Genomic DNA, 144179 nt, shown 5'->3' on the forward strand with positions numbered 1-144179 from the left:
CTATTTGCTGTTATTTTTGTACGTCGTATTATGTGTCTACACGTATTTATTCCTCTGTATACATTTTAGGAGCAGCCTGTCGGATACTTTTTTTTAAGTCTTGATTAAGAGTTAATGGGGGAAGGCTTGCATAAAAATTTGAAGAAAATTGATATTTTCTTCTATTCTTCTATTTTCTATTTTACAAACTCAAATCTTCAAGTAAAGGTTTTGTAAGTCTCCAGTTATTCAGATTCCGCCCCCCCCCCCTTAAATCTAGATCTTTTTGGAAATCAGGAATATATGTTTGATATCCAACAATTAAAAACTGTCCAGTATATTTGCTTTGTTAAAAGTTCTAAGTCTTCATGAGGCAATATTAACAAAAATATATATTTACCTGGGATGGTTTTCCAAATAATACATAATTACTTACATATTGTAATAATAAGCCAGATTTTCTGTCTGTATTATTTTTCATTGCACTTCACATGTTCCTTCTTGTTGGATCTCATCCCTTAATAATTTTCTCAGAAAAGGACTGGATCCTTAAAATATCTTTTTAATTTTGTCCTCAATTTAAATGATAATATTTTCAGGTATAGAAAAATAATTACAAATCCCCCCTCATTAACTATTACCTTTTTAATATTTAAACTAGTTTAAAGTATTAAAATAATAACGGTCTTCAGAATATTATCTACCACAGGTTTTTTTTATAACTTCCATATTTGATAAAGTCAGACTTCCATCATTTTATCAAGATTGTTGATGTGAATGCAGAGGAGACAGAATAAATATAAGATCTTGTCTCGTTGCTTGGGAAACTGACACTCAATTTTAAAATGTTGTCTTCATCAAAACCCTTTGGATAATTTTGTTCTACAAGCTAATAGTTTGCTTAAATATTGGCAAATGACATTGAAATCAGTCTTTAATGAGAAAAAAAAGTGAGATATTCAATGTCTACAGCTGAGAGACTAAGAGAAAAATTACCAGGTGTACTCACAACTGCAAAGAAAAGACCTCGCCCCCTCCCCGGCCATTCCGGAAACCAGCCAGGGCGTGCCCGGTTGTAGTCTGACATAAAGGCGGGAACCAATCAAGTTCTGCTGAGCGTTCAAATTTAAATGTCAACCAATAACAGCTCTGTAACCTCAAAAAAATCCCTAACTTGTTTGTGCCTGTCTATAAAAGAAGCTGTAAGATCCTTGCTCGGGGCCTCTTAGCGTCACTGGCAACGAGTGCACGGAGGACCGGGTTCGAACCTGCAATAAACGACCCTTGCCGCTTGGCTTTGACTCTGGACTCTGGTGGTTTGTTTTCGGGGGGGTCTCTTGAATCGGGACATATCACAGCGTTTTCTCGATGTTTAGGACCCTACAAAAAAGAAATAGGACTTTAGATCAGCGGACCCTGTTCCGACGACACGGTAATGCTCAGTTACTGCTTTCTTTCTTATGCCCCTTGAGAAAAAGCACCAAAAGTATTCTGAGATCATTTTCCAGTTAATCTGCTTGGATGTTGTAGATTCTTAAATTCTGCCCTTTGAATATAAAAATGAACAATTCTTGCTTGTCCTTCTCTACATAATCAAAAATGATTATTGTAACTTGTATGATTATTGTAACTTGTAATGGTTATTGTAATGTATGTTGCAATAACGTCTATGATTTTTAGTGTTCCAGGAGAAATTTCATAAATATATAAAATCTACATAAATATGTAAAATTACATGAATCCTTCTCCTGGTAGCTCCTCATCTGAGATTGAGTTACTGTTTGATAATATAGGTCCCAGTGTGCAGAATTTAAAGAACTGTCTTCTTGACAAGGAGGAAAGCAGATAGATAGTATTGACAATCTCACATTGTTCATTTCCACCAGGAGCTTTTAGACATGGTTTTTCTTCCCCATAACAACCTCATAATAGTCTTGTTTCACAACAGCAAAAAAAACTATGAGATAAAAACATGAGGTTCAGAAGTTAACCAAGTCGATGTGTATAATGTAAACTTAGAAGAGCACAGCAAGGGCTCAACTCCAGGTTACATCATGTTTTCAAAGTATTGTTGGGTGATTCAATAATTATTGATGGTAGAAAAGAGTGACTCAACCTTGCTTCATGTTCTTCTAGGTCGAGCAAAGTTATTGGATCCATTGACATCACATCTGCCCCAAGGAATGGAATCACTTTTTTTTCTTTTTTTTTTTTCCTTTTTTCCTTTCCATGGAGCTGAAAAAGCTTTAGTTTCTTTTTTTTAATCACGCCTTTGCCATTATCAATGCTTTCTGCCAGCATCAGCTCTTTCTGGGTTTTCATTTGATATAATTCATTTGTCTTCCTGACATACCTTACAGGGTGACACCACTCTGAAACTGCCCTTGATGATGTAACCTTCTCCAACTTTCCTAACTGACTTCTAATATCTGAGCTCTACAGCGGCACCCTATTTCGCTCCCGCTGGCGGCTTGAGATTTCTTCTTATCTTCTTCATTAGGATGATTTCTGATTTTAAAGTAAGAACTCATTCTGAAGCCTGTAATCTTCTTTAATCATATTGCCTTTTATATGTTGTAGCAGTAGAACTGAAGAATAAAAACACCCATTTTTCATAGGCGATGGAGGTCCACTTGTGGCCATTCTCCAAATCTTGATCCTTCTATTGCATTAAAAAAAGAGAGAGAGAAGAATTACAGAGAGAAGGGGGACAAACTTGAAATATACTGAGCAAAAATGGATGTAGGGTAAGTCTCAAGGTTATGTTTATATTATATATTATACTATATATTTATATTATATTATATATTTATATTTATATTATATATCATATATAATATATAAGGTATGCTATATATATTATATGTATATTATATATCATAAACATAAAATATATATAATGTATATTATATATTATATATTCTTGTGTTTTGGATCGAGTCAATAGAACAGAAATCAAATGTGCATTTTCCCCACCAAAGTAGTGAAAAGCGAAACGCCGTCTCACCCTCATTCTCCTGCAACCAGAGCTGGAAATGAGAAGGAATTCACGGCTGTGAAATGAGAAGGAAAAAGCAACCAGGAGTGATGTAGAGGCTGGCCTCTCCTGTTGAGGCTGGGAGGACTGTTTAGAAGTGCAAGCATTCTTGGTATTTCTTGGCTCTGCTGAAGTTCTTTTGTCCCATCACCAGCCTCGTGCAGTAGAGAAGGTTTTATGGAGGTAGGGGTTGTGTAACCAAGGATTGGGGCTGGGGGGGACATGACCTCAAGGCTCTACCATCGAGTCCTTTCCACCAGAGACCCAGGTTTCTATTTTCTGCCCTGAGCCCTGATGCTCCAGGAGGTTTTAAGCTCAGTGATTGTTGTTTCTTTTTTAGCGATATTGTTCTTTTCAGAGGTACCCTTCTCCTTTTCAACAAGTTCTGTTCTTTTTTGGGAATTAAAAAAAAATAATGTATTTAATTATTTTTACTTTACTTTGTAATACTACGGCCTAGCACAGTTTTTTTCAATGAATGAGTGGCACACTCCTTGGCTCCTGCATCCTGCCTGGGGGTGTGAGGTGCAGTGGAAGGAAATGGGGAGTGACAAGTGTCCCTTACTTACCAGCTGCTGCAGGACTCCCCACATGATGCGTGTCCACACACAGGCCCCTTATGGTGTCACGGGTGGGTTCTGGGGGGCCCTGGGGACTTCTCATCTCCCAGTCGCCAGCAGGTGGATCTGCTATAGGTTCAGGGTCTTTTGGTTTCTCCCTGGTAACTGGCCCCCACCTCTGTTATCGGAGGCGCACTCACGAGAGCCTCCCATTCTAATGTTCCAGTTCTGCAATGCGGTTTAAGTCCTAAGATCCGTGCTTCGTTATAGGGTAACAGGGCGGATTCCTCCATGGAGGCCTCATGTGTGACCTTCACTCTTGACCTTGCTCCAGGTCTCCTGTCCGTGGGCCTCCATGGACACACGTGGCGGGTCAACAGAATTATGAGATAAGCAGATGCTGAAAATACAACGAGATTCTAAGTTCCTCGTGTTGCAAGGACACTGACTTTCCTAGAATTCACTCAGTGGTCTGGGGAAGAGGGCCAGAGCAAAGCACCGTCTAATCCCTGCAGAGCAGGAGGAATCAGACAGCCTCTGCAGGGGGCCAAGTGCCTGCGGGCCCAGTGACATCCTGCACCCCTCTGTGCTGCTTCCATAGGCTCCGGGCTTGGGGCGTGGGAGTGCTGTTCAGCCCACAGGCCCACAGTTAGTAAAAGCTTTCAGCAGTCTTAAGAGGCCATGGGGGAGGGGAAGGGAAAAAAAAAGGTTAAAGAGGGAGGGAGCCAAACCACAAGAGACTCTTAAAAACTGAGAACAAACTGAGCGTTGAGGGGGGTGAGAGGGAGGGGAGGAGGGGTGATGGGCACTGAGGAGGGCACCTGTTGGGATGAGCACTGGGTGTTGTAGGGAAACCAATTGGACAATAAATTTCATATTAAAAATAAATAAATAAATAAATAAATAAATAAATAAATTTTTAAAAATTAAAAAAAAGGAGTTTTCCCAGGATGACTCTTTAATCTGTATTTTGCATCTGACCTACAATTCTGGGGATCCTGGAGGAGTCCGTCTGGGATGCCATGTTCCGGTCATTGTCCTGCTATGTGAAAGCCTTGAGACTTCCCCCAGCGTCTGTTCTAAAGGCTGATTGCGGCGCAGGAAGGATCCCTGTGTGCTTTGTCATTGTTGCTACAAGATTCCCCTTTAGAGGATTTAGGTGTTCTCTCCACGTACATCCCGTGGGAATGCTCACTCAGAAAAGTTTCCCATTTGTGTGTGCCGGGCACACCGACCACGACTAATGTTTATTTTAATTTCTCAACCTGGGTGTTTACTTCCTGTGTTAGTGTGTGTGGGGGGTGTTTTCTCTCATTGTTTTGCCAAAAACATAGCCTCCCCAGTCCTGAATTAGTGTAGAGTCTTGTCCAGGCCACATATTCAGAATCACTTGTTGAATGGCTAGCCCTGTGCCCTCACCTTTGCTCCGTCCCTAGGCTCTGCTTCTCAAAGTCTTTACTGGTCCCCTCAGGCGTCCTTGACCATCAGAGCACCTACAACACCAGCTCAAGTGCTTGTGTCTCTGGTTTAAATCTTGCCTTTATTCCTGAAATGGTATGGATTTCTTTTCCTGCCTTTTGAGCTTATCTCTACATTAAACATGTTTTATTTTTAGGTGTTTAAAACCTATGCAGTCTGGGAAGGTTTCTGGTTATTTTTAGGATCTGGAAATCATTATTTCTTTTTACCGTATTCCCATAAACATATTTTGTAATGGAGAAAAAGGGCATCCATGATGTAATTTGCAACAGTAATATAACAAAATAGTATTGATTTCATATTTCAGATACGGGGTTAATCCAGACCCGGAAAAGTAGTTGCTGTTGATACATTCTTTTATATGTGAATAAAGGGTTTACTCTGAGAATTAATCCCATAAAGAGTATAGGAATAAATTTAACTACATTGAGAACACAATTGTTTTTAGAAGCATTTAGAAGGATCCATTTACATAAAAATAGTGTTATGCTAATTACTAATCATTCTTAGCTCTTTAGTGGAGCCTATGTAAAGGAATTAGGAAGTAGAGGAATATTTATTTTATCCAAATCCTGTTTTTTTTATATGTAATAATATACAGGTCTTTGGGAAATTATCTAACTTAAACTTTTCACTAATTCTCTCTATTTTCTTCTTTAATGAGTCTGAATTCATAGGTGATTGCCATACATAAATTAACATGCAGAATCTTACTAATATACTGAGAAAAAAGTATAGGGAAGCTTTCTTTCCCGGGCATGGATTATACTATCAAAGGCGTATTTTGAATCACAAACACATTCTCCTTGAGGTGCCCTTCTTTCTGGTTCTTGCTAACTCCAACTCTATGCTTCCTCCCCCCTTTCACCCCCTTATCTCCCTAAATTCAGTTGGGAACATTTCAGAAAGCCATTAACTAACTTTTCTAACTTTGATATTACATAATATTGATTCAGTTAAATAAGACTTGTGCAGACATTTCTACAGGATTCCAGATCCCTGACCCCAGCATTAATTTGAAGTTCCTTATCATTGAAAGAGCCCGAGTATTGATATGGAAATGGGACCGCCAAGGTTCCAAGTGCCTCCGCTTCCTGCTGTCATTCTTTAAAAAGACTGACCATGGCCACAGTTCTGCTGCGCCAGCAAAGATAAAGTTTGTCCAAGGTCGCACTTCAGAACGCGGCCTGGTTGGCCCTTGGGCAGTTGGCGCTTACTCGTGGACCAAGTGACACGTATTATTGGTCACGTAACAACCATGACCCCCTCCTCCGTCCCTCCTTCAACAAAAGTACACGATTAAGGTGTTGTTCTTACTTGTGGTGAAAGAGAGCTTCAATCTTAATAACGCCATTAATATTTTACATACCTCCCTTTGGTGGATGAGAAAGTTTTGTGATGTTAAGTAATTCACTGATTTATAGTGACAGAGTTGGCAGGAGCAGGACCCTTGGACTCCTGGGCCAGTGTTCAGTCTTGCTGCACTCGCTCAGAGGATGAATAAGTGAAGACATTCACACCATGAATGACACAAGAAACACACACACACACACACACACAGGCAGCTCTCTCCTCAAATGCTTACAGTCTAGCTGTAATGCACTTATGTGAAATAACTATTGATATAAACCTGCAGGTGTTAGGATCTTTGGAGACAAGGATGATTCCTGAAGATTTCAGCCATTCAGCGGGAGCTCTGATACGCTTACATTGACCAGAGAGTGATGGAAGGGAACACACTAGAAGTTCGCGTTATTAAAGACACGTCAGCCACTGTGTCACAATTGGGCATCAAACATTAACACTGTGCCAGATTGCAAATATTCAGACTCATACCTCCGATATGGAAAAGGTTCTCGTCTCACCACCGCGAACCTATTTTCTGCTACTTTACACATAATTCGAGGTCCCTGTTACCTGGAATCCAAGTGCTTTCTAATAATTAAATAATACAAATATTGTTATCAGACAGTGAGAGCAAAAAGAAATGTTTTCTAAAATCCTGACCACCCTCCTATCCCCGCAGCATACACACAAAGTGTCTGGTTAAAAATGGCAAATCGAACTAACGTATTTAAACATAAACCTAACCTAAGACATGGAAGGCAAGTTTCCAAAGTACACCTAACACATAAATCAGTCTCTGTTCAAGTGAAGAGGAAGGTAACACAGTTCAGAGCAACCTATCTCCAAACACTCACAGGAGGGACCAGTTACACTGTCATTATTATTTTTTTACTTCCAATCTGTTGCAGATCAATACTTTTGTACAATATAATAAAAAGGAAATACTAGAAAATAAAAAGGCATAAAACGTCAGGACCAACATTTTTATTCTTACATCCCACAGACATAAAATTACTCTCTCAAGTCGCTATAAAAAGTTCTCAACGGTCATTGTCATTGCTTTTACCTCACTGCAGAGATAACTCATGGTTTGTGAGCCCACATGGTTCCGCACGCCCCACTGGAGCGTCTCCTGGTTAGTGTGCCTTTGGAGAAGGAATCCGCACAGGACAAGAAACACTTGCAGGAGCCTGGCGGTGCCTGGCATCAGAGATGCCATGGAGCATAGAAAGAGGAGAGGCACACGGGTTCAAGGCTGGGTAAGATATGCCCACCTCCCCCACCCCAAGCTGGCAAACCAAGAAAAAGTTAAGTGTAATCATTACACATTATTTAAGAGGGCAAGGGAACCATGGCTACCTTGATAAGGGTTCCCTTCCAAACCTTGAGCACACGCACCATTTGTTACAAACACAGGGCAGTTAGGCATGGGAAAATGCCCACGTTCACAATAGTCCAGATGTTTAAAAAATGTTTGAAAAATACTTATTTTTGAAAGAGAGAGAGGGGGTGGAGAGGGGCAGAGAGGGGGAGACAGAAAATCCTAACAGGGCTTCATGCTGACAGCACAGAGCCCCATAAGGGGCTCGAACTCATGAACTGTGAGATCATGACCAGAGCCAAAGTCAAATGCTTAACCAACTGAGCCACCCAGGTGCCCCCAGCCCAGATTTTAAGTAGCTGAGATGTCACAAGTTTTGGAGACAAGGACTTTGTTTTGGTTAGTCTCTGTCCCTATTTTCTCACACATCATAGGTATTTAATAAAAGTTTATTAAATTGATGAATGAAGACTTAGAAATAAAGAGGTACACATCACCTTTAAAGAACTAGCCCTCAGTAGTTAAAAGGACATCTAGTGTCCTTAGATCTTTTTAGATGAGTGATACCTTCACGTTAAGGTGGGCGAAGCTACAAGACAAGCACGCATCTTGAAAGTTGAATGTTTGATCCAGCAATCAGGCTTCTTCCCACAGAAAGGTATAGAAAGTATGCTCCAAACTGGATTAAGGAAAAAGGAACTGTACTGACTTAGATGCTTTGCAGGGAAAAGGGGAAGGTTACACCTGGCCCTGGGCACAGATTAATCAGGGGTAGTCCCTGCGATGCAAAACTGCTTTCACCCTATGTGGCCGCCATCCAAGTCCAGATTTTACATCGTTCAGGTTCAAGATGAGCTGAGTGCATCTAGGGGGCCCTCTCACCATTGGTTCATTGGTTCTACCACCAACACCTTGCTGTCCTCATTATGTAGCATGAGAGTGAGTCCTGACGTGGGGTAGTGAGCTCCCCAACTGCCTTCTTTGGTGATGTGTTGGCTACTTTTGGTTTTTGACTTTTCTTATAAACTGGAAAACCAGTTTGTCAGCGTCTACTGATAAGTTTGCCTGGATTTTGATTTCGATGGTGCCGATTCTATAGATCAAGTTGGGAAGGACTGACAGCTTAATAGTGTTGAGTCTTTCAAGCCATGGAAACAGAATATTATTCCGCTTAGATATGTTTTGATTTCTTTAAACAAACTGTTCTAGTTTTCCTGATATAAACTCTGTGCATATTTTGTTAGATTTATACTCAAGCATTTTGGGGGGGGATGTTATTGTAAATGGATTTTTAAAATTTTCAGATTCTAATTGTCCATTGCTAGTATGTAGAAAGGCAATTAAATTTTACACATTACACATTAACCATGCACCTTGCAAGCTTTTCATACTTCTGGGAGTTTCTGGTTGATCTGAAGGATTTTCTATATAAGAAATCATGTTACCCATGAATAAAGACAGTTTTATTTCTTCCTTTACAATACACATACCTGTTTTTGTTTTTTTGTTTTTTTGTTTTTTTATCTTATCACTAGCTAGAACACCCAGTGAGTTGCTGAAGAGAGTGGTACGAGAAGACATTTTTCCTTGTTCCTGATATCAGCAAGAAAGTGTCCAGTGTTTCACAATTATGTTTGAATTTAGTTATAAGGATTTTTTTTTAAACATTCTAGCTGAGCAAGTTTCCCCTCAATTTCTAGCTTGCTAAGAGTTTTTTTTTTTTTTTTTTTTTTTTTTTTTTTTTATCATGCATGGGTATTGCAGTTGTTAAATGCTTTCTGCATCTATGGATAAGATCATATAATTTTTCTCTTTAGTCTGTCAGTGTCGGGCTCATGTGATTGATCGTTGAGCACAGAACCAGTCTTGCGGGCCAGACTATGTGCAACTTAGTCATGTGTATAATTCTTTTTATACAATTTTAGATTTGACTTGCTAATATTTAGATGGGAATTTTTGCGTCTATGTTCATGAGAGATATTGGCCAGTAGTTTCCTCTCCTTGTAATGTCTTTGTCTTGTGTTGGTCGGGGGTAATTCTGGCATCAGGGGACGAGCTGGGACGCATGCCCTTTGCCACTGTTGTCTCAAAGAGATTATAGAGAGTTGGTATAACTTTTTCCTTAAATGTTCGGAAGAATTCACCAGTGAATCCCTCTGGGCTGGGTATCTTCTTTTTCATAAGCGTATCGATTACTGTTTTATTGCCTTCAATAATGTCCAAGAACTGGAGCATTTAGTGTGAGTTTGTGTCAAATTTGTGGTCACAAAAAGTGTCAAATTTGGGGTCATAAATTTGTTCATGTTATTCCCTATTATCTTCTTAATGCTCATGGGATCAGTTGTGAGGAGCTCTGCTTCACGACCAATATTGGGGATTCCTGTCTAGCGTCTCTCTCTGTTTATCTGTAATCTGGCTGGAGGTTTATCGATTGTATTAATCTTTTCAAAAAGTCAGTTTTGCTTTCCTTGATGTTTCACATGACATTTTGGTTTTCGATCTTATTCGTGCTCTGATACTTATTGTTTCTTTCCTTCTGCTTGATTTGGAATGAAATCTCTCTTCTCTCTAGTGTTCTCTGCTGCAGACACTTAAAGTTGTTTGATTTCAGATCTTTCTTCTTTTCTCATATATGAGTTTAATTCTGTAAGATTTCCTCTCAGCACCACTTTCGCTGTATCCCACTCAATTTGATGCATTGCCTTTTCATTTCAGCTTAGTCCAATTGTTTTTGAATCTCTCTTGCTGTTCTCTCTTTTTTTACCCAAGTGTTACTTAAAAATTTCAGTGTGGTTTGAGAATACGCTCCGTAAGATTTATACTCTCTTAACTTTGCTAAAGTACACTGCAGACCCGATATGTCGTCTGTTTTGGTCTATGACGTTTCAGGTGGGCTGGCGACCAATGCATATTTTGCTGTTGTTGGATGGAGCATTCCACAGGTGGCAAATAGAGGAACTTCATTTATGCATCGCCAGTGGGTAGCGAATTCCTTTGGCTCTTGTTTCCCTGAGGAAAAAGAGATCCTTCAGTTTGAAGGACCATTTCACCAGATACAAAACTTAGTTTGGTGGCTGTTTTCTCCTAACACTTCATTTTTTTAATTGTTTTTATTGTTTATTTAATTTTGAGAGACACAGACAGAGCATGAGCGGGGGAGGAGCAGAGAAAGAGGGAGACACAGAATCTGAAACAGACTCCAGGCTCCGAGCTGTCAGCACAGGGCCTGATGCAGGGCTCGAACCCATGAGCCAGGGGTTCTGGCTCTGAGCAGAATTTGGACACTTAACTGACTGAGCCACCCAGGCACCCCTTTTCTGACACTTACTATAATATTTCCCTTCACTGTCTCCTTGTTTGTGTGACTTCTGATGAGAAGTTCACCATAATTCTTATCTTTGTTTTTCTCTCTCTATAGAACACTTGCATGTCAATGAAGTATGTACATTGTAGTAGGTAATTTGTAAATTTTTTTTAAAGTTTATTTATTTTTGAGACAGAGAGAGACAGACCATAAGTGGGAGAGGGGCAGAGAGAGAGAAAGACACAGAATCTGAAACAGGCTCCATGCTCGGAGCTGTCAGCACACAGCCTGACACGGGGCTCGAACTCAAGGACCATGAGATCATGACCTGAGTCGAAGTTGGACGCTTCACCGACGGAGCCACCCAGGCGGCCCTTTAGTAGGTAATTTAACACAAAAATATATTATCACTAGTTTTTTAGGAATTTAAAATTTTTATTTGAGAAGCATTCTGAGATTGCAAGAAAACCAGTAAAACTTGCAAGGATAGGCCCCCAAATACAGACATAGGTAGAAATAAAACTGACTCCAGACTATCTTGAGTATAATTAATAATTAAATTTTGAGAATGTTAAAAAATCGTAATTATCTTATTGATTGGTGCTGCAATAAGGAAATGCCCTGAATTTCAACAGGTGTTTAAAATGTTTTAAATAAAGAGAAAAAAATGCTCTAAATTTCCAAATAAATACAGTTCTCTATTCACCATCATATTGATGTTCTATATGAGATTTAATTTGAAAAATAAAACTTCATTTAGGGAAAAATGAAAAATCTTTTAATATTAAAACCCACTAGTATAGAAGGTAATAAAATGCTGGTGTAAGGCAGATAAAATAACAATAAAGGAACATAAATAAAAACACAGCGCAGTGCAGTGTTATTTCTTACTTGAGCAAAAACCGTGCGTAAGAGGAAATATGGTTTTAGTTTTGGACTATTTTAAATAGGGTACATAGAGGTGAAAATATGTTTTAGAAAGAAAATGCTGGGCGCCTGAATGGCTCAGTCGGTTAAGTGTCCGACTTTGGCTCAGGTCATGATCTCATGGTTTGTGGGTTCAAGCCCCACATCGGGCTCTGTGCTAACAACTCAGAGCCTGGAGCCTGCTTCAGATTCTGTGTCTCCCTCTCTGCCTTTCTGCCCCTCACCCACTTGCGCGTGCGCTCTCTCTCTCTCTCTCAAAAATAAATATTTAGAAAGAAAATGCTGAAAATGCTAGGTTCATTTTTGACTCCATTGAAGTTGAAATAATTCAGCTGGTAATATCCAGAATGCAAAGAGATCTGTAATTCCACCGCGGGAAAGAGTTGCAGTTGTTGACGTAGACAGGACAGGAGCAGGGTGGTGTGAGTTTAAGCCGTGGTGAGAAAAGATGTTTCTAAGGGATAGCATTCTATAGGCAAGGGTGTTGAGTAATCCAACATAGAAATTTCCTGTTGAATATAAACTGGCAAGCAGGTTAGAGACTATGCAAAGCAGAACCCAGAGTAGTGGGGCGTGCACTTGACGTTCCTTTAATATTATAAATGGTCTGATGGCCGCAAGGAAATGTTACCATTTGTACTATCCTTCAAATGTGGGTTTCCCTGGAGGTCACTATACAGTATGTCAAAGCAGTTAAGTCATACACGGCGATTAAAATAGTTTTTCAATCTTCTTATTTTGTCACTCACCCTTAGAATGAAATTTTAAAATATTGAATTATTTATTTTTAGAATGCAAAGCCTCTTGCACTTAATATCCGGAAGCTCTCCGTCACGTCACTGACACTCATGCTGGGCGTGACATAAATTTAAAACAAAGGCAAAACTGCGACTTGCCAGCATCCAAAAACTAGCACACGTATCCACACGGACCCACGCAGAAAAGTGAGCTCAGAACGTATCCACACGTACCCACGCAGAAAAGTGAGCTTGAGAATGTTTGCTGTACTCTTTCAGCGGTGACGCCAAAGATCCTTATGCGCTGTGGCATTGGAAGGACTGTAATAACTACTGAATAAAATACAGAGCTGGTAACTTGGTGTTAATAGGATTCTACTTTTGTAAAACAGGCTGGGAGATTTAGAACAGGCTGCAAAGAAAGTCAGATTGACACAAATTGGAGTTAGCTACCAGTTACATATGAATTTATAGGAACAATAAAACAGGTTAAGTTATTCTTGACAGGTTTAGAAGATTGAAACCAGGAAGAGCCAAGGCAAAAGCTATATAAAACACAAACGTGGGAGCACAGCTCACAAACAACAAGCGGTAGATGGGGAGTTACTGAAGAAAATTGCAAACTTGCAGCTATAGAATTTTTCCTAAACGAAATATGGAATATCCCAAACTTCTATTCTGGGAAAATTAACATTTGACACAAAGGGAACTTGACATACATTTTTATATAAAGGAAATTACATTTATTTTACTGTCACCTTTGTTTTTTTTAAGAGTTTATTTTTAAGTGATCTCTATACCCAACATGGGGCTTGAACTTAAAACCTCGAGATCAAGAGTCGTGTGCTCTACTGACTGGGCTGGCCAGGTGTCCCGTACTGTCACTTTTTATCCTTGTTTAATCAACTGACCATATAATTGTATGTGATAATAACTTCTAAAAATATGCACATATGATTTTACTGTCATCTTGGCAAACTAAATCCTTCAAATCTCAACCCTACGGACATTGAGGGCTTAAGAATGCTAAAGATTGATGTCACCAAGGGGTGGAGCATCAGACTCCTGTCACTCTCCCCTCCTAAACATCAACAGTTAGGTATCCATGGATAGACACAGCTCAAGGAGACCTCTGGCATCCTCTTTAAGTAACTCCAGCAACACGTGGAACAAAAAACTTGAGACTTTTGTCTCAAAAACTTTTGTAACCCACAAAAACCAAGAAGGACCAGCTTCAATCTGCCTGCATCATCCCATCCCCATGCTGTCACTGCTTAATGCCAGGAGGGGACGCCCAGCCAGAGGGTTCTCCTTGTCAGAAAAGGTGAGCACCAGCCTAGCCAGTCTTTCTGGGCCCTGCACACATGGGGTTCCCCCACGCACGGACTATGGAGATGGCCATGCACGAGAGTGACCGTGCTTCCCAGAGGCCAGTCTGCAGACAACCCAGCAGCTTTCTCTGCTGAAGAAACCAAGGACCAGCAGGACCATCATGGACCCCCTGCAGATTTCATTGCATTTTGCCTCACAGGTGTCCAGTTCATGGACACCAGCCACCTGAGCCCTTCCCCTGCCTCCCAGCTAGTCCCCAGGACTATACCTGGTGTTTCCTGTGTTGTTGATTTTAGCCATTCTGAAAGTTGTGAGGTGGAATCTCATTGTGGTTTGGATTTGTATTTCCCTGATGATGAGTGATGTTGAGCATCTTTTCATGAGTCTGTTGACCATCTGGATGTCTTCTTTAGAAAAATGTCTGTGCCCTTCGTTCATTTTTAATTTTTGTTATTGAGTTGAGTTCCTTATATATTTTGGAAATTTGCTTAAGAGGGCAGATTTAAAGTGTTCTCTACACAGGAAGGAAGGAAGGGAGGAAGGAAGGAAGGGAGGAGGGAGGGAAGGAGGGAAGGAAGGAAGGGAGAGAGGAGGGAGGGAAGGAAGGAAGGAAGGAAGGAAGGAAGGAAGGAAGGAAGGGAGGGAAGGAGGGACAGAGGGAAGAAGAAGAAAAGAAAATAGTGACTGCAAAGTGATGGATTGGTAAAGTAACTTGATTACAGTGATTATTTCGCAAATATACATTTATCAAAAACCTCCATTTGTACATACTAAATATATATAATCTCTATTTGTCAATTGTATCTCAATAAAGATGGCAAGAAAAGAGAAAAATTAAAGAAAGGAAACACATTGACTAAGCAACTAGTATGCTCTGGTCAGTTTGCATAACATCTTATTTAAAGAGGAAACTCAGGTATTACCCTTATTTTGCAGATGCAGAAACCGAAGATCAAAGAGAATGAGCATTTCACACCGCTATTTATTTCGGGAACTGGGTGCAAGCCAGCTCGGTCTGCTTGTAAAGCCTCATTGGTTTTCCATAGACAGTATGCCTCACCTTACACCTTCTCTAAGTTGTCTACAGAACAGTAAAATTAGGATTATGCATTCACTGTGAAGACGGCCAATCACTGTTTCCACCCGTCTCCCCTCTGGTAACCAATCTATGTCTCCAAATTTAAGAGTCTGGTTTTTTTTGTACATTTATTTATTTGCTCATTTGTTCTGTTTCTTAAATTCCACATATGAGTGAAATCAGACGGCATTTGTCTTTCTCTGACTTATTTCACTCAGCATTATACTCTCTAGCTCCATCCGTGTCATTGCAAACAGCAACATCTCACTCTTTTTTTAATGTTTATTCATTTATTTTGAAAGAAAGAGCATGTGCACACATGATTGGGGGGAGGAGCAGAGAGAGAGAGAAAGAGAGAGAGAGAATTCCAAGCAGGCTCCAGATTGTCAGGGCTGAGCCTGACATGGTGCTGGAACTCACAAATTGTGAGATCATGACCTGAGCTGAAATCAAGAGTCGGACGCTTAACCGACTGAGTGGCCCAGGTGCCCAGAGGTCTCACTGTTTTTTAATGAAGGCCAATCGCTTTTAATTCCCAAAAGCAAAGCTGTGCACCAATTCCATCATTAGCTGCAGGCCCGAGCCACCCGCCCATCCAACATCAGAGGATAGTGTGTTTTGCTGGCAATTATGGGGCATCCAGGCCATGATTTTTATGAGCTTACCCCTTTGTTTTGATTTGTTTCTCAGACAAAAATTATTAGTAGAGGTGCAAGTGTCTGGGGTTCTCTTTGTCAGTTAATTTATAAGGAGTGATGCCCAGTCGAATACGTGTCCTGGAGTAAAATCAGATGCAATTCACATAAATGACACCCCAGTCCTCCACATACGCGTTATCATTATTCTCCGATGATGAATCTCCCAGTGCTTCTCCGATGCAATTCACGTAAATGACACCCCAGTCCTCCACATACGCGTTATCATTGTTTACCCATTAGGAATCAGGGCCTCAGGATTTATGTACATTCCTCGAAGTTTATGTAGTGACTCTGTAATGGTGTTGGGAATTGGGACCCAATCTGCCTCATTTTACAACTGCTTTATGGTGAGCCATGCTGTCACCCAGAGGTCACTCCATCCAAACACCAAGTCAGCTGTGTTACTTTGGGGATCCCCAACTCTAAGTCCACGTATGGAGTCTCCTTAGAGCCACGGTCACCTCCCGCCATTGTTCTAATGATCATCTCAGGTGACATGAAAAGATTAATCAGTCCCCATCTTCAGCAGTCCCACTCCCTGCGGTGATATTTCCTTGAAAACACACACCTCTGGTGTCTGAACGCATGCGTGTGCCCTGCTGCTCAGTGACCCACAACTGGGCCCACAGCTTTGTTTTATTTCTTAAAGCAACTCACGTGATGAATACGCTGTTTGCATTCACAGAGCGCCACACGGGTTTGCATTTTGTTCTCGACTTTTACTTACCATACATAAGAAAATAATCTCATCCTACGGAAATTGCAAGCAATGGAAAAATATCCTAGCATGAAAGGAATACAAACGTAAGGCCACATCTTTTGAATTTTAGATAACAGAGATATTTCCCCAAAAGTGATTTGAATGGAGTTTTGCCACGATAATCACCATTTGTGAATGATTGGCGGAACTGTTTTTTTTTTTTAAGTGGATATTGGCAAAAATTGATGTTTTCTTCACTGATAACTTTGCATCAGAAACAAAAAAAATCCTGCCATGGTCAGGGCTGCTCTGGTTTGTTTGCGGCTATTTTTCTTTCAAGAGAAAATACTAGAGAGAGAGAGATTTGCACTTGCTTTTGGTTGCTAGGGAGGAAAATTATCTTTAACTCGTGGTGTGAAATTGGTTTCTCCATCCACTGCTTCCGCTAAACTTGGCTATTTGTGTTTCAAAAGTATCTCCACATATTCAGTGTGTCCATTAAAATAATTTCTTTACTCTCAAACCTCAGCATGGTCAATGAGCACGCTGTTCTCTTCGGTAGGGAGCGCATCTAGAACCCCATCCGACTCTCGCGTTCATCCACGGCCTCGCCTAACTTAGAAGGGGGGCGGGCATGAACGGCTTCATCTGCGAGTGGCCTTTGGAATGCGCAGCCCGTGTCCTCCAACCTGAGGACGCCACCTAAGGTCTGCTTTCCTCCTATCCGCTTAGGGAGGTGAAGGCGCTGACAGGTCTCGGGTGTCTGAGGGTGACGGCCCCAAGTTTTCACTCACACCACACTGCCCCCCACCCCGAGGCTCAGATCCACACGTGTGACATTTTCCCCCAAGAGCCGGGCGCAGACGTGATGGCAGCGGAGGAAAGAAAAGGCCACCGGACTTCTGCTTGGCATTCTTGGCCTCCCGCGTGACCTTGAGACTTACCCGGCGAGCGTGCGGGAAGGTGACGGGTGTGCCACACAGCTCCTCCTGGCCGAGGCCACTCCTGATTGTCCCCCGGCCCGCAGAGGTGTGCATGAGGCCAGCAGCCCACACCCACCCGCGGCATAAGCAAAGGCCGCTCCACGCACCACCCGTGTCTCGAGTCGCGCGTCTGCAGTTTTGATTCCTGCCCCAGTGACTGTTTTCTCCAGGTGTGGACGATAACCAATTCGACCCATGTAACGCATGTCAACGCTTTGTGTTCATGTGAAAGAAGAGGAGGGGAAAAACTAAAATAGAGACCAGCGGACTTAACAAAACAAAATACTGTTTCGGAAGCTTGTTTGGGGTATGTGTGCCTGTGCCTGCACGTGTGTGTGTGCAAGGCGCGTGTGTGCAAATTCTCTGAGCCGTCGAGCAGAATGGGCTTCCTGCTCTGGGCCTTGATCAAGAAGCGGGCACAGCCTTGCCGTGCTCACTGGTAACCCGGGAGGTATTGACAGGCCCTCAGCCCTGGGACGAGGGGGCTGCCGCGGTCAGACGCGGGCAGCGCAGGATGGATCAATGCCCCTCGCAGCTCAGAGAACATGCCCCACCCTCCCCGGGTCACGATGTCGTCTCTGAGCGTGAAGGACAGCAAAACCTTCAGGAATAATGATTCTCCAAATTTAAAGCTACATAGTTTATAGGGTTTTCTAATCAGAAAGGACATGTAGGAAATTGGAATGGAGGTGCTTATAGAATGACCTTACTTCCGTTGACAGTAAATGTGAGGTCAGTCTATTGATACAAAACAGTGGAAAGGCCGATGGCACACGAGAACGAAGTCTGAACGCGCGTCTCCTGTGCCTTCCGCGTGTGCTGCGCCATCCGCTGTGGTCCCGCCGCACAGGACACCTGCGCGGGTGACTGAGGACGGCCGCGTGGCCGCAGATGACTGACCGAGGCTGCTTTATAGGCTCTAAATAAAAGCACGAGGTAAACAGTAGTCAGCGTTTACATGAGGACAAGGTCAGACATCTGCAGGTGGGTGACCCCTGTCTGGCCGTCCTCCAAGAGACTTGCCAGGATTGGACCCCCGCCCCCCTGCTGGTCTCGGGGTCCCTGCCACCATGACGCCTCTTCTTCCTCCCGACCGGAAAGTGCCTCTGTCAACAGAACACGTTGTCCCTGGATGGCGGTCCCAGATTGGAGGGGCTGAAACGAAGCTGTTGACATCTAGCTCATAATTAAAACAGGGAAGCCAGATAAATACAGCTCAAACCACAATGGGGGAAAAATCCGTGGGAGAGGCAGAAAGCAGAGAATGCTTGAAATATGGTTGTGAATGATGTACACTTATCATATTCCATGTTACTGTAGTGCTTTCCAGTGCACGAAACCTATGGAAAAGGTAAACGTAGGTAAATATATGTCAGCTCGTAAAAATACGATACATGGCATTTCATTTCATTTCCTCTTACGGGATTTTATCAGTTTTCTTCCACAGGTGAGGCAGATAAGGTGAGAGTCTCAGGTGCAGGCGGTCGGCAGGGCGGGATTCCCAGTGAGGTTCTCTCGAATTCCCTGTCCAGCTGTGTCCACTACACCGTATGTCTCCATATACCTCGGGCATTATTAAATGATTCTCCTTTCAAGGGAGACGCGAACTGGGTGGTGAACTGCCGGAGTGGTAAGCATTTCTTTTTTATAACACCAACACAAAAGGCCACACACAGAATATGATCGTTTATGTATTTTTTAAAAACTTTTTAATGTGCATTCATTTTTGAGAGACAGAGCACAAGCAGGGGAGGGGCAGAGACCCAGGGAGACACAGAATCCGAAGCAGGCTCCAGGCTCTGAGCTGTCAGCACAGAGCCCAGTGCGGGGCTCGAACTCACAAACTGCGAGATCATGACCTGAGCCAAAGTCAGTCGCTCAACTAAGTTAGCCACCCAGGTGCCCCAAGTTTTTTTTAATGTTTATTTTTGAGAAAGAGAGATAGACAGAGTGAGCAGAGGAGGGGCAGAGAGAGAAGGAGACACAGAATCCGAAGCAGGCTCCAGGCTGTCAGCACAGAGCCTGACCCAGGGCTCGAACTCATCAACTGCAAGATTATGACCTGAGCTGAAGTCAGATGCTTGACCAACTGAGCCCCCCAGGCGCCCCACAACAGTGAATCCTGATTAAGCTTTGAATTTCGCCACTTAGATTTTCCCCCCAGCTTTATTGAAGTGTAATTGATACAAAAATCTGATCATTGTAACATACAATTTGATGGGCTTGGGTTTATGCGTGCACTCGGGAAGCCATCACCACAATCAGTATTCCAAACATATCTGTCACCGGCAAGCTTCCTGGGACCCCTTCTGTGGTTTGTGCCTGTGATAGGAGCACTTTACGTGGGCTCTACCCTCTTAGCAGATGGTCTCAGTGCACAACACAGCATGTTAAACGTAGGCTCCATGATGCACAGCGGATCCCCTTGTCCAGCTCCTGGAAATGACCTTTCTACTCTCTGCTGCCACGAGTGTGGCTGTGTCGAGACCTCATACGCTTGGAACCCTGCAGTATTTGTCCTCCTATGTCTAGGCTATTTCACTGAGCATAATGTTCTCCAACAAACTTTGAGCTTTAGCTTTGGGGGTGATATAAAGCTTCCATTTGTGCAAAGACTTGCTCATTCTGTGTATCAAAATCCAGACTCAGCGTTAACCTGACATATGAATACTGCTACATAACAAGCAGCCACAAGGGTCAGTGGCTGACAATGAGGAGTGTGCACGGGTCTGTTTCTGGGGTGCAAGTCAGAGAACTTGTGACTGGCGGGTGCCCTCCCTGCCCGGGTGTTGGCTGCCTATTGGCGTGTTCCCATGGTGATGCCAGATGCAAGAAGGACCAGGCAGAACCCAGAGGACCTGAAGCCTCGTCCTGGCCCTGCTCTCCGTCACGTGCATCGTGCCTGTGAGCTGAAGACAGAGAGGCAAGCCGAGTTCCAGAGCGCGGGAGTAAAATCCCCGTCTTCAGAGGAGTTGAGCAGTTACTTGCCACTGTGGCTGCTGGTCGGGGCAAGAATGGGGCCTCCAAGGCCGCCAACCTACTACCCTCGACCTCTCTGATTCAGAAAATCAACCTGCTTGCCTGCTGACATGTACCAACCTGAACAAAGATCGTTACCTTTTCCTTTGTGCATAAAAGAAAAATATAAATGAAAATAAATTCATGAGTTAACTCTTACCCACTTCCCAGATTTTACAGTTTCAATATATACTTTTATATACTTAACCCATTTTTCTGAGTAATGAAACTATACATATACATTATAGAACATTTGGAAGATTTTTTAAAGTTTCTGAATATCTTAAATATGGTAGTTATGAGGATAAACAAAAGATACTGTAACCTTTTTTCTGCGCACGAGTAAGAGCTTTAACTTACATTGTACGTTGACATTACTCTTTAACAAAAAGAGAGAAATTATTTGCCTAAGTTCTTCCAGACGCTCCTTAGGATATATGAGTGTGCAATGTAATGAGTCGGGTACTATAATAAGCCTGAGTGTATGTATATGCTCCCGTTGAAAATTCTCTCAGGAAATCAAATCATGGAATTTCTTGGGAAGTTAAAACCACCTGGTATAATCAGCTAGGCTACCACATGCACAGTAGACTGGTGGGGATCATAATCATATAATCCAGGAATGCAGCTTGTGGGGCCAATTGCATAATTGACTCATGAAAATGAACAGCGTCTCCTTTACGAAACCAGAACAAGAATCAAAAATTTAAAAAAGAAATTTTAACGTTTTTTATTTATTTTTGAGACGGAGAGAGACAGAGCATAAGTGGGGGAGGGTCAGAGAGAGAGAGGGAGACACAGAATCAGAAACAGGCTCCAGGCTCTGCACTGTCAGCACACAGCCCGACGCGGGGCTCAAACTCACGGACCGTGAGATCATGACCTGAGCTGAAGTCGGACGCTTAACCGACTGAGCCACCCAGGCACCCCGGTATTTCACAGAATTTTAAGTAGGTAGAAACTTTTTTGAGAAGTAGCTTAAGAGGTTAATACAGAAGGCAAGCAACGGAACACGATACCGACTTTTCGGCTTTGTTGCCAATATTATTTTCCCGGTTTTGAGAAGGCTACATGCAAGCCATCCGTGCGACAATTATCACACTGGCCCTAATAATGATCGTCAAGCACTCTGCCTGCTGTGATGCCGTCCGAGTCATTGTCTCTTCCCCCAGCTGGAGAAGAGGCTGAGGATGTTCCGCACATCTGCCAAAGGTACACTGAGAAATGAGATGCCATTGTGTTTCTCATAGCCCACTCTGCGGTTCATTTTAATCTTCACAGCTAAGACATAATTTGCTTTTTAATTTCCATTTATCTAGTGGTGTCATAATTGGGAAAAATAAGCCCTCTGATTATTAACGAAGTTTGTAGAGAATATAAATGAAGTGATTTCTTTGGATAGGAAAACCCATGCAGGGGACACACTCTGGGTGAGAGGAAGTCAGCCATGATGAGTTTTGAAATAACCTTTCATTTTCCATTTAGAACACTGCTTGCTTTTATAGGCGGGAAGGTGGCTGGGGATGTTCAGGGTGGGGGCCAGTGCAGGGAACACATCTCCCAAGCAATGTACATGGTACACGGCGTAGATAAGTGTACGTATATATTAAGTGTATACATTATGCATACTTAATGGATGTACCATAATTTATATCTATATTAATGGCGTTGATGTAACCATGCATGCATACTGCCCATATTTATATATGTAATGCATACTATGTGAGTATAAAACATACAAATTATATATAAATATTTTATGATATATATAAAGGTATGATATATAATTATGGTTTTTTTAATGTTTTTTAATGTTTATTTATTTTTGTAGAGAGAGACAGAGCATGAGCGGAGGAGGGGTAGACAGAGAGACGGAAACACAGAATCCGAAGCAGGCTCCAGGCTCTGAGCTGTCAGCACAGAGCCCGATGTGGGGCTCGAACTCACAAGCTGTGAGATCATGACCTGAGCCAAAGTCAGACGCCCAACAGACTGAGCCACCCAGGCGCCCCTACAATTATGTTTTAAAACTTGATTGTAGTGATAGTTGTATAACTCTACGAAGTTACTAAAAAATCATTTAATTGTACCCTTACAAGTATACCCCAGTAAAGATGCCAATGAATGTATAATTGTAAAAACCACCAAAAAATAGAATTAATATAAATATGGAAATATTATATATCATATATTTTTGTAAATACAAATATATATGATATGTATATGTATGTGTAAGCTTATATGTATATAGCCTTACATGTTACATAATTATATATCCTATATATTTAAAGCTATGTCCCTTATCCACTATGCCTATTTATGGAATAAATACCTGAATTTTGCAATTTGAAAATCATTTGTGTGATGTTGACTGCATAAACTTTTGTGTTAAGGTTGGTTGTAAACACGCATAATAAACTTTATTAGGGGAACTTCACATCAAGTGAAATACTAGTGTTTCAGATTGAAAAGTTCTTAGTTTTTTTTTTTTTTATAGCTTGTCTGTAACTTGGCTTATTGACCTCTTTCTTTCTTTCTTCTTTCTTTCTTTCTTTCTTTCTTTCTTTCTTTCTTTCTTTCTTTCTTTCTTTCTAGCTTATTTATTTATTTTGAGAGAGAGAGAGAGAGAGAGAGAGAGAGAGAGAGAACACATGAGCAGCAGAGGGGCAGAGAGAGAGGGAGAGAGGGAATCCTAAGCAGGCTCTGTGCTGTCAGCCCAGAGCCCGACACGGGGCTCAAACTTACTAACCAAGAGATCATGACCTGAGCCAAAATCAAGACTCAGACTCTTAACTGACTGAGCCACCCAGGCGCCTCAAAATTTTTATTTATTATTCTAAAGCCCCCTTATATGTTTTCCTTCCCTCCACGGATTTTTTACCTTTTGATTACCATTGATTTCCTGCTGCCTGTCTTGTAGGAACTGTGAGGGGTCGGGCAGGGACCTGGCTTGGCCACCTGCTGGCCTTAGAACAGGGACATTCCTTTTACCTCTCATGGCGTTTTTTTTTCTCAAGTGAATAATGAAGGCTGTCCTAGTGTGTCATTTTTAAGGACTATTTTAATTCTAATATTCTACAGTAGTAGGATTCTTGATTGATTTTTATTTGTTTATATTATTTATGTTTTTGTTCATTCTGAGAGGTAGCACAGCACAGGTATTGAGCTCAGATCTGACTGACTCAAGTGTTTGCTGGCCGTACAACATTGGGCAAGTTGCCTCTGGGTCCATTCCTTCATCTGAAAGGTGGAGATGGCAATAATAGGCTTTTTATGATGATGAAATGGGTTAATACATGTAAATCTCTCAGGGACAATGTTGGTTGTAAAATGTTATATATACATCGCTATAATTACGAATTATAATAAAAATATATATCGAATATGATCTTTTGCATATATATATTAAACCTGATTTTCAAGTTAATGCTTTATTTTCAACTCTGTTCTTTATGTGGAGTTGTCTTATAACAAAGCAGTGTTCCTGACCAAGCAATATATTGCCCTTTCTCTAATTTATTGGGCGATTTGGTTGAATGAAGTGCTCAAACACAACTGAGGGAGAGTAGGAGATTTGGCCTCGTCCAGTGTCTTCTTTGGCCAACAGCACCCAGCTCAGTGAGATGCGCCAGTTCTGGGTCTGGACCTCAAGCTACCCCGTGAGGCTGCCCTCCCTTCTAATCTCCCCTCCTGCCTTGTCGCAAGAGCTGGCCTGGGCAGGCCTTCTGGAGACCAAGATACAGATGAAGCAGACCTTGGCTGCCCAATCCTTGTCAGCAGAGTCCATCTGGGTCGACCCAATGTGAGAGGGAATAGCCAGACTGGAAGGGCTCCTGGCCTTGCCCGAGCTAGATCGTGGGCCCTCCAATCAGTCACTAAATGAGTACCCTTGTTTCAACCCCCTGCACCTTGGATGATGTAATACAGCATCATGGAGGCAAATAGAAATGTCTAGAGTAGCAGAATAAAGAGTAAGTATGTTTATATCAACCAGTGCTTCTAACAGAATAATTCTCTGAGCTAATGAGCACACAAACGGAAACACACAAGGATGTAAGGAGCATATGCAGTGTTTTATGCAGGAGAGTTTAAAACCCAGACAAGTCTAGACAGTGTGTTAAGTATTCACAGAGTTGAACCTGACTTCATGTGTATGATTAGCTAAGAGGATTTAACACATGATTTAGCACAAAGATGTGCATGGATAGGAGCCCATGAAGCATGTTAAATTGCTATATTCTCTTTTGATATTTTAGAGCCTCAGATTCTCGGGAGAAACGCTACCCAGTTCCCGTTTTGGAAGGCACTTCAGGCCTATTTTGGCAAGGCTGGAGAACAAAAGAAGGAGAGGAATATGAAGGCTCTTACTCGATTTTTCCAAATGTTTTCAGAGTTTTTGTGTTCATCCCAAGAAGAAACGACAAATGAAAAACAGGAAAATGACTAATTGAATTAAAAACAACGTGACTTATCAGCAAAATGTCTTTTTAGCCCACATCTTCCAATTGACTGATAAACTAAATCCCCCATTCAAGTGAGTTCTGCAGTCTGATCTGGGTGGTTAGACGTCTCGCTCAGGGAAGGTTCATCTTAAGCAGCGTGACCACTCCTTCTGATCCATCTTCCACCATTGGGATTAAAGCTTTACAGAAACTCTATTTTCAAACAGAAATTCCACTTCTTGATATCAAATAGTCAGTGAGGTTGGGATACTTTCTTTTTCACTATTTATAGTTGACTTCATTTAAGGAAAATTAAAACAGAGAAAGAGAGGGGGGAGGAAAGGATCACTTTCAAGTGCACATACAGCGATCACCAGTACAGGCCATGATCTGGTTGACAAAACAAAATTTAGCAAATTTTAAAAAAGTAAAACCCTACAGATTTACATTTTCTGATCGTAGTGTGATTAAACAAACTGCCAATAACAGAAAAATAGGGAAATCTCCCAACACTTAGAAATTAACAAAAATACTTTAAAACAAACAAACAAACAAACAAACCCATGTTTCCATGGAGCAGTCTCCAGAGAAATTAAAAGTGATTTTGAACTGAATGAAAATGCAAGCACAACATGTCAAAATTTTGAGACAAAGTATTTAGAGGAAATCTATACCATTAAATCTATACCATTAAATACTTACACTGGAAAAGTAGAAAGGTGTCAGATTAAAAATGCAGTCTTTGGGGCACCTGGATGGCTCAGTCGGTTAAGCTCTGACTCTTGGTTTCGGCTTCAGTCATGATCTCGGCTTCCTGGGTTTGAGCCCTGTGTCAGGCTCTGTGCTGGTGGCATGGAGCCTGCTTGAGATTGTCTCTCTCTCTCCTCTCCCTCTGCCCCTTCCCCCACTTGTGCTGTCTGCCTGTCTCAAAATAAATAAATACACTTAAAAAATTCAATCTTCCATTTTAAGCTGCTTGGAAAAGAACCAAGGAAACACACAGCAAACAGCACCGGTTGGTTCTGGAGCCAGCAAGTGGATGGGATAGTTCCCACCCATGGCTGCTGAGCTGCAGCACACATGTCAGGGAGGTGTCAAAAGTTTTATTACTCACCTAACGTGTCTGCCTGGGAGAGCGCAGTGGCTCCCAAGCGGGTCTGAAGTGGCTTGAGGCTGTGGGGAGAGGGGCTGGCTTGCAGTGCTAATCTTGGTTGTCAGGTGGGCTGGGGTAGGGTTCCCACCCCTGGGCAAAGGACTTGGAGGAACATTCCACTGAATGAGATGTGCGGAAGTCCAGTCAGTGCGCAAGAAGACACTCAGCACCATCATACATAAAGAACACAAAGTAAAGCAGGACAAGTCACTTCCCCCATCCATGTACTAGAATGGCCACAGTGGAAAACAATAGCCTTTGTGGGTGTTTTTGAAAAGATGATTCCCAATTCATTGTAAGCCCCTTGGCTCAGTCTCCAGAGACTTTGAACGAGTCTCTTTGCACATTCTGACCAGGTTGATGGATGTTTCTCCTGGGGAGAGGTTTCACTCACGTCTGTTTTCTTTTTGTCTTTATTTCCTTTATTTCTGTGACTACCTTCAGTGTATCTTTTTTTCTCATTTTATAAAATTTACCTTTTTCCCCAAAATACTGATTTCAAGAAGAGTTTTTTTTTGTTTGTTTGTTTTTTCCTTTCAGTATCATTCAAGTTGAGTATTCATTAATTTTCCTGAAGAGACCTCTTTTTCAATCCATACCTCCTTTTAAGATAGTATTCCATAGCAATAATATAATTGATTTGTAAATCAATAAATGTGTGAAGATAATAGAAGACCCAGAAAAAAAAATACATTACTTCCTCTGCATTCAGGATCTCCAACCTTCCAGGGGCACCTGGATGGCTTAGTTGGTTAAGTGTCCGATTTTGGCTCCGGTCATGATCTCACAGTTCGTGGGTTCGAGCCCCACATCAGGCTCTGTGCTGACAGCTGAGAGCCTGGAGCCTGTTTCGGATTCTGTGTCTCTCTCTCTCTTCCCCTGCCCTGCACATGCTCTGTCTGTCTCTCTCTCTCTCAAAAATAAACATTAAAAAAAAATCCCTAAACTTTCAGGCACCAAACCTTTGTCTTGCACTTGTACGATTTTGCTCTGAAATATTTAGTAAACCATTTTTATTATCAGACAGAGGCTGAAAGTGTGGGTATTTCTGAGAAAATTATCTGAGGACTCCCCAAAACTGAGAGAACTTCACCAGCCACAAGAATATGTGCCTGAGAGACAGCACAGCAAGTTTCCCAGGGAGGGATATTTGAAGACATGACACTTCTTTCATTTGGGTGATGGCTTTTTCTTCCTAATCTGGTAGCTGTTCCATACCCTGAAATGGTCTGTCGGTCATCATCTGTGACAGCATTTACCATTTAAAATTCAGACCCTGCCTTGGGGCACCTGAGTGGCCCAGTCAGTTGAGCATCTGACTCTTGATTTCGGCTCAGGTCATGATGCCAGGGTCCTGAGTCCCTCGTCGGGCTCTGCACTGACAGCACAAAGCCTGCTCAGGATTCTCTCTCTCTCTTTCTCTCTGTCTCTGTCTCTTTCTCTCCCTCTGCCCTTCTCCCCAGCTCATGCTCTCTCTCTCTCTCTCAAAATAAATAACCGTTTAAAAATAATAAAAATAAAAAAAATTCGACCCTCCAAATACTTGGCGTGCTTTATTATTATGTTTTCCATCACTGGTTAGCTTTCTTAAGTGATAAAATAAATTTGGGTCATAGATTATAATTCTAGGTGAATTTCTCTGAATTATTTGTTACATGGATTTTTAGAAGTAGCATCAAAAACTAGAATTGTGATCGTGTGAACAGGGAGTAATTGATCCTACCTGTTTATTTGAATGAGACGTGCTGGTTTCTAAGAGGTTGTCTATTTTAGGGATTATCTCAAGTTATGTTAATTTCATGGCCTCACTGTCCTCAACATGGAGTGGGAAGTGGCAATGGTTCACACCATTGCATCTAGCTTATTCAGTCTTGCTATTCCAGTCAGAATAAACAAAACCACGTTACAACAGATATATAAATTAGCAGTACAGGAATCATGAGCACATCTCAAGAGCAGGTTCCAGGTGGCCGGTTAGTTAGGTAGAATGTTATACTTTAGGATCGGGCCTGGATGCATTGCTGTGCTAAGACAGGCCCGGGGGGTCACTTAGCTTTCAAGGTTGTGTCTGGAGGACAGACACCACCACTGCAGCTACAGTTGGGCACGTCCAAGGGATCAGACAGTGGTGAGGAGGCTGGAGGGTCTCCAAATGAAATGGTATCTTGTACATGGCCCCCATCATGACCAATGGTCTGGAGCTGTGGCAAGTTGGCATATATTTGTGTGACAAGATGTTCATCATGCAATTGTTTAAATTTTGTGTTTGGTTTAATAATTTAACAATGTGTTAGGAAAGCTTTTATGTGTGTGTGTATATATATACATATATACACACACATATATATACACATATACACACACATATATGTATATATACATACATATATGTATATACATACACATATACATACATGTATATATGCATATATGTGTATATATATGTATATACATATATATGTATATGTTTATATTTATACACACACACATATGTTTTTTACTTCAGGAGCCACATGACTTTGAGGTTTTCCTAGACTTTACTTTTAAAACATTTTTTTAACGTTTTTTCATTTTTGAGAGTCAGCACACAAGCAGTGGTGGGGCAGAGAGAGAGGGAAACACAGAATCTGAAGCAGGCTCCAGGCTCTGAGCTGTCAGCACAGAGACTGAGGCGGGACTCGAACCCACAAACCATAAGATCATGACCTGAGCCAAAGTCAGATGCTTAACAGACTGGGCCACCCAGGTGCCCCCAGACTTTGTTTTTTAAGGCAGGTTTAGGTTCACAGTAAAGGTATGCAAGAATATACAGAGATTTCCTTTTTTTTTTTTTAATTTTTTTTAACGTTTATTTATTTTTGAGAGACAGAGAGAGAGCATGAGCAGGGGAGGGGCAGAGAGAGAGGGAGACACAGAATCTGAAGCAGGCTCCAGGCCCCACGCTGTCAGCATAGAGCCCAAGGTGAGGCTTGAACCCACTAACCGTGAGATCATGACCTGAGCCGAAGTCAGACGCTCAACCGACTGAGCCACCCAGGCGCCCCTATAGAGATTTCTCATATGCCCCCTGTGCCTGCACACACACACAGCCTACCCCCTTATCAACGTCCCCCACCTGATGGTACATTTGTTACAATTGATAAGCCCACACTGATGTGTCACTGTCACCCAAAGTTCCCAGTGTACAGTAGGGCGCACTCCTGGTGTTGTGCATTCTGGGGCTTTGAACAGATGCTTAAGGACATGCGTCCACCATCGTACTGTCCCAGAGAGTAGTTCCACCGCCCTAGAAACCCTGTGCTCCACCTGCTCATACTCCCGCCCACATATATTTTATAAAGATATATTTCCTTTCATGTAGATGACTGCTTTTTTTCCTAATTCAAGAAATATAATATACACATATTAATATATGTAATATTAAAACAAAATATCATATATACATATTAAAACTATGACAGACTATTGTTCAGTCTAAAACATATCCTCTTTGATCCTAGTTTTTCTAAATGCATTAACAGAAATTACAGGTAAGAAATTATGTCTATATCATTTAGCCAGGATTCTAAAAATGAATTAATAATTATTCAGGAACTTTCCTCTTTGAGACAATTACTATGTTGATGTATGACACTAATAAGCTCTTACTTTTAACTGAGATCGAAAGGGAGGCTTGTTTGTGATGTTATTTATGAAATCGATGAGAAACTAGCATGATGGTCAAGAAGGCACTTGTATCTCGGTAAATTAATACACCGACAAGATTTCTTTCTTTGAGGGTAACTTTCTGTGCCGTGAATCTCACCCTTGTTCTATGGAATCATGAAATTCTCCTCGAAAGTTCTCCATTTCATGTCAGATGTTTTAATGAGCAATATCTATCAGCATGCACGTTTGTGAAAGAAGAAAGCCCGGGACGTCTGGCGAAGATCGTTCTCCTTGACCGCTCTCCTAGTTCCCTGTAGGAAGGAGTCAAGGGGGGCATTACATGGAGCGTGGTGTTCGTGTGTGGAGGAGGCTGGCCCGGCGATCAACATTAGCTGGTTAAATACGCACAGTAAACAGCCACAATTTTGTCTTTACAAAGATACATTGAGCAGCAGTGCCCTTTAGGGGTTACAGAGAGCAGAGCTGAGCTACTAAAAATGGAAATTTATTCCTCAACATATTGCTGCTTTAAATGGGGAATATTCTGATGTCTCTAAGGCTCTTCTGGATAATTTTATCAGTTTATGACCCTAATACTTCAAGGCCACGAAATAGCTTTTCCTTTTTTTTTTTCTTCTTTAGAGAAAGTTAGGGTATGTCATCTTTTCCATGAGTGCTGTTTCTCTGTCATCCAAGGTTTCGTCCCTTGATCTAATTAAAAGTATGCCACATTATTTGGCAGAATGGCAGCGCCTGCCTTCTAATACAGAAGAAAGCCAGGTAAAAATGAAACGTGATCAGTAAGTCACCAAAGATGTTTATGGAATTTTCTTTACCGACTTTTTTCTTTAACACGAGCATATTTCTATGGCTTTTTTTTTGGCGCTGCTCTGGTCTCTTGTGTATTAAATGGCTTGCGCAATGTTTAATGAAATAAGCCAACGGCTGCAGAAGCAAAATTACTACGGTGGCAACATATTCACGGTAATATAAAAAGAGTTCGCCATTCGCTAGCAGGGGCGATAACGCTGAGCCCTGTTAATTTGCTTTACCCTTGGGCTGAAAAATGTATTTAGGTCATGAGAAACATATGATCTCGTGTATGGGCCATTTAATAATTTTTTAAATTGATCGTAACTCTTAAATGTCCTTCGCACCTACGTCTTTATTCAAAGTACTTTTTTTTTTTTTTATGGACCCTTTCTGTTGTGTTGCAAAGTTTCTGTAGCAAAGATCATTTTGTTTAGCAAAGCATGTCTGAATATTTCTTTATATTTTTTTCGAACAAGAGTGGAAATACACTCTAACTTGATCCTTCCATTATCGTGCAAATAATGTTGGTTTCTTTGTAGTGTTAATTAACACACCTTTAATGACGTCGCTACTAATTAGGGAGTGCTAGCTCCTGTAGCAAATGCAGATGTAAATACTTGTGCGCAGATCCTAAGAAGTACTTTTAAGAAGACTAGAGAAATGTTAGTCTCCATTTAACCAGACGTTACTCTCAGAAAACTTGAACATGTGTCATGTTAGTCGCTGATCTCTGAAGGTGGAAGTGAATTCTGTTTGATTTACGTAAGGTTTAAAAAGTCCTGATTCACAAGAAGACCCAGCAAAATCATTACGTGAGCAAGGGCAACATGGTGTCCGTGAGCGACTCAAAGCGTGGCGCTCCCCAGTAGGGCCTCTATCAGGAGGCTGGCCTCCATCCATTATTGTCACAGAGATATCCAAAATACAATTTCCATTTGTAACTCACTCAATCTCTGTCCCACTCTCCTCTCCTCATTTCTCTCTAAGCTCAGGACCACCACAGCATTCAAAATAAGTAAATTGTTTTCTGACTCCATTCCCCAGTGGCTACTCCTTGGTGTATCAAGGTCATCGGCCAGAAATTTTTCAAAATCAGCCGGCATGGTGGAGACAGAAGGGCAAGGCCTGGTTCACCGAAAAACTGAGATAGCACACGGTCTGGTAGATTTTATCCACTTCTCATTTATCTTAATTCGTTGTTGTATTGCAGGAAAAATGCTAATGGTTGTTGCATAAAAGCAAAAAAAGCCAACTGAAGGTCGTTTCCATGCAGAGAGTCCATGACTGTTCAGAGCAGAAAAACACTTCTTTTGCCCTCCCTGCGTGCTGCCATTTTCATCAATCAGGATTTCTTGAGTAGCTCGTGTTTGCCACTTCTAAAGAAGACTTTTCCTATCAGTGAATTTATTTATGCCAGGAAATATTCAGTAGGCAACTCACCCACTGTCTTCCCTGCTCCAGCCGGTTCCAAGGTCCCTGTGTGCTGGGTCTGGAGCACAGCTGGGGCATGGTCCCTCATCAAGGAAGGCAATTCCTCGGTATGTAACGAGGCCACCCCGTTTACTTTGTTACTATGATAAGAAAGTTAACAGATGAGATAAACAGAACTATAATTTTGTGGTGCGCGGTTCATCTGAAGGCTCTTCTTTTTATAGTCAAATAGTTGGAGAAATATCGTAGCAACCCGTTTTAAGGATCCAGATAAGAACCTGCCCTATGCCTCTGAGGCACCGTGGGATTTTAAATACACATTATGGCGGTCAATTCGTGTAATTCTTTGGGACAGCCCTGGAGCTTTATCACCTTGCCTGTCTTGCCAGGCCACACCATATTTCCAGCAGAAGGAACACACCAGAGATGATCCTGTATTCCTGCGTTGATGCCCCTACCCACTTCCTGTTTGCCCCAATTTAAATGTTGGTGGAAAGAATTACAGGTGTACTACTAAGCTGATCCCTGCTCCTTCCTCTCACCCCACCAGGACCCAGAGGTTGGTTGGGCTGTGCAGCACGGGCCCAGCCACTCCACTGGTAAGGACTGGAGACGAACGTGGCTTTGATCATTGAGACGACGACTCTAGAATGCAGGGACTCCAGACGGCTGGTCTCACGTGCAGGTGTTAATCCAGCTGGCGAGTAAATGGCAAAGCAAGACTCCAGATTTGCATCCCTTCAAAATCCATGCTCCTTTCTTTCTGCTGCCTTGGCTGGAACAAAATGGGACCCCTGGATGAATTGTTCCTTGGCCACATTACCTTTCTTCAGATCAACAGAAAGAGTTTTATTTGGCCACGGAGATAACAGAATCCAGGTCAAATGACAAAGTTGTGGAAAGTAAGGTCTATCACCTGTGTAGCTCAATCTGTTATTGGTTCCACCGCCTGATGCTATTGTCATACACACACACACAAATGTGTGTCTATACATATATGGGTGTACATGTTTAGACAGACGCGCATTTCTGTATGGTGAGTGTCCAGAAGAATGATGGTGATAGTGGTTATAGCTTGGACGTGAAGAAAGCCCACCAGGGAATGCATTTTGAAATGACTGTGGTCAGCCTAAATAGCAGCTTGCACATTAGGGGTAGTTAGCACATTTTGGCTTCATTGGGCAGTTGGCCTACACCCACTGATGGTCTCCCAAAATGCCATCATCAGTCATAGGGATGGGTCACCAGGCAGAATTATTCCTTGCAGCCCTTTTGCATTTGGCCCTCTGTCCTTCATCAGAAACTGCAGAGTGAGTGGGGAGCACCAAGGGCCCCTAGTGGGGTTCACAGGTGACAGGCAGAGCTCATAGAGATTGGGTGGGAGTGATACCTGAGCTAGGCAGAGACTGCTGGGAAAGAAACTGATTCAAGTCCAGACTGATAGTAACGGCCAGTGTGCTGGGAAAACAGTGGAAGCCAGACTCCTTCTACAGCTTTGGAGGCATGTTGATATCGATGAAGAAGGTTAAATCCTGCCATGCAGTATTATCTTTTTTAAAGAAATGAGCCATATGATATGTTACGTGATAAGTAAGTATGCGAAGTTTTAACATCAGTTATAGACCAATATTGTGAGAATTCTGATGGTTATGGAGTCTAGGAGTAAAAAACGGTGAAAGGTGAGTGGGACCTGGAAAGAAAGAATTTTTGTCATTGTGATTTTGGAGGAAGACACCAGAGCTAGGAGAAAGGGAGGATGTGAAGTCAGTGAGTGCACGGTCTCTTTTCATTAACTAGTATTCTTTGAATTGTTGACTACGTGGTTCCCATGTGGCCAAGCCTTTGGTTTCACTCATTTAAACGACATTGCCAATTTCCTCCTGCTTTAGATTCGTGAAGGCTTTTGTGAAGGACGAAACTTTACTGTGCCTGGCCCCTCCAAAGATTCTGCCCTCCTGTTCCTTGCCCAAGTTTGTTGAATCTTTTTGAATGTCTCTTTCCTTTTTTAAAAAAAAACAATGTAAGTTTATTTATCTATTTTTGTGATAGAGAGAGAGTGGGAAAGAGAAATCTCAAGCAGGCTCCATACTATCAGCGCAGAGCCCAACACAGGGCTCTATCTCACAAACGTGAGATCATGACCTGTGCTGAAGTTGAGTTGGACACTCAACTGACTGAGCTACCCAGGCGCCCCATTTTTGAACATTTTTAATGATAGATTTGAAGTGTGAGCTTAGGGTAACTACTGCCTGGGTTGAATTCTATCTTTGTCCCTTCCAGTGTGAATTTGGGCATGTTACAAATTTTTCTAGACCTCAGTTTTCTCTTGTGCAAGTCAGACACAAAGGTTTTATCAACTCCTAGGGTGGTTTTTGGGCTAGCAAGGTGCAACATTAAAAATGGCCGACACATGGTCAATATTGGCTTTTATGATCTAAAGCTATTCTTAATTCTTGCATGAGCTATTCTCTTCTTAACAACTTTCTTTTTTATAGATACATGACTGATACATGAGATCATTCTTTTTTTTTTAAATTTTTCAAAAATGTTTTTATTTATTTTTGAAGGAGAGAGAGAGAGAGACAGAGCATGAGCAGGGGAGGAGTAGAGGGAGAGAGAGAGGGAGACACAGAATCTGAAACAGACTCCAGGCTCTGAACCATCAGCATAGAGCCCAATGCAGGTGTTGAACTCACAGACAGCGAGATCATGACCTGAGCCGGGGTTAGACACCCAACTGACTGAGCCACCCAGGTGCCCCTACACAAGATCATTCTTTACCCAAATTTGCTAGCACAGAACTGCCCATTCCCTCCGGCTCACATACTATGAATTTGAAGTCAGCTCCTGCTTCTCACCTTTAGGCCACTCATATTTAGCTATTTATTTTTCAGAGCACTTTGATCATTGCTTTACAACCCAAACTGGATGTCACTGACAATTTCAACATAATTGTCAGTAGCTCTGAAAATATGTGATATATTATTTCAGCGGTTTTCTGCTAAATGCTCAACTGTTGGCTCCCAGATTTAAAAAAAAAAAAAGTACATTAGACCTGTGTACATAGATTTATTATAAATTGTACTCATATAAAGGAGGTGTAGTGCACAACTCATACATAAGAGCCACATATGCAATAAATGTCATTACAAACTCCATACAGCTAATTGATTCTCCTGCAGATGGCTCTCATTGATTTTCGCCAAACTCTTGTATCTCTAGGCAAGCTGATTGTGCCCGATGAGCAAGCATGATTGTGGCATGAACGTTGGTTTATTAAAGTCAAACAGAAATACGTGGAGACTTCACTATTTCACCAAGTGTGTCACTGAGTTCTCTGATGTTTTGGATACTAGTTGTCAAAGAGTGGAAGGAAATCTCATCAAGAGTTTTGCTCTTCACAAATTAATAGCTGCAGACATGAGACACTTTTGAATTTAAACTGCATTATTAACATTTTCCATCATTTTATTAAGTCTATATCATCCACCAAACATTAAATCAAGACCTGGTCACTAGTGTTGGCCCGTCCTCATGGCTTTCAAGCTACCAACATGAAGTCACTGATTGATTGCCAGGTCGGGAAGAAACCCACAGTAGCACATGGTTCCGTGGCATTCCTGCCATAGAGATAGAATAAATAAAAATCACCTGTGAACGTAGGTAACAGTAACATAATTAGGAACAACACAGTTTGAGTATAGATAACCTTGGTTTTTAATGTAATTTATTTAATAATAGGTTCATGCAATTTGCTTTCTCATAATGTCTGTGTTTGACAAGGAGCCCGCAATATTCCTGAAAATCTAGCAAACAGCCCATGCCATGTGCAACAAGCTTGTTCCAGTATGACGCTGTGTTCAGGTTCATAGCAAGACAGACCACCCATGGCTCACTCTGGTCTATGTGAATGGCATTTTATTTGTTTTCCTCCAGCTCATGCCCTGTAATCCACTTCTGTTCCCCTTACTTCTCAGTTTAGCGTTTGTTACGCCTTTCCAAAGTATGCCTAAGACACCACGACATTTAAAAAATATACAAGGAGAAAATAAGATTCCTTCTTTCAAACTTGGATTATGAACTCGGAACAGGACACAGACAATTATCAACCAGGGAGCTAACAGCGTCGGGAGGGGAAGGCCTGCAGGGGGCTTGGGAGAGCCTGAGAATTCATGGGGAAACTTGCAGAGGCGAGGCTTGACCTCAACTTGAGCTAGGACTTCCTGAGCAGACACAGCGGAAGGCACACCACTTATTTTGTGCAACAAATACTTCTGGAGAGCTCATGCATTCCCCATTCAGGAGGAAATTTCCTAAACACGTTACAAATATTAACTCATTTAGTGCCTGTAACGACCCCGTGAGGCAGGGACTATTACATAGCACTCAACAGGCAAGGAATCTAAGGCACCAAGAGGTCAGTAACTTGCCAAGTTAGAAGCACAGGCTGAATGTGAGGCTAGGCAACGTGATTCCATGGTGTGTGCTGTCAACCATCACATGGTCTTCCTCTGCCACTACGACAGCATGTGACCACCTGCATTTCTGTGGGTAGCGCTGCATCATGGGCCACGTGGAACAGAGGGGGGATAACCCAGCTGGAGATGCAGGAGGGCACCACGTGGCGGGGGTCTTGGTAGCCACAGGAAATTCTTGCATTGTGTTCCATGGGGTAGAAAAGTCTTGAATGACCTTTGAAGAGCAGTACAACAGATTTTGAGTTTTATCGTCAGTGAGAGAGCTCTCTTATAGATTTATTGCACGGGTGTGCCGCACCGAGAACTTGTTTGATTATACTATGCCAATGAGGCATATAAAAAACATTTTCTTACTGTGTGTCTCTTCAGAAATTTTATTTGCTACTGACCATTGTCTGCCGAGAGCCAGCCATGTTTGTGTGGATCAGCCCTTGGGTCCCCTGTGTAAATTGGACTAGTAGAAATATTTATTGCAACTCATATACAATCCCTGTTGATGAGCACCTACTTTGTTCCCCGCTGTTTTGTCGTGTACAAGCAGCACAGCTATGACCGTTCTGAGAAATTCTCCAGGGTCCCCTGTGCAAAGCGTTCCCCGAGATGCGCCTGCGGGAGGCGGTACCGTCGCCGTAGGACCTATAATCCCACGACTTCACAACTTCAATGTCAAGTTGTTTCCCGAACGAAGTCTTCCCAATTTGAATTCTTAGTGCCCCGGCACTACAGCGCCATTGATCCATTTCCTCACCAGTAATTTATATTATCATATTTCTCAAGTATTGCCAATTCGGTGAGTGTGAAATGGAATTTCTTTGGAATCGCAATTTGCATATCCCGGATTTCTGCGTAGTTCGGGCCTCTTCCGCAAGTTAATACAGGGTCCGACCTGACTCTTCTCCTGTAAACAGGTTGTTTATCACTTTCGTTCATGTGCCAGTGAAATCCTTTGTCTGCTGCCTCTTGGCTTGTGGTCTGTCTTTGCATTTCCCTCATGGTACTTATTCATTAATACAAAGTAGGTCAGTCCTTCATTGATTCCTTTAATTAACAAACATTTATTCGTGCTTGCTCTATTCCAGGTGCCGTGGTGGGTGCTGGAGAGGAAAGATGGGGCAGAGCAGTCTAAAGCGTATGTGCTCTTGAGGTTGACATTCTTGTGACTCCAGGGTTTGGGATGGAAAGTTTGAGGCTGTGAAGCTCTATGGGGAGAAAGGCCTACACCTATGGCTTATTTTTAATGGGTAAGCTTCACTCCTGGTGGCTCGTGTCCCTCGCATATATGGTGGTTCCTAATGTTCAGCTCCATTTGCTTGCTTTTAATCCCTGTTAATGCAGAAGCTCTGGATGGAGAAGGCCTTCCCGGGAGATAACTCGTGAATCCTTCTGCAGAAGCCAAGGCTGCTGGTGAGTTGAGACCACGTTAGTCCTTCTATTGACACCTCTCAGGGCCCCGTCTTACCTCCTGCCCTCACCCCTATCCTGTCCTCTTGACAGCCACCAGCTCTTTGCCTGTGTAACAGCCCCTCTTCTCAGCTGCATGGCTGGAGGGCTTCTGCTTCGAGGTTTCTTGGGACCGACGTTTGGTCTCATACGCGCCTGGTCTGGAAGTGCACGAGATTTTTTTTTTTTTTTTAATTTTTTTTTTTGGGACAGAGAGAGACAGAGCATGAACGGGGGAGGGGCAGAGAGAGAGGGAGACACAGAATCGGAAACAGGCTCCAGGCTCCGAGCCATCAGCCCAGAGCCTGACGCGGGGCTCGAACTCACGGACCGCGAGATCGTGACCTGGCTGAAGTCGGACGCTTAACCGACTGCACCACCCAGGCGCCCCTGGAAGTGCACGAGATTTAACCGCCCCTGAGCACAACCTTGACCACTGGGAGACAGGGTATAGTGGATCAGTTCTTCTTCCCTTTTGTGTCTTTTGGGTGGAAAACGCTAAGCCACAATCCCCTTGTCTCCTCAGTGTGTCCTGGGGTGGGCGTTCAGTGACTATGCCGAATCAGTCGAGAAACACAGGAGGAAATCCCACGGAGGGCTGTGCTCCTGAGATGCATCTGTTGGTTTATGTGAACGAATGAATTCTGTGCGGATCCGCTTGTGCCTGAGACTCCATGGGGACTTGTCGACCAAATTACTTCTAATTTGAATCAATCTTGCCTTCCGTGTATTGAGGGGTGTTTTTGACAGAAATTTGAGGTATCGCTGGCTGTTTGATTTCTCCCTACCCGTTGGTTGTGAATTAAAATGGTGTATTTCCACTCACACCAGAAATGTTATTCTACTGATTGAAGCAGAGATTTTATGATTCATTTATACCAAAATTCTGATTAAATATTAAGCTAGTGAAAATCTGTATCAAACCTTTTTAAAAGTTGTGCAGTCAAAGTAATTTTTCTAATTATTTCAATTTCCAACAACCTGTTTGTTAGTATCCAGACGTAGCCTCTGTTTGGGCATGACAGGAAAAGATATGGTCGTCAATGATGGAAGTGCCAGAAAAGGCATTATTGGTTGTAGCATCTTGGCACATGCAGGGCAAGCCCATAATCACAATCCTCTACTGGACTAATGGATTCATTCTTATCAAGTTTGTAGATAAACTTTATGACCACAACTTTCTGTTTATCTCCTCCATTGTACTTCTTTCTGCTACATTTACGAGTGACATTTGAACAGCTGAGGGTTTTCTTTGAAACTATTTTTCCATTAAGATCAGCAATCATTTGCAAACTTGTGAATTCATTAAAACCTATTTTGAAAGAGAGTGGATATATTAATGCAAAAACACTGTCAGGCCTTGAGTATGATTGAATCTGATGTACTTCCAAACTCCTTTTGAGAATTTGCAGAGAAATGGATTTCAGTTAGTTTCAGATTCAAATTCTAACCTAAATTAAAATGCTAATCATTAATTTTACTTCTACAAGGGTTAAAATATTTACACAAAAAATGTAGACGTTCGATAGGAAAAGTCGTTTATTGTTTTAAGACTTGGCATAAAAGGCATACAATTTTTTTTTCAGTATAACCACTGTATTTCATAGATTTTATTTGTTAAGTGAATACTGAAATTGTGTAGGTATCTTGTTACAATGCAAATACATTTATTTTGTTTAAAAATATTACCTTTCCTCTTTTATTGCTTATAGAAGTAACACGAGTTTGTAGCTGAAAATAAAGATTATGTCTGAATAAATATTCAACTGTTTTGCTGTTTATTTGTTAAAATAGGTATTTGATGGCTTGGCCCTAATGACAAAACTTTGTTGAATTTTTCTTAGTATATATATTAACTCTCATATTTATAGAATTGGTATAATTGTAATTCACCTTTTAGAAAAAGATTACTGATACATTGTGTTTTACAAGTGCATTCTTAAAGTCAATGAACATATTACGATAGCTTCTACATATACCTCAGTACAAACAATACATGTTCTAAAATTAAAACTTATCTATTCATATAAATCCATTTATCATAGATGGATCAAGTTGGCTCAAATACATCGCCAGGTATACAGATGGCAGGGTTAGATTCTGTCACACGCTGTATGAAGAAATGTCTTGTTTTTGTAATGGGTTTCTCCCTATTTTTGGTACACCCCAAATCTATGTTCAATAGATATAATTAATTCAGTGTCATGGACGGGGTCATATGACCAGTCATACAAGCAGGAAGTTCCTTTCACAGGATCCTGGGGTTGAAAGGCTGATGCGTGACAGAGGCTTCACTTTTCTCATTCACTCACATTTCCTCACAATACCTACTTTTATCCCTTTTAAAATACGCTTTTTACTTTTTCTCGTTCACAATTTTGTCTCCAAAGATTTGTCAAACACTGTCTTTCAAAGAGTTCACGGAAAACCAGCTGTGGGACAGGAAATGGAGTGGGGCCGAGCTTCTGGTACATTCTGGCTTCTCTAAACTCTCATGACACTGAAGTCTCATGGAGGAAGCAAAATACCTCCCCAGGCATATTACGACGTGGGCCATTTTATAGCACAATTTGAATTTCCTTTGGTTGGAAATGACTGACGTACAGTGCTGGCAAAGGGTGGCTGTGATCTGTGGGTGATCAGGAGGCCTTCGATGGAAGATATGCCTTGTCACATTGTGTCAGATTTTGCCAGGTGATAAGAGGGACAAAGCAAGGAATACCACCAAGGCTCGAATCTCACGTACCTCTGTCTTCCAGGTCCCAAAGACTGGTATTCTCCAAGGTCTTCTGATAATGCACCCATGATTTTCTTGACCTAAGCTCAAGTTAACATAGAAGAATAGGATAAGCTGTTGCCTTGGGCCAAGTGTCATTATGAGTGTTAGGATGTCTTTTAAGAACCGATGTCTCTCTAGAATCTTAGGGCAAGCAGACGACTAAAATGACAATTATGTACAAGGCGATGAAGTGAATATTCACTCATTTCTTATTGAAGTACGTAAAATGCACACGGATATACATGTTCTAGGATTCAGTAAGGATATTTTACATAATAATGAAATAAGACAATATTTGTAGGTAAAATAAGATCTCCTCTCAGTGTTTAAGGATGTGGACTCTCACAGGCTGCTTGGGTGTGCAGCACAGCTCTGGAATTGACTTGTTACTTGGCCTTGAGCATGTGCTATGGATGGAATGTTTGTTTCCCCCAAATTGATATGTTGGTACCCAACCCCCAGAGATGGTGCTAGGAAGTGGGGCCTTTGGGAGGTGATGAGGTCATAAGAGTGGAGCTCCCGTGAAGGGATTAGTGTCCTATAGGAGAGTCCCCAGGGAGCACCCTCGTGGGAACACAGCAAGAAGACGTCGTCTATGAACACGAAGTGGGTTCCCACCACACAGCGCATCTGCTGGTGCCTCGATCTTGGACTTTCCAGCCTCCAGCGCCATGTAGGGCAAATTCCTGTGGTTTTACTCACCCATCTGTGGTGTTTTGTTACAGCAGCTGCAGTGGGCCAAGGTAGCATGTTACCTGGCATTTTCCGCTTCTGAAATATGGCGGATAACAATCGGAAACATGTCCTCTGCATGCACACCACAGACACTCACAGCCGCAAGAGTGTAAATGCGTGGGTGCTTTAGCCACCAACAAGTCCTTGCCATTCTTCCCAATGGAATGTGTGATTACTATCACTTCCTTATTCTCTTGAAGTCCTGAAGTGCACAACGTCCTTGCCGTGGTGGGACCTTGGCGCAGGCACGTCCGGCTGCTTGCGCACTGTGGCTAGTTTACGAGACCCTGGGAGTGGCAGGGAGAAATGAAAAGAAGAAACTGCATAACTATTAGATTGTAACGTTTGATCAGTAGGTTGACAGAATTATGGAACTGGATACGCAGCAGAACCAGAGAGCTACCCTCGTGGCAAGATCATGCAAGCGATTTTATCACCCAGTTGTAAGAAATGATTATCTTAAATAGTCTCCCTCAGCACTGGGCAGACATAGTTAATTATCCAGTCGTTTCTAGGGCATTTCAAATAACTTCTATGAACCTGTAGCTCATTAAAAATTCTAATGCACAGAGTCATTTAGATTCCACTCTAATCCTCATGTGTGCATTGTTTTGAAATTTTCTCTAACCGTTATTTAAAATTCCTTTTGAAGTCACTGCCACTCTATACCCTGACAAGGAGGATGCTAAGAATTATGTTTTATAAAAACTTTCACTGGGAAAAATGCGTGGGACAACGGATCTCATAATTCTGAAGAGAGAAAAACAGGTGTGCCCTATCAAACGGACTTAAAATACGATGCTCCGATGAAGAGGGGGGCGGGGCTTTGAAATATTCTATTGAAGAGTTGTCAGAAAAGGGCATTATAAGCAACCCCCCCCCCCAATTATTCATTCACAAAGCAAAACAAAAGCAAAATATCCGTGTAGGGAGGTACTTCTGACACCAGAATTACAAACAAGACTATGTGACAGTAACCCGCCCGCAGCAGCCGGTTCACAGGGACTGTGTGTGTTGTTCTCAAAGATGATGTTTAAATTCATTTTAGTTTGTGGGCGACAGGGGCCACTGAGAGCTTTGACATACAAGTTGGACTCCTCTCACTCCGTCTCCCTCCCTCTCTCCCTCCCCTTCTTCCCTCGGCCCCCTTCCCACTGCTGTAATCAACTTAGAAGGGGCAGAAAACAAGATTTCTTGTCCAATTTTTTCAAGGATTATTATTCATGTTTTTTTTTTGTTGTTGTTTTTTTTTGCTGACCTCAAATTTTCCACCATGACCAATAGTCTGGTCACTGCACAGGGAGGATCCTGAGTCCTGACCTGCTCCCTGCCCGTGTGCAGGGACGGGACAGTCACGGCTACCCTGTGGGAGGTGGGATGGGCAGGTGTGCACACAGGACACGCAGGCTGCCTTGGATGGAGGGTGGAAGGAGGGACGGGGGAGTGAGGCTGGGGACGGGGTGGGTGGTTGGGACATGCCTCCTGCTCTAATGGTGACATGAGACGGCCCTCTGTGACCCAGCACAAAGCCAGGTCCTCAGTGACAGTAAGCAGCCTGGACTCAGGATGTGCATGTCCTGCAGGGGAGGGAATGGAGCACAGACAGGTGGCATCATGCTGAGCGGTTGGGTGCGATCCACAGAACCCACAGTGAGTCACAGATGCCCATCGCGGGCGGTGTTGACCACGTGCCGCCCCCCCGGGGCCCCAGGTGAGGGGGACTTCGCGTTTTTTCTGCAGGTTCTCCCTGAATGGACAGCAGTGGGACCCCTGTAAGGGTCAGGGGAGTTGGGGGGAATTGGACAGAGTCTCCATGTGTGTGAGTCAGGGTTCCCCAGAGAGACAGAGCTGCTGGCTGTGAGTGGAGATACAAATGACTCATGATGACGGGCAGGCTCAGGTGGCTTGCAGGCTCAGGGGCCCCACTGTCTGCCACCTGCAAGCTGGACACCCAGGAGGGCCTGTGGGGAGTCTGAGGCCAAACACAAAGGCCAGAGGACCAGGAGCAGTGATGTCCCAGGGCAGGAGACGGACGCCCCAACTCAGGCAGAAAGAAAGGCCACTTGGGCCCTGGGGCGGTTGAATGGCACTCTCCACACTGGGGACAGTGACCTTCCTTGTTCAGTAACCCCTGCCAGAGACACCCCATGGACACAACTCTGAATGTCGGCCAGCTTTCTGGGGGCGTCCCTCCGCCCCATCAGGTTGACCGACCACGTGTTACCGCTCGGGAACGGCAGGGATATCCCTTGGGATATGTTCTTTCCTGGGGAAGAAAGAACACGGAGACCCAGGCCCAGAGCCCGCTTGAGAAGAAAGCAGAACCGGGAAAGGAGAAGCTGGCACCCCGCACACCGGCCCGGCAAGCACCGGCTTTCTGCTGCTGGAGGGGAGGGGGCCAGGGCCGGCCCCACTGAGCCACTACTGACTGGGAGGGTTTGGTTGGGATTGATGGATTGATTTAGAGCACAGGGAAGGAGCAGAGAGAGAGGGAGAATCCCAAGCAGGCCCCATGCTGTCAGCCCAGATCCCCACGCGGGGCTCAAACTCATGAACCGTGAGATCATGACCTGAACTGAAATCAAGAGTCAGACGCTTAACCGACTGAGCCCCCCAGGTGCCCTTTGGGGACGTTTTGAATCCTGGAAACCTTTCCGACTTTCAGAAACAGTCAGGCAGCATTTAATTTCCCCAAATAGCTCCTCCTTTCTAGCCCCTCGTACTTCCCTCTGTAATTCTTCTCCCCACTTCCAGAAACACACATCTTAGACATTCTGTTATCGAGGAGCTCACGACGGCAACGCCAGCTTATTTGTTTGTTGAGGTTCCCGGGGGATTTTGTTTGCTCTTGTTCTTGAAACACATTTTCTTGGGGCAGGTAATTCTAGATTGGCATTTACTGTTCTCTCCATGTACTGAAGATGCTGGATTTTGAAAAGTCAACATTGGTCCAAAAGGATTGTCACTCTCTCCCTCACTGCTTTTATGACATTTTGTGTTTGACGTTCGTGCGTTTTTCTATATGTGGTGGGTTTGAGGGGGATATGTTCTAGTTGGGGTTCTTTGTGATTCCGGAAATTGAAGAAGAATTTCTTTTACCAGTATACACACATGTGTGTTTGTTTTTTTAAATATTTTATTTCCTCCACGTTTGTTTCTTTTTTTCTTTTAGGGTTCCAATCCCGTACATGTTTGTGCCTTTCCAGATAGAATAGAATAGAATTCTTGGTCATTAACTTCTCTTGAATATTTTTCAAATTTTATCTTCTTGTGCTGGATTTTGAGCGCTATCTTTTTTTTTCTCTTTTTCAAAAAAAATTTTTTTAATGTTTATTTGTTTTTGAGAGAAAGAGAGAGAGAGAGAGATCAGGGGAGGGGCAGAGAGAGAGGGAGACACAGAATCTGAAGCAGGCTCCAGGCTCCGAGCTGTCAACACAGAGCCCAACATGGGGCTCGTACTCAAAAACCGCAAGATCATGACCTGAGCCGAAGTCGGACACTTAACTGACTGAGCCACCCAGGGGCCCCTGGGTCCTATCTTTAAAAGTTTCTCCTAGTTGCTTTTTGGTCTTTTGACTACAATCAAGCATAGTAATTGTCTTCCTGTTTTCCTAGTCTCTCTTTAAATATGTCTACTCTGTGATTAAATATATACAGTAAGTTTTAAATTTTAATTATTGTATTTCAATTTGTAGATATTCTGCTTGATACCTATTTTTTTCAAATCTACTTGATGATTTTTTTAATGGACATTTGGCCTTTACTCATATTTAAACACTAATTTTTTCAGTTTAAATATTTTAAACATACTGTTTTATATTCAGTTGTGATTATTCTAATATTTAAAGGTTTTTCAGTTTTGATTCTTTTTTATAGTTTTTGCTGTACTGTTCTGTGCATGGCATACCGTTTCTGTCTTTTTTTTAAAGTTTTTTTTTTAATGTTTATTTATTTTTGAGAGAGAGAGAGAGAGAGAGAGAGACAGAGCGTGAGCAGGGGAGGGGCAGAGAGACAAGGAGACACAGAATCCGAAACAGACTCCAGGCTCCAAGCTGTCAGCACAGAGCCTGATGCGGGGCTCGAACCCCCACACCGTGAGATTGTGACCTGAGCCGAAGTCGGAAACCCAACCGACTGAGCCACCCAGGTGCCCTGTTTCTGTATTGATTGTGATTATTAACTGTGAACTCATATTGTGTGGAAGTTTCCCTGTGAGAAGTGGCTGAGGTTAAATGTGGGGTCTTGTAGAGCAAATTTGCATTTGATAATGCAAGTTTACTGTGTTTGTTGCCTACGGGGGTTTCTGACTTACATTCCTGGGTGAGGTTTTACTCTGACCACCCAGGTACTAACACCCTGGGAGACATTCCCCGGGAGGGGAGGAACTCCCTGTGGGTGAGTTCTGAGCCTGAGGTATCTTTTCCTCAACCCAGGGGTGCAATTTAAGGTAGATATTTGGCCTTCTCTCCTGGTGATGGACAGCTTCTCTCTGCCATCCCACTTAGCTGTGTCCCTTGGAGTCCCAGTGATTCCGATGTCCCATCGGATTTTCGAGTTTGGGGACCACAGCCGTCATCTCCCGCTCAGCCGCCCCCAGAGCTCTAGAAAATCTAAGGCTAAAGTCACTTGGGTTTGAAAAATGCCCTCGGGGTCAAAGCCTCAGCACCAATGCTTAACTCTACTCCTCCTGTTTTAACTGAGTTAGGGCCACTGGGGGATCCTCACGGTATTGAGGGGTAACTGGTGTAACAGCAGATTTTAACATGTATCTTCTCCAGCACCACTGGCTTCTGGTGGAAGGGTCCGTTTGCACACCTAGTTGACCCTACCTCTGGACATGGAATTCCCAGCATCACGTGGTAGCAGCTGGGTGTAGACGGGCTGTGCACCCGCTGGACAGGGGTCCAATCTGGCCCCTTCCCTCCTCTCTGCTGCAAGAGGGTGGTGCTAAGAGCTGATCCTGATTCTGTGTTGGCTCAGGGAGATTCTAAAATCTGTGGTGTGCTTTGTTCGTTCGTTTTGCATGAATTCTGTGGAAGGCTTTCCGGCCACATCTCCTAACAAACGGCGTCATTTTAGAGTCAGGGGGCAAGCCGTTTTACCTTGACCGGCGTCCGTCGCCAGAGCTCACCGGCCCTGCTCCTCGCCGCCACCTGGTGCAGGACACAGAGGGACTGCTTTGGTCTTGTCGCGTGGGGCCCTCTGCAGCATCCCCATCGGCCACCGCCACGCAAGATGGCAAGTCGGCTGTAATGCAACGACATCAACATCTCTGCTAATAATTCCCAATCAGCAGCGTTTTTCCAATAACCAAATAGTGTTTATTAGTCCCACACCTGCCCCATGCTGCTGCAGGGTACCTTCACCGTATCATCATTAATTAGGGTAATTGAATTCCTCTTTTATCATTGTTCGGCGATTACAAAGTCACTTTGTCAGGCATAAATTACTTGTTCATTATTATGGAAAAATTTGTTTCTTAACAAACTTCAAACAACATATACGTTATCTTCTGTACCACACTGTCTTCTAGGAAATAGATACCATTTTCCACACTGAATAAGTAATTCAGAAGGACATTTCTAAATAATACCTCATCCGGCTTTATGTTCAGTCTATGCTATTTCAATGCTTCATTTGACTGGGATCTACAAAGTGATATAATTCATCTTTAAAGTTAGCATCATTTTCCTCTCTTCCCTTGGAAAAGCTTTTTGATGGATATATTCCTGTCTGAAAGTCTCACAGCACTTTTAAAAAACCTTAGTGTTAGTTAGCATTGAGATGCTGTGAGCCCTGAATATGTGTATATGTCTACGTAATATGTATATATGTAAATATACGTATGTGTATATATCCTTATCATGGTGTTAGTGGTATGAAAAAGTGGCATTAAAAACACTGAAGGACCAAAGCTATACCTCCAGTCAGGAAACATCTTCCACTTAATTTTAACTTCAATTATAAAATTAATTATATGATTTTAATATTGGATAGGAACCCCCTTCTTTTGCCTTGCCTACTATTGTACAATGCCTCCTAACACATGAAACTTGAGTCAGAATCACCTGGAGTGATGTGGACAAATGGAGATCTCCATTCCCAGAGCCAGTTTAAAGTTCTCTGGGTGTTTTTCTGTACTTTGCGTTGAACACACCCCGCAGGTGATTTACGAAATCTTAATTCGATGGCTCTCTTGTCATTCAGCCTGTAGGGGAGGCGACACATCACCTCTGTCCTCTTAGGGTCTCCTGGCAGGCCTGAGAACTATGTTCACAGAAGACCGGTGACCAGGAGGAAATAGTTCTGAACGTCTGGATTTATTTAATGTAAGTTTGACATGACACTGGAGCCCTACTGAGGAACGGAGACCCCAGGATGAAGCCAGGCCTGAGTGCTGATCTAGGGGGTGGAACGAAGAGATGCATTCGTAGAAAAGTAACTAGAATGTGTGGGGGAGTAAGGGGAGGTAAGGGTTAGTTTAACAAGGTTTAACAGATTTTCCCTCCCCCAGTCTCTGGTGACAAGCGTGTGTCCTTCCTCCTGGTATAGGGAGAATGGCTTTCACAAGGGGGTTTCATCTCCTGGAAGCAAAGGGGGTCGGGGTCAGACCCCCATCTTGCACCTGCTGTCTTCAAGTGCCTGTAGCTTTAAATAATCCTCACGCCAAAGGGGCATGTTTTGGGGTGGCGCCTTCTGCCACCCTGCAGCCCTAAATCGCATCTACAGCCACCTCTTTGAGTGGAGAACATTATGCGTCCTCTGTGCCTCTCAATCCACGGGTTGAGGGTTCCATGCGGACCTACCTTGCAATCTGCTCTCTGACCCTGTTGCTGGCGGCTGATGCTTGTCTAAGTCTTCTCCAGAGCTTAGGAAGATTCGGGTACATTTGTTTCCGGGCCCTCCCACGGGCCAGCTTGCCTTCCGTGCTCTCTTAGACGAGATTCTAACAACTTGCTTATTCCTTTTTCTCCTGTAACTGAGAAGTCACCTGGGGGTCACGGAAACTGTTGGTGGGAGAGTCCATCCCTGACTCAGGATTCAGTTATTTTTGTTCCTCTGAGACATCTTTCTGGAAGTCTGATAGTTTTAGTCTTTTTCAAACATATTTCTTAATATCTGGAGTTAAGGAATATTCAGAATGTCCAATGCTCCAAGACCTTGTTCCCTACATACCAGCCCTTTGCTGACTTGATGAAGATTAATATGGCCGCCTTGCAAGCTACTTATTCAAGATGGCAGTCCTCACTTGGGAAGGTCCTCTTTTGATCTCTTTTTGAACACCAGCCGGTTCTTGCCTGAGGTCACTTTTTTTGGTAATATTTTGCAGGAGAAACCATGTCATAGCCACGATGCAAGAAAACTGACCATTCTCAACTGCTGGCTTACACTGTGGACTCCATCGCTACGTGGTGTTTTCCCGTATACGCAGACAGTGGTTTTAGCAGATATTTTACCACTGCATATAACTTTTCCGATTCCAATACCAGACGTTTTGTGCTCTGTTGCCCTAGTGGTAGATTTTTCCGTGTGTTTTATTTTTTTCCTACGACAACACTCATCGTGGTGCCATTTTACATGTTAGATAAAATGATGCTAGGTATGTTAACAGGTAAGTTTTCAAACCTCAGTCATTTATAGTAAAAGAAATCTAAATCATCCTCAACTGACCTTGAAATTAAATATTCCTGGCTGGGGGAGACTCTCCTCCAAGGACACCATAAGGGACAGGATGTCCTTCCATCGTGCAGTCTGCTGTTTTCAACAAGTAGCTCCCAAGGCGGTCACGTTAGTCTTCATCAACAAGTCCGCGAAGTGGGGGGAAAGGCAAAGTGCTTCCTGGAGGCGGCAGAAACCATTTCCATTTCTATTCCATTCATGAGAAGTGCTCTCCACAGTCTCGTAGACCCATGGGTGGCATAGACGCATCGTTCCTCCACGCGTCGTCTCTTCTCAGAAGCAGCTTCTTCCTGCAGAGGGCATAGCAATCCTGGTGGGCAGTCACCTCTGCCAGCGGGTATTTGGGAGGGCTCTCCGAATGAAAGGATTGTACAGACAAAACTGCAGAACATTTCCTTGGTTGATTTGCTTGGTGAGTCCCAGCAGAGTAAGGATTTGGGGTTGGTGGAGGACAGATCCTAAGCAGTAAGTTAATGCTTTAGATGCCAAGCTGTGGCACGTAGAAAGGTATAGATCATAAGCTCAAGTCCATCATGCAGTCTGAAATTAAATTTTATTTTTGAGTACGTGCATTTTTTTTTTCTGGGAGATTGCCCATAGCTTTCTTTGGAATCTAAAAGGCTTCGTTATTGAGCCCATTAGGTATTTAGAATGGACACAGGTGATGAAGGGTGGGCGCCGTGGCTACTCTGAGAGAATTCCCATCTCAACTGCTTCTGTCCACTTTTGTGTGACTGTGAACAAGTTACTGTTTCTCTCTGAGCAGCTTTTTCTTATTTGCAGAGTAAATAATGGCATCACCTCCACCTGGATGCTGGAGAATTAAGTGAATCGACGTGTACAAGCACTCTTTGCAGTGCCCACACATAGTACGTGCTCAGCGAATGTTAGCTGTTTCTCTGCTCAAAATTCTGCAGATGTTTGTGCTATGAATGAAGAAAGAAATGGAAGGTAAGAGGCTACTGCCATAAAGAGGATAGACAAAAGGGGCAGATGCAGAGGAGGCATTAAACTGGTCTGCAATTGTGTAGAAGCCCTTAGCTGAAATATATTCGCTGTGGAGCTAGTCTTTTTATATCACTCATTTTCCAGCAATTTGCATGACATTAACTATAATTATCACTGTTATTACAATTACTATTATTGTTTGGCTCTCTTCCTAAAGCTAAATGAGTATCTGTTAGGGGCGGAGGCTGGCCGTTCCTCTCGCGGAGTTAACAGTGGGACCATAGTTTGGAGTTCCAGCATCCGTGACACAGAGTTCTAAGTGATTTTTTTTATCCAGTTTTGCCTGCAGCCAATAGGCACACTCTGCATTAAGCCCAGTTCTTTGCTATATCGAAGACTTAAAATGCACAGTGTTATAGACAACATGGTGATAACACGTTGTCCAACAGAACTTCCTTCCAGACTGGAAAAGTCCTGCACCTGCTCTATCTAATAAGGTCACCCAATTCCTACCATAGTCATGTTGAACATGGCTCAACTATGACAATTCAACAGCCAAAATGTCCTTCCTATAACCAAAGGCCCAAATTTTAATTTTATTTCATTTCAATTAATTTAGAGTCACATGGCCACATGTATCTTGTGGACACAGTATATGACAATGCAGCTAAGCTGTATGAAATCTAATGTAGGAAACCGACCAAAGAACCGTTTCGACCAGGTACCAAAGTGAACCCGGATGAGGAGCAGTGAGGTTGAGCCTTAGCGCGAGAACACTTACATGGTGAACGGTAGGTGAGAAAAATCAAACGTGGTCACGGGGAGTCCAGGTACCCGTCTTCCTGGGAAGACGCAGCGGGAACATGGCCTTTTTCCTGTCAGTGACGTGTCTGAGCATCAGGCTCCTGTTCCTATTGATGGAGCAGATGTCACAGGTGCCAGTTACTAAAAATGAGACACGGTTATCGACATTTTGATAGAATTCAATTATATATTGTTTAAAGGCCTGAATGTTTAATTGTGTTTGAGGGACTTAAAACTCCTGAGTAGTCCAAGGTAGTCATCAGTTCACTCTCTTCCACATGCTGTTCTCCCAATGTCATCAATTCCCATGCTCCATGAGGCGTTGCTTCTCTGTCTGTTGTATCAGACCGTCTTTCACGTGTCTGAGGACGTCACTGCCCTGATTAAAACCCTTCATGTCCTGTCCTTGCACCGAAGACAAAATCCCAGCCCTGGAAATTCCCAGACCTTGGGTGACGCAGGCCCTCCGTGTTCCCACTCTCATAGCCCTGCATGTCTGTCCTTACGGCTCTTGACACCATGAATACCACAGTCAGGCAGTCCCATCCACCTGAACTGAAGGCACCTTGACCCTGTACACCTTGCCTTCTGCTCCATTTTTGTTTCTTACTACTGCAGAGAAATTATTTGTGTTTTTGCTTGATCCACATGTTTGAAACCTTTCTTATTATATAAGCCCCTTTAAAAACACAGCGAGGACTATCTGGTTTTATTTTTATTACCACTGGTTAGCACAGGTCAAGAGCATTGTGTTAGGTTGTTGGCGAACCAGAAATTCAAGGACTATGACTCAGTGATTGTCCTTTACCTGGATTTTACCGAAATCCAAGATTTATGAGAAGTCTTGTAAACAAATCTAAAAGATCCTGGTTAGATTTTTTTTTTTTTTGAAAAGAAGAGACTAGGTATCAAATGGGGGACAAAGAGGACTTTTTCTCTCGAGGTAACAATGGCAGGTGAGCCCACAGGAGTCCTGTCGGGGTCATGGGGCTGTGCCAGACTGCCTCAATCAGAGCCAAACAGCAGAATGCTGAACACTGATGTGTTATACAGGGATATATTTATGTGTATAAAAGTGGCCAAAAGCAAATAAGGTAATGCTTTTATTGAAGTTGACAGAAAAATAAAAACTTGAAGCATATTTTCATTATACTGCTTTGAAGATTTAGCTATCTACTCAATAGAATTATTTTTCGAGGGGTGCCTGGGGGGCTCAGTTGGTTGAGTATCAGACTCTTGATCTGGGCTCAGGTCATGATCACAGGATCATGAGAGGGAGCCCCACCTCAGGCTCCCAGCCAATGGTAGAGCCTGCTTGGGATTTTCTCTTTCTCTCTGCCCCTCCCTCACACACTTTGTCTCTCTCTTTCTCTCTCTCTACTCCTCCCCTGTTCATGTGCCCACTCCTTCTTTCTCTCAAAAATAAATAAATAACATTAAAAAAGTACACTACCAATACAAAATAGAGAATGGAACAAAATATCTGGAAATCATGTATCTGATAAGGCTCTGGTATCTAAAATATATAGAGAGTTCTTATAACTCAGCAATAGAAAGGCAAAAAGTCAAATCAAAAATGGGCAAAGGATAAGAATAGACATTTCCCTAAAGATATACAAATGACTGGTGAACACTTGAAAAGATGTTCAACATCATGAGACATTAGGGAAATGCAAATTAAAACCATAGTGAGATCCCACTGCACATTCACTAGGGTATCTATAATCAGAAATAACAATGATAGGGGCCCCTGGGTGGCTCAATCCATTGAGTGTCCAACTCTTGATTTCGGCTCTGGTCATGATCCCAGGTCATGGGATAGAGCCCTGCATTGGCCTCTGAGCTGACAGCGTGGAGCCTGCTTGGGGTTCTCTCTCTCTCTCTCTCTCTCTCTCTCTCTCTCTCTCTCTCTCAAAAAAAAAAAAAATTCTTTATCAAGAGGAGACACATATGACAGTTGTCTCTATGTGTAGAATTGTGAAAAAGGATCCAAATTTCCAAGCAAAATTGTGAGAATGTGTTTTTGATGTAAAAGTATTCTCTCTTCTCAGGTTCATGGATTTGAGTTGAATCAATGCAGAAACATTTAACGGGAATTAATGCCTTTCTTTTATTTCCCTTCATTTGATTCTAACTACAAGCTGTCATTTTACATGGACATTGGCATAAAGTTGTTTTGAATTCAATGAAAGAACATGCTTTGAAATAGGTGCAGAAGGTTTTATGCCATGACTGCTAACTAGTCTGTCTTTGTTTGCCATTAACAGGCTTTTAAGAAAAACATGTGATATGGAAGAGTCAAAATGTCATCCACTCTAACTCATGTGGATTTAGAATGTGTACAGTCACCTACACTGTCCCCATGGTCTCCCCATGGGAGACGGTCATTGAGGGGATGTGACTGCTATTCCCATGAGCCAGCCTTGGATAGTTGGAGGCTCCTCACCCTCTCCTGTCCTTGGGGTACAGCTCGGTCCACCGTTCCCATGGTGGGAGCTGTTCTCAAGGGTGTAGCCTTGACAGGGTGAGGTGATGTTGAGACCGTCTAGACTGAGTATGTGACTGAGCCCGGGTAAGGCCTCTCTACGGACTTTCAGGATTCTGGTGTGATGTAGACAGGAATGGAGATGTACTCATTTTGTGACCATGCAAAACCACCTTATATGTAAGTTCCCTTGCTTATTTAAGTGCCGCCTATAAGTGCCACTTATTTAACTTATTTAACAACTCTCCTTGTCCTCCAGGTATGGGGGCCAGTTTGTGAACCAACAGTTGTTCTCACCTGTCATCATGAATCACTTTACTTAGTGATAATGTTAATGCTGACAACATTTTTGGGATCTTATATTTGCAATACTATAAAATGATATTTGACAGTTTACCCATGTATTGGTTGGTTTGAAAGAAGCAGTGGGTGGTTCAGTTGGTTGAGTGTCTGACTCTTGATTTTGGCTCAGGTCATGATCCCCGGGTTGTGGGATCAAGCCCCGAGTCAGGCTCCACCCTGAGTGTGGAATCTGCTTGAGATTCTCTCTCCCCCTCTCTCTCTCTGTCCCTCTCCCCTGCTCATGCTTGCTCCTTCTCTCTAAAATAAAATTTTAAGAAGGAAAGAAGCAGGGATTATGAGGTGACACTATCAAAGAGAATCTAAAATTTGGCAATACTTTATACATTAAGAATAGAATTTATAATTATGAAAAATGCAAGACAAAAGCATACCGTCTTAGAATGCTAATCACTGGAAATCATAACAAAAAATATTCACAGAGCATTTACAGTAATTTGAATATTATTTCAGAACCATGGATAAACTGTATAGCTGATTTGAAAGGGTGTATCTAATAGGAATCAAATTAATAGCCAATATAAAGACAAATGATGTAGGTCATTCTGTGTTGCCTAAGTCTTTATAGGGACATCAGTGCAATTTCTATTAAGATGATGAAAAGGGGGGTTGAGAAAGAAGGGAAACGCCTGTAGGAAGGCAATCTGCTTACAGGATCTGCTACTAAGGAGATGGATGTCTGAAGGCCTGAGTACAATTTCAACTAAGTCATGTCTGAGACCTGAGGCATTGAGGGAAGAGAAAGGTAGAGAGGCAGGTAGCAGGGCAGATTTAACCTCGGGGAAACGAGCCCCCCAAAATCTATAATTCCTCAGTTTCCCAACTGGAACAGACATGTCGGAATTTTAGACAGTTGTGTTGACTCTGGCCTTTTTTACCAGATTGCAGGCTCGCGGATTTCCCTACAATGCCAAGAAGAGTGAGAGGATAGAAGTGTTTTTAGCAAACTCAAAGACACACACAATTAGGATGTAATTCTGTGGAGGGGCGCCCACATGGGAATTGAGTCCACGTGGGAATGTGGGTAGAGGAGGGTGAAGACCAAGGGTCAGTGAAAGTGGGGGTGGCGGTGCAGACAAGTTATGCATTCCTTGGAATTTAACTTAGGATTCTGACACATATTCTAAGAGCATCGGGGAGCACATAGCATCTCTCCGGCATGGGGGCAGCATATCAGGGCTTCATCTGGGGCGCTGGAATTGGATTTACAACTGAGCCTATCCACCCTATCCAACTGGCCCCACGGTTGGGCGCTGAGCGTGTGAAGTTGGGAAGGGAGAAGGTCCCTGCTCCTTGCTGGTGGCGTGTCAGGCAAGGATGTTTGAGGAACTGGGAGAGTATTGCTGAAATGTGGGTGGCCAGTGCTGAGCTGGGTGAGGAAGGAAGGACGGCAGGAAAATCTGAGCTTCTGAGCAGGACTCGAATATAGGAGTAAACCATGTTAATAAACTATTTCGTGTGTGCACCTCTTGAAACCCTATTTTACTCCTTTGGAACGCATGTCCCCATGCACAGTGAGAAGAAACTGGGCATTTTATTATAATTTTTATTTTTATTTTTATTTTTACTTGTTGCCTGAGAACAGAATCCTGTCGAAATGTAGAAATCCATGATAAACATTAGGTGCAAGGCAGGACTGGCCTTCTTCAGTGGAAAAATCCAGACTTGCTCTTCCAAGATCCTCCTGCTCAAAGTTCTTCAGCTTTCTTTGCCTTTCTCACGCCCTTGAGATAATTTGTAATGGCATGCGGCGCCCCCTTATTCCTTCAGGAAATTGATTATTCTTTGATTTCACACTCTCTTAGCTTCCTCTCCAGTTAGTGTGAGATTGGTTGAATTTTCCCTGCCTTCCTGGCTTTTTTGCTTCATAATCCCCCATTTGCTCAGACTTATAACAGTGAGGCAGTGTCGGTAATATTTGGAAGTCTTCTGCAACGAGCTTCTTTGACAAGATCAATGCCATGAAAATGAAGACCGAAATGTCCTTTTTTCAGGCAGGTATTTATACTTATTTTATTTGGGACAAGAAGTTGATGCCAGAATGTGAACAATAAAATTACATGGAAAATTGTTATTATGAATCATTGAATATTTAATGAGTTATAGAAATGAGATTGTCAAACGCTAGGGGCTGGGATGGAAAAGCTATGAGGGAAAATTATAAAACTGGAAACCCGGAGCATTGCAGTTCTGAACCGACAGAAGCATCCTCAGCACCGAGGCGGGGATGGGGGGGTTGTCCTTATAAGGTAAGGCTGCAGTGCAGGGTGCTTTGGTGCCTTTGCCTAAAAGAACCTTGTAGAACAGGGGGATGCCATGGCCCTTAAGGTTTGTCTTGGTCCTTCTCCTGAATTGGGGTTAAGGTTCAAGCTGAACAGCAGGGAATTCATTTTTCGACCCATGTGCCCACTTTCCTGGTCACATATTGCAGGAAGTATGCATCAGATCTTCACTTCTGATAAGTCAGTGCACTGTCCTCGGTTTAAATCTCTAGTGGGTGTTTTGGTGACCTCCAGCTATCTCAGAATTTCTGCTACGTCACCAAAGTTACCCTCACAGACATAGCTAAGAATTGGGCTTGGAGAGCCCCACCGTGGGTCTCTAGCCTGTATCACGAGACAGCCCAGGCTTCAGGGGTAGGTGGACGTCACATGCCGCTCCAGCCACCAGCACAGGACACTGCAGATCGGGTGGCTTAACCAATGGTCTATTTTTCACACTTCTGGAGGTCAAACATCCAAGGTCAGGAAACAATATGTGTTTATATTATAGAAGATCAGGATTAGGGGTGTGGTCATTTGATTCAGAGCACAGTTTACTTTTTCTTCATGCAAATAGGACTGAATCCATGGAAGAATGCTTATAAGAGACCACTGAGGTCATCATTTTTCAATGGAACTACTATTTCTATTTTCATCAATGGAACTACTTCAAAGGAAATCTTCCCCCAGAGAAAAGCAGAATTCTGGGTTAGAAAGGGCTTCTTGATAACCACGGATGCATGTGTGTCATTTTCCTTCCTCCCGCGTGGTTCTTCTACCTCCGAGGCCCTGGGATCCCACCACTCCAGCAGTGCTGCAGAGTTCAGTCTGAAAATCACTGGACGCCATATTTGTAGAGAGATTTTAGGTTGATGGGAAAATTAAGAAAATATAAGCTGCCCCTGTCTCTACACGTGCACGGCTGCCCCCACTGTCCACGTGCCTACCAGGCAGTACGTTTGTCACGCTTGGTGACCCACACGGGCACGTCATCTGCACCCAGAGTCCATGGTTTACCTGCGGACTCACTCTTGGTGCAATGAACAGATGTACGATGATGCGTATCCATCGTGATAACACCACAGAGTGTTTTTGTAGTCCTGAAAATCCTCTGTGCTCTGCCTGGTCCACCCTCCCACCTGATTTTATAATGGAGAAAGCTGATGCCAAGAAATATTAAGTATTTTGCCCAAGGCCAAACAGATAATTAGTAGCTGATCCTGAACTATTGATTTCCAGCCCAGGGATCTTTTTTCCTAATCAAATATTAATAATGAACAGAGGAACTGCTCTTTACTCTCATAGTCTTATTGTACTTAAGCAATTTTTTTTTTCCTTCTGCCCTCCAATATAGTGAAATAACTAATGATTTCTTTCCAGACATTAAGTCTTGGGGAAAATTCTCAAAATCTTCATAGCAGCTTCTTGAAATTCACCAACAATCTTTCAGGCAGATATTGATGTTTTCTGGCTTAATTGGCTCCTTTGCCATCTGCCGCTGTGATGTCACGGTGATGGAGACTGAATGATTTAGCGTTTTTTCAGACAGAGTCACAGATTTCTTTCCCCTTACCTTTACGGTACATCCTGCTGCTTTAACCACACCAGCGCCTCTACTGATGCACCCTTAGTTGTCTTAGCCAATCAGCTGAATCTCTCAGTCTTGGTTCTCGTACTTACCTTGTTCGTTTTCATTATGCGACATTCGTGATTGTAGGGCTCATCTGCTGTCCATGGTGCCTGGTGCTTTGTGCGTTCATGGGCTAACTCTTGGTGGGCTTAGTCATATGAGCCATTACATTCTGTACACCATCATTCTTTCACCTTTCCGGGGCCTAATTTACGGTTTTGTTCTCCATCGAAGAGAACACTGCTTTTCTGATAACTTCGTGACATTTACAACAACCAGTTATTATTGATCTTCTTCAAAATAAGTTTTCTGTACAGGTGTTTTAACTTTGTGCTACTTGAGATGTAATTACTCAATTGACCATCCATGAATTGATTTTGCCAGTGGTGCCGGAGTTTCTAAAGAACGCCCTTGGAACTTTAGGCAATTATAGTTTAGAACCTAGACAGCCAGTCTCTTTTCCGATCTTCCTCCCTACACCTTCTTTTCTGAGTCTTTCGGCTCTCAGATTTGGGGCAGAATTGAATCCTGAATACGTGAATTTCCTCAGGCCCATTCGAGTGGTTTAGTCAGGGTGAAGTTGGGATTCAGGGTGATGCTACTGTCTGATGAAAACAGCCAGCATTGCCTGGGAGAATGGCTACAAGTCACTTCTAACTCCAGTGGTATTGTGGAAAAGGCTGTGACGGTGGTGGTGAGGGCGGTTCTAATGTCAGATGCTAATTGGAATCAGGAGCCTCTTCCAACATTTTGGGTATCTTTCAGGACTTTTTGTGTTCTCTTCTCTGATAGAATGATCACAGCTTTCCCAAATGGTGAATGCATAGATAAAAACCTGTCTGAAGTACATCTAAGCACAGAGGATAATAGAGCTGGTCCTGAGGCTCAGATGGTCAGGGCTGCTATCCTGGAGACAGCATCACCACACAAGTCCTAACCAGAAGACCAAGAGGAACAAAGGACGTGAGCCGCAGTGAGCCACGGTAAGTGTTAGCAAACTTACACCCTACCGCATGTAGCATGGCTCTGCACCACCCAGGCTGAGCTAGCAGGCCATAGAATAGTTTGCCTAATTCATGCCCAAAACCTTACTAATTATAAATATATTCAGTATTCCAGTTAAAACTGAATTATCTAGAGAGATGTCTCAATTCCTCAAAATGCATGTGAAGCCACTTTAGGAATCTACTTCTATATGTCTAGATCTGTGTTTTCAAGGATATTTTTGGTAGCAATACATTCCTTTTGCCACCTTATCTGATGTGGAGGCTGCACATGCACCACTAAGCAACTGACAGTGACGCGGGAGCAGACGGAGGGACCCCAAGACCTGTGGTCACCCGCCTCCCCACCCCCACTTCTGCCCTGTTCTGTGGCACTTCTGGAGGCAATAGAGAGCCCAAGGGGGCCCTGAAAATCACGATTCAGAAGGACATTCTTCTGGACCACACATTTGCTACTGTGATACTTGGCCAAAATCAGAGTCACTAAACCACACTTTAAATAAGAACTGAAGGGAGAAATCCCACTCTCTGTTCACTAGGGTGGGCTACACTGCTCTGGTCTGAATTACCATCTTAACAACCGTGTATTTAGCACCTACTTTGTATCAAACATTGGGTCATGCTTGCAAACAAGACACAGACCTGTCCTCATAGGTTCTAGATCCCATTGGACAATAAGCATGATAGAAGGCATATCAATTAAAAAAAAAAGCTGTAGTTTTAAATGAATGTTATGAAGGACAATAGAATACGAGCCAAGAGCAGTGGTGAGGAAAAGCATCTGTAAGGAAGGGAAGAAGCTGTCCATGGGCAGAGAGGAGAGAAGGGAACATCTCGGGGGAGTCTTTGGAGCCTCGAGGCGTGCTGAAGAAGCCAAGAAGGAGGCAGTGCCCCATGATGCTTTGATTTCACGTCCCTGGTGATTAGGGACATTGAGCATTTTTTCATGTAGTTTTGACCATCTGTTTATCTTCATTGTAGAAATGTCTATTCAAGTCATGTTCCCCCTGGTACATCAAATTCTTTTTCCTGTTGAGCTGTAGTTTTTCCTTATACGTTCTGAATATTAACCTTGTGTCTGATATGTGGCTTGCAAATATCTTCTCCCATTTCTTAGGTTACCTGTTCATTCCATTGATTGTTTCCTTTGTGGTGCAGAAGCTTTTTCATGTGATGGGGTCCCATGGCCTATTTTGTTGTTGTTGTTGTTGTTTGTGCTTTTGGTGTCATACCCAAAAATTTATCATCAGGATGAATGTGATGAAGCTTTCTCCCTAGATTTTCTTCCAGGAGTGATGGCTGTTGTCCAAAAAAAAAAAAAAAAAGTTTGTCTATCTATCTATCTATCTACTTATCCATATCTATAGAAAAGTTTTGGCAAGGGTAAGGAAAAACTAGAACCCTTGTAATTGTTGCTGGGAATGTAAAATGGTACAGCCATTATGGAAAACACTATTGAGGTTTAAAAAAATAAAATAAAACAAATAACTTAAAAATAGAATAACTATATAATCCAGCAATCCCACTTCTGAGTATTTTTCTTTTCTTATCACGAAGAAGTGAAGATCCACTGTACAACATAGTGGCTGTTGTTAATAATATTGTATTGTGCACTTAAAATTCTGCTAAGAGGATAAATCTCATGCTAAGTGTTCTTATCGCAATAAGAAGAAGGGGGAGGAGGAGCAGGGGGAGGAGGGGGAGCTGGAGGAGAGGGAGGAGAAGGAGAAGAAAGAGAAGAGGATGAGGAAGGGAAGGTGGGGGAGGAGCGGGAGGGGGAAGAAGGAAGAAGCTGGGACAAATCCAACATGGATGGATCTTCCTGAAAAAAGAAAAATGTGACAAATAAACGTGGAGAGACAGACAGGGGTGGAGTCTCAGGGAGGACCTTACAGGAATCTGATTGTACTCTAAGTGCAATGAGACAATATGGAATGGTTTCAAGCACAGGAATGTTGGTATTTAATGTTTTTTTAAAATACATGTTCCAATGCAACACAGTAAATAGACAGGATGGTGGGTGATGGGCAAACAGGGTAGAGAAGCCAGAAAGACATTGCTTAATTGAGCTCAGCAATGGTCATGGTCAATGGCCTGTTTTAGAGAGAGATTCTATTGGGGCACCTGGGTGGCTCAGTTGGTTAAGCGTCCAACTCTTGATTTCAGCTTGGGTTATGATCTCATGGTTTGTGGGATTGAATCCTGCATTGGGCTTTGTGCTGAGTGTGGAGCCTGCTTGGGATTCTCTCTCTCTCTCTCTCTCTCTCTCTCTCTCCCTCTACTCCACTCATGTTCTCTCTCTCTCAAAAAAGTTGTCATTTTAGTTATTCCTAAGAAAGTGTCTGCAACTTTCACTTCTATAGAATTCCATCTCATATCAAGTGTAATATGGAGTCAGCTAAAAAATATTAATCAAAAGTTCAACTGAGGGGCGCCTGGGTGGCGCAGTCGGTTAAGCATCCGACTTCAGCCAGGTCACGATCTCGCGGTCCATGAGTTCGAGCCCCGCGTCAGGCTCTGGGCTGATGGCTCGGAGCCTGGAGCCTGTTTCCGATTCTGTGTCTCCCTCTCTCTCTGCCCCTCCCCCGTTCATGCTCTGTCTCTCTCTGTCCCAAAAATAAATAAAAAACGTTGAAAAAAAAAATTTAAAAAAAAAAAAAAGTTCAACTGATACTAATGTTAGAGCATCTACATTTTTAATCCTGTCTAATTGAAGAAAATTCCTGAAAACAATAAGAAAAATCACTTCTCTGTTTTGTCATAAGATTTTCACGTACTGAATCAGATATGTATATACCTCTTTGTTTCAGCAAGTAGGAAAGTCAGAATCAATCTGAAATCTGACTTCAATAGTCATGAAGGATTTTGAGATACATCTCTCTTTCTGGGACTGAGAAACACGATTTTTTTTTTCTTTAGCTGGCTGATATGGTGGATTGTACTGATTGATTTTTAAATTCTAAACCTGTCTCACATGGCTGGGATAAATCCTGTTAAAGTGTGTAATTATTTTTATATATTGTTGGGTTATATTGCTAATGTATTTTTGTGGATTTTGGTTCCTGAGTAATACTGGTTTTTGTTTTTCTTTACTTGCAATGTCTTTATCTGGTTTTGATATTAGGGCCATTCTGGCCTCATAGAATGAGTTAGGAAGTGTTGTCTCTGCTTTTAATCTCTGGAAGAAATTGTGGAGAGTTGATATCATTTCTATCTTAACTGTTTGATAGAAGTCACCAATGAAACCATCTGGGCCTGGTGATTTCTTTCTCGGAAAGTAGTTCTCAGTTTACTTTGGTTAATAGATAGAAGCCTCTTGAAAGAGCCTATTTTCTTCTTGGGCGAGTTGGACGTTTGTGTCTATCGAAGTTATCGAAACCATAATTCACCCTTCTTCTTCTTGTAATGTTTATGGGATCAGTCATTTCTTTTACAATATTAGAAATTTGTATCTTCTCTCCCTTATTTTTTGGTGAGTCTGTGCAGAGCTTTTTCGGTTTTACCGATGTTTTCAAACACCAGCTTTTGTTGCCATTGATTTCCCTTATGGTTTTCTTATTTTCAATGGTATTGATTGCCGCTCTGATTTTTATTACTTTCTGTTCTGATTGCCTTAGGGTTTAAACTTCTCTTCTTCTCCTACTTTACTAAGGAGGAAGCTTAGCGTATTGATTTTAGATCTTTACTCTTTTTTTTTTTTAATGTTTATTTTTGAGAGGGAGAGGAAGAGGGAGAGTGAACGAGGGAGGGGCAGAGAACGGGAGACAGGGCATCTGAAGCAGGCTCCGCGCTCTCTCTCAAACTGAGAGATCATGACCTGAGCTGGTCTGACAGTTAACTGACTGAGCCACCCAGGCACCCTACTCTCTTCTAATAGATGCATTCAGTGCTATAGATTTCCCTCCAAGTACTGCTTTTAACTATATGCCACAGATTTAAATAACTTTTATTTTTGTTATAATTTAGATAAAAGTATATATTTTTTAATTTCTCTTGAGATTTCTGATTTGACCTATAGGTTATTGAAAAGTCTTTGTTTTTTTCTTTTTTAAATGTCCAAGTACTTCAGACTTTTCCAACTGTCTCTGTTGCTGATTCCTGGATTTTCTTTTTTTCATTGTGGTCTTAAGGCATACTTTGTATTTCTACTTTTGTTTATCTTATCTTTTATTTTATGTTGAAGTGTATGTCCCAGAATATGGTCTATCCTGGTAAATGTTCCACGTGACCTTGAGAAAAATGTGTGTCCTGCTGTTGTTGGATGAAGTGTCACTTTAGATGTCACTTTAGATCCAAAAAGACATTTGGGACTTCATTTTTTTTATCCACTTGGACAATTCATATCTTTTTTTTTTTTTAATGTTTATTTATTTTTGAGAGAGACAGAGACAGAATGCGGGTGGGTTAGGGGCAGAGAGAGAGGGAGACACAGAATCTGAAGCAGGGTCCAGGCTCTGAGCTGTCAGCAGAGAGCCCGGCGTGGGGCTTGAACTCATGAGCTGTGAGATCATGACCTGAGCCGAAGTCAGATGCTCAAATGAGCCACCCAGGCACCCCATATATTTTAATAGGAATCCAATTTCTAAGCCAAAAAGTATTCCTTTTGGCTCTTGTGTCCCTTTGACGTTCCCCTTTCGTTGTATTTTTTACTATGGTTTTGGTCTTATTTTATTTATTTATTTTTTGAGGAGGCCTCGATTTTCTAACACTACAGTGCTACATAATCCTGTATGTTTCCTACCCTGTCTTTAGACCTCCCACTTCCCCGAGGAGCACTTCGCCCCTTTTGAGAATGGGCTTAGAACTCGTGCCAGCGGTGTCCCTTTTTCCTGGTGGGTCATGGTTTCCAGGTGCCCTCAGCTGACACAGCAAAGCACTGTAGGTGCATGTGCAGCTCCCGTTGACACATGCCCACGTGCATGTCTATGTGCATCCACCTGTAACTCTATCCACATGCCACTCATGACCACACCAGTCATGGCAGCCTCCCATTCCAGTTGTAAATGCACATGAAATCATTAACTTGTGTGATGAGTCCTGGAAATTCCACAACTTCTGTTTCGTGGCTCATACGTGCAGATGGACTCCATCCTTAGCTGAACAGGACACACGGACGAAAGTGAGCTGTTCTTATTTCCACTCCTGTCATGTGCTCAATATGTGAATGCCGTCTCTACCTCCAACTCACTGGGGAGCAGTGGGCAATTCCAAGGAAGAACAGGTATGGCTTTCCCTATCCTTGTTTTTCGTCCCACTTCAGCATTTTTGGCACAGATGTTTGATTAATTCAGGGAAATGACACAGGACAGGAGGGTTGTGCTAGAGCCCCTGCGTAGTCGTGTTTCTGAGACTGTGAATAGCTTGTGTGTGGGTTCTACCCAGTACTCATCTGAATGGAGAAGGTGGCCAGTCAGGGTGGCTGGTGGCCCCACTGGCCTCATTACGGATGTTCCACACTTACCTTGGACTCACTTCGAGTCCCTGTGAATTCCCACACATCGTGGGCCCACCAGAGTGCGTACTCTGGAGTGTCACAGATGCTGGGTGAGCGAGGGGCGACACTGAAGGCTGGGCACATTCTCTGCTCACACATGTGCCCCTTGTCTCATCAGATGTGAATTACAAGGAGTTTCAAAGATAAAATCGCTAAGAATTTCAAGATAGTTGCATTAGAGTGTTCAGCTAAGTACAGGGTTTTTGTGGGCATAGGTTACACACCCCCAGAGCACAACATGAAACCCAGTGTGTGCCTTTCTTCAGGGAGAAACACAATTTCCTGCATCACGTAAGGAAGTCTTTGTTCCACCAGCGGGAGTACCAGGTAGCACTCACTGATTAAAACCCATTCATATCTCAGGGGCAGACACAGTAAACCATATTTCCTTTCCAAAAAAGCAGATAACAAACTATCTTTGCAGAAGAGCTCCTGAATAGGAAAAATAAATAGTTTCTTCAAAAAGGGCTAACCTGTGTGCAAAACTACAAATCCAATGCTTACTGTGTGCCCTCAACCAACTTACTTAATCTTTTTAAATAAATAAAATAGGAAAGATAATTTCATCTTAAAGATAGTTGTGTGGAAGAGAGGTAATAAATAGAAATGATTTTAGCACTTATCCCAGCAAATATTATGTACCTGATCAATGGTCATTATTACTGGTGATGCTAGTGGCATTACTGATAAAATACTTCAGATCAATAGACTTAAAAGGCTATTGAATAATGATTTAAGAACACGGAATATAGTTGATAGATGTCATAGACCGCCTCAGAGATCTTCAGTTTTGTTATTGTAGCTGTTTTAATAATATCTAAAAATCGACCTGAAAATATTGACCATGGTTTTAAAGTGATTTGATTTTCATATCAAACTGTTGTCCACTCTTCATGATGTCTGCCCAAAACTCATGGGTCACTGACAATACTAAAAGATTTATATTAACATATAAGATACTAAAAATATTGATACCACAATATAAAAATACAAAAAAAAATCTGCATTTTTTTTCTTTAGCAAACTCTCCTTTGCCTGAAGTTCTATCTCTCCTTTATATTTGTTTTTTCTTAAAATATTATGTCTTTTCACTGTATAAAATCATTGAAAATCAATCTTCTCATTTCTGGAGCATACTTCCCCAGCTTTATATGTTGAGTTTCCCTGGGATCTCCCTCTGCTTCCTTTTTCCTCAATGCATCCCCATATCCAGCACCCCCATAACACAAGCATCTCAGAACAAACATTGTAGTCTGGCTCAAGACCTGCTTCTCCAAGTTAGATTTGTTAATGTTATAGGTATAGATGGATGAATAGATAGATAGTTAGATAGACGGATGGATAGAGATAGATGGATAGATACATAGATAGAGTGGATGGATGAATAGATGATAGATGGATAGATAGATAGATAGATAGTTAGATAGATAGTTAGATAAGGAGGATGGATGGATGGATGGATGGGTAGATGATAGATAGATAGATAGATAGATAGATAGATAGATAAGGTGGATGGATGGATGGATGGATAGATAGATTATAGATAGATAGTTGCATGGATGGATAGATGATAGAAAGATTGATAGATTGATAGATAAGGTGGATGGATGATAGATAGATAGATAGATAGATAGATAAACTGGCTGTCCACTGGGTCTCAGAATTACTGGAGCATCTCCATCAGCATGAGCTTTCAGGAGTCTCCTCATGGATTAACTCAGTTCATCGAATATTACAGGGTAGCATCTTCCCTTTTGTAGCCTTTCTTGGGTAATATGAAATAGTCACTCTGCTGACAAAACAACAAAATTCTGCATCATTACAAAGTTTAATTATAGGACACTCTGATTGGGACATTAAGCTGGCAGGTGTAAACAAGCTTGAGTTCACATGACTCTCCACCTCATCCCTCACGGTCGACGCGGTGACTGTGCTTAGCCCCATTAGGAGAGGGAAACGGGGGATTTGGGGCTGATGTGTTTTGGCGTCACAGCTTGTTTGGGGCCGTGGAATAGCACTGCTTCCGCCAGGCCTCCGGCGTCTCCAAGACCCAGGTAAGTACAGTTTTACCCCGGTATCTCCAGTGGGAACCTTACCCTCGAGTGTCCGAGAACCCAGGCTGGGCGTGCAGGCCGCCCTGCCCCAGACCCTGCCTGTGCCCTTAGCCCCCGGCCGCTTTTCAGCAGCCGGTAGATCTTGGGGCATCACAGACAGCTCCACTATCAGAAGCGGCTGCCTGGTTCTTCCGCCTTCTGGAACCAACATCATTCTCCAGAAGAACAGGTGCTTCACTTGTGGACCACTGCCCCACCCCCCGCCTCTGCTCACAGGTCCTGTCCCCTAAGACAGCCCCTGACTCCGGTTCCAGCCCACCGCACGTGGCACCCTTGCAGAGCTTCTCACACAACTTCCCTCGTTTCTAGACCTAGTGTTCTGTCCTCATGTATTCTCTTTCCAGAAAAATCTAACATTCCCATCTGATTACATCCCTTTGATTATGGACAAATTGTGTCCCCCAACCCCAAATTCTTATGCTGAAGCAGTAATCCCAGGGGGGCTGTGTGCAGATAAGGTCTATGGGGGTGGTGATTAAATTTCAATGAGGTCATGAAGGCAAGACCCAACCTACAGGTCTGTTGTCCTTTTAAGAGAGGAAGAGACCTTGTGGCCTCCCTCCCAAGTGTATGCACAGAGGAGAGAGGACATCTGCCACCAAGGAGGGGCCTCCCCAGAGCTTGACTGTGCGCCCCTCCCACACCAGATTGGATGGAGGAAACCCCAAACGGATGCATCACAATACAGGCCCCCTTGTTTCTGGAGCGAGGCCTTTGGAGCAGGAGCTCAGGCCATAATGGACCAAGCAGTTACGTTACCCCAGGAAGAGAGAGACAGAACGCAGGTGGAAGGGATCCTCCGGAATTGATGGCAGAGGAACAAGATGGATGGTGACTGTCCCTTGAGGTCCCGAACCGAATCCAGCCGCCGCACTGGGGCCTTCCTCGCTGACGGTATCCTCTCTTTTCTAAAATATTAAAGAAAATTTTTTTGTGTTCATTTATTTTTGAGAGAGAGACCGTGTGAGCAGGGGAGGGGCAGAGAGAGGGAGACACAGAATCCGAAGCAGGCTCCAGGCTCCGAGCTGTCAGCACAGAGCCCGACACAGGGCTCGAACCCACGAACCGTGAGATCATGATCTGAGCCGAAGTCAGACGCTCAACCGACTGAGCCCCCAGGAGCCCCTCCTTTTTAAATGTTTTGAAGAAACTGTGACTTGCGATCCCTACAAACATTAATGCAACCACAGGGTGAACTCCCCCTGCATCCTGGTGTTTCTGAGCAGAGAGATTCCACAGCGAGCGCTCTCGGTGCCACGGGAGCTGACCTTGCAGTGAGGATGCTGGTCCCCCCCACCCCCGCCCGCGAATCTGCCCCCGAGGAGCGATTGTGTTGGGGCGTGAATGTGGGGATGTGCTGGGGAGAAGCCAAGGCCCGCGTGCGGTGGGCTCCCCTCACCCCTGCGCAGGGCGCCAGCAAGCCCGATGGAAAGGGAGGGGACCTCAGTCCAGGTGAGGCCACCGCTGATGCAGAGTCTCCTGGACAATCTTCCTGGGAGGCAGCACTGCCACCTGCTCCATGTATCCGTGTGGGATGTGCCACCAGGAAGAAGAGTGGACTTTCCTTAGCACCTTAGCACCCAGGGGCGGCCGTCAGAGAGCGCTCCGCCGTCTCCTGTGTCACTGACCCTGTGAGAGCCACTCAGCAAACCCCTTCCACTGAGATGTTCCGTTTTCTAGACAGACTCCGGAGAGACAGGACCCGGGGCAGAGTCACGGGCGTGTGCCGCTGAAAACCAGCCGGGCTCTTGCAACACAGTGTAGGTGGTGCACAAACTACCTGCGAGCTTCTCATTTGCATCTCACCTTCAGCTCTGACAGGAAGGCATTAAAGGTTTATCTTTCCGTTGATAACCGCATAAAAGAGAAGATTGGGCCTAATCCGCCAAAAAAAAAAAAAAAAAAGGAAAAAAAAACAGAGAGATTAAGCTTGGAGGACATAGATGTTAACAGCTTTTCGGAAAAAAAAATTCTTTCCAGTGCACTGTAGGAAAATTTCCAGCTGTATGTATTTCAAGTCTGTGTCGCGATCGGCGTGTACAGGATGGACTTTTACTGCCCCAGAGCCGTAGAGCCAATGTCGGTGGTCACACGTGCTTGTTGTGCAGTGAGACGGTCTGTCGGAGAAACCATTCTTTTTAAGCCTGAGTGGTTAGAAATCACTCTAAAATAGTCGAGTTACATTTCCATCACAACTAAGTACAGACTAATAACCATAATTGAATCTTTTTAATGACTGAAGTTCTCGAGGTCTGTCAGGGTAATTATGAAGAAACTCCATTTCATTATATAGAGGAAGCGTAGGTGTTTGATTGGGTTCTCAAGCACAGGATATTAGCAATTTTTTTTTTTTTTGTCTGAATTCCTGATCCAGCTTCCTTATGATTTTTGTGACTCACCTATTCTGCCAGGGAGAATTCTGATTGATTATGTGGTTTCTGGTTAATTAGGCTTTTATGGCTTTCAAGAGCCAGGTCCGGAGGCAGAGAGAACCCCGGGTAGACTGAATATTCAGCACCTGGCTGGGAAGGAAAGATCCCTTTACTAACGACCTGGGTGGAGCCATGATGACAAAGAGGCAGTTTCCACGGACGCCTACAAATAGAAAAATTACTTCTCCGCCCTCCTGCCAGTTCATTTTTTGGTTCTTTGTTCAGCATAAAATGAAAGGCCCGACCGCCGGGGACTGTAGGACACTCAGAATATCCTTCAATATACTAGAGGGAAAATACAGAGGGCTTTCAGGGCTGAGTTATCTGGGATCTCTTCTCCTTATTTCCCCTCCAGATATTAAATAAAATTAGAGTAATGGACATAATTAACTCCGAGTCTCATCTCAGAAGGATAATTTATTACCAGGTTAAAACCCCTTGAACCAGAACTCTAAGTGATTTGTAGTGATTATTATACAACACTTTCACATTTTTGCTGACCTAGTTTTCTTTTTCAGAAAGATGGAAAGAAACTAAATAATGGAGTAAAAATGAGTCTTACCCATTTCACCGATTGCATGATTTTGTCAGGCTATTTAAAAAAAAAAAAGAAGCTTCAAATATTAGGTTCTTGACTCACTGGCTGTGTCAGGTAACTAAGATTCTGGTTAGCTTCTTCTTTCAAGAGCAGCGTTGAGAACACGGCTATGAACTGGGGCCGGTGGCTTGGGCAGGCCATTCATTCAGTCGCCGGCCCTGTGATCTCCACTCTCAAAGGGTTTGCAGGCAGGGGGAGGGGAGAAGCCAGGAAACATATAGAAATTCAGAAAATAGCATCCACATTGAAATATAACTAACTCAAAATTATTTCAGACCTATTTCTTTCAAGGTGTGGTAGTGCTGAATGCTAGAGCAGGGCTAATAGGATGTCCTGTTTGCGCTGTGACAAGGTGGGGAGACCAGGTTCAATTCTGAAAACAGAAGTCACAGCAGATATTTAAATGGCAATATGAAACAAATAATAATAGTGATAAAAAACAGAGGTGGAGGGGCGTCTGGGTGGCTCAGTCAGTTAGGCGGCCGGCTTCGGCTCAGGTCATGATCGCACAGTTTGTGGGTTTGAGCCCCGCGTCGGGCTCTGTGCTGACAGCGCGGAGCCTGGAGCCTGCTTCGGATTCTGTGTCTCCCTCTCTCTCTGCCCCTCCCCTGCTCACTCTCTCTCTCTCTCTCTCTCTCAAAAGTAGGTAAACATTAAAAAATTTTTTTTAATTAAGAAGAAAACAGAGATGGAGAAACTGAGAAGAGAGTGACTATGGGTGTGGAGGGAGCTCACAAGGAATGTGCAAGATGAGGGTGACATTGGACCGCATTATGTGAAAGTGTTCTACACAATTCACTTCTGCTTTCAGGCTGGCCTGGAAATGTGTCACAGAAAGGTGGCCCTTGGTGTACGATTTTGACTATAGATGTGCCTCAACTTACAGTTGAGGACAGGCATTTATGGTCTCCGATACACTGTTCTTGCCAACTTCTGCTGGTGTCAGGGTCAGGTGAGGATAGTTACTCTCATTCCCATGATTGGGCTTGTTTGTACATGATGTCGATTATTATTTGGAAAAGCCTAGAATTACAAGCTGCAAAATGAGGTCCTCTTCCTCCTTTAACATAATCAACTTTAATTATATAACTAATTTGAATTTTATTGCAAAACTTTTCAGTGTAACTCTTCAGAAGGGAACTATTACCGGCTAAGAAAAGGGGGGAGAAGAAGAAGAGGAAGAAGAAAGAGAAGGAGAAGGAGAAGGGGAAGGGGAAGGGGAAGGGGAAGGGGAAGGAGAAGGAGAAGGAGAAGGAGAAGGAGAAGGAGAAGAAGAAGAAGGAGGAGGGGGAGGAGGAGGAGGAGGAGGAGGAGGAGGAGGAAGAGGAGGAAGCAGAAGAATTCATGAATTCATCAGGGCATGTTTGGCCAAGTTGTTTCTGTTTTTAAGCTTTAGCGGGTTTTGCCCTTCTGTGAGGAAAAAGACCAGAATTCAACTCATGTGGTTTCTGCGTATTGCTCTCTACAGAACGATGGCTCCAGCAGCAACTGAAGGGAAACAACACAGCAACTGTGCCACGTTGCTAAACGTGATCACGTCCCCATTTCTTGTCTGCTTTGCCCTCTCTCAGAGGTGCAGACAGCTGGGCCCTTAACACTCTTTCCACGAAGATCAGTAGTGAACGGAGAAGCAGACACCAGAGAGGCAGCAAAATACTAATGACCCCCGGCAACGCGAACTCCCCAGTTTCGTGACCTGCTGGAATGAACAATGCTAAGAATCTGACATTTCCTGGCACGTGGGATCTTTGAAACCAAAGTGAGAGATTTACTTGGAGCCGCTGAGGGAACACACAGCTCATGGAACATACCGGTAAACCATCTACTGTGACTTCCTGCGTTCAAGTCTTTGACGCGTTGGCATGGCTCTTCCGTGGGCTCCGCAAGCCGAGTGTAACAGGACCGTGTCCCTGACAGTGTGCGTCTTAACCTGTGACCCTGGTAGAAGTTCTGTCAATAGGTCTCCAGAGAATCGTGCCTGTATTTTGTCATCTTTATTCTGAAGACAAACCAGAGCCTGTTTTATTTCTCTGCGGCGACATTTCATGTTTTTCCTACACTCCTTAACAGTGAGCCCCTGAACGGCCCTTCACCGGAAGGATTTTTTTGGTGTCCAATATCACAATGTCCTTCTCCAAACCTTGTCACATTCAACTGAAATATGTCTTTTGCCAAAACTAAAGTATTGCTTTGTCCTTATTTCATAATCTGCCTTTTTCCTTAGAGATACTTTTTTTTTCCTATGTAGTAACCTAATGCGTTCTTATCCCTGACGAATTCATGAAAAACTTAACATGTATTTATTTTTAGATTGTTTATACAACTATTTGGGGCAAATATATATCTTAGCTTGTTTGGATGTGTGTGTGTGTGTTCAGTGTCCAGTTTACTCTACTGCAGCGGGATCGCTGGGTAAGGATCACATCTGAAATTCATCCCACATGCCCTTTACTGTCTTATTTATTTATTTTTTTGACATTAATGGCAAGCCAAAGTTGCAATCACTTAAAGTATTTTTTAAATGACCGTTCTGAGGCAGGGTCATGGTTTTCCATTCAACATGCACACTGTGGTGCAGCAGAGACCCCGTTAAAACTCCACGGTGACCCTTGGATCGTGTCCAACCAGGGCAAATGGCTTCTGACCTCTGATTCTTAGACTTCTTGTTTGTAAAATACATACCCTATTTTCTGTCTCTCAGAATAAGTGGCCAGTTAACAACGATGTAATAAGCTGTCAACCACATAGAAGGTGCTCGGTCATGGGTCCCTCTTCTTTCATTATCATTTCATTTGTGAATGACCGTCTGCATGTGGGGAACTCTCTCTCCTGGGAATTAGCAGAGGTGACATGAACATGGTGATCATTGCTTCACAGAAGAGGAGGTCATCTGCGCAACTAACATATTAAGAGAAGGGAGCTGGGCTTTGGTGAATGAACCTTATTATGTAGGAGGTGATATAATCCAACCCGTGTCACATAAAAAACAAAAACATAATATTATAGATAAAATAACATTAAAAGGTTTTAGGGAGATCTGACTTGAAGGGACAACTCTCTGGCTGTGAAAACTAGCAAGGGTATGATTGTAAGGAAGAAAATTGTTCTCCATTTGTGACCTGTTCTTCATCTTCAGGGACTTCTCAGAATCATTTCTGATGATCGGGACGCTTTCACAGGGCTACATGATGAGTGGGGCTTAGCACCTTGATTGCATTTCCTCTATTTCCGGAGTAAGACAGTGATTTTCATTATCTGAAATAAGTAGATATTTTATTTCCTTGAAATGAACATAATCTCCCCAAAGCTCTGAACTTGGAGCTCAGAATTCTGATCATGCCCTAGAGTCTCACATGTTTGGTCAAATAATGTAGATGCAGCCATTTGTGTGTGGAGATGGGTGTGCATGTGTGTGTGTGCAGTGCGTGTATGAGGGTGTTTTGGGGGGCCATTCCCTGGCTCTGCACCCCATTTGCTTATACTGTTACACGAAAAAGAAACATATACATTCGTTACTCTCCTTATTTATTTGAGTCACCCGTGTATAGCGCCCCCTCTGGTTGTTGTCTGCCTGGTTGTTGAACGACTTGGCTACCGTTAGATTCCCCGACAGCAAGAAGTGAGCTCAGGAGAAATGCAGCCTCTTCGAGGCCGGTGCGCCCCCTCGTCTCCGGTCCCTCCCTGGGCGCTCAACACGTAAGCCTCAAGTGAGCAGGTAATACGTGTAGCACATTCCTCTTTCGAGAATTTTTGCAAACTTGACATCATGAAGGTCAAGATAATATGTAACATCGCAGAGGCGTTCTGACAAAGTATTGTTATTTATACGTTATTTTAGGGAAGGCAAGGCTATTGAAAACAGCCATGTTAGACCTGTTTTGGTGTGGCTCGTTTTGCAGAAAAAATTTGAATTTCCTGGCATCTCTGTTTTAACACATCCCGAGAAAAGACCCATGATCACCAGAATCCAAATGGAACACAACATGACACGTGTACATCAGAATCCACAAATTCACAGTACTCATCAGAGGCATTTGCTATGAGTGTACATTTCTTTTCTGCCTGGATTCAATGCCACAAAATAAAGAATCCCATCAACTCGAAACAGGCTGTCTTAAAGTAAAAATTAAGAAAGGCAATTATTGAAAGCAAAGCCCCCATCTAGCATAAATAAATTCAATGATGTAGTTAATTAAATTGTGAGTTTTATCTCTCAAGGGTAATCTGGGCTTATGGTTTTAGAGAGTCCTTCCTTGACTCTTTGTGATGTCGTAGGACAAATGGGAATCACGTGGGGGTGTGCATGGCCACCGTGTCCTCCTGAGGGTGTGAACTCCAGGAAACCTGGGCTTGAGTCTCAGCTCTAAGATGAGTAGCTTCATAAACTCGGTTGTTTAGCGCTCTACTCTTTGGGTTATTCATGTGGGAAGGGGGTGTAGCAATTAGGTCTTAGAATCTGAGACATGCAGAGGGGCTTCCTGAACTCAGCACACCCAGTGATGACCCCAGTCTCTACTCCACGCTGATCTTTACGTGGAGTGGATGCTAGCCCAGCCGGGGGGCTGTCTATCCTTCCTGAAACTCCCGGTTGTTTCACTAAAAAATAGGAGTAGAATTTAGGATGTGGAAGAATGTGAGTTGAATGGTCATATACGTTATATCACAGGCTTAGGAGATAGCAACAAGCACTTCAGCTTCATTTATTCCAAGCCCTGTGTTTACATAGGGGTGTAGTGCCTGTATCTTTAAAAAAATTTTTTTTAACATTTATGTATTTTTGAGAGAGAGAGACAGACTACAAATGGGGGAGGGGCAGAGAGAGAGGGAGACACAGAATGTGAAGCAGGTTCCAGGCTCGAACGGGCCTCGAACTCACAGACCGCAAGATCATGACCTGAGCCGAAGTCGGACGTTTAACTGAGCCACCCAAGCACCCTGACTCTATCTTTAATTAACAGCTATTAAACGACATTGACTTAAAACAAATGAAAACTTTCAAAAATTTTAGGAACCGATTGCCTGTCTGTTGCAGTGTTTTCAGTCCCTTCTGACTCAGCAGAAATGGGGCCACACACAATGGTCCATGGATGTTTAGATTCTTACTGAAATTAAACAGAAAAACAAAAACAAAAACAAAAAAAGCACCAGGTTATGGTCTAATCAGTATTTTGTATCCTGTTTAATTGTAACGTCCAAGGGCATTTACCGTGCTGTGCTCTCTTACTTATAAAGCAAATATGTACAGATTAGATTCTTTATATATTTTTTTCAGTTAATGGAAATGTCAGAAGGACCCCAACCATGAATGAAATTTCTCCCACTTCCCATACTTAGAGAATTTCACTCACGGTTCTGAAATGGATTCTTCTCAGAAGACCTCCTTTTTATTCCTTTGACCTTTCAGATCACCCACTACTGTCCTTTTAATTTATAATTCTCCAAGCTACTGTTATCCTTCTTCTTTCTTTCCCTTACCAGCCTCTGGCATTCCTGCTCTGCAAAGTGCATCTGTAAGATGAATGTCTCGTGGTGGCCCGTAGAAGAAACATTTTGAGTCAGACCACCATCATTCTGTTTTTCATGACCTCCCCTCCTTAGGTGATAAGAAATGACACGTTTTCACGTCACCGGGCAATTCACACATTTAACACTGGATTTTAAAAGTCCTGATGGCACGTTGGCTATAGCCATCATGCATCTGTGCTTAATGAGAATAATTAATCTCTGTGTTGAAGTGAACTTTTTCAGGAGGTCAGGGGAAGTGCGCAGGGAGCAGGTCAGTGTGGAACAGCTGAGCGAGGAGCCTTGTCCCCGCCTGTCGCCGTGTGAAGTCTGGAGGCACGTGCTCGGTGAGCTAGCCCTTGAGCCCCGTCTCCCCTTCCCGCATCTCCCGGTGCCTGGTGGACAGAGGAAGACGTTCCAGGACAAAAGTCCTTCCGCCGAGGACGATCTCAGCACAACGACTCACCGTGGTGTCCTGCCTTATCACTTCCGAACAGACCTCGGAGCTTGAAAGGGTTTAGAAATTTGCTTCACTTGCCATTTCCCGACATAATGAGGAAATCAATGTGTCTTGCGTTTCGAAATGCTTGTGAGTCCGGAATAACTCCACAAGAGTGTGTGCGGTGATAAGCAGAGGCGAAGCAGCAGGGACACGCTCATCACCCCCGCATCAGAGATCGTTGACAGATAACACCGGGCCCATGGACCGACGGGGACCCTCCAGATTTTGTGGCTATGGAAACAGACCAGGTTTTTGGTGCAGGTTCATTTAGCAATTGTGAGGGGTGTCCTAGGAAGCACGGAGGCTGTGCCCCAAGACACAGATGGACACGGGAGGGGAAACTGACTTGCTTCGACCAAACGTGAGCCCTTTGTATATCACAGTCAGCCTGTACTTGTCCAAACAGCGCCTGTCAGGAGGCAGTTATCCACGCGTGGGGACAGAAGAGAAAAGTCCCTGCCAGCTCCTCGGGGGTGAGCAGACGTGTCAGGGAGTACAGTGAGCTTCGGGCCTATGGGAGTGTGGTCAGCTCCTGCCTCCCTGGGCTGAGGGCGCCCCGAGTGTCCTGTCCCCACATCCGATTGCCAGACAGGTCGGTGAGCGTGTGGCTTCAGCCCGTGGAGACGACGCTGACACATTTCCGCACATCTCGATAAAAATGTGACCATGCTCCCGACAGCCTCTTTGTTCAGTTACCTGGGGGGAAGCGCACGGAGAAAGCAGCCTTCTCAAAATCTTGTTTCCATACAAATGCTTGAGGCCGCATGGACACAGGAAAGGAAGCCACCGCATCCCTCGCTTTGAGAAAGCTGCAGGTGTTTTCTCGCCCGGCTCTCTCCCGCCGGCTGCTGGCCCTTCCCCCTGGCTCTGCTGACCATCTCTAAGCCCACGACCCAGGCGTTGCCTTTTCGAATGTACTTTTCAATGTAGCAGAGTTTTAGATTTTCCACGAATTTGGAAAGAATGCACAGTTTACATGGACCTCACATTCAATTACCCCCATTTTAAGCAATTTACCAGTAGGGCACATGTGTCACAATTACTGATTAGTGTTGCATCCTGTAAAGAACAGTACATTATTATTGCTTTGCTGCTAACTAAAGCCCTTACTGTTCTCAGATTTCCCTAGTTTTTACCTATTCTCTCCTTTCTGTTCTGTGTTACATTTGCATCTACGTGTCTCCATGGGTCCCTCTTGGCTGTGACATTTTCCTAGACTGCCCTTGGTTTGGATGACCGTGACAGTCTTGAGGGCTGGTCAGGTGTTTCGTAGAATGTCCCTCACTTGGGATTCATCTTTTGTTTTTCTCATTGTTACACTAGGGTTAGGTATTTTGGGGGGAAAAAATCACCGTGCAGAGTGTCATTTTCACTACCTTACGCCAAGGACACGTACCATCAACATGTCTTAGCTTCCTGATGCCAATCTCGATCGTCTGAAAGAGGCCATGTTTGTTGGGTTTCTGCACTGAGAACTTACCAGAATTTCCCCTGCCTTTCTTTTCTGATCTCTTCGGAAGGAAGTCGCTTTGCCCCGTCCACATTAGGGACTAGGGAGGTATGGAAGCTCCTTGTACTCTGCCTGACAGATTTATATTCTCCTCACAATTCATTTACTTGTTCCATAATTTATTTTTTTTTATTTTTAATGTTTATTTTTGAGAGAGACACAGAGACAGAGACAGGGACAGAGAGTGCGTGCAAGCATGAGCAGGGGAGGAGAAGAGAGAGAGGGAGACACAGAATCCAAAGCGGACTCCAGGCTTGAGCCATCAGCACAGAGCCCGATGCGGGGCTCGAACTCACGGACGGTGAGATCGTGACCTGAGCCGAAGTCGGATGCTTAACCGACTGAGCCCCCCCCAGGTGGCCCGTTACTCCATCATTTATTGATGTTAGTGTGGACTGACACATATTTATTTCATCCTCTGAGTGTAACCCAGTAATACTTTTTATGTTCTGGTGCCCGTATTCTTCCAAATTAGTATGTTGAGAACTCCTTCAGCTGGTCTTGTGTCTCTGACTTGCCCTCTACATTGTTTGGAGAACTTCCTTACCTCCTTTTTTCTTTATCCTTTTTCTCTTTTCTCTTTTTTCTTTCTGTTTTTTTTTTTTTTAGGTGATTCCCAATGGGAGGGAATAAAGTAATTTATTTTATTATTTTATTTTTTAAATTTATTTATTTAAATTCAAGTTAATTAATATACCATGTAGTAACAGTTTCAGGAGTAGAACCCAGCGATTCCTCTCTTACATGAAACACCCAGTGCTCATCCCATATAAATGCCCTCCTTAGTGCCCCTCACCCATTTAGCCTATCCCTGACTCACCTCCCCTCCAGTGACCCTCAGTTTGTTTTCTGTATTTATTTTTTAAAATCTTTTTTAATGTTTATTTATTATTATTATTTTTTTTTTTTTGAGAAAGAGAGAGAGACAGAGCATGAGCAGGGGAGGAGCAGACAGACATACAGAATCTGAAGCAGGCTCCAGGCTCTGTGCTGTCAGAATGGAGCCCAACACAGGGCTCAAACTCGCGAACCGCAAGACCGTGACCCGAGCTGAAGTCGGATGCTTGACTGAGCCACCCAGCTCCCCTGTTCTCTGTATTTAAGAGTCTCTTGTGGTTTACCTCCCTCTCTGTTTTATCTTATTTTTCCTTCCCTTCCCCTATGTTCATCTGTTGTGTTTCTCAAATTTCATGTATGAGTGAAATCATATGGTATCTGTCTTTCTCTGACTGACTTATTTCACTTAGCCTAATACCCTCTAATTCCATCCACATTGTTGCAAATGGCAAGATTTCATTTTTCGTCGCTGAGTAGTATTCCATGTGTGTGTGTGTGTGTGTGTGTGTGTGTGTGTGTATCACATCTTCTTCCTTACTTTCTGATACTATAACATTATCTAGGTTCCTATGGAATATTTCCTTCACTTATCCTAGAATTCACCATTTCTCCAAGGAGCCCTGGTCCCTTTTATGGGAGAATGGTATTAGAAACAAAATGTGGACACTTGTGTGTTGACTGCTACTGGGGAATCCTTGCTTCTCGTCCAGGCTGACAAAGCAAAAAGACACCCATGAATATGTTAACCCTGTAAGTCTGTAACTATTTCCATGTGTGACCATCTGTGTCTATGTCAAGTGAAGCATGAGTTTATGTTGATGTTTCTAACTCTAATACACTAATTACCATGTGGGTCATTCTTGGCCCCTGACTTCTTGCTACCCCCTTTCCTCAGCTGTACAGACAACAGAGGCATCTCAGACTTCCCGTTTAAGGAAAAGCTCCAGGAAACCAGACCAGAGGCAGCAACAAATATGACCATCTGTGTCTCTTGTCACAGCTGGAATTAACCAGCTAGATCTGAATCAAAGAAAGTATTGGCAAGTGTGTTGGTTCGGGTTTGGTCCAGAAAAATGTCGATCGTCCTTGCTCCGTTTCAATGTATCTAGAGGTGGCATGGGCCCTCATCTACACTCTGTCCATTTTGTTTTGAGAGGAGAAAATTATTGGTTTTTTCTACAGTGTAATGAAATCAAAGTAAAGTTTTCCTTCAAATTTCAGTTTGGAGATCTGACCAGCTCTGAATGGTGGGTGACAATTTCGGTTTGGCTCAATTTGCTTGGGTACATCCAATTCATAACCATCAAAATGAATTCCATTTCACGTACCTGCTAAGTATGATGAGGGTTGCTTGGTTTTACGGTTTGGGAAATCTGAAGAAACCAGATGTCCTTTGCTTAAAATGCTCAGTGGAGGGGCCTTTGCAAATCTGCAGGTCTAGGTGGAGAGAACCCTCCTCGCGCTCCTACCCCCAACACGCTGTCATGAAAGGCACCTCTTTCTGCGTGCACACCAGCATCTTGTATCAACACCCTTCCGCGGCCTGGCCAAGTTTGACTGGCTTAACGGGTTAAGTCTGCCAGAGCAGTCAAAATAGTTCAGGCATAGAAACACCATCCCACATTCTCACGTCCTTGGGGAAGGGAGTGGTCTATTGGAGTAACTTAGTGTGGTTTCATTTTTGTTGTTGTTCATTAAATTAAGATGTTAAACACTTATTTAAGGAAGGAGGGGTGTAAGTGGAGAAGGTGTGGCCAGAAGGTAAATGACTATCTGCCCTCCTGGGGGGACCGTGGGGGGGCAGGGCCATCACCAATTCCTGCTGAAGCCCTGATCTGAGTCGGCAGTGAGAAGATCGATGACTTATTTCCTGCGGTCACATGTTTGCTAAAGACTCAGAAAATTAAAGTTCCTCATCCAGCACTTTGCTGAGAAAGTAGTAATTCTACCATTTGAAGTCACTTGGTGAACGCTTTGACTCTGTGCCACTTCAGAAGGGTCTTTCTTATGTGAAAGCAAAGGAAAGCGCGTTTTGCAAAGCCCCTCCGAAAATAGACGCGTTTTTGCTGTAAGTGTCACGGGGTCGTTCTCCCGCATTCTCAGGAAGTACACGAGTATTTTGACAAAGAAGATACCTTTGCATTTTCTTGTCCAGGTGTAACCTGAGTGGGCATCGCCAAGCTTGTAATTAGAAAGATTTGTCAAAACAGAAATTGCAGGACCTAATGCTAGGTTACCTCCACACTTAATTGTAACCTTTGAACGTCCTGCTACTTACCATATGATGTAAAAATAGAACATATTTCCCCAAAATAATGAGCAGCAGGCATAATTGCAGACATCCTCTTGAAAGCACTAAAATGTGAGCCCATATTATCAAGGTATAGAGACCTGAGAAAACCAATTATAATCATTTTTAGTCACTTCTTGAACTCTTCAGTATGTGCGGGCAATATGACATAAGAGACGTATCCAGCACAAAACTTAAATGTCTACTGGAATGTTTCAGCGGGCTGCCTTTGCCTGGCTGGAAACGGGAGGCAGGAAGGATTTCTGATTTATGCAAAATTTTCAGTCAGCCGTCAGTTATTAAAACAACCTCCTGTGAAAAAGGACAAAGTAACAAAAAACAGATTTTTATTTCCGTCGACGATCTTGTCACTGCGAGTAGCGGAGTCCTGATCTGCTCACTGCTCCAGTCTTCAGCTAAAGACTAGGATTAAGAAAGGCTGCCGGTTACGCCCTTGGGCTTGGGGGTCTGGGAAGACTTTCCAGAGGCACATGGGGGCACGTGACAAGGTTTTGTCCAATAAGGTAATGGAATAAGCACTTTAAGTGGGCAATTAACAAGCTCCTTTCCAGACACACGGAATGGTGGTAGATGGTTGCACTAGGAGTGGGTGTGCCCTGCAGGGCTGCGTCTTTTTTCTGCCACACAGTTTTGTGCAAGAAGTGTTAGTAGTGAGAGCTAACATTAGCCATGTGTAAAAGCAACTGCTGGGTGGAGTGAGTCCATGGGCTGACTTTGGAGCTCCTGAGTCTCGCTGAGGCTTCCCTCAAACTGGTCGCTGACACACGAGTCAGACCTCATGTCTTGGTGCTCAGAGGTCCGTGGGAATTGTAGGAGGGAAGCGGGGAGCCCCCTGCCTGTAAATACCAATGGAGCCATCTAGACACCAATGCCTTACATCAGAGCCAATTACCATGACCAAGGAGGACATTTCAGTGTCTTTGACAACATGGTGGAGCTTGAAGCTCATCTCTCTACCTACTCAGCTTCCAACGAATGTGTCACCGGTACCATCCCAACACTGTACAACCTGCCCTGGTGACACATTTGTGTACGGCAAAGTTCCTACCACATGGAACCTGCTGATCTCGGAGAAAATCTGACCTTGATTCCAACACGGGGTCTACTTTGTCTCTCTTGAAAAACCTTCTGCCCATAAAAGTCTACTTGGCTCTCACCGAAAATCTAATCTTTGACCGATTCCCCTATTATCTTTCAAATCTGTCTGAGGCTTTTCCATTTGCTTCCTTGGTGCTGCAAATTTGTGAATCCTAAGTATTCTAAATACACAGAAAATAAGGTAAAACAGAATAGATTTGCCATGAATTTATTTTTATGGACTCTTTTCCAGTGATCACATTTAGAAAGGATACCTTGTTTACACATATAAAGAGAGAGGAAATTAGGTGTCCACAAACCTTATATAAAAATCAATTGCAGATAAATAGAGACTTAAATATGAATGGTAAGCCTTTACATGTTTCAGAAAATAATATAGAGGAATACTGGTTATCTTAGGGAAGTGTGCTATTTATTAAACAAGATGCATGACCCTTTCTGTATGGTTTTGATAAATAAAATTTTCGAATGTGAATGCTGTTCACATGCCAATCTTCTCTTTACTCATTTGTGCTTAGTGCCCTATCTTTCTGTGTGTCTGATTTTTCTGCTTATGGCTTCTTCTAGTTCTTACTTGTGATGTCTATTTACCTGAGTGTGTGTGTATGTGTGTGTTTTATCGTGTTTACATTCAGTGGTACTTTATCTTTGGAAACACTTGGGTCATGGGTTGAAGGCATATTTCTCTCAAGTAGTTGCTTTTGCGACTGTCCAGTGCGAACACAGGATTATTTAAAAATAAGTTAAATTATCACTTACAAGGAAGTCTGTAACCTGAATCTCTTTATAACAAATAGGCTCTGTATTTTGAGGACTCGGAGATCTCTGGGCTCCTCTCTCTGCCGTCAAAGTCACACCTGGAGAAAACTTGGGGCATCTTGTAACAGCATCACATGCACCAAAGGATCCCCCGGGGGAAGCTCCTACCTTGTTACTTTTTTATCTCTCTGGTTTTCTACCACTTTGCTCCTTAATTTTTGAGCCTTTCGGTTAAGCATTTAAAACATATCTTTTGAAATACACATCCTATTCAGAATTATAGTGGTTCTGCCACATTAGGATTGGTCAGGATGTTTTTTTCTGACCATATATCAGAAGATCTTCAATAAGTTTTTCTCATCTTTCTTTGACAATTTTCTCTCTGCTTTTACATTGCCATTTATTCTGTGAGTTCTCTGAGAATTCTATTATCTGATTTCTTCACTTCCTGGTATCAATAGCAATACAATTCAGAGGGTTTTTGTTTGTTTGTTTTGTTGTTTGTTTTTAAGACAGACAGAGAGAGAGAGCAGGGAAATGGCAAAAGGAGAGAGAGAGAATCTTAAGCAGGCTCCATGCTGAGCATGGAGTCCTATGGGGGGCTTGATCCCATGACCCTGGGATCGTGACCTGAGCCAAAATCAAAATTCAGATGCTCAACCAACTGAGCCACCCAGGAACGCCGAGAGATTTAAGAATACCATTCAACAAATATTTTCAAGGAGTCTGACAGACAGCACATGTGGAAACAAGAATTTGTCTACTAAAAGCACTGTTCCTTTTAGCTTTGCAAGTGAATAACTGTGGTGTCTGGGTGGCTCAGTCGGTTGAGCATCTGACTTCGGCTCAGGTCATGATCCCGAAGTCTGTGAGTTCGAGCCCCGTGTCAGGCTCTGTGCTGACAGCTCGGAGCCTGGAGTCTGCTTTGGATTCTGTGTCTCCCTCTCTGCCCCTCCCCTGCTCATGCTCTGTGTCTCTCTCTCTGTCAAAAATAAATAAACATTAAAAAAAAATTTTTTAATGAATAACTGAACTACATTCCCCACCCCCCCCCGCCCCCAATATCATATTGCCAAGGTGTGAATTCTGAAGCTGGAATACATTTCCACAAACTTTAGTCTGGCATTTTCTCTATGAAAATATGTATCCTTTTTGTTAGGAAATCTACAAGAGCATATTTTTTTGTAGACTGAGCATAACTGTTCTTTGACAGTTTTTAGGAAATGGTAATTGTAAAGGGTGGCAACGTATGAATGAAAAGACTCGGTCTCGAACGTGGCTGTGAGCAAATTGCGGTTAAGAAGAAAATTTCCTGTGGACGATGGGGGTAGTGGGTTCTGAATGCCATGCCTTGGGGGGCACGTGCTTTCTTGGAAATTGGGGGACACCATGGTAAATGTTGGTTGCAAATCTCGTCTCCACATTAGACACCCAGACTCTGGTGTCCTCCAGGCACATTTTAGGCAAAGAGCTTCTCTGTGACTTAGTTTGAGCCATTTAGGAGCAATACTGAAACTTAAGCCACTGGGCCCTTGTGTAGGTTTGGAGACAGCATATTTCTGCAGAAGAACCCAATCCTTTTCATCCTCTGGTTTAACGTAAATAAGGTGACCCGGAAGTCTACTGTCTGGGTTGAACAATCATTTGAGACACACAGAGAGCTGAAAGTCCTTGTATTGACGCCCATGGGAAGGACTGAAAATATAGTTTCGCAGTAGTTACAGACTCATGGTAATTTTCCCCGACCTTGTAGTTGTTTAGATATCGGTAGGTAAGTGAAGCCTGAGGCAGCTGCCACTCAGGTTGCAGGGCGAGCCGGAATCACTTAGGTGGGGATGCCGTTCGCTACTTTCTCCTCCATTTCTGGCCACAGAGATAGCATATGTATTTTTAAATTGACAATTATCATTCTAATCTCCTTTATGGGTTTAAACCCTTTGCTTGTACTGAATCAGTGTGACTTCAAGCAAAAGTCCATTTATTAAATCTTTTATTAGGCTTTTCATTATGCATGCTTGTAAAGATCTTAATAGAGATGTTAAGTAATGAAATTTTGCAAGTTCCTAAAATCTTCATAAATCTCCATAAATTGACTCTTTATGAGAAACCTGCTTTCATTGTGTCTGATTTTTATTCATATGCAACCAAAATGTTAATATACTTTAATTACAGCTAATATGATTTATCTCTTCACTCATTATATAAGTTAATTTTCTTCTAAAGAAGTCCTGTTTTCAAATTCTCTCCAGCAGTGTAGAATTAAAGTAATTATAGTTTGGCTCAGGAAATTAGTCGTGAAGGTTCACGAATGCTAAAATAAATTGGAGTTTTCGCAGGATAGATTAGGCCATATGCTCTCCAGAAGGAAAGAGGAGAACGGAAATGATTTCGGATACTGGGTTTCCTGTTGGGGAAATGTTGAAGGTAAATCGCAAGAAGTCTTGACGTTGCAAAACCCAGGGCAAACAGAATGGCCATAGATTTTATGGCTCCAAGTGATCAAGCCAGTCTGGAATGCACACATTTGGAATCAAGGCGTGATTCTACCCCCTGGCCACAGACGATGCTTTATCCAACACCTGGTTTTGTCACCTTTTGGCTTCATTTGAGTGATGAGCTCAAAAAGGGTTCTAAAACATACAAGAAATATTTTTATGATCTGTGTCTGCTGTTGCAGGTAAGAAATTTTGATTCTCCTCTCTTGAGTGTTCGGTCATGCCCCCCTCTACTCTTCTTCATATTCTACCACCACGATGCCCTCACACCTTCAAAAAGTAAATTCGTTGGGGCGCCTGGGTGGCTCAGTCGGTTGAGCGTCCGACTTCAGCTCAGGTCACGATCTCGCGGTCCGTGGGTTCGAACCCCGCGTCGGGCTCTGGGCTGATGGCCCAGAGCCTGGAGCCTGCTTCTGATTCTGTGTCTCCCTCTCTCTCTGCCCCTCCCCCGTTCATGCTCCGTCTCTCTCTGTCTCAAAAATAAATAAACGTTAAAAAAAAATTAAAAAAAAAAAAGTAAATTCGCAACCATATCACTGTGCATCTTTCTCACACACCCAGAAGGTATCACTCGTGAAATGTCTCATAGATGCTAAAAATCTGTCCATGCACAATGGGTTTTCTTGTTCTGAAGCTAGTGATTAACATGCTTGTTTTAACAGAACAGTAACTTAACAGAAATATTCCCTGTGAATTAAAACAGAGCGGTATTTCTGGAAAATACTCCTATTCTGGAAAACATTTCTCTTCTGTGTAGGCAAAGATTGTGGGGAAACAGAAAGAGTTCACATGGAAAATAAACCAGCAACCACGCGATGAGGGAAAACCGGGGAAATATACCACGAAACAAGCGTCTGGTCCTCTAGTGCCACAGTATCGCAGGGAAATATCCTAGTTTGGGATTCTTGAATATATATTCCCGGGTACAGTTTTTAATACCTATAAATAAAAGATGATTGAAAAGGACTTAATTATTATTTATGCTTCCTACAAAACTCATAGCCCCTTGCAGATTCGGGGTATATCATCAATAAGCAAATTGTGCAGTGAGTTCTTCTGTGGGTCTTTCCCAGTTACCATGGAAGTGTCTCCTGTGGTAGAGAAGTAACCACCCCCCACCCCCCACCCCCGTGTACGAGGGTTGTCTGTGTTTGTGAGCGTGTGTGTGCAAGCTCCTGGCGGCTGCATGATGGATGTGTCTCATATGTTGGGAATGCTCCGTGATTGATGACCGGCTAGATGCTTCCATATCCTGCTATTCATCATGTAGATTTCCTTATTAATATCTCTTAATCCACCAGTTCATGGATGAGAAGTTTTCTATAGTGCTAATCATGCTCCATTATAGACTAAGTTATTAAGTGTCTCCACAATTTACCATGTTGAGTATGTTCAGAAACACATATCCTGTTCTCATCTCAAATTTCAACACACTTGCAATTTGGTTTTTAAAGCAGTCACACCACGAAGTTCCTATAACTGTGCTCGAGACCGTAGGCTGCCACAGTCTTCAGAATCTGTCTGAGATTTGCATTTCGGTTGCCTATTTAATGGTTTTGTAGTTAAGAGCATGTTACATTGAAGGCCGCCTGGGTAGCTCAGTCGGTTAAGCGTCCGACTTCAGCTCAGGTCATGATCTCAAGGCTCAAGGGTTTGAGCCTCACATCAGGCTCTGTGCTGACAGCTTGGACCCTGGAGCCTGATTCAGATTCTGTGTCTCCCTCTCTCTCTCTGCCCCTTCCCTGTTCACGCTCTGTCTCTCTCTCTCTCCTTCAAATATGAATAAATATATAAAAAAAGAGTATGTTATGTGAAATTAGCTATTTTTTCTCATGTAACAAATGGGTATAGTAACACCTATCATACAGGGTTTTTTGGGGCAGGATACACAAAATACCTAGTATAGTGCCACATACATAGGAGGGTCTCAAGGTGGTAAGTTCTGTCTTTTTCACTCATTTATTAAGAATTTAGACATTGCCGGGGCACCTGGGTGGCGCAGTCGGTTAAGTGTCCGACTTCAGCCAGGTCACGATCTCGCGGTCCGTGAGTTCGAGCCCCGCGTCAGGCTCTGGGCTGATGGCTCGGAGCCTGGAGCCTGTTTCCGATTCTGTGTCTCCCTCTCTCTCTGCCCCTCCCCCGTTCATGCTCTGTCTCTCTCTGTCCCAAAAATAAAAAAATAAAATAAAATAAAATAAAAACGTTGGGAAAAAAAAAAAAAAGAATTTAGACATTGCCTAGCATGATGGTTAAACCATGAACCTCTGAGTGAGAGATCTGGGTACTAATTCAGTTTCTGACACTTAACGTCCACACAAAGTACTTAAAGCAGCTGTTTCCAGCAGAAACACAAGGCGAAGCACAAGTGCAAACTACATATTTAATTTTAAGGTTTGCAGCGGCCACCTTAAGAGGGTAAATATAAATAAAATGAGTTTTAATAATGTATTTCACACAATACGTACTGAACGTAATCACTAGAAAAATGTAACGAGGCATTTTATATGGTTTTTCTCACAGTCTTCGAAACCCAGGGCATGTTATACACTTTCAGCACATCTCAGTTTGGAGTTGGCCACAATTAAGTGCTCAATAGCCACATGTGGCTTGTAGCTATTGGTGAGTGGAAACTAGGAGAAATGTCTGATAGACAGCAACCTTTTATACGAGCAACACATTTAAGTTTGTGTCATCCATTAAAATTTAATGTAGTGCTTACTTACAGAGTATTATTAGAATCAAAGAGGATAATGTGCAATAGATAACACTCTTTGCATGGAAATCCGGTTCGTGGTAAGGGTCCTATTAATATTATCTGTGCTATTATTACTTGTCAGGTGCTGTGTTGGGAACTGTGGCTACAGATGTAACTAAGGTTCAACACCTACCCTGGAGAAGGTCGGGGGTAAATGTGGACCAATGACATTTAATTTCAATGCACTTGGAGTAAATGGATCCTACCCTGGAGAAGGTCGGGGGTAAATGTGGACCAATGACATTTAATTTCAATGCACTTGGAGTAAATGGATGCACTCAGGACAGCTGGTAGCCATGTCTGCTATTTTGGGTCCACTCCCCTTCCTTCTGTAACCAGGGAGGCTGAACCTTGCAGACTGTGTTGTCTGGACTTCCTGGGCAGATGGAATCATGATGGTTGAGCCAACGGGAGACCCCAATAGAAAATTAAGGACACTGGAAAGACAGACACATTTCTTTCCTGGTTGGGCTCCAAGTCTTTGATGGAGTACAGTCACAGCTCCCCACTGCAGAGCCACTGACGTGGTTTGACCTTTCACCCCTGACCTATCACCTCTGAAGGCCCTGGGCCCTTAACCTGGCCCACCTCTCTACATAGCCTTTTCCTGTGTTCTATCCTCTGTGTACGCTGACTGACTCAGTAGTCATCTCCACAATTCACTCCAATTCCCACGTTCTAGAATTTGTGTTTGTTCTCACTCGAGAGGTTCCATGGTTTTCCTTTGCTCGCTTCCCGTTCTTGCCTTACCCCTTGAACCCAGGGAAACTGCCCGTGGATGCTGTAATGTGCAAATTGTGTAAATTCCCTACTTTTGACCTCCAGTTAGTGTGCTTCTTGGCCAAGCACATGGATGTTGCCAGCACAAGGGTCCCTTTGAGCAAAATGGGGAGCGTGGATTAAAGGCCATGTTCTCCTGAGATTCTGGAAGTCTGTGACGGTCCTGCTTGTCCAGTGTGGGAGGGTGACACGACGGGTAAACAGAACTGTGTGAGGAAGCCTCACTTCCAAGTGTTCTCAACCTGCTCCCCAACTCTTCCCTGGAGACAGCACGCCCTTCCCCATGCCGTCCTGCTTGAAACCACAGAGCGGCATGAACCGCACACAGCCTGATGAACTCAAGACGTGGAGCTGAGCCCGGGAAGCGGAGAGCTTCACACACTTCCCCCACCACATCCCAGAAGCCTTTCAGCAACCACTTACCTATGTGTGTCTTCATACTCCAGGTTTTCCCAATGAGTCGTAGACGAACTTGGAAACACAGTTATCGGCTGAACGTTTTGTGGGGGTTGGTAAAAGTCAGCACCACCCAAGCTGGATGCCTTTGAAAGAGGGAAATTTATTCTCTCATAGATCTGAAGGCTGGAGGTCCACATCCAAGGTGCCAGGGGGGGCCATGCTCCCCCTGAAATTTCAGGGGAGAGCCCCGCCCTGCTGCTTCCAGTTCCTGGTGGTTGTCAGCCATCGTCGGGGTTCGTTGGCTTGTGGCCGGGTCCTCATGTGGCCTTCTCTCTGTGTGTCTGCCTTTGGCCAGATCTCATCCTCTTATAAGGAAACTGGTCATGGGATTAGGGTCCACCCAAATCTAGTATGAATGTTTCTTAAGTTGATTACATCTGCAAAGACCTTATTGCCAGAAAGGTCACATTCACAGAATGAATCTGAGTGAATATTTGAGGGACACTCTTCAATCCAGCACAGTTACAAAATCATTTTTATTGTAATATCCACGTTTCTTCTCAACCTTTTATTCTGAACAGTCTGATGTTTGAATGTGTCTGAGTTATTCACATATGAATTCAATTTATACAAATTTCAGTATGTATCATTTTCATTCCTGGCAATTTTATATTCATGTTTCCTCTGCATATTCAGTGTGAACTGTAGTGTTTAATAGCATTTTAAAATATCTTTATTCTTCTTAAGGCTAACACATCAAAGATAAGATTTTCCTTTTAGGCTTGTCAGTTAATATCTCCTCCTCTCCCATAGTTTATTTATAGTTACTAGCTAATGTGAGAAACAGGTCCAGTATTTTACAATGACACAGGAAAACAGCTTATGAAATAAGAGATAAACCATGGAGGCAAAATGTGTTATTTTTCTACGGTTCCTCCAGTAAATTGAATCAGACAGCAATCTGTTTGAAGATTCATCTCACAGTTGAAAAATAAAAATTTTAAATGAGCCAAGCACTAGCAGGAATTTAATTGAGTAATGGGCTACTGTCCTACTGAACTTGGGGAACAGAATGTAACAATTCTCGTGCCCGATTTGGTAATAAGTAGACAAAATAGAGAGTCGAGGAGGACCCATTCCTACCAATGAGTGCCTCCTCGGGTCCGGGAAGATTGTAAATGACACTAACAATTTTGGGTAAGGGGGCCAGAAAATATACCTTTTGCCACTGTGATAGACAAGGAGGTTAAAATGATACGTGGAGAGACGTTTGGCCATATCCAACGAGCACAATAAGATACCCTCGTTCCCAATTTTTGACTTCCAGGTAGAGATACTCCACACAGAGGTTGTGTTTCCAATGTGTTTTCGCATCCAGGCCTCACGAGCACGTCAAAGGAGATAGAGAAACAATAAGGAATCCCTAGAAGAGGTGACAAAACAGAAAGTAGTAGGCCAACAGGTGTAAAACACAGAACTGTTTTATGATTAAAACAAATGCATCAGATGCACTCATTCTGTGTCTACTTATTGGAAATTTTTATGCATCTATTTATTGGAAACTACTTACCGATTGTTCACCGTGTCCCTGCCATGGCTCTAGACAGCAGAGACTTGGCAATGGGAAGAAAAACAAAACAAAACAAATCCTCTGACTTTTTGAGAGGGATAATAAACAGATTACATATAAATATATGTATTTATAAACATATAACTTAATTGGGATACATCGATTTCAATATAAATTATGTATCATAGATTATATGAATAGGCTTTACAAATACATACATAAATGAGATGTATTCCATATATCATATAATATAATATTATATGTAATTCATTGCAGTATAATATATATGTTTATATTAGCTAAGTAAGTATATTGGAGACTGTCATGTGCCATGAAAATAAAGAAATGGGGAGATGGTATAGGGATGAGCAGAAAGGCTAAGTTGGAATTTAAACACATTGGTTACAAAAGGCCTCAATGAGGAGGGACATCCAATCACATAGGAGGAGGAGATGGGGAAGGGGCATCCAAGGGAAGGGATTTCCGGAAAGGGAGCATCAGGGCAGTGTAGGAAGAAGCACGGCTGATGGCTGGAGTGTCTGGTGGGTGGAGACACAATTAGACAGCCATGTTGATAGTACCAATGGGAGATGGATGGGGAGTGTAGGCAGACAGAGACGATGGGGATAATGGGAAGTGGTCCAACCCTGGATACATTTTGATGGCCAAGTCAACATTTGTCAGTATCTGATGACAAGTTTGTTGAGGGTGCAAGGGAAGAGGGTGGTCAGGGAGAATCCCAGTTGTGAGCCTAAACAGCCTAAGGAGGGTTTGACTAGGGGAAATGACCAGGAGCGGGGAGAGTGGGCCAATCCGGAGCTCAGTTTGGGAAACAACCAGGTTTGGGATGCCTATTTGTTATTCAAGTAAATGATATAACATGCTGTTTGGAGCATGCTCTAACTTGGGGATATAAATTTGGGGGTCACCACTGTATAGGTGGTCTTTAAAACACAGTGGAGACTAAATGCCACCAATTAGCAGGAAACCCAAGGGCACATGATAAGTGGGAGCCACAGGATGGAAGAGAACAGATCGACATTGTCAAATGTTGCTCTTAGGCTAAGTAATGCGAACCATCAGATGTGGACCCCTGGGCGGTTTCGCAGGGACTCTCCCAGAGGCATTTGGGTGAAGGTCTGATGGGTATTAGTTCAAGGAAGAATGGACAAAGTTGGGGAGAATCAATAGGGTTGTTGCTGGAAGGAAGAACATATAGGAAATGTTTGGTATAAAAAATTAAACCCAGAGTTAATTTTATTTTCCTTTTTGTTTTGTTGTGTTACGATAAAATACAAAATAACATGCTTTGTGTGTTGATCCAAGGCTCCATCGGAGGGGGATATCCAAAGCTTTGGGAAAGAGGAGTGAGTTCCTGGAGCTTCATAAAGAAGGCAAGAGTGAGAGAAGCCAAGTGCCCAGGTGGAAGGTGTGGACTTCTCCAAAGACGGGCGGGTCGTGTACAGTGCAGGAGAGAAGCCAGGCACAGAGGCAGCCATGCAGGTGGGCAGAGTGGTGGGAATTCGAGGTATTTATCTCCTGATCGCCTCTCAGAATTGTAAGCAAACAGGGAGCAAGGTTGACCTCTGAGTGTGAAGATTAAAATCTGGAAGATGAAATTTCGCCTTCTGCCCACGATGGACTTGTGGAGACCTACCCTCCACCACATCAGACAAAACACATGAAGCAGTCGTGTTGCGACACCGGAGCACAGACAGAGTGCCAACGAGGAGGTGCCAGTTGGAACTGCCTTCCGTGCTGGTGGGGATGCACACTTGCAAAGTGCCTTTGGAAAAACCCTTGGAAGTCTACTATAAATGTAAACATATTGTTACCATATGACCCGGTAATTCTCTTCCTGGGTATTTACTGAAGAGCAATGAAATATGTTCACATAAAAACCCCGTTTACAAAAATTTTTAGTGGCTTTATTCATAATTGCCCAAAACTGGAAAGAACCCAGATGTCCTCCAAGTGATGAATGGATACAAAACTGTGCTGCCTATACACAGTGGGATTTTATTTGGCAACAGCAAAGAAGGAGCTATTGATATGTGCCGCAGCATGGATGAGCCCCAGATGCATTATGCTAAGTGAAAGAAGCCAGGCTCAAAGGCTGAGTGATGTATGACTCCATTTATGTGGCATTTCCAAGAGGCAGAAATACAACCACACTAATGGTGGGTAGAGGTGAAGTGTTGGGGATGGGTCTCCCTACAAAGGACCAGCATGAGGACGAATTACTTGGGATGATGGAACTTCTCCATCTATAGACTGTAGTGGTGGTTACATAAATTTCACACATTGTAAAGACCCTTATAAACATATGCTACCAAGATTGTCTTTTCTTATATTTTAATTTTCTGAAGTTATCTTTAAAAACGTGAAATGAGAGGCGCCTGGGTGGCTCAGTCGGTTGAGCGGCTGACTTCGGCTCAGGTCACGATCTCACGGTCCGTGAGTTCGAGCCTCACGTCGGTCTCTGTGCTGACTGCTCAGAGCCTGGAGCCTGTTTCAGATTCTGTGTCTCCCTCTCTCTGACCCTCCCCCGTTCATGCTCTGTCTCTTTCTGTCTAAAAAATAAGTAAATGTTAAAAAAAAATAAAAAACAAAAAAAAAAACATGAAATGAAATGAGTGATTTCCAAGGGACATATTAATTATTAACATTGACTCAAGGTATGATAGGCTTGGACAGGAAAGTAACCATAGAAGAAATTAATAAATGGGGGTCAACACACATCCAAAAGACCCAAGCAAATATGCCCAACTGATGGTTGACAGAGGTGCAAAAGAAAGTCAATGGAGGAAAGATAACTTTTCTGGCCAATGGTGCAGGAACGGTGGGACATACACTTCACTGTACGAAAATCAACTCAGACCGGATCATGGACTTACCTATAACACACAACTGTAACATCTGCAGAAAAAACCCAACATGGGAGAAAACATTCAGAGCCCAAGACTGGGTGAAGGTTTTAGACTTGACACCAAAGCATGATTCCTAGAAGAGAAGCTTGACAAATTGGACTACATCAAAGATAAAAACTTCTGCTCTGACAAGGATCTTGTCTTCCCCTGGATGAAAAGTCAAGCTCTAGACTAGGAGAAAATATTTGTAAAAAACCCAGGCCTTGTACCCGGAATCGATGAAGAGTTCTCAAAATGTGAAAGTAAAACAATTAGGAAACTACATTTGGAAAATGGACACATTTCACCAAAAACAGCACACAGATACCAACAAGTATAGGAAACATGGTAAATGTCAGTAGCCACGAGGGAAACAAAAACCAAAACTAGATGTTACTACACACTTATTATAATAACTAAAATAAAAAATTGGGATCACACCAAGTGCCGGACAAGACACCAATCGATGGGATCGCTCACACGTGGCTGGTGGGAGTGCAAAGTGGGGCAGCCATGTGAGAACTATTGATGGTTTCCCTACAAAACGAGACACGCACTTATAACAGGACCCGGCAGTTCTCTTGTATACTAATTCTAGAAAATTGAAATCTTAGGCTCACACAAAAGCCTGCACGTGGGTGTTCATGGAAGCTTTATCCATAATGGGAAAAAACTGGAAAAAAAACCCCACGAATTTCCTTCAGTGGGTGAAGGGTTAAACCAATTGTGGTACAAACAACTTGGACGCATTTCAAGGGAATTATGCAGAAGCCGGTCTCCAAATGTTACATGCTGCAGGAGTCCGTTTATACAACATTCTTGAAATAACCAAATTGCAGAGATGGAGAGCACATTAGTGGTTTCCAAGGGTTAGTGGTGGGTTGGAGGGGGATGTGGCCACCAGGGGATCCTCATGGTGCATCATAATTGTGGGGTGATTACACAAGTCTACACATGTGACAAAATTGCACAAACCTAAACATGCACGACAGATGACAATTTATAAACTAACAAATCTCAGTGAGTGGCGTGGGTCACAGCAAGGCCAGTTCCTGGTTTTGATGCCGTACAACCGTTATGTAACAGGCTACCGCTGGCCCCTGGGGGAAATTGACTGAAAGATACACGGGACCTCCCTGTACATTGTTTTGCAACTTCCTGTGAATCCAATAAAACGTTTAATAAAAGTACATGTAAACTGCATGTGCAGATGTATGCGTGTGTGAATATCATCAAACCGTTCGTTTTACTTGGCTTAGTAATTCCGATTTTAAGAAATTTGCTTCGGGAGATCATTATACAGTTGCCCAATGGGGTTTATTATAGCAGAGTTCACAACAGAAAAACTTTGGGGAAAAAATATGTACTACTGTCAAGAAAGAAAGCCTCAACTATACTGTGTAAGATACAAATAATTTTTAATACAAAGGGAAAATCATAATATAATGTGTATTAGAATGTGTGATGTTGTAAAGACGTATACAAAACAACTCTCATTCCGTGAAACCTGCTCCAATGACCACTCCTGAAGCCAGTCAGTCAGATTCCTCCTTTCTCCTTAAAGCTGGTCAGCCGGCAGGTGCAACCAAAGAATATGCTTTCATTGCCAAAGCGTCAGCCCGTTTCTAAACAATCCTAACCGTCCACCAATCCCTGAGGCCACACTGTGAACATCCGTGGTCCATCAGATCAGCTCCCCACGGTGTTCACAGCACGGCTCTCCCTGGCTTATGCAAATGAGCAACTCTGGCTGCTGTTTCAGACCCTGAGCCTGTATTTCTTTTCATCAACAGCAGCAGTGGCGGGCCAAGCAAGTGGAAAAGTACTCACCGAAAACAAGGAAGGGCTGAGAAGGGTGAGTCATGACATCTTCAGGAGCCATATCAAAAGCTGAGGACCGTCTCTTTCCCTGTGGAAGAGGGGCCGGCACGGCCGCCATCTAGATTTGTTGGACGACAAAAGGAAGGTGGATGCAGGCTCCGGCAATACTGATTTAGAAGGGACACACTTGATTTGGGAGGTCATTCGTGTCCACCCATGAGCCCCAAGAGGAGACATCCTTCCTCCTGTGGATATTCCTTTGGTCGTGATGATTCTCCGTGCGTCTCACCTTCGTCGAGCATGCGTTCTGCAGCTTAACTTTTATGTGTGTGTCGTCACTTTCGTGCCCTCCTGTGTTCTCCCCATACCAGAGAATCGGGGACAAACGTCATTTGAAATGGCCTGGCCTCTCGGCACTGAGAGACCGCGGTCACACACGTGCAGTGTGGCAAGCCCACCGAGATGGAAACCATGCTATTGAGGAGGGAGATCTGGCACTAGAAGTTGATGTGTCAAAGTGGGGCCCACATACTCAGCTTCAGGCCCCTCCTATGCAACACAGGAGCAGCTAACGGTCAGCCTCCTGGAAGGTCGTGCATTTATGCCTTTTGTGTATTAGAGTGAGCATTCTCGTAGACTGGAGACCCGGTGGGGCACTCCACCCATCCTCCGGTCTGACTCGGACAAGGCTGTGAGGGGGGCTCCCCACCTGGGAGTAACAGACACCCGGTAAGGAATTTCGTGGCCGTCACGTATTTCCAGGTAATATTCAGTGGGCGTCCTCCCGTGACACTCAGTTTTCCAGGAGGTTGTCCCCGTGGCCACTCCTTCCCTGTGTCTCCCAGCCAGGGTGGACCCAGCCCCGGCCATGACCTCGCATCCTGGGAACCGATTTGGTACCCACCGAGGGTCCAGAACAAGGCTTTCAGCCTCCCGGTGGGTGGTTTTGCACACTGTCCCCGGCCGACCTCCTGCGGGTCTCGTCAGCATGCTTTCCAATTCGTCTCGGCTACATGGCTCCCTTTTAACTGTGGAAAGAATGACTATAATGGTCAGGTTATTGTTAAACAAGATAAATTGTTATAAATTATAATTTTCTCTTAAAACATTTTTAACGGCACGTTAACTGATAAGGCACAATGGAGGGGAAGAGAAAAGAGAGGTTGCTAAGGAAACAGTAGGTTTAAATGAGCATCAGAATGAATAAGGGGTAAAATGCATGGAAACTGGCTATATAATTAAGCTCTGTCACCGTTTCCCAGTTGATAGCGGTCGGGTCTGCAGAAAAGACAGGCCTCTTTTCTGATCCGGCTGGGCCCTCGCTGGTGTCATGAGTGAGGCCAGATGGAATCTATTCCCCTTGGCCAAACTCCCTGATTCCCCAGCCCTAACTTGGGTTGTGCCCTCGTGGTGAATTATACATTTCACATGTTAGCCTCTGTTTCCCGACTTTCCACGGAGGAGGAGGACACTGCAGAGAGGCACAGGGCCCGGTACAGGGTCCCGTCCCCCCGGCCCCGGGCCGTGTGTGGTCCCCAAGGCCTGGCTTCTGCCCGGCTGCGTGCAGCCCTGAGAACCGTGGCGTCTTTGTCTGACAATGGAAAATATTACAAGCCATCAATAAGGCTGATTTTCAGAGAGCGCACACCAAAACGAGACATTTCCCTGAGAATTGCCTGGCTGATTTCTGGACTTGGAATGTGTTTTCCTTCTTAAAGTTTTTTGTTTGTTTGTTTGTTTCTTTTATATTAAAAATAACAAAGCAAAAATTGCTTTAGGTTAGATAAACAGAAGCCATATGCCTATGGTGACTGATGGTCAATGAGAGTGGGTCATGAATGGAGAGAGAAGGGACAATAGAAAAGGGTAGATTGAGAGAGAGAGGGATAGGGAGACACAGAGACAGAGAGAGACAAAGAGACAGGGAGATACAGAGACAGAAACAGAGATACAAGGAGAGACAGACAGAGGCAGAGAGAGATACAGAGACAGAGAGAGAGAGAGAGAGGAATAGGAAGAGACAGAGACAGGGACAGAGACAGAGTGAAAGAGAGAGAGACAAAAAGACAGGGAGATACAGAGACAGAGAGACAGGGAGACAAAGACAGAGAGACGGGGGAAAGGGAGAGACAGAGACAGGGAGAGACAGAGACAAAAGACAGAAAGAGACAGAGAGGCAGAGACAGAGAGATCAGGAGAGATAGAGCGAGATAGAGAGACAGACAGAGAGACAGACAGAGACAGAAACAGACAGGGACAGCGAGGACAAGACGGACGGCAGGCACGGAAGATGAGAGACCGCGTGGAGGAAGGACCACAGGACAGGTGGGGAAGGAGGAAGGCGGAAGTGAGGTCTGAGCCCCCATGAATGGAGGAGCCTCCAAAGGCACAGAGAGGAGGGGCGTGTGGGTCCGCAGTCCAGGAGCCAGATTTACTAGTCCTTGAGAACTCACACAGCCCAGAAACTAAGTGTCACAGATGAACTGTCCCCCCCGTGAGTCCATTTCATCTGGGCTCGTGTTCTACTTTCCGTCAGTCGGCTGTCGCGATGCAGAAGAGCCTGGCCCGGGGTCTGCAGAGATCTGTCCCTTGATGTCCCTGCTCCCCAGTGGACCCCACCACCTGCCCATCACACAGAGCAGTCACGATCGAGGGTCTAGGGACCGTGACTCTGCGCCTCTGCTCACTGCACTCACGGGTCCGCCTGCGGGGCTCAAGTCTCGTTCTGGGGCATCCCTAAGGATTACCTTGATATGAACAGGGAGTAGGGAACGCCACACAAGCCTTTCCCTTGTCCGAGCCCCAAACTGTCCTCACACGGGGAGGAGGGCCTACTTTGTTTTTTCCGTGAAAAGGAGAGCTTTGAGAATGCGAAATTCAATGCTCGTGATGCATTTCTAAATCTGTGCCCAGACCTGTTGGAACAATAGGATGGAAAGTTTGAGAATGGTCTCCGATCACTTGACTTGGCAGGAGAGGGAGAAACATAATGATACAAGACAGCAATCATCTGCCTTCCCAGAAATGCGGGTAGAATCAGAGACAGGGTTTTATTGAGCAGAATTCGGTTCTGTGGTAATTTTAGGGCAGGACTTCCTGTGGCACGAATGTTTTAATCCTGAGGTTTTATGGCAGGGTCTGCAAGGAGCCTGTTCAGCATTAGAAAGAGATACCACCCGGGAGTGTCTGTCCTCAGAAGCCACTCTGCTGTGAATGACAGCTAATTGTTTTAAAGTGTACCAATTGTCCCGCTCCTGCATTATTAGATGACAGTTACAAATGCGCTTAAAGAAATCCGCGGCCAGGTCCACCTGGCATGAGACGTGCAAGGTGTGATTGGAGGATCTTCCTACTTAGAAAATTGTCTCCTCAGTCAACTCTTAGGGCTCCCACGGTGTGCAAGCTGCTTGCAGGTAGGGACCCCTCTGTCTGGGCCTCACAGCATCCAGTCCCCAGCATCCTGTCCCCAACCATCCCGTCCCCACTATGCTGGGGGGCACTCAGTGCTGAGGCCTTTTCCGCATTTGGTGAAGCAATGGCTTTCCGGAAGCTCCTCATTCAAATGCAAACCTGACATCTATGTGTGGGGATGTTATCAAATACTAAGGCTTATCAACATCTCAGCTGGCCCTGAATTGAAGGCACCGGACCTCTCGGGGAGGGTGTGGCTTAGGGACACCAGTGGGTTTGCTCCTGAGAAAGATAAACAGAGAAACATGAAAAAAATTGCTTTCCACATAATGTCGAGCTCGATGTGACCCTAATTGTCTGTCTGGCTCTATTCCAAACAGTGTTTATTTTATCAGTGCCAGCTTGCTTCCCGAATTTGTCTGGTGCAAACACTCACAGGCCCCCCAGCATCGAGCATTGGCCTCCAAACACGGGGCGTCCACAGCTCAGCCTCTGGTCATGTCAACCACACCGGAAAAATATCCAATCTGAACACTATCCTCTGAACAAGATTTCGAGGTGACCGTAACAGGGAGTACACACTCTTCCCCAGAGTCACTCTGATCCTTGTCATGCAGATTTTATGTCCCTTACTACCTGGGGCTTCCTTTCGGCACAACTCCCAGAAAGAACTGTCTCTTGACAAAAGACACCGAGTGACCCTCTCACAACGTACATATTTAGCACACATGGGCTTAATTGCTCTGAAGAAAACAGAAAAGGTTGTGGGCCAAATTCACTCATGTTGGAGAGACAAAGGACTGTTTGGCGTCCAGTTTCTTGCCTTTTCATGGTGAGTTTGGGTGGGAGGCTGCAGGGGGCACCGGTGACCACCGCAGGCTCCAGCCTGAGACCAGTCAGTGCAGAGGCCCCCTGCCTGTGCCCAAGGCTGATCTGTGACAGGTAATGTCTGGTCTCAGAACATCTGGAAGGCTGTAGATAGGGAGGATGGAATCTTGAGACTGGATTAAAATATGATTCTGCTCTCCGTGAGGGCAGAACCTCAGATCTGCTGTTCACCTCATCTCCACCAATATTGTTGGGGAACAACAATATTGTGTACCCTAATATGCTATATGAAGTTTGGCAAAATGGATATTGTTATGTGTATATCTATACATCTCCATCCATACATCTCTATCATCTATCATCTAACTATCTTCTACCTATTATCTGTCATCTATTTCTTATCTATCATCATCAATCCATTATATATCAACCATCTGCCTATCATCTGTCATCTGTCTATCTATCTACCTATAATCTATCTATCCATAATCTATTTCCCCACATTCATTGCCTAGTACATAGATATGTTCCACTACGAATGACAGCCATTAATATAAGCATCTTCCTGAAGACTTCTTTGAATTGTAATTTCATTGGAACACCATACTTCCTGTACATAATAATGTTCTTTTAATCCAATTCTCATTCATAAAAACATTTCATGACCCTCTCATGTGTGACTTCTGTAGGTACACACTGACTGTATTTTGGAAAGCGAAGGATAAAATCTATGTGCCTTTCCTGGTGCTCAGGCAGGGCATTTAACCAGCTCAAATAATAGCAAGGTCATTTCATCTCAGATGCCTCTGTATACGATGTGGACTGGCCTACAGCTTACTTATTCCATTCATTTCAGCCGTGTTCATAATTGACACCGACCTCGACAGTTTAACTGAGTCTGGTCAAGTGCTGAGAGAATTAATTTCTTCAGCTCCCACCTGACCCGAGGAACCGTCTGGGGTAGGAAGGATGGCAGGTTGGGACTAACGCAGCTGAGCGGAGACAGTTCTCCTAGCTCCTGCTGGGAGACAAAACAAACAAAAAATAAAAACACCAACGCTATTCTCATATATACTTGCGTTTACAGAAAATAAAATAGCAGCAGGAGGGGAAAAGGGAAAAAACAAACAAGCCATCGGAAGAAGACAAGAAGCCAGGCTGCAGTAGATACACCATCACAGCAAGTTAATAACACACGAGTGATGCTTTTTAAAATCCAGGACTCGGATGGTGGAAAACAGAACCAACACAACAATGATCAACGGGCCATGTTCACAAGCACGGGAGGGGAAGCTAGTGCAGACACGCTGGGAGCTTGGGTGGGACCTCACAAAGTGGAGTCGTGCCGCGTGTGCACCGTGTGAACATCAATCAGGTTCTTGGGGATTTCCCACCTGATTGGGAAACTTCTGTTCTAGCAAAATCCTGCACACAAATGTTATAGCATCATTATTTGTAATCACAGAAACTGGACCAAACTGCATGCCCTTCTATAGGATAATGGATAAACAAACCGTGATAAGATAAAACACTACCCAGCAATAAAACGGAATGAGAATCAGGATATGCAAAGATATGAGTAAAGCTTAAATGCAAAACGCCAGACTGAAAAGGCCATGTGCTACACGAGCACTTTGATAGGAGGTTCCCAAAGGAGGCATGGCTGAGAGATGGAAAGAGATCGCTGGTTGCCAGGGGTTCAGTGGTAGGATGGGGGGGACAGGTGAAACACGGGTGAAGCTATCCCGTGGGCACTGTGGTGGTGGGGAGGTGTCATGGTGTACTTCTCAAAATCCATACAGCCTCACAGCATGAAGAGAAGACCTCAGCATGTGCAAATTTCATACACATACACACACGTACGTCAAGACGTCCCAGGATGGATTGCAGGATGTGACAAAATAATCAAACTCTAATAATCATGTGATCTAATAATCAAGTGATCTCACTGAGGGGCTGGGGGAAATGCTGACCTCAGTCATTTGGAGGTCTTGGAATGAAGTCTAAGACCAAATGCAAAAGAAACTGTAAACAATCGCTGTATGCCAGTTGATAAAGTTGTTTCCCAAGAGGGTCCAAATGAACAAGCCTGGAATACTAGCAGTGTAGACTGGAATCGGATGGTTATGGAAACGGGGGGTGGACGGCGGATGGCAGGAGCCAGTGTTCTCACCGGGGGTGCGTGAGGTCGAAGAAAAGCAAGGAAGGAGACTGGAGCGTTTGGTGTCATAGCGGATTAGAACTAGGCACCGTGCTATGAACTCATGTGTAGCTTCACAGAGATACAGAGAATTGCACCTAGTCGTATTTGTATCCCCATGTGCATACCTGGTTTAATGTGCGCACACATCTCCTTATGTCAGCTGAGAGGTCTAGAAGCAATGGCTTCCCACTAGCAACACGCACAGCATTACATCTGGGTTTGCCAATATTCCCCAAGAACATGGCTCCTTAGAGATGAGCTTGCTTCTGGAACCAGGGCAGGAAATACACAAGACGAGCCTGGAATATCTGAAAGTGCCAGAAAATAAGAAAGTGTTACACACGCACACATGCATGCACACACTCAGTGATGGGCTTTGTTGAAGAGACACAGAAGCCAACTACGGAGTCCCCAGTAGCCAAACCTGGAAGAACAAGAAAATAGATATGGTGGTATCGATGGGCTTATTACGCAAGGTATAAAATAAGTGTCCGTACGTCCACAGTGATATAAAGAGAAGATTAAATAAATGCATGGAGAACAAGAGACGCATCCCCCAGACAGAAGAATTCCTAACATTTCTTTGACACCCCACCCCCTCTTGGCCACGAGGCATAAGTCATTCCTCATGCGTGCCCTCCAGAGAGCAACTTCCTCCCCAGGAACACAGAGTTGAAAGGTGGCGCAAAAGGACGACTTTACCGCGTAAACCTGGCACACGGCATTTCTGCTGGTGTTCAAGCTTAGCACCCACAGCAATGTGTTCTGGACAGTGCACGACTCTCCCATGTGTGGTGGGAATAGAACTTTGTGCTTTTCCTCCAAAATACACACAATCCCCGACTATCCACGAGAGAAGCATCCGACAAATCCCAAGTTAGTACATTCTACAAAACACTGGTCGCTACTTCTTAAAGCTGTTTCAAGGCCATCCCAACCAAGGAAAAGTCACTGTTGGAGCTGAGAGGAGCCTGCCCGACTCCACGACTAAGCGTGATGTGGTGTCCCTCACGGGATTCTGGAGCAGAAAGGGGACATTACGTAAAAGTCAAAGGAAGTATGAATAATGTATGGACTTTAGTTAATGATCATGTATCAATACTGGTTCATTAATTGTGACAAATATACCCTATTAATCTACTAAGGTATTAGTAACAGAGGACATTGGCGGTGGGTTACATGGATGCTTTTTATAACATCTTCACAATATTCCTGTAAATGAAAAACTGTTCTAAAATTAAAAGTTTCTTTAAAAAATTATAGGACATCACAATATTATTCAGAAAGAAAAGAATATTTAATTCCCTCTTTCAATGAGCGGGTATGAGCGGTTTAAAACCAGCAAGTACCAAGTGGGAAAATATGCCCGCCTTGCCTTTGGATTTCTTCCAGTCACAGATGATTGGGTGACTCCAAAATAGGAATGAAAGAGAATGGCCCTAGGAAGTGGGTGTAGGACATGTTTTCTGCGCGTGAGGCTGAAGGAGAGGACATGCTATGGTGACTGCCACAGGCTCTGCCCGAGGAGGTTTGATCTGAACTTTGGAGAAATTGCTCCCTGATACGGATATTCTCTCTTTGGTACATGAAAGAGGGTATTTTTGAGGCCAGTGGACAAGCAGGGTGAGGGAAGGGGGCTGGGGAGTGAAAAGGGTCTGCCAAGAAGACAACACCTCTCCTGGAGCCCAGGGTCACTAGGTGTGCAGGTAGCAGGTGCACCCAGGGGAGGCGCGGGCTGGGAGCTGGCTGGACACAATTAAGAAGCAGCTTGAGTAGACGCCTTCCCGCGGTGCGGTGAGTCATTCACGGAGAAATGGAGAGATGGAAAATTAATGAGGGCAATTTTAGAATCAGGGTGCTCATTATAGTGCCATGCGTATGCTTTGAATTAGAATAGGAACAACAGAACAAAGGACTCTGAAGGGTGCTCTTTGCCTTGAAGTGGTCCCGGCTTTCACCTCGAGACACGGGAGCACCAGCAGCCTCTGCGCCCTAACACCCGGGTCACGTACAAGTCGGCTGACGCGCCGCTCAGCTCCGGGGCCGCGTAAACTGGTCCTTTCAGGGCTGCAACCGCACGGCCTGCGAACTGGGAGAGTCCCGCACCGTGGTCCGGAGGGGAAAAGGTGTTCTTGCATCCTGCGTGTTTGGGGAGGACCCAGAGTTTAAGAGTATTACCTTGAAAGAATTCTGTAGGTGATGATACCGTTAGAAAACAGCAACTTAGGTTTTAAAGTGGTAGGAAAGCTGGAGAAATGGAAAAAAGGAGCCAGACTGACAGGTACAGAGGAGAAGAAAGGGCAGCTGTGAGATTCAAAACCCATGTCCGTGGTTTTACATTGGTCACTGGGTCAGGCCACTGGTCACGTTGGAATCAGAACCCTGGTCTGCTATTTAATCTGATAACTCATGTCCTTAAGCGTGGGCAACATTTTAAGATCTGTGCCATTGGTCTCGTCTTCTGATTTTTCTGGACTACCACACATTCCTACTAAACGAGAGAAATCATTTTTGCCAGCTTCTGTGTTTGAAATGGTCATTTCACCATGTAATCACCATTAAAGCTTTATTATTTGGGGTTACCAATTTAGGACAATGTCGAATTTGTAAACCCCTGATCTAATGGCTCTATGGATCTTGCTTTGAAATTGTATCAGAATAAAAAGATGTGTCTACATCTTTTTTGCTGTACCTCTAAGTAAGAGTTTAATTAGAAATAAGTGACATTTAGAGGTAACCGATACCGAAAAAAAAGTTTTTGAATATTTTCTTTTTCCATCAGCAGTCTCAGCTTCATGGATCAGAAGATTGTTTACTATCAATTACTTTGCAATTTGTCAGAGTCACATAAATTAGGAAATTTGTTATACACTATGAAGCCTAGAACAATGCACATTTCAATAAAATGAAAATGTTGCCCATGAATAAAAATGCAAGAATAAATGGAAGCTTTAACTCTCTCTCTCTCTCTGGACCTATGTCTAAATAATGAATAATATGTGATCATTTTAATTCAGTTCCAAATCTTTCCCATTTTTCTTCGTGTGATCAGTAGACATTCTTGATATAATTACAAGCTGTCCTTTTGTTAAAGACTCAATTATGTTCTACTGCATGCACGAGGGCAAGAAACAAACATATGGGAAGCATGTAGAGTCCATAAAATCATAGTGAACAGAGAGCAGCTGAGATTATGATGTGAATTAGTCTCATCATCTATAAGAGTTAGAGTAAAAGATGTCTCCATATATTTTGTTTTTGCTTTTTTGTGTGTCCATAATTAGCCGTGATTTGGATCTATTAGTACTTTCTGGTTATTTGAGTGGATTCAGAGCTAAGTCCAGCAGATAAAAGAGCCCCGTCTAAGGACATTACCAAAACAATAGCAGTCTGTCTCCTCTGCAGCTGCCTGGGGCTATGATCTCTGTTGGGGCAACAGTAGTCTGGCTGGGAATTTAAAAGGAATTTCTGGAGAATTAGATGACCACAGGGAGTTTTGAAAGGCTGTGACATATTCTCAGACATCTAGAAAGCTACGTGCATGAGGGGATGTCTGTGCCTCTGCCCGGGGAGGACGGAAGATGTGTGCAGGGAGGAGGGCCCCGCTGCTTAAGGAGCTAACCTTGAAGCCCTGTCCAAGCAGAAAGGGAGGGCTAAGACCATCTTGTAATTTTTCCAAAGTTTGGAGGCATGCCTTCCCACATAGACCCTCTTGGCCAGGGGTGTGAGACAAACAGGCCAAGCATTTGGGAAATATCTTCCAACCTGTCATTGGCAGAGCGCTAAGTTATACTAACCCTGGGAGAAAGCAGCCAACGGAATGTGTGTCTGATGGATGCAGTAGACAAATGCTTTCAATTAACTATTATAAATATTTTCAAGGAAGTAAGGGAAATGATGTCTAACCAATTATGATAAAACATAATAAAACATGTCTCACCAAATAGAGAATATCAACAGAGACATATAAATTATAAATAGAAGCAAACAAAAAAATCTGGAATTGAAAGGTAAAGTAACTGAAATGAAAACTTAATCAGAGGGGGCCGAGAACATATGTGAGCTTGTGGAACTGGAGGGTAAGTCAACAGAGATAATCCAGTCTCAGGAGCAGAAAAGACAAAAAAGCAGGGAGTTGGCACAGAGATTCCTAAGCCCGTAGGACTCCATCAGGAAGACCAACCATACGCACCAGGTCCGTCCCAGAAGGAGGAGAGAAATACAAGGCAACAGGAAAAATATGCCGTGAAAAACACTCATGTAGAAATCCAAGAACCTCCATGAAATCCAGGTAGGTGAGACTTTAACAGATTCACACCAAGAGACAGTCTAATTACGCTGATGAAAACAACAAAGATTAAGCCGAGGCGTGCAAACATTTTAGCATCATACTTAGCACGCTGCTCACAATTACTTGTTAGCCATCGTGGATAGTATGCGTGAGTCACCGTTTATCACGAGGGATAACATTTATTGAATGTTGCATATTGATATGAAGACATGTTAGATGCATTATTGTATTCAATTCTCATTAAAAAATGTCCCTTTCTTCTCAGCCTCCTGCTTGTTCTCCCCTGATTCACTATCCCCGCCTCAGATGAACCGATCCCACAACCTTCCAGGGGGTTCCCCAGGAATTACCCTGCTACATTCTCTGCATCTTTGTCAAAATCACCTTTTGATAGAAATTGGATGCCACTTTTTTCTGCTTAAACTAATTTCCTACTTTTGTCTCTTAGGACAAAACCTGTAACTCTTGTCGAGGCTCACAAGCACGTCCTGTAAATGTCTCAGCTTTCTGTGTTCTCTCCTTGAGAAGCCAGATGTTGGACATCACTTGCTTCCAAATGGTTAATCTAGCTTCAGCCTAAACACCCTGTTCTGGGAAGGGCTTTCCTTCCATGACTTCTCTACTCTGGCCCTCGCTTTTGCTTCCAAATATGCCATGTGAGCCCCTGCTGTGAAACTCGTCACAGTTTGTTGTAATTACTTTTTAAAGTGTGTCTGTCTTGCTAGTCTCCAAGCCTTGCAAAAAACACAAAAGCATAGGGATGGTTCCCCTTACCACCAAATATGCAACAATTAGCCCAGTCCTGGCATTGGTCAGATGGCTGGATCTGGTATTCAAGGCCAGCTGCCCTCTTCTTCCAAAATGCCCAATTCGTCCAAGCGTTAGTGTTGGCCAACTGAAATGAAAAATTTCACTCCAGATAGAGGATAGGGCGTATTTTAGTGTTTGCTCACGGTGGTACAGTGAAGCATGCGGATACACCTAGAAAGCACACGCACAAATCAAAGACAGGATCTGCAACAAATCATCATGAGAAGAGCAATGCTTCAAGAGGATTGAGGTACGTCCAATCCTGCATGTTCACCTCTCTTTCCAATGTGTCACTGCTGAGGAAAACGACATTTTAACACAGCTTCTGTCCCTTTCTCAGTCCCCTGTGTGACTCTGGTCGGCTGACCTCTGACGAAAGGTGTAGCTACCTGTTAGTTCAGGTAGAAGGTTGAATGTTTCTTTTCCTTCTGTGACTGGTTCCTCCCTTCATTCCTCGTGATCATCTGGCAGTTGGCTTCCCGTTTTGAAAGGCTTCCCCAGGGTTTTGAGTTTTGCCCGGCAGCCGCGGGCTCGTGACTCGTGACTTCATTTTCCCTGCTGGTGCAGGTGCCGTGGTATGGCGGCCGGGGGTCCCCCCTGTGCTGAGGTACACAGAGCCCTCTGCTCTGCCACCTGCTCGCACAGGAGAGGAGGTACGGGCCTCTCACCTTCCCCTGCCCGGCCCCACACCTCCTGCCCACCGCTTGTTCTCTTCCTACTTCCACATGGGTGTTTCCGTGAAGAACGACCATCACTGGAGTTCTTTTGTTTGTTTGGAGACTGAGCTAAAGCAAGGTCAGAGGGAACGGTTGGGGATGGGAAGTAGATGTCGGGCGGGAAGGGTAGAAATGTATCCAGAATTATTTTGTGGCAAAGTTCTGCTAGTGTGGCCTTGTGGAATGGAGCCATAGTGGGGTCACAGGCCAGCCCGGTGCAGGGGAGAATGAACGCTGGTGGCCTGGGGCAGAGCTCCTGTGTATGCCCCACAATTTACAGACCCGGGCAAGCTCTGGGCTGCATCTTTAAGTGGACGGGGCGCCTGGGCTCTCAGTCGCTTAAGCGTCTGACTTTGGCTCAGGTCATGATCTCGTGGCTCGTGAGTTCGATCCCCGCGTCGGGCTCTGTGCTGACAGCTCTGAGCCTGGAGCCTGCTTTGGATTCTGTGTCTCCCTCTCTCTCTGCCCATCCCCTGCTTGTGTTGTGTGTGTGTGTGTGTGTCTTTCTCTCTCAAAAATAAATAATAAAAACATTTTAAAAAATTAAAATAGATATAATAGGGGTGCCCGGGTGGCTCAGTCAGTTAAACACCAGACTTCTCAGGTCATGATCTCGTGGTTCTTGAGTTTGAGCCCCGCATCGGGCTTTCTGCTGTCAGAGAGCCTGCTTCAGATCCTCTGTCTCCCTCTCTCTCTGCCCCTCCCCCACTTGTTCCCTCCCTTTTTCTCTCTCAAAATAAATAAACAAACTTTAATAAAATAAAATAACGTGGATATAGTACACTGTCAGAGGATGTTGTGAAGGGGACGTCACATAAGCACTCAGCACAGTGTCCCATCATCAGTAAATCTTGATCAGCATTTTCTATCTTCAAACTCACACCGTATATCCCAACGACTAACAGTGTTCAAGAGAAATGTGTTTTGGATGACTGTCTTGTGTAGATAAGTTGTTTTTATTTTCTTTCTGTTCAAATCTCTCACACGGTCCCCAAGGCTGAGGCTGATAGGGCAGGAGAAAGCCCCTGGGTTTGCAGACACCTGTTCTGGAATGTCTTTAGTTCTTTTTACTCTTTGCTTGTCTGCATTTCTGTCTTCTCTTCTAGGAGATCGTTGGTTTTAGGTGAAATTAAAAAAAAAAAAAACTATGGGGAGCTTGGAAGAATGACAGCAATACTTGATCTCTGAACATGCCATAGAAAAATATTTGGGAACGAATGAACTAGTGTCACGGGTAAAAAAGTCTGCGTTGTGTCCCCAAAGAAAGTTACCCAGCGGGGGCTGTAGACGAGTAAGTTCAGTGGGAACTTAAACTTGCAAATTCATGGTTTCCTAAAAATTTAATGTCGGATGAATTATTCAATGTCTACAAGCCTCAGCTTTTCTGTCTGTATAATCGGCATGATGATATGGTTAGTGTAAAAAAGTAAGAAATGAGAATACACAGAAATCGAGCAATTCACTGATATAACATGAGACTTTCTCCTCTTCTCTGGTAATTATATACCCATTTATATATTAAGATCTTATCCACCTTATCCATATATTCTCAGCCTGTTCTAACCACCATTATCTTATCCGTCTGAGAGCCATACAACTTCTCATGTGTAACATCCACTTGAAATTAAACGGGTCTTGTCACTTCCTCCCTGTGAGAGCTTGGGCAAGCTAATTCACTAAACTTTAACTTTCTTTCTCTTTTGCCCACTAAATTGGATTAAGGATAGTGGTTCTGGTGTGATAGCTCTGAGGACTCAGTAGAACAGTACTTGTGAGGCACTGGGCACTGTGCCAGGTAGGAGCTTTGGGAATGTCAGGGGTCCTATTGGTTTCACCGATCCGCCATATTACATATCCTCTTATCTGAGCTCATGATCCTGCTTTTCATGTAACTCAGTATTATTTTCCACCTGCATTGGAAAATACAGAAGAGGTACCTGGTTTCCACTGTCAACTGAAGAATAAATCATTTCAATAATGCCTAAGAAGAGGAAGGAGACAGAGTACAGATTCTGGGCATAGACCCATAGGTGGGGGCGGCATGCTGGAATTGGCCAAAGCCATGTTGCTACAGCCTCTGTAAGATGCTCAGGACTTCAAGCCAACTGATGTCAGGTTGGAACTTAAATGGTCCATGGACACAGTATTTATTCCATGAAAATAGACAAAAACTACCAACTAGCACCCCTCCCCATATTGTAAAGCATGTCAGTGTTCTCCAGAGAGGCAGAACCAGTAGGGTGCATCTATATAGACAGGGATCATGTCAATAGCTGTCGATGTAGATGTAGATCTGTAGGTCTAGATACAGGGGACAGCCTGGAGGCAGTTGGGTCTCTTGGGGTTTGTCATCAGAAGGTCCGTGACAGCCTCTGTCACTCAGCTCACCCCATGTCATCATGTAGGCATTTTATCATCTTGCATCATCACAAGAAGTAGTGAGTATGGAGATATTCTGAAGCAGAGAGAGAGAGAGGCCACGTTCGTGTAACTTTTATCACAGTACACAGTCATGATTATTCTATTTTATTATTACGTATTGTTGTTAATCCCTTCCAGTACCTAATTTATGAATTACACTTTATCATAGGTGTGTGTACTTAGAAAAACATAGTGCATGCAGGGCTCAGTACTGTCTTCAGTTTCAGGCATCCACGGGAGGTTTGGAACATATCCCCCACATTAAAGGGGGGATTAGAGCAGGTGCCTGGACCAAATGACTGACAGTGGATTGGAGCACGAGCTGTAGTCTACATAAGCAGAAAACAAAACTCTGCCTTTAAAAACTGTCTTGATACGCAAAGTGAATATAACACATACATATGGATACATACCATCACCCAATAATTGCATCTGAAAAGAGCCTCTTGTAGAGATCTATAGAAGCAAAGCAGAGACATCCGGAAACAATGGTTGTATACAAAATGGAATTCAGAATTCTGCAGAGTCTCAATTGTTTTTAACCTTTTGCTCATTCAATTTTCTCATCAAATACTCCTTTGAATGGCTTACTGGATCGACAATAAAGGAAATTCATCTCATATGGTTAATGTGACATCCTTTTCCATGGCTTCACATGGGAGATGTTATTTTTATTGTCGGGTTACAGGGAAGGAAGGTGATTCTGAACATTTGTTTCATGTCTTTCTTTGATCATGAATCACGAAGAAAATGCACCTGAAGTGTCAGAGCTGCTGTAGCAAATGTTGGTGATTAAGTAAAACAAAGAATACAAAATCATCCCCCCTACTCTCAAAGTGTGGGACACGTCCTCTCAGCGTGCCGCTCCCTAGCCCTGCACCCTGTATTCTTCTAGGTAGCTCCCCACGCTACCCAGCATAAGACTTCAAAATGTTCTTCTTCAGAATATGCTTCCTTTCCGATTGTTTCGATGTTTCATTGAGCCATTGTGCCCTAGTGTTTAGTACTGCAGTTAGGAGGGAGAGCGATAGAAAGGTCATCTCTCCTTTTTTCTATCGCTGCTCAGAACCTGGCGGAAGAACGTGCCTGCCAGGCAGGAAACAGAGAGAGCCATCATCATTCGTGAATTCAGTATGTAATGCCATCAACAGTACAGAATGCTCCACACCAGGTCCTGACAGTGCTTCTGGGAGATCTGGGAGTCAGTGCAAGCTGTGTTTAGCCAGAGGCAGCCCCCCAGATTAACTGTATTCCCACAGCCCCAGATGCCGAGTAGTCCTGCTTATAACTTTCTACATTTATACTTGCCAGAAGGAACGGATAGAATTTTCTACTGGGTGATGATTAAAATCGGTAAGTATCAAATCAGTTAGGTGTGCGTTCAAGCCCCAAGAAATAATTGACATTATACTGATAATAGCAATTGAGGGAAGAGTCTGTATTCCAGATGTGTATTTGTAAACAGGAAGCTGGCATGCAAAGAGTTAGCAAATAACAAAATAACAATGATGAGCAGGTGCTAAACTAGAAAACCAGATCATGTTCTCCAGGGCAACAAAACCACAACCTTCAGGATTATATTCTCTCCTGGAAAGAAATTATTTGCTTATTACCAAAAAAAAATCAATTTAGTTTTCTGAAAATTAACAACAACAAAAAAAACTTTACATGGTCAGGGCTTTAACCAACAATGAATAGTACATAGAACAAAGTTTTGCCCTCAAGAAAAGCCAGATTTCTTTTGGACATGTCTCTGGAACGATGTTCGAGCCTCAGGTGACATCCAAAGGACACACGGTCCTTTTTTCTCTTCCTTTATTTCCAAACTGGGCATACGTTTCCTTGACAGTTTTGACTGTGGAAGTGATATGTTTGCCTTGAGTGTATTTTCTAAATTTAAAATTCACAGAGTCCCCATGGTCTGATTAGCACAAATACTGAGGAGGCCAGTAGCCCATAGGTCTGGAAGCCAAGGCTGTCCCTGGGAGGCAGGAAGGGAACAGGCAGACCAGGGCACAGACGGGGTCATGCTTCTAATCACACAGTTGGCTTTACACAGCTTCTCCTGGGATATGCCTATAGAGTTGTTTCTTCTACAAGAAGATATAATCAAACCAAACGTGTGGTCTACCGTATTTTTTCCCAAAGGGGATCAAGATCTATTTTGCAGAGTTGCTCGACATCAAATTACACACGGCTTGGGGGAACTAGAGAACACATCGCACATGTGAAGTGGCCAATGTTTTCTTCATCTTCTTCCCCTCCTGGGTTCCCTAGCAGCCAAGTCTATGTAGCAGCCAAGTCTATGGAGGAGGATGCCGTGGCTTCTGTCCCGTACACGTGTGATGGCATCAGCTGGGCTCACAGGCGTTTCTGTCGCCACCTCCTAGGATGGGATGAGGGGCGGGTTGGCAGCTTGCGGTGGGCCTGGAGGGGTCCAGTCTCGGGTCCTGCCTCCCCTTGCAGACTGACTTCCTGTAAAGCCGGAGCCTCGGGTGGGGAGGTGGACATCGGGGTGGTGTTGTTCCTTTAGGGAATAAAATCAGGTCTCTTCTGAACCCGAAATATCACTCCCATTTCTTTCCAGGTGACTAAAGTCATACAAGAGGAAACAAGTCTCTTGAGGCAAATGGATCTGGATTTAAACCCACAGGAAGGTATTAGTGATTTTCCTACAATCCTCTGGGAACACATGGCAGCTGAAGGGTGGGGTGGGAAGGGGCCAGACCACAGAGGGGAGGGACAGCCTGCTTCTACTGAGAACTTCCCAGGAGACTTCAGGGTGGGGCTTGTCTCTACTTTCTTAAGTAGGGATGCACTCAAGAAATCTTGCTGAGGCAGAAGCAGCAGGATTTGGTAAATAAGTAAGTGTGAAGAAAAGAGGTGACAGGGGAAAGACTCTGAGTTAGAAAAACGTTTTCATTTAAAGAAGATAAAGCTCTGAAATAGATTTATTTTTGACACTTGCCCCAGCAACCTAGGCATTCTCTGCTTCAAAAAACAATCGTGTTAGCTCTTTGATGCTTTTGATGATGTTGTTACAATCCCACTTCTTTCTCTCAGCTCTATATTGAAAATACAAAATCAGGGGCGCCTGGGTGGCGCAGTCGGTTGAGCGTCCGACTTCAGCCAGGTCACGATCTCGCGGTCCGTGAGTTTGAGCCCCGCGTCAGGCTCTGGGCTGATGGCTCGGAGCCTGGAGCCTGTTTCCGATTCTGTGTCTCCCTCTCTCTCTGCCCCTACCCCGTTCATGCTCTGTCTCTCTCTGTCCCAAAAATAAAATAAAATAAAAAATAAAAAAAAAAAAAAGAAAATACAAAATCAACCTGCCCCCTTCTCCCTTACTGTCTCTGTCTCTCTATGTCTCTCTATCTCTGTCTCTGCCTCTATCCTTCCCTCTCCTTCTGCTGCCCCTTTCTCCCCCGCCAGGCTTCTCTGCTTTTCCAGTTTGCTGTGCATCAAACATATGCATTTTTCTCAACAACGTATTTTGATGAAAAATCTCCAAGAGATCAGAAAAATGAAAGATTTAGATTCCATCTTGATTTATTTATGGTGTTTTGAGTGTATCACTTTGAATAATTTTCTTAGTGTGCTTGATATTTCAAGACCCCATCCGACGAACAGAGGCTACTGGTATCAGCCTTCTGCCACTTTGTGTGACGTGTAGAAACCTGACTCTCATTTAGGTCCTTTGATCTCCCCATGGTCTAAATATGCGTCCTAAGTATTCCCTCCACATCCTCGCGTGTTGAGTACCACATCGCACGGTGTCATAACCTGTGCTTCAGCCATCAAATATGGATGAAAAAGATAACCCATTATATTACTCAGTTATTTAAACTTCTGTTATATTTATATGGGTATTTTTTACCCATTCCAACATTTGGGTTTTTTTTCTCTTTCCTTTCTGAAATTCTTCCTTTTCTTCCCTCGTTTCCTTCTCCCATGGAGAAATTCCTTTATCATTCCCTTCAGGTAGGTATCTTAGAGGCTGTTTCTCAAAATTTCCTTTGTCTGAAGTGTCTTCATTCCACACACTGCCCCCCCTTCTGTATTCATGAAGCGTATTTCACCCGATAGAGAACTCACATTTCCCAGTCCCATCTCAGGATCTTAAGGACACGGTGGCCTCTGTGGTTTCACGTGACAAATCCATTGACAGCAATGGGCCATTGCTCTCTGGCTGGTGCCAGTTTTTGTCTTTGTTTTAATTCTTAGAAGTTTAATTATGATGTGCCATGGCACGGATTTCCTTGAGTTTATCCTGTTTGGATTTTACTTAGTTTCTTGAATCTGTAGATTTATGGGGTTTTTTTCCCCCTTAAATTTGGGGATTTCCAGCTATTATTAGTAAAATAGTTTTTCTATCTTGCCTGTCTTCCCTTCCTCTCCCCTGGGATTCTGGTGACATGAATGTCAATTCTTACATTATTGCCCCCGATCCCTAAGACACTCCTCTTTTTGTTTTTTCTATTTTCCTCGTTGTTCAAATTGGGTAAATTCTATTAATCTGTCCTCAAATTTACTGATTCCATCTTTTGTCACCTCCACTCTGCTATTCACTCCATTCCCCAAGATTTCTACTCCATCCTGTAGGATTTCCATTTGATTCTCTCTCTCTCTTTTTTTAAAAATAATATCTTTGCCGAGATTTTCTGTTTTTTCACTTATTCTGTCAGAACTATATTTGCTCTGAAAGCATTTTCATGAGGCTCCTTTAAAATCCTCTTTGGAGAATTTCAACATCTGATCCATCCTGCTGTTGGTATGTCTTCATTGTCTTTTTCTCTTCCAAGTTTTGATATTTCTGGCCTTTGGTATGACAAGTGATGTTTTATTTTATCTTGGACATTTTGGCCACCATGAAATGATTTAATCTCCTCATCACCCTCCGATAGTCCCCATCCTTCCTTCTTCTGTTTGCTTTTCTCTGCAGGCTGACCCTCTATTGAAGTGCGGCGAGAGGATGGGTGTCTATGTGCACCTGTTCTCTGGGCCCTGCCAGCGTCCCCCTAGCAAAAGTGGGTGCTGGATCATAAGGCCTTGTTGCAGAAGATGGGGTAGAACTTTAGGTCCTCCTTGGCCCACCAATGCCATCTTGCAGAAAGTGGGGTGATAACTTGTAGCAACTGGTTACATCTGGGTGGTCATGTAGGCACAAATCTGACAGAGGGCTGCTCTATCACAAGCGAGGGAGAAAGCAGAGACTGACTCACACTGCTTTGTGGTTGCAAAGTGGGAGTGCAAGCTTCAGTCCCCAGTGGGCCCCTGGCTCTGGTGGGAGAAGAAGGGAATCATGGCTCCCTCTGCCCACCCCCCATTCTACTCCACTGACACAAGGAAACACTGACACATCACCAGTGAGACCAGCTTCCCTCTAACAAGTGTCCAGCAGGAGAGCCGGAGCACTGGCTGGGTCTACCAGGTCAGGAAAGGAGATCAGACCCAGACCCTTGGATCCACCAATACCGCCTCATTGGGGCATCAAACTTCTGTCACCAGCTTTGGTGGATGATGGGGGTGCAAGATAGCTTCCTGCTGGGCCTGCTGCAACCCTGGAGGGAGGGGGTTATGGTTCAGTATTTCTGGCGGTCCTTGGCTAGATGAGGGGGGGATGGCCAAAAGGCTCCTGTTGTTAGCCTACCCTTTCCCAGTCCTTGGGAAGAGAGAATGGGCTTTCCTCAGAGTTTGTTTGTCTGTGTGTGTCTGTGGGAGACTTGGGGTTGGATGTCTCTACAACAGCCCGGCTGGGAAATATGAGAAGCAGTAAAGAAACCTGGAGGGTCCGCAAAGAACTCACTGCCATGTTATCTCCCCTGTCCTGAGGTCCCTGGGCAGTGGGCCTTCTTTTCACCTTGTAGTGTCTTCCCGCACTTGTATATTGTGTTGTGTGCAGTTGTAGGTTGGGCGGTAGCTGTTGCGACAGGGAGGACCTGGAAGGGAAGGGGCTGATCCATGGTGGCTGGAACCATAATCTTGTGTCAGTTGGATGGATTTAGAGGTTGAGGTTTGCTCTTCTCCACAGGATATGAGCGATTCAAATGAGTTCTTGAGCAAATAAGTAGAGAACATTCATTTCATCTCTTAATGACATCTTGAAAATTTGAAATTGTTGCATTCATTTTAGGATATAATTTCCTCAAGATGCAATGTAGTCATCGACACTTTTTACCCTGTAGGATATTAGCCCATTCTGTAAAAATCTGTTAACTTTACTTTGACAATAACCTAATTCTCAGAAATTCAGTTTTAATATTGGCTTACTGAGGAATATTATCTCCTTACCAGATATGAATCTACACGGAACATAATGTGATGACAGCTCATAAGGGGGTCTGTGTGACAAAGCTGATTCTTATTTAATGGCTTTATTTTTTCCCTTGCTTTGGTTGCCTTATTTCCTCTTTCCTGAGGACGTAAAAACAACATGCCTCATAAGAAACATGTGATTCTGGATCAGTGGAAATTTCTAGTCAGTTGAAACACTTCTTAGGTCTAGAATTTCACCTTACTTGCCATTGCATTTAGAAGAAATTAATTTTATTCTTCATGCCCCTTTTTCCCTTGAAACAAATTTAAGCTTACAGATAAATGTAAAATTAGTACCAAGGACTTCCACATCCCCATGACTCATGCTCCCCGGTTCCTCTGTTGTTAGCATTTTACCATGTTTGTTCTAAGACCTCCCTGCCTTCCATATCCTATCTTAATCTCTATCTACACAAATACACACACACACCACTCTCAGGTCTCTCACAGCATCATGTGCAGCTGCAGAGATGAAGGTAAAGAAAGTATATTGTGGATTCACTTTTCAACCCTTGTTCTAGCAACCCTTGCAAAATTCTACTTTGTATCTCACAAACTAACAGACAAACAATCATATATTATCAACATATAAGCCTCCGCATCAGGAGATCAATACTGACCCAATGCTTCACACCAATTCACACTTCCACTAAATTCGCAGCAACATCCCCTTGCGTTTCCCAGGCTCGGGATCCAGAGTCCTACTGTGCATTCAGTTGTTCTGTGATTCAACCTCCTTTGACCTCAAAGACCTTTTTATTCCCCCACCCCCCCAAGGACTTTGATAAATTTAAGGGGACCCTGGTCAGGGCCCATCTGGGGATTTTCCACACCCTTCAGCGCACACAGTAGTAGTAGGGACTGAGTGTCCTTCCCAGTGGGCCACATGAAGAGGCACATCATGTCACCTCCTGCCACCGGTGGGCGCGTTAGCCTTGTCACCTTGTCTACTGCGCTTCTTAAGCCTAATGTCAGCACTTTCCCCTTTGAAATTAATATACATTCTCTGAGGAGACTTTTGAGCTCATACCCTGTTTCTTCTAGAAATTTCATTTGATGGCTTTAGCACTCATTGGTGTCTCCTGCTGTGTGGGTTGTCACATGGTCATTTCCTAGTTCCATCATCCCTTCTGCATTTATTAGTTGGCATTTTATGCTAAGGAAAGGCTTTCTTCGGGTATTATTTATTTACTTCACATATTCATTTGTCTACTCATGTATTTCTGTTTTATTCAACAACTTGCAATGCACTATCATTTATATAAATACTTAAATTGTCCTGCATTTAACCATGCTAAGCCCCTTCAAGTTGGCTCTTGTGTCCTTTTGACCCATTCTTCCCATTCTTTGAAGTTGCTCTTTCCTTCTTGGCATAGGACCTAGATCCTAAGTCCATCTTGCACTTTCCCTCCCTTAGCCCTGGAATCTGCTGGAGTCCTGGTTCCTCTCATTGGAAGATGGCTAGGAGAAACCAGTGTGTGGATATCAGGTGTGTTTATTGATTATGGGATTGGAGCTAGGGGGTACATACATGTGCACACATATGTGTGCATACCAACACATCTCTATGTTTTTCCTATTTGTGTTATGCAATTTTAAAAGCTGAATTCATACATGTATCTGCAATTCCAGCCCAACACTTCAGGGTTTTCTATAGCCTTCCTTCTTTGCTTGGTTATAATTCTCTGACCTTGAGAAAAATGGTGCACAGTATCCTTAATATATTTCCTCCTTAGTTCAATCCGTTTATTATTTTCTCAATGTCCAATGTCCCTCTTGCATGAGTGACCTCTTTTTCCTTAAATCTCCATGACCACCATTCTCTCAGCCTCCATATTCTCCATTTCCTTATTCCTAGGCATGCAGGTAACACATAGGTACCTCTCTTCCCAACATTTTGGTAGTGGGATGGCCAAGGAAAGTGGGAGGAAGTGTTGAGGATAATGAAAGGGAAGCTTAGTTTTGTTTTTAAATGAGAAACATTTAAAAAAATGAGACCCCCCCACAAAAAAAAAAAAGAATTGGTTCCAGTATAGTGAATGTCGCTGTTTCAGCTTACCAACAAGAATAGTACTAGTAATATGGGAAGTAATGTTCTGGACGAGGACCAGAAGGTATACAATATTCAGTGATATTTAGATTCCTTGTGGTGTACTCTGGGAGCACCATATGTAATTTATGGTAGAAGTCTGAAGCTGTCAGCTGAATTTGATATATAAAATGCCTTTAATTTTAGATAATTAAATTTAACACATAGTATAAGACACCTGCATATTTTTCTTTCCACTTTGTGTGGAGAGATGTCTGGCCTTGCACAGAATTCTGACTTGAGTGTCATGTGATTGTAACCAAAGAACATCTGAACCCTGTGCCTTAATAGGAAGACCCAGGTCTTCATTCCAGTAGCTCAAGGTCTATCACATGACTAGTTTCCCCCCATAACTAAGTACCACAAACAGGGTGGTTAAGACAACAGAAAATTGTTCTCAGGTCTGGAGGCTAGAAGTCTGAGATCAACGTGTCGGCAAGGTTGTTTCCTTCTGGAGTCTCTGAGAGGGGAACTGTCCAAGACTCTTCTCCTGTTTCTGGTGGTGTCACCAATCTTGGCTTTCCTCAGCTTGAAGCCGCTTTACTACAGTCTCTCTCTTTCTTGTCACCTGGTCTGCCTCCACCTGCGTCTGTCTCTGAAGCTCACCTTTATTTGTCAGTTATATTGGATTAGGGCCCAGTCAATACCAGTGTGACCTTGTGTTCACTTGGTTGCATCTACAAAGACCACAGTTCCAAATAAGATCACATTTGTAGCTGCTGTGGGTCAGGACTTAAACACATATTTGGGGGTAACAAAATTCAATGCATTGCACTTTGATAGTGAGATAATGGAACAGTTACCATGTGTCTAGATACACCTGCTTGGTTTTTTAAAAATATAATCTCTTAAGGGCATGAGCTATTCAATATTGCTTACTGCACAGTTTCCCTAAATCAGTGTTTGTTTCCCCAAGTACAAATGAAATTTTGATGGCAAAACAAGTGTGTCCCAAGGATCTATTGTGTTTTGTGCTGGAGTTAAATATACAACCCACATGCCCCAGTCACTTTCTCCCCGGGGTCTTGTCAATCCAGAGGTGCCAAGACTGGTAACAGGCTCCACTTAAGGCTTGCACGGTGGGTCTTATCAAATGCAATGTTTTCATTTTCCATTTTCCTCTACCTTCCTCAAATTACCTGTTTTGTGGAAGACAATAATGTGCAAAAAGTTAGCAACTGTCAAAATAATTTAAAAACATGCTACTTACAAAGTGCCGCTGTCTAATATACTTTCCTTCTTGCTCAGCGTCAATGACTAACATTCATCAAAGTGTGGAAGGCAACTGCTAAATTGAACGTGATGCCTGCCAGATTTGACTATCCTTTCCTCAGAGGGTGGGCCGCCATGTCATCGGCATCTGGGTAAGAACATTTCAATGATAGGATGGGCCCACTTAGGGGCACTGCAGCATGGAAAGCTGGGCATTTGTTCTCTGAAACAGTAAAACATGTCTTGAAAATGATGTGAGAGGACAAATGGGGCAGCAGAAATGAACTCCAGCTACATCACATTCTGGCTGCCAATCCTCACCCATGACGATTCTCTGGTTTTCTAGCCACCAACCCATGGCCCGATGAGGCCAACTTTCCTGGTGATCCCATCTACCACCATCCCTCCCTAACAGAGAAATCAGTTAAAGCCCCAAATAAAGGCTATTAACTTATTTTATCACCATTGGAAGACCCCAGGGCAGAAATGAGACATGTGCTAGTCTAAGGACATGAATATCAAGGGTGGGTAGATGACTCTTGTCAAGACTCAATGAGTGACTTTAAAAGTTAATACAACCATCTCCCTCATCCATGAGGAATATGTCCCAAGACCTCCAGTGGATGCTTGAAATCACAGATTTCTGAACCCTACATCTACCATGCTTTTTTCTATACACACATACCTGAGACAAGGTTTAATTTATACACTAGAAGAGAAACACTAACTAATAATAAAATAGTGCAAGGTTAACAATAACTGTAATAAAAGTGATGTGAATGTGGTCTCTCTCAAAATATCTTCTTGTCCTATACTCATGTGCCTTCTTCTTGTGATGATGTGACATGACACAATGCCCCCATGATGAGGTGAGGTGAGGAGAGCAACGGAGACATTGTGTGTGTGTGTGTGGGGGGGGGTTGGGCTACCACAGGCCTTCTGAGGATGGGTCAGGAGGGCCACCTGCTTCCAGTCCCAGCTGACAGCCTGTAGCCAAAACCAAATGAGGAGATGCTCCTGGAACAAGAAATGAGCTGCACGTGTGTCTGTGGGAAAGCTCACACACAGAGTATGGGGTGGGGGGACATGGGAGCCAGCTTAATAGGCACAAAGATAGAAATGTATGTGACACAAAAAAGCTCATAGGGATGAAATTGGGAAATTGCTATGTCTACATGTCTTAATTTCTTAATCTAGAGGTCCTAATCTCATAGCTTTGCAGATTTAGAGGAAGTAAAGTTGGCTGAATGATTTAAAAAAAAAGGATTTATTAGGGGGTAAAATAACCAAAACTTTCAAAAAAGATGTTTGGTTTCCTGCCATCAGATTCTGTCATCGTTCTTTTCCAGCTGAAGATGCATACTGGAAAAGGAAGCGTTAAGTTTTAAGTTATTTTCACTATTTGAAACAATGATTTGTGTTTTAAAGGTGAAATTCAATATCACACATTCAAAATCGCTGCAGTTAATTTCAAAACTTAATTTTATAAGAACATTATTTTCAACATAAGAACTGTTATGAAGAATTCCAGGAAGTCTAAATGAGTACAAGGCAATGGGAAGCTCCAGAAAAAGTGACAGGTGAAAAGGTGTTCCTTTTAATTTGCTGCAATCACTGTTTTAGGCTCACATCAAGGTTATTTCTAGGCCAGGGTTGGTGAAGCCTCAGTGACATTTGGACCATATTTGGACTTCTGTTTTAATGTGGATGCTCTGGAATAAGAAAAACACATACAAGTGGATGCAGAGATGATGCAAAGACCAGAGACGAGAATTGTCAGGAGTCTGGAACAAAAGTCCATGTAGGGAAATTGCAAAAAACTCAGAATATTTCATCTGAAGGACAACAAAGTAGAGAACAAGAATAATACTGTTTTTCAGAAGGTATTTGTCATCTGATATGGTTGCGTGTGGCAGACAAAGGGCAAGACGGGTTTCACCAGGACAACAATGTAGACAAGAACCCGATCAAAGGAAAACTTAATGATGAGAAGCCTTTGGAAAGTGACCAACAGTCTGGAGGAGAGCCTCCTCCAGAACACTTCTGTGCTGGCAATCTGGGCACACTCATTGACCTCTAGCTTTTGTTTACCAGGTCTAGGATCCTAAGACATGACTCTTCTAATGTTGGATAATGGCTGTGTTCTGCACTGTTTTTTCCAAGACAAAAGAGAGAGGTTTACAGTTTAGAGATATTTATAAGCAGTCAAGAGTTATTATATTCACAATTTGCAAAACTGCCTTGACATTCAGAAGTTCAAAGTCAGAAAACTTTGGAGGCTTCTGCACACAAATAAAACTCCCGATATCCCGTAGAACTGCCCAGCGGTGCACGCCTGGAAACCGTGCCTTGCTTAACAGACCACATGTGGACATTCAGATCTGTCAGATGATAATGGAAGGCACAGTGCTTGGAGCTCCACTTTCTCATGTATGACAAGGCAAATGACTCCGCTTTGAGCATAATTGTGCTGTGAATGCACTTCCCGACCAAGCGTGATAGTCACTGATGCAAGTCCTACCTCAGGGGGAAGAATCCCGAGTCTTAGTTATTTCTGTCAATTGGAAAATTACATTTGTTGCAAAACAACTAAAAATGTTTCTTAAAATATTCAAGTGCTATTCACTTCTAATACTCAGGGAAAACTGAAAAATCTACTTTGATTAGACTATACATAACCAAAGTGATGTGGTATGAAAACATAGTCTTTGTGCTGGGACAGTTCTGGGTTCAAATGACAGACTTGCTATGTGCTCCTGGCAAACTAAACTCTCTCTACCCATTTCCCCATCAGGAAAATGGGAACAGCTCATTGGTACACTACAGGGATTGTGACACAGCATGAACAAAGCGAACATGGAATCAAAGGGTCTTATTTGTTACCTCTCCCCACGCCCCATTCACCACCGATTTCCCTGGTATCTGAGGACGCTGAACTCCCCTTATACTGGGAAGTTAGATTTGCCACATGGGAGCCAGAGACATCAAGGGGTTCCTGGTGCAGGGAATGCTACAGAATAGGTGGTGTTCCCTAGCAATTCTCAAAGAGATCAACCATGTCCAAATCCACAATTGTTGATAAGAGCCCCTAGCATCTTGGGTCTGCTACTTTGGCTTTGGGTAGGTAACCCTTCCTGAAAATGCTATATTCCTTCCTGAGGAGAAGTAGCTCAAAAGTAGATTTAAAAGGCATCGCTTGGGATGCCTAGGTAGCTCAGTCGGTTAAGTGTCCGATTTCAGATCAGGTCATGATCTCAAGGTTCCTGACATGGAGCCCCATGTTGGGCTCTGCCCCTCCCCTGCTCATGCTCTCTCTCTCTCTCTCTCTCTCTCTCTCAATTAATAAATAAACATTTTAAAAAAGGCATTGCTTTAGGTCTTAGGTAAGGTTTGCTGCAGACTGATGAAGTCTGAAGTCTGAGTGTTCTATCCTTCCTAGTATTGCACATAAAGGAAGACATATGAGTGCAGGTAGACGTGCTCATGCTGTGCACGCGCGCGTGAACACACACACACACACACAACCAGGAAACCTCTTGAAGTGAAATGTGCTATTTTAGCTCCTGGGGTCCCTAATCCATAAATACCCATGCTAATAATATACAATCAACTCTCTCTGGAAAGGTTTAAAAGCAAAAGAAATATAAACAAAGCTTTTGCTTACCCCTAATTTGATTCCTGGTTAGAGCCAGCACCGCTCTAGAGTCTATGGTTATTATCCACATGTATTTCCATTTAGAACGTGCCAGCTGGGGCCAGCTCTCATGGGAGAATTGTAACAGCTGTCCCAGTGGAAAATAAAAGCGTGTCACTTTAAATTTTATACCAGGGCCAAAGAAATGTCAGATTCCTGCCTCAGCTGTGTAATGACACACATTATCTTTGACCTCAGCACGGCCCATCAATTCATGTTCATAAGAAAATTACACTTTGGATTTACTTGATTCCTGTTCTTTATCCAATTTCTTACATAAAAAGGCAATTTAATCTTCTCTCCAATGCCCACTGGATAAATATCATATTCAACACTAGCATGCTAATGTTTGGAAAGTTTGATGATATTTTTTGAAATGCTGGCCACAGTATCCCCCTCTTTCTTCCTGTACCACTGAATAATTGCAATCGAGTCCATTTTAATTAGTTATTCTGGGCCTCTGATAAAACCCATTACGTCTCTCCATTGGTAAATCTTAGGTTAAATAAGTCTTGTTTCCTTTATGGTCTTGTCAACCCCAAGCACATATCTGCTTGCATGGACTTTGTTTTCCATCTCACTGACTTTCCAAGTATGTTAAATATGTTCTTTATCATATGTTTTTGTGAATAAGTGGGATGCTCGGACTTCTAACAGTCTTCAGAGGATGCATTAAAAGTTTCCAAATTCTTTAAAAAAATTTTTTTGATGTTTGTATTTATTTTTGAGACAGAGAAAAAGCATGAGCAAGGGAGGGGCAGAGAAAGAGAGAGACAGGAACCAAAGTTGGCTCCACACTGTCAGCACAGAACCCGATGCAAGGCTGGAACTCACAAGCTGTGAGATCATGACCTGAGCCAAATTCAGATACTTAGCTGACTGAGCCACCCAGGTGCCCCTCAAGCTTGCAAATTCTTAATTTATCAGACTTTAAAAAGCTGTTTTTATTTTGGATTTGATTTTCAACCATTGCTTCTGTAAGATGCAGTTTTGGCCCATAGACTCAAGAGAGAAGAACATGCATTTGTTTGGGATCTCATGTAACACGTAGATGGATAGAGAGAGAGAAATGATAGATAGATAGATAGATAGATAGATAGATAGAATGGGTGGATGGATGGATGGATGGATGGATAGATGTTAGATAGATAGAGACGATAGAGATGATATGATAGATGTATAGATAGATGATAGAGAGATAGATAGATAGATAGATAGATAGATAGATAGATAGATAGAATGGGTGGATGGATGGATGGATGGATGGATGTTAGATAGATAGAGACGATAGAGATGATATGATAGATGTATAGATAGATGATAGAGAGAGAGATAGATAGATAGATAGATAGATAGAATGGGTGGGTGGATGGATGGATGGATGGATGGATAGATGTTAGATAGAGACGATAGAGATGATATGATAGATGTATAGATAGATGATAGAGAGATAGATAGATAGATAGATAGATAGATAGATAGAATGGGTGGATGGATGGATGGATGGATGGATGTTAGATAGATAGAGACGATAGAGATGATATGATAGATGTATAGATAGATGATAGAGAGATAGATAGATAGATAGATAGATAGATAGATAGATAGAATGGGTGGATGGATGGATGGATGGATGTTAGATAGATAGAGACGATAGAGATGATATGATAGATGTATAGATAGATGATAGAGAGATAGAGAGATAGACAGACAGAGAACTAATATGCCGCATATCAGAGCACATAACAGCAGCATGAATTACTACCAGTGATGTTACATGAATCACTTGGCTCAAGTGGAGTCTGCTAGCTTTCTCCACTATCAAGTTAGGAATTTGGTCTTTCCATGCTCTGTTCTTTGGAAGGGGAGGCAAAGTAAACCACCTGATGGGGGAGGAGGAATCTACGTGTACTATTTTACCTGACACTCTTTGGAAAAGAGGGTTTCTTCTCTCCTATTTACATATATATTATTTATATGCCCGATTATTTATTTATAGCAGTGTACGCAGAAAGATGTTTGTTTAGTCCAAAACTGTTACTATTTGTTGTCACAGTTCCAGCCATCAGATCTCTTTGAGGTGGGGCACACATGCCCTGCGATGCCCGCACCCCCCTGACACTCGACCACATCTTCACATTCTGCTGCTCCCGGGTCTCCAGGCTCAGCATGCATTTTCTTTTCCCCAGCCATAGAATCTGTGATTTCTACTAGTGGGATTGGTTCCTTTATCTATTTGTTTTTTAAAATATAATTTATTGTCACATTAGCTAACATACAGCATATACAGTGTGCTCTTGGTTTCAGGAGTAGATTCCCGTGATGCATCGCTTACATACAACCCAGTGTCTGTCCCAACAGGTGTTCTCCTCAATGCTCATCACCCATTTTCCACTCTCCTTCACCCCCCATCAAACCTTAGATTGTTCTCTGTATTTAAGAGTCTCTTATGGTTTGTCTCCCTCCCTCTCTGTAACTATTTTTTCCCCTTCCCCTCCCCCATGGTCCTCTGTTAAATTTCTCAAATTCTACGTATGAATGAAAACATATGAGATCTGTTTTTCTCTGACTCATTTCACTCAGCATAATACCCTCCAGTTCCATCCATGTTGCTGCAAATGGCATGATTTCATTCTTTCTCATTGCCAAGTAGTATTCCATTGTATAGATAAACCACATCTTGTTTATCCACTCATCAGTTGATGAACATTTGACCTCTTTCCATAATTTGTATTGTCGAAAGCACTGCTATAAACATTGGGGTACATGTGCCTCTATGCATCTGCACTCCTGTATCCCTTGGGTAAATTTCTAGTAGTGCTATTGATGGGTTGTAGGGTAATTCTATTTTTAACTTTTTGAGGAACCTCCACACTGCTTTCCAGAGTGGCTGCACCAGTTTGCATTCCCACCAACAGTACAAGAGGGTTCCCATTTCTCCGCATCCTTGCCAACATCTGTTGTTGCCTGAGTTGTTAATTTTAGCCACTCTGAATGGTGTGAGGTGGTATCTCAATGTGGCTTCGATTTGTATTTCCCTGATGATGAGTGATGTTGAGCATCTTTCCATGTGTCTGTTTCCTTTAATGAAAAATGGTGTCTGAGAACAAAGACTTGGGTCCTGGATGTGCTCACTCTCCTATGGCTCCTGGCCTCTAGCCTCCCCAGTGGGCAGAGTTCAGAAAGGCATTTGTACACTAACCCAATATATATGCTTGTATCTGTGTTTATTTTTGGATTTATCTGTCATATATATTAAAATGAACATCTATCTGTGCTCATATCTCTCAGTCTAATATAGGAGAAAAACATCTTTAAAATGTTGAAAGAAAACATTTGGAAACAGAATTTTTAATAGATTTTTTAATGCTTATTTCTCTATTTTGAGAGAGAAAGAAAGAGAGAGAGAGAGAGAGAGAGAGGAGAGAATCCCAAGCAGGGTCCACACTGTCAATGGGGCTCAATCCCACAAACCATGAGATCATGACCTGAGCCGAAATCAAGAGTCAGATGCTCAACTAACTGAGCCACCCAGGCATCCCAATAGTTTTTAAATATAGAAGTGAAAAGAGGAATTTTAACACACACACACACACACACACACACACACACACACATGCACATGTGCACATATACACAGAATTCACCCCCATCAGGGGCACTGGCTCAAACAAGTCTTCCAGACTGGAAGGAAAGCATCCTAGCAATGCTTGGATTTAGAGTTCGATATGTGAATCAATCAGAGACTAGACAATTGAAATTATCCAAACTGGTGCACGAGGTCAAAAAGCAAGAAACAAACCAAGTGAGTATCTGAGACTTTAGGACAGTAGCAAACAGTCTAAATGCAATTAGATGTATCTTCTTTTTTTTTTTATATATATATTTATTTATTCTTGAGAGAGAGAGAGAGAGAGAGAGAGAGTGTGTGTGAGCAGGAGAGGGCCAGAGAGAGAGGGAGACATAGAATCCAAAGCAGGCTCCAGGCTCTGAGCTGTCAGCACAGAGCCCAGCGCGGGGCTCGAACTCACGGATCGCAAGATCATGACCTGAGCCGAAGTTGGACGCTTAACCGACTGAGCCACCCAGGCGCCCCGTAGATGTATCATCTTAATTTCAAACAAAGTAGGTAGTGAAACAAGAAAATTAGCACAGGTCACCTGGGGTACTTCTTAATTGCGAGAGTGTCCGTTCACTGCGCAGACATAACTTTCTTAACTGTGCACACAGGCAAAAACTCGGCTTCCGGAGCATGATGCAAAGCAGACAGAATTACAAAGGCACCGTGGCAGTGCAATCCTACTTGGAGATTTTGACAATTCTCCCTTGGACAGCATTCAGCTGCCGTTAGCTGCTAAAGCTAAACGTCTTCTCATATATATATAAATGGTTATTTAAAAAATATTTTGCACACCATTTTTCACTGTTTTCTTGTTGCTGTGGTGTGGCTTTGGTTGCTAACGTGTATTTTGTAAGACCTTTTATACAAGGGCAGAAAGTAGTTTTTTTAAGAATTCTAACCATGTTTTCTATTTTAAAAAGGATCTTTATATTTTAGGGTGACTTTCATATGCAGAAGTGTTTTTTATGTATCAATAGTATCTTATCTTTTAAGAAATTTGATATTTTAAAGTTTTTCTCCTTAATTCAAAAATATTACGACTATTTACAGATACAATTATTTTCACGTTCTTTTATGTTTAAATATTTAGTCCATCTATAGTTTACGTTCATATGTTGTCTCAAAAAACTCATACAGTTGAGTTTTTCCATATATGAACCAATTATCATAATGCTATTCATGGAAGCACACCGTTACATTATTGGAAATTTCACTCATTATATGTTAAATATCCTTTTAAAATAGGTCTATTTTTAGGACTTCTGTTCTCCATTGATATGTCTGTTTTTGAATTAATACTTCTTTAAAACTTATTATAGCTTAGAAAATATCTAGCTGTGAAATTCCTCTCTCATTATCTTTCTTCTATATTTCCTTGATTATCGTGTCCTATTGTTGCAGAAGAAATGTGTAATTATATTGTCAAGTTTCAAAATAAAAGCCATTTGGGATTTTGACTGAAATATAATTACATATATACTGTGTACTTTGCCCTACTTCTGATTTTAATAAAAATGTCTTTATTATTTTTATCTTTGTTGGATACCGAATCAAAACCAGAACTCAGTTTTACGCCAATAAAATATGTTTTTACTTTTATAATAATATTAATAACCTCAATGTATCAAATGCTTATGGTATGACTGTGCCCGGTTCTATATTCTAAATGGTGACAATGATAAAAAATTATAATAATATAATCATAATCACGATTGCTACTTTCCACTTACCGTGTTCCCGACGGCAGACCAGACTCATTTCTTGCCTTATTTATCCTCCGTACCCACAGGAAGCGTCTCCGGCACAGCCCATGTCCACCTGCTGAGTGGAAGGCAGGACGGAACAAAAGCAGACATTTGTGTTCTGGGTTTGATCCGTGACCTGCGTGGGGGCAGGTTGTGAGCACTGTGGTTTTGAGTGCTGACTTGGGAGCAGTGTGGAGAAGACACAGAAGGTAACAAAGTGTGTGGTGCTGCTTTGGGGTTGAAATGAACACACACCAGACCCCAGTTTGTTTAGACCAAAAAGCGAATTTAATATAAGCATACGAAACTCTTTCATCGAGTATGAGTGTCTGTGTGTGAGCATGAACGTACGCACGTACACACGGAAATACACACACACACACACACACACACACACACACACAAATACATGCTGGAGATCCGGAATCACCGAAACTAGGGACCAGAAAGCTGCCTGGGCAATCTCTGTCCCTGCACTCTGTTCCTCCCCCTTCCCTCTGACTCTCCTTGCCTTCTCCCCTTCCTCCTCCCTCTGAGCCCCTTCCCTTCCTCCTCCTTCTGACTCTCCCTTTTCCGACTCTCCCCATCCTTCTCCTCTTCCTTCTCTTTCTGACTCTCTTCTATTTATATTATATTATATTATATTATATTATATTATATTATATATTATATTCTATATATTATATTCTATATGTTATATATTATACATTATATATACATAGTAAGCTATAATAAGTTTTAAAGAAGTATTAATTCAAAAACGGACGTATCGATGGAGAACAGAAATCCTAAAAATAGACCTATTTTAAAAGGACATTTAACATATAATGAGTGAAATTTCCAATAATGTAGCGGTATGTTTCATGAATAGCATATATATATATATATATATACATATATATATGTGTATATATATATTTAATGTAAAATTCAGGGCTGTCTCTAGATAGAAACATAAAGTGGACTTAATTGTTTTCCAGAAATAATTACCTTGTGTGCAACTTAAGGAAAGAAGAATCATCTGTCAAAAGATTCTCTAAGATGAGTCTGAGGAAAGTCCACTTCGGATTTTATAAACTTTCTTGAGTAGTTTGGCCTCTAAAGTTTGTTGGTATTCAATGAACGAAGCCCTTCTATTCTTTGATGTATTTGGAGGGCAGTGCTTACCAGTTCTGGATAAACAGCAGTTCTCAGACGCAAGGGGATTGTGTGGCACAACTTATTTTTGGCATGCTGGAGGGCAAATGGCAGGTGTAACCTGCAGAGAGTTACCCTTTACAGAGGCATGTGAATCAGAGGAAAGCCTTAGAATCAGAATACCAGATACCACGTGTCACATATCCCACTGGACCGCGTGCATCTCGTCACCTGAGAATCCCTCCTTCACGTCCTGCAGAAAGGAAGCTGAGGCGTAAAGGCAGGGCTGGAACTGAAGGGCATCGCGCAAGCCTGGGGGAGCGAGGCTGCACTGATACCAACTTCGTCTCCTTCCCCACTGACCACCGGAAGCCCACCAAGCAACGTCCGTAAATCGAAGGCCTTGACTATCTAGGGGGAGAGGCAGACATAGAAACTCACCTGATCTTGAAGAGATACCCGCAGCCCGTGCGCACCGCGGCATGATTCGCAATAGCCAAGATGTGGAGGCAACAGAAGTGTGCACTGACGGATGGACACGGAGAGAAAGTGTGGAATGCACACCTAGGGCAGGGCTGTTCCGCCTGTAAAAGGAAGGCCGTCCTGACACGTGCTGCAACAGGGACGGGCCAGGGCGTTGTGCTCAGTGAGATACGCCAGCCACGGAAGGACCAACGCTGCACGATTCCACTCATCTGTAGCGCCTAAAATGGTCAAACTCGTGGCCCCAGGCAGTAGAGGGTGGTTGTCGGGGGCTGCAGGCGGTGGGGGAAATGGGGAGAGGCTGAGCAGGGAGCCTGACATTTCAGTCACACGAGACGACTAAATTCTAGGGATCTGCCGTGCAACATTGTGCCTGTAGTTAACAACACGCGTCCATTCGCCTAAAAATTTGTCAGGGTGTTAGAGCTCATGTTTCGTGTTCTTACTACGGTAAGAAAATTGGGGGCGGGCCAATCACACACTTTGATGTGCTCTTTAGTGAACCAACTGTGATATCCGGAAGGAGAAAGAGGTCCGCGAAGAAACATCAGCTGTGGGCAGGTGAGAGGCAGGAACGCTTTCCAGAGGACGTCCCCAGGGCCTACATGTCGTTATAAATTTGTCCAAAACCATGGAATGCACGACGCCATGAACGGGCCCTGGAATAAACTCTGGACTTTGACGGCTGATGCCATGTCCACGTGGGTCCGTCAGTTGCGACAAACGTGCCAGTCTGGTGAGGGATGTTATAATCTTTGTCTTTGTTTTCCATAGCAAAACCTTTTATTTCAATATTACATGCCTCAATTCCTAAATTCTCCAGAAATCATAACGAAATAGGCAGGTGCCTGCGTCTATGTCCACAATTACCAACCTGACTGGTGTGGCTGTTTTCTAGGGCTCAGTATTCCACTGGCAGGCAATTCCTGGAAGAAGGGAAAGTCCTGTGGGAGGCTTTGAACAAAATAAAGCTCAGGACATCTTTTTGCTTCAATTTGCACTGAAATTACCTTCCTGGACAATTCATTAAAGCTGCACAAATACATCGTGCGTTTATGAACAACAGAATAGGATTCTGGTGTTCATGGCCACCCATGCCTGGCGGTTCGCTTGCCATTCACACGGGACCCAGGACAGTTCACACAGGTTACCCAACACCTGGGCTCTCAGCCCTGAACGCCAGGAGAGTCACCCATTCAGTTGCACCTTTGTCTCCTGGTGTGGATGTTGATGTGGGGGAGGAAGCGTGTGGGGAATCTCTACCTGCCCTTCAGTCTTGCTGTGGCCCTAAAACTGCTCTAAGAAAGAAAAGAAGGTCACCAAAGAGGATTGTTGTGGGGCAAGCAGCTTCAGGGGGAGGAAACCACCAGGGTAATAAGAAGAGATTCTGACCCCCGAGCACAGAACAGGGATGGTTTTGGCAATCTCTTTTACCGTCTTAGCAGCACACGTTCCCAGCCAACGCCACTTACAAAATGTGTACATTCGACGGCAGATTTTCCCAAAAGATTACTTTCTCCTAAGTTACAGATAATGTAATTCATGTGACCTAATTAACGTAACACTTGGTATCTTTACAAGGATCCCAATGAATCGGTCATGAAATATAAACGTTAACTCTTAGAGGAGATATCCATGTAGATATGTGTGCAAATATATGCTGTGTCTACATATATACATAGCTACGTGTGTGTGTGTGTGTGTGTGTGTGCGCGCACGAGTGCGATTAGGGTCCAGAAGGTCTAATTCATCCATACGGAAGGCAAGGCCAGTGGTCTTAGTCTGACCAGGCTGCTAGAAAAATACCTCAGACGGCAGCTTAAATGGCAGACATTTATTCCCCATGGCTCTGGAGGCTGGAGGTCCAGACTCAAGGCACCTGCAGATCTGTCTGGTGAGACCCCGCTTCCTGGGTCACAGACGGTGTCTTCTCCCTGTGTCCTCACATGGAGGGAGGGGGGAGGGGCACCCTGGGGTCCCCTTTATAAGGGCACTAATCCCATCATGGGATCCCCACCTTCATAATCTCATCAGGGGTCCCACCTCCTGGCACCATCCCTAGAGGTTAGATTTCAACATATGGGTTTTGGGGGCACACATTCAGTCCCCAGCACTTCTCCCCCTAAATTTCAGGGGGCAGATGTGGTTCACGAAAATATTTTAGGTCTTATAAGTATGTTAACCACTCAGGTAATCCAAGTATAAGGGGATGACATTAGAGAACACGGGAGCTGACGGCACTTAGAAAATTGACGGAATTATTAAACAAAACAAGATAATATGTAGTTTGTTGTGCGTTACAAGGTGAGTAACTATATAAAATGACAGCCATGAATCACAAGATTAGTATTTTATTTATATTCATAGAAATTATTCAGAAGTACATTAAGTAGTACTTTATACAACTCTGCCAGTAAATATGCTCTCCGAGGGAGGCCTTTCTGTGGTTCTTTATATATTGCACACATAGACATGTGTGCATATATATACATACACAAACTGTATACCCTGTACATATATGCATGTGTACGTATATTCCCCCCGCCCCGATTGCATTTACTGGAGTGTTAAGGTGTGGCTATGTGGGCTGCACAACGACCCTCCCCTAACAAACGAGCACGTGAACTGAATCTTTGCTCCCTTCGGACACAAAGCATTGTTCTTGTCCTCGGTGCTACTGCTGATTTCTGGCTCCTTTTGAATCCATTTGATGCCGAGAGTCGTTTTTACTTATCTGGCAGTGACAACTTGGGGCCACCTCCAGGACGTGCCCACGGTTTTTCTGTTTTTACACAGATGACTGCATATTTTAATGGCAGTCCACGGTGAGGCTCTGGGGCACGGCTCATAAAGAGCTACACACACACACACACACACACACACACACCAATCATTTTCAGAATCCCTCTGGGTTTGGAAACCATAAAATGATGGAGAACTTCCTTTCTCCTTCGGAGGCTTTTATGAAGCGATTGTCTCCAGACCCACGAGGCGCATTTAATTTTTAATGTGTTGTGTCGCTTCCAGAATAGTGCAGGACCCCACTGTTAATTACAGGCTCGTGCCTCTCTTGTTGATGGGTGGCCATATGTTCTACCCCTGTCACACCCGGGATGCCACTCCCATAAAGCCGTCTCAGTGAGGAAGAACAGGGGCCTGGGTTTATCTTTAATGGTGGAGAAGTCTGACTCCTTCAAGAAAGACATTTTAAGAGCTGAATCAAATGTTTGATTTTCTACTAAACTGCAAAACGAAAACCATTTTTAACAAATGCTGTCGTTAGAGCCAACTGAACAAGGACTTTAGGAGGACTTTGTATTATTGCCTAAAGTCCAATTTAAAATCACTTAACTTGTCACCTTAGGGGCTTTATCTATTGATTGGGCATCAATATTTAATCCTCTGTTTCTGAAGAAATTGCAACATAATAGACCATCTTCAGTGCTTTCTATTTAAAAAAAAATCCACTCCTGGTGTCTATATTTAGAATATAATTTTTAAGATTTTGCTTTTTAGAGAAAGTACTTTTTCTAAGATATATTTTCTCTCAAAGGGTATTTTTGAACTTTATATTGGTGTAACCTCTCTCTGGATTCGTATTTTAACCTTTGTGTTCATAAAAGATCAAAATGCAATTACTTCACTCTTCTCAAAAATTAGAGTGCATCGCTCGCTTGAGGCTGCCTTCCATGTCGGCCGGCGGGGTCTCGGGCGTTTTGAAGATTTGCTGGCAGTCTGATGTCGCGTCTTTCCACTCGGAGGGGGAGGCAGTGGCCGTATTTCGTTGCTGTCAGTCCCGATGCGCGGACATAGGCGTATCTGCCTGTGGAGGTCTATCGATGCGAAAGACACGGTTTTCATATTGAGGGATTACCAGGCTTAGGTTGACCCAGATTCTTGCTTTGTTTACTGGTGACTTGGTATTTGTAGAAATGGAGGAGGAGTTTGCTTAGATGCTCTACGGTCAGGTAACAAAATAATTTTCTCAATGTTTCCAAGCTCCTTTGGGAAATTATATGAATTACAACTTGAGCATTTGGAGATTTACTCTCTCATTTTTTGTTTCCACACATCTTTTAGAAACTTTATTCCTCAACGTAAACAATTATGCTCGTTACATTTTTAATCTAGGTCCCTGATGAGTCAATTCTAAGAAGCCCCTGTCAAAACAACGTCTCTGACTTATATTTTCTAACATGTCCTTTGCTACTAAATTCCACGGAGTGAGTGCGACTCCGCCCATCCAGGCTAGGATGTCGTGGGCTTTCCACCAACATCTGTGGCCACCCCAACCAGGGAAATAAGAATATGCTGACTGTTCCAGAGCCTCCAGAATTGTGCCCAACTTTCAAGGTCAGCATGAAGGCTGAGTGACAGGGATTAAGCACTTGAAATCAGATATGGAGGTTGAATACTGTGTTTCCTTCCACTACCGGCTGCTTATTGATTTTTCTCAGTCGGCTTATCTGTAATGTGGCTGCATTAAGAGTACATTCCTCACGGTGTAATTTGAACATTAAAAGTCTGTATCAATGGGAAGTTTTTATTTTCTTTTAAGAGAAACTGCTTTACTGTGTTCTTTTATTTTCCTAGCGTTTTTTTTTTTTTTTTAAGGGATGATTAGCATATAATGAAATACATACTTACTTTTTTGGAGCTTCAAAGTTGCAAAGGGTTTAGAAATATATACATTGTAAGTGTGCATTCTGATGAGTTTTAATACAGTTATGCTTCCATGTAAACATGATCTGACCAGGAAGCAGTGTTTCCATCGTCCTCCAAAGTTCCCTTGGGCACTTTCCCTGCAAACTACCATCAGGGCAGAGCCTGAGGCAAGCACTACCACACTTCCCATCAGCACAGACTTGCTTTGTCTCCTCTATGGTTTCCTATAAACAGCACCACTTAGTGTGTGTGAGTTTTGTATCTGGACTCACTCGCGCAGAAAAATATTTCTCAGATTCAGGTATGTGGTCATGTGCTTCCAGAGCTCATTCCTTCTGACTGAGGACTCTTTTTCCATTGTATGAATAGACAACTTTTCTTTTTTGACCCATTTCCTTCTTGAGGGGCAGTTGCTGTCTCCAGATTTTGCCTGTTTTGAACAAAGGTTCTAGGAACACTTGAGCGTGGGTTTGTGTGAAGATGTATTTGCTTCTCTTGGGTGAATGCATAGGAACGGCATTTCTGAGTCACTCTATAACCTGCTGTGTCACTTTACAAGACAATGTCACAATTTTCGAAGGGGCTGTATCGTTGTGTAATCCCCGCCATCTTGCTCCATGTGCACACCGGTTATCACCGGTCTTAATGTTGGCCGCGTTGATGGGTGTGCACGTCGTGGTTTTAATACAGATCCCCTGATCGCTGCTGATGCTGAATGTCCTGCCATGTGCTTTTTGGCTGTTCACGTATCCTCTGTTTTGAAGTGTCTGTTCAAATATCTTGTCTACTTTTTAAGTTGGTTTGTATATCTTCATGTTATTGAGATGTAAGAGTTCTTTATGTATTCTAGATACAGATCTTTTTTTAGATACATATATCTCATGTGTTTTCTCCCGGTCTGTGATGTGCCTTTGTGTCTCCTTAAGTTTTCTTTCTTTTAAAGAGTGGGTATTTTTAGTTTGGATAAAGTCCAATTTATTAAGTCCAGTTTATGCTTTTATGCCTTGTTTAAGATGTCCTTTCCTAACCCATAGTTGTACAAGTTTTTCCTAAGTTTCCTCATGTTCAGTGTGTTCCCATGGAAGTATTATGTGAGCAGTATATGAAAATTAAAATTTCCTAGTAACCATATATATAAAACAAGTGAAAATAAACAGAAACATTAATTTCAATAAAATATTTCACTTAATCTAAGATGTGCAAAATAGTAATTTCTTAGCATATAATCAATATAAATGTTATTAATGAGATATTTTACATTTTGCAAGCCAAATATTATCTGGGGTGTGTTTTACAATTTTAGCACGTCTCGAGTAGAACTAGTCACATTTCAATTGCCAGATAATCGCAAGTGCTTGGAAGCTACCGTGTCGAACAGCACGGTCATAGACATTTGATAATTTAAACTTTTACACTGAGACTGTTGAGCACTTTTGAGTTTGTTTTTGTGTGTGGTGCGAGGTGAGAGTTGAGGGTGATTTTTCCATGTGGATGCGTATTTCCAGCACCATTTGTTGAAAACACACGCTTCCCCATTGAATCCCCTGGGCCTCTTTGTCAAAACCAATTTACAACGGCAGCCACTGGTCAACTTCTAGCTCCACTGTCTTCATTGATCTATGGGCGTCTCCTTTGCCAACAGGGTGCAACGTGGCCGCCATAGCTGTGTAGTGAGTCCCAAAGGAGGCACTCCATGTCTGTTCTCTTGTTTCACAATTGTTGGGGGTATTGTGGGTTCTCTAGAATGTCCACATGAATTCTGAAATTGGCCTGTGGATTTATATTTGAATAAACGTTGATTAGAATTGCGTTGGATGTAAAGATAACTTTGGGTGGAAGCTGCATTTTGACTACCCTGACTCTTTCAGTTCCTGAACTATGCCTGTCTCTCTTACAACTCAAAAACATGTGTATGAATTACCTCCTTAACTTCCTCGTCATATGTGGTACTTTTCTGATCTCACCCATGTTTTATCTAGTTCTAGATGTCTCTCGTTGACTTTTTTAATTGATATTTTAATTGGCAGCTTGTAAAACTTCAGTTTCCAATTGCTCTTGCTAGAAGGCAGAAACAGTTGGTTGTTTTATATATCCCATGGTGCGGCTAAGCTCACCTATTAGTTCTACAATATGTTAAAATGCTGGCATTTCTACGTGCATGTCATGGCATCCTTAAAGGGGGCAGTTTTGCTTCCTTATTTCGGTTCTATGCCCTTTATATATCTTCTCGCTCTATCCCATTGGCTTCAGCCTCCAGGACAAGAACAGTCGGAACAGACATGCTCGCCTTGCTTCCGACCTTAGGCAGAAAGAGTCAGCCGTTCGCTCTCCAGTAGGCTGTGGCCGTGGGAATCTCACGGAGACTGTTTATCAGGATGTGGGGTTTCTCTCGTGTACTTTGCTAAGACCTTTTGTCGTGAATGGGCTCCCAGTGCTGTGTGCTGCTTCCTCTGCAATAATTGCGTCCGTTTGAGGCCATGGGTTAAAGCTGAGGCTATGTGATGAGATAGCAGCACCCCCTGAGCAACCGGAAAACCAAAACGAGCCATCCTCTGGGCTGTGCCACACATCAAGGTGTGATGCTGAGAGGGGGCTGGCAGGTGCCCACGTGGTGTGAACAGACTTCAGGGGAGGGAGGCCGGGAAGCGGAACTCAGCGTGGGAACATGGCTGTGCCCAGCCGCCTGGTCTTCTCTGAAACATGGTGTGTGTGTGAGACAGTGTGTGAGTGTGGGTGAGTGTGAATATATGTGAGCATGTGAAAGAGTATGAGTACGTGTGAGTGTGTGAGTATATGGCAGACTGTCTGAGTGAGTGTATGAGCATATGAGTGTTGTGATGTGGTGTGTGTGACCATGTGGGAGAGATTGTGAGTATGTGGGTTCGTGAGTGTGAGTGAGTGAGTGTGTGCCTGGATGTGTGTGAGTGTACGTAAGTGTGCGAGAGTGAGTGCCTGTGAAGGTGAGGGGAGTGCGGGGATGGAGGGACCATGCAGCGCCCAGGGTGGGGACACGGGGAGAGGTGCGGGGACAGGGACACAGTGGCCCTCAGACCACACCCGGGGGGTGCTGTGCCCCCCGCCAGGGCAGAGGAAAGGAAGGGTGAGCGAGGCTCCCCGATGCTACCAGCACACAAGACCGCAGGGTCCCTTCCCCTGGGTGATCACACAGGTGACAGATGGGACCCCTGTGCAGGGCACACTTCGGTCTCTGCTCTGAGCACCTCGCACACAGAAACCCACATACCCCTGAGCATGGTTCAGGTGACAGTGGTCTGTGCACAGAGTGATGTGCCCGTCATTGTTCCAGTGGTGGTGATGCCGGGTTTGGGGACCCAGCGGTGAGCCTGCAGGTCCCCATGCAGACCCTCAAGGGCTTTTGGGCTTCTCGTCCTGCAGGAGTGTGGCCGCTGAGGCTCTGGGGATGGGGATGCCCGACCAGGACAGAGGAGGAGCTGGGGACAGAGAGCCCCCCCTTGCTGCAGGGTCGGCACTCATAGGGAATGAGCTTCGTCAGCACTGGGAGCCCACGGGACACCTGAACCCAAGTCGGTGGTAAAGGCGTTGGGGAAAAGCTATTTGGTAATGATTTGTCGGAATTGTTACCAGATTATTGTGGCCCATGTTCTGTCCCTTCTCTGCTCCCAGCTTCCCACCAAATCCCCACCCTGGGCACTTTGTCCATCCCTATCTCTCAGGAAAAATAATTTTTTGAGTATTTTTGTTAAAAAATAAGAAGAAGCTGGGGCATCTGGGTGGCTCAGTCAGTTGAGCGACCGACTTCGGCTCAGGTCATGATCTCGTGGTTCACGAGTTCAAGCCCTGCCCAGGGCTCTGTGCTGATGGCTCGGAGCCTGGAGCCTGTTTCGGATCCTGTGTTTCCCTCTCTCTCTGACCCTCCCCTGGTCATGCTCTGTCTCTCTCTGTCTCAAAAGTAAATAAACGTTTAAAAAAATAATAAGAAGGACTACCAGAGAAAACATGAAAAATGAGTCTAAATATTAATCATTTCAGATCGTGCAATAACTATTCGCAAAAGCAGAGCATGAGATAAATGGAGTTGCTGGTCAAGGCAACCATATCGTTGGGTTCTCAGAGGAACAGGGCTGAAAAGAAACGCCCCAGTGTCATAAAGGGGCCTGGGACCCTTTACCACCATGTCAACGGAACCGAGTTTTGAAAGATTTTGTACGTGAAAAATGCCCTCAGCTCTCCTGTTTGAAGACTTGTACATATTCCTAGAAATACTATTCAATGAACATATTTATTTGGTGTTAGGACTATAGTAAATGTAATTTTCTCTATTTGGGTTTTCTTTATGGTCATAAGACATGCAAAATCTTTGATCCATACATTTAAACACGTTTTTGGATGTTCCTACGTTGGATCAAACTTCTCTACCTGGGTCACTTTGCACTCACAAGTAGAAGGACGGGAACAGGGACGTTAGGGCAGCTCCCTGGGACAAACATCTCGAATGTAGGCTCCAGGAGAACGTGTGCGGTGTCTTCGAACAGCTGAGCACGTGGAACTTGGCATGCATTATTGATATAAAACAAGAGATTTTTAAAAATCCCACTTGCACTGATTGCTTCTGCTTGAGGTGCTCCATTTAATTTTGCTGCCTCTGTAGCAGTACTTGAAAGACGCGAATTTGACACACAAGTGTCCTCTCTCTGAGGAACACATGAGAATAACTCCTAATTAATAAGAAACTTATGTTCACTCATGACCACAGTTGACTCTTGAAGAACCTGAGAGTTTGGGGTGCCAACCCCCTCACACAGCCAAAAATCCACATTTAACTATCAACTGTCTTGAAACTTAACTACCAATAGCCTACTACTGACTGGAAGCCTTACCGACCGCATAGACTGTCGATGAATACTGATGTTGTATGTTGTATGTATTATATACTGTATTTTTCCAATGAAGTGAGCTGGAACAAAGAAAATGTTATTAAGAAAGTCATAAGCAAAAGGGCACCTGGGTGGCTCAGTAAGATATGTCTCCAGCTATTGATTTCAGCTCAAGGCATGATCTCACGGTTTGTGAGTTCGAGCCCCACATCGGGCTCTGCGCTGACAGCGTGGAGCCTGCTTGGGATTCTCTCTCCCTCTCTCTCCCTCCCTCTCTGCCTCTCCTCTGCTCTCACTCATGCTCTCTCTCTCTTGAAATAAACAAACTTGAAAAGAAGAAAGAGAATCATAAGAAAAAACACATTTCTAGTACTGTGCTGTATTTTGTCAAAACTCTGTATCTATATACAAGCCGACCTGCACGGTTCACACCTGTGTTGTTCAAGGGGCAACTCTACAGGTCGGGGCCACACACTTATGTGAGAAGTGCTGTGGATGAAGGATCGTGAGAATATCTGGAAACTGAAGGTAACATCGAATCCCAGGTTCCTAGGTGGCATATACGAATTCAGGGAGAAAGCAAAATTCGGTCTCCTCATTAACCATGAGTGATCCACCCATGGCTCCCTGAGGGCTGTCCCTTTCCCTGGGGGTGTGCTAAAATATCTGTTAGAGTTCTGGGACTGGTACGGCTGCCTTTTGCCTCTCCTGCGAATTAGGCAGCGGGGCACCCTTGGTAGAGACTTATCCCTTTAAAATGGAAAGAGAAACCCTCTGGAATTTATTAGGAGCTGTGTTGTGTCCTACTGGCCTCAGTTTGAAGTCTCGAGCCTTATTGACTGCCTTCTGACGCTGATTTGAATATTCTGATGTATGTAGTGCTGTCTGTCATTCCATAGGGGCTCGTTGTTACTGCGATCCTCTGGATGCCCCCTGTCTGTAGAAACTGGAAACTGACTTTACTTATGTGATCGATTACAAAATGGGCCTTGATCTTTCCTCTTTACCTGCACCCTCACCCTTTTTCACAAGGCGTTTCTCCTCATTTGGTTCTGAGCTTGGTGCTGCACTCGTTCTTGCTGATGGGATGTCAACAGAGTGGTACAAGCTGAGCCCTGCAGAGCATTTGCATGGGTCCACGTATGCTGGTCTTGCCCTCTGTCGTGGCCATGAGACAGACATGCCGTGGATAGCTGCAGGTGCCAGGAAAGGATGGGCGGAATGAGTGCGGAGGAGTGGTCTCTCCAAACCCGCTGAGCCCATCGGAGAATCAGTGGTCTGCTCCCAGGCAGGCAGACAAGCCAGAGAAGACCACAGTACATGCCGCTAACCCAAGTGTAGACTGTAGCTCACACACTTGTGTGAATAGAACCGTGTGTGAATAGAAAATAGAACTCACCATTTTATGTCCCTGAAGTCTGTGGCTGTCTCTTATGCAGCACTACTGTGGTGCTCGACATATAACACAGCAGTAACACTACCACACCAAAGGGCCATCATCAACATCAACGCCTAAAACATCTGGCATTCTCTCTGGGACAAGTTGGCTGCTGGGAATTACAAGTGATGAAGATAGGCGTGCCTGGGTGGCTCTGTTGGTTGAGCATCTGACTTGAGCTCAGGTCATGATCGCGCGGTCTGTGAGTTCAAGCCCCACGTCAGGCTCTGTGCTGATGGCTCAGAGCCTGGAGCCTGCTTAGGATTCTGCGTCTCCCTCCCTGTCTGCCCCTCCTCTGCTCATGCTCTGTCTCTCTCTGTCTCAAAAATAAATAAAAACATTAAAAGTTTTTTTAAAGAGATGAAGAAATGAATTGAACATTGGAAAATCATGAGGAAACTGTTACAGTGAGCTGAGAAAATGCTAGGCCTCCTTAGATGGTCTAGAAGATTCTGACAGAATGCTGTACCTGTTAGCTTAGAAAACAATGTATACATATGCACACACACACACACACACACACACATAAGGGTCCTTTGGATTTGCACAAGGAGGGGTGAAACTTATCTGAGCAGGTGGCTGAAACTCTCTTTGTCTCTTGCTAGCTGCATGTGATAGGATACCACAATACCTCAGGAAAGAGATTAACACAATAAAGAACGGGCCAATTTCAGGGCATAATTCAAAGAAACAATGACATCCAGAAATTCCAGGATTTGAGGAACTGGAAAGAAAAATAATGTGTCTTTTCTTCACCTTCACCAGCAAAGAAAATAGTCTTAAGTTAAAATAGAGCATCAGGATAAAAATAAAGTCAATGATCTTTATTGTTAAGTCATCTGAAAGAACTAAGCTAGACTCACTTAGCAGAAGCAGAAAAAGGTAGGGACGTAATTGTATTGTCCCCTGGGAGCCTGGCATACCCAGACTAGCTCTGATGATGTCTAGAAGGAGAAACATTGAAACACACACACACACACACACACACACACACACAGATCAAGGCTCTTGGTATGTGGGGGCAAATCTCAAATCTAAACCAGAAAGCCTACAGGTTTTCCAATTATTAAGGTTTTTGTTTGTGTGTTTGACTGTTTATTTTTAAGTTGGTTCCTCAGGCAAAAGCACTAGCAAATAACAGATTAAAAATGTTAACATGTAGGAAGTCTTCTCGACCAGAAACTTTCCATGGTAGGAGGCGGGGCGAGACAGTTGTGCAGGAGGAATGCCTCCCAGTGTCTTTCCAGAAGAAGTCAGGAAGCTTCATCGGAGGGCAAAGCCAATCCCACCCCCCGATGAAAGAGAGCCCATGGTGCATGCCTAACCCACCCATGACAGACAGGTGGATTGCTCCCATGTCTCGGCTATTGTAAATAATATTGCCGTGGACGTGGCAGTGCAGATATCTTTTTGAGATCCTGATTTCAATTATTTTAGACAAATATTCAGAAGTGGGATTGCTGGATGATGATGTCATTCTAGCTTTAATTTTTTGAGGTGCCTCCACACTGCTCTCCAGAGTGACTGCACCAGTCTGCATTCCCACAACTGGGCAAGAGGGTTCCTTTCTCCACATCCTCACCTGCATTGGTTATTTCTTGTCTCTTTTCATACTAGCCGTTCTGACAGGGGTGCGATGACATCTCATTGTGGTTCTGATCTGTATTTCCCCAATGATGAGTGATGCTGAGCACCTTTTCAGGTACCTGTTGGCCATCTGTACGTCTTCCTTGGAAAAAGCCTACCCAAGACCTTCGCTCATTTTTAAAAATGAGGTTATTTGGGTTGCTTGCGCTATTGAGTTACAGGAATTCCTTATGTATTTTGGAAATTAACCCCATATCTGATGGATGGTTTGCAGCTATCTTCTTCTATTCACTTGGTTGTCTTTTCACCCTGTGGACTGCGTCTTTTGCCATGAAGAAGCTTTTTAGTTTGGTGTCATCAGAGGAGGAAATGCTGCTATTTGCTACAGTATGGATGAACCTGGAAGGCATCATGCTGAGGGAAACAAGCTAACCACAGGACAAATAGTGCATCATTTCACCTACATGAAGTGTCTCAAATAGTCAAACTCATAGCAGTAGAGAGTAGAGCGCTGGCCGCCAGGGGCTGGGGTGATGGAAGAGGAACGCTGTTCACGGGGTAAAACGTTTCTGTTGTGTAAATGAACCAGTTGTTGAGACCTGCCGTGTATCACGGTGCCTTCAGCTAACATGCTGTGTTGTGCACTTTAACGTAGGCAAAGAGGAGAGAGATCACGCTACGTCGTCTCCCCACAAAACACACACATCCCACAAAGAACACGAACACGCTGCCGGAGGTGCGTGGGTGTGTTCAGTAGCTCGACTGTGGTCACCGGGTCAGCAGCACACACATATACTCAGACCCATCAAGATGTATCTCGCAAACGTGGGAAGGTTTTTGAATATCAACATATCAGTATCAATATGAATATCTATATCTCAATAGCTCAATAAAGCTAAAAAATACCGTAACCCTAAGAAGGACAGTTTGAGTTTCGACCGGAGCGTGGGCCCTCAGTGTGCGTGTCTGTGTCTGTGTGTTTCTGTGTCTATGTGCGTCAGTGAGGCTTCAGGGAAAGAAATGCACTTTCAGAACATCTGGGCCATTTTGTCTGGGCTGCTCGTCTGGAGGGAGTGACACCAGACGGGGCTACTTTCTGAGGAGACCCTGAATTAACACATTCTCATGATGTAGTGTATTTCCGGGCCCCTGGGCCTAACCACTGATAGAGAATGCCACCAAAAATAGATTCTGTATGTGCGGGCAAAAAGGGGTTGTGTCTAAGATACTTGTGAAAACCAATTTACTTGAGGAATAAATAGGGCATCATTGAATTCGAGTGGAACAGCAAATAGGCTTCAGCAATTCTTGCGACCACAACCTCCATCTTCTAAAATCTAAAAATGAGAATGACATTTCCTCAGCCAAAGGCCCTAGAAGAGAGGAAGTTAGGATTTTCAATTTGTATGCACGCTAAGTAGTCACTTCATCCTAAAGCTGTAATTGAAAGTCTTTTATATGGTAAATTCAGAATAATTACAGAGCCAGAACATAGTAAATATGGCAGCCAGAGAAGTTCTTTGAAAACAAAAACTTAATTTTCGGTCTTTATCACGTATTTAATATTTGGCTTTTTGTGAATAAGACTTTCAGTGTCTCCTGTGAATGGCACGAACTGTATCCCAGCTGCTGTTTTTTTTTTTTTTTTTTTTTTTCCTGGGAAAACGTATTCCTTTTTCAAAGTAGCAAATGTGCAAGGAGCATATTTGGCCTAATATGTGATTATGTTTCTCTTGATAACAAAGACAGAATAATTTTAGAGAAAGAAGTTTCTTTTCTGGCCACTTATCAGCTCTCCCTCTGGAGCAGCCTTACATTTGTGTTTTCTTATTTTGTCACATCTAACCGAAATTCTTTAAAATGACTTTATCTGAAGGTCAGCTACCTTTTCCATCCGACTTAACTTTATCTTCAAAATTTGGTGACTTTGGATTTGGACTAGTGATGGGTGAAGATAAGAGTAATGCCACGGGCACTCGCACCTCTGGGGGTCGAAAATGGAGCCTGCGGAGCAAGCATGGTTTAGGGCCAGCTGCCTGCAAGAAGAAGGGCAGGATGTCCTCTGGAAGGCGGGCTCTGAAGCCAACTCTTAGCAGGTCGGAACGGAAAGAAGGTAAAGTCACTGTAAGACTCTGAGTAGTGTCCCAGACCAGGAAGACTGGTCAAGGATCTGATTAAGGTA

This window comes from Neofelis nebulosa, chromosome 8 (genome assembly GCF_028018385.1).
Source record: "Neofelis nebulosa isolate mNeoNeb1 chromosome 8, mNeoNeb1.pri, whole genome shotgun sequence".
In the NCBI taxonomy this organism is placed as follows: Eukaryota; Metazoa; Chordata; class Mammalia; order Carnivora; family Felidae; genus Neofelis; species Neofelis nebulosa.